Here is a 139,978-nt window from a genome sequence, read left to right as displayed (position 1 = left end):
GAAATTTCCCAAGTACAGGCAGGACTGCCGCATTCCCTGGTGCAGTTCCTTACAGCGTGGTGACTTGTGCAGCTTTCAGTTTCTGTTCCCTGCCAGTGAGTTCTGATTTTCTTGCTCCGTGTATGGAGTTGACTTAATTGCTTTTAATTTGTCAAGCAAAGCATATTCTCAGTATTTAACCAGTACCAAGGCAGAAAACTAAAGCAGCTCAGAAACTAAAGCAGTCCAGGACCAATCTTGTTGCTACTGGTTGCATTGCTTCTAGTCACAACTCTGCAACCACAACATCTGCTGGCCGATGAAGATTGCAGTTTACTGGATCATGTAACAGGTAATTAATAAATCAATATGGCAGACTTATTAATATTGCAACTTTTAGTAACTTTTTTTTGCTAATACTATATAAGAGTCTGCACTTCCCAATGGATACCCACGCCTGACCCAGGCTGCGTGCTTCCTGAACTCGGGCCGCGAGAAGGGACAATTGTCCTGAGGGTTGAAAAAGAGACACAGACAAAAGAGACCTAGCTCATCTACAAGAGTAAATGGCCACTTTATTAAACTCCAGACAGGTATTTATATCAGTGGGCTAGAAGAATCGAAAATGCAAGACCTCCTCCCATCCAGGAGCAGGATGAGAAGATTAAAGCTTCCCGGCCCCTCGGGCAGGGTCAACTAGGGGAGGCAGGCATGGGCCCACTGCTAAGACCTTGAATACAAGTGGAATCACCATAACAAAGAGAACCAGGTTCTTGCTAAGTATCCCCTCAAGCCAGAGCTAGTGCAGAGACTCCAGGAAGCCGGAGGTCACACGGCCCTGTGAATCGCCAGGAGAGAAGGGAAGAAACTTTGGTAGCTACAATACTATAGATTGTATTATGTGAAGCGTATACAGTAATGGTGATACTTCAGTTTATTAGGTATTGGGATTCAGTTTTCTTCTTCATATTCTATCATGAAGAAAAAAATATGGTGCTTTTCGGAAGGAGACAATATTTATGGACTAATAATGAACAGCTAGTTGACAGAATTAATGCCATCAAAAATCAAAAGTTGCCTGAAAAAAATGATACTATTAAAAAGGATAACATTAATTTGATAGACAAAATTGAATCCATATCTAAAGGTACTAAGAAGTTATCTGAAATAATTCATACTGTTGAATTTGACAATCAAAATTTGTTTAAAAGTTATGATAAGTTAGATAAAAGACAGTCTCTCTAGGATGGCAATCTCCATTCTATTCAAGTAATGTCCAAGAATGAGATGCTTTCTTTAAAGGAGAAACTTCAGACCTTGGAATCACATGTGCAGAATGAGGACCAGAGGCAAGGTGCCTCAATGAAATCACTAGAAATATATACAGGTCAGGAAATTCAGGCTTTACAAAAGACAATAATAAAAAGATTTGAAATAATTGAGAAAATTATTGGAGCTAATGAACAGGAGAAGAAGGCACAAGGATAGAATTCAACATCGCCAGTAGCTGTCAGAGATGACTTACCCAAGGTTTTAGATTCCTACCCTGTAATCTACTCTGACAAAGCATCAAGTTCTGAAGGCCCAAAAGGATCCAAAGAAGGTAGATGCATAACTATATGAATGAATGAACTAAAAGAAATTAAGCAAGCTGTTGCAACTTATGACTTGCATTCCTTGTTTGTTAAGGAGATGATAAAGACTTGGGCTTCTGGCATCAAAGCAACATTACATGATTTCTTTCAGTTAGTTTCAGCCATCCTGGATGATGGACCTCAATTAATGTTTAAAATTTATTTCAGAAGAAAGGTCAAAATTTTGGAATAATGGGGAAAAGCAAAAGACCTAGAGATTTCCCAAGATCAAATTCTTGGTGAAGGCCACAAGTTCAAGCTCTTTATGATGAAGAAATAGTGTATCTATGCTGCAAAGCAGTCTTAAATGCTTAGGAGAGGATTCAAGAAGGAGGAAAATGAATTCAATCATATATCAGGGTTAAACAAAGCCAGAGAGAACCCTTTACTTACTTTTTACAAAGATTAACTCAGGCTGTACAAATAGGAGTAACATACCCAGATGCTAGAAGAGTACTTATTGAATCTCTGACTTTTGAAAATGCCAAGTTAGAATGCGAAAAAGATACTTGGGCCTCTAAAGATTTATCAGCATGTATGTTTGAATGGATCCTGCATACAATGAACATTGAGACATTTGACTGTAATACTAATCTTGGAAAGGAGAAGCAGTTTCCAAAGTAATGAGGAGACATCAAAATGCCAAATGTTTAAATTGTGGTATAATAGGTATCTGAGAACGAATTGTAAACAAGGAATTTCTAGGAAAATGTCTCCTCTGGGAATGGCAAAAATAGGAGAAATCAGCCTTCAGGTTTATGTAGAAGCTGTGGCAAAGGCTGACATTGGACCAATGAATAAAGATCAACAACAGACAAACAAGGCAATCTGATACCATTGGGAAACTTCTTGAGGGGCCTTTTGCAGGTCCCCAAGCCAAAAGTGGCCCAGTCATTCCTAGTAACTGTGGAAGACATGTCTAACCAGGAAAATTAAAAAATCCGAGCCTTCTATAAAAGACCATACTGTTCTAGATGGTGGCATAAACATGAAGGATAAGTCAAAAATTCCAATAGGAATTAAGAAATATATATTCTGGAAGACTTCTATAAATGATTACGGACCAAAGTTAAGAGTACATATTAATGTCATTATAATTCTTGGTTTGACACAGGTGAGGATGTAAGTATCATTACTCCAGAATCTTGGCATTCAAACTGGCTTCTTCAAGAAGCAGATGTTCAATTACTAGGAATTGGAATACATCTCAAGTTAAACAAAGCACAAGATGGGTTGACTGTATTCGGCCAGAAGGTCAAAGAAGGAAACTGAGGCCATGTGTGACTAATATTGCAGTAAATTTGTGGGGTTGTGACCTATTAAAGCAATAGAATGCCCAGATTAACATTCCTGCAGTCCCAGAAACTCATAATTCTGGGAAGGACATTATAAGGTACTCTACACAAAGGTCACCAGCCATTCAGGCTGTACAAGAGCATAAAGCAACTAGCAAACTTTAAGAGGTACCAACAGCCCTACCATTAAAGTGGTTAACTGAGAGGCCTTTGTGGTTTAACCAGTGGCCTCTAAATGAAGATAAGTTGCAGGCTATAGAACAACTGGTGCAAGAGCAACTAGATGCTCACCATATTGAAGAATCAAACAGCCCTTGGAATTCTCCTATATTTGTTGTAGAAAAGAAATCTGGTAAATGGAGAATGGTGAAAGACCTAAGAGCTGTTAACAAGGTAATTCTGCTATGGGACCTCTACGATTTGAAATTCCTCTGTCTTCGCTATTACCAAAAGGATGATCCCTTATAGTTATTTATTTGAAAGATTGTTTCTTCACTATACCTTTACAAGAAAATGATAGAAAAAAATGCCTTTATAGTACCTACATATAATAATTCTCAGCCTACTAAAAGATATCAATGGACTGTCCTCTTACAAAGAATGCTCAATAACTCTATTTTGTGCCAATTCTTTACAAGTCAACCATTGGAAATAATACATAAGCAATTTCCTAACTCTATAATTTACCATTACATGGATGACATTTTGATATTTGATTCAAACAAGGATAATTTAGAAAGAATGTTTGAAGAAGTAAAGAAAGTTTTGCCAAAATGGGGATTATAAGTTACTCTTGAATAAATACAAAGAGGAGATTCTGCCAATTACCTATGTTACAAAATAGGTTTGCAGAAAATCAGGACACAAAAGGCACAAATCAGGAGAGATTGGTTGAGGACTCTTACTGACTTTCAAAGATAGTTAGGAGGTATTTCCAGTCTACAGCTGGCTGTTGGGATAACACCTGATCTAATAATTCATTTGAACAAAACCTTAGATGTGATAAAGATTTGCAAAGTCCCAGAAAATTAATATCTGAAGCATAAAAGGAATTGACAATTGTCAAGAAGAAATTACAGAAGGCACATGTGGAAAGTGTGAATCCAAATCTTAATTATATTCTAGTCATTTTGCCTTCCAGAATTTCTCCTATAAAAATTTTAATGCAGAAGGATGATATTATCTTAGAATGGATCTTTTTTATTTCATAAACCAAGTAAAAAATTAAAAACTTATATGGAAAAAGTCTCTGAATTAATTATAAAAGATAAATCGAGACTTCATCAATTAACAGATATAGACCCAGCAAAGATTATAATGCCTTTTACTACTAATGAAATAAAAAAGCTATGGGAAGACAATAAACCATGGCAAAGAGCTTGTGATAATTTTTTATGAGAAATTAATAGCAACTATCCAAAAAGTGATAGACTTTACCTTTTAAAGAGAATTTCTTGGATTCTTCCCTGAATCGTACATTATGCTTCAATATCTGGAGGCTGTACCTTTTATACTGATACAAACAAATCAGGTAAGGCAGGATACAAATCAGAAGAATTAAGTAAGGTGGAACAAAACACTTATAATTCTGTCCAGAAAGCAGAATTATATGCTATTCTCATGGTGCTAAGGGATTTTAAAGAACCTCTTAATATAGTTACTGATTGACAATATGCAGAAAGAGTTGTCTTGCATATTGAAACTGCTGAATTTATACCAGATGATACAGAATTGACCTCATTATCTATCCAGGTGCAAGACATAATCAGGAATAGGCTTTGTCCTATATACATAATACACAAAATCGGTCCCATATGGGTTTGTCAGGTCCTCTAGCACAAGGTAATGCAGAAATTGATCAATTATTGACTGGAAGCATGCTTCAGGCCTCAGAATTTCATAAAAAATATCATGTCAATAGCAAATGTTTAAAGAAATAGTTTTCTATTACATGGCAACAAGCTAAGAAGATTATAAAGGGCATCTCTTTCTTTAACCAAACACTGTCACCTGCAGGAACTAACCCAAAGGGTACTCAAAGGAATAAAATCTGGCAGATGGAATTGCTCCACTTTGCAGAACTTGGAAAATTAAAATATGTACACCACACCATAGACACGTATTGAGGTTTTCAGTGGACAACTGCTTTAAGTCCAAAACAGGCTGATTCAGTAATCACACATTTATTAGAAGTTATGGACCTCATGGGTATAACTGCTCAGATAATGGTCCAGCATATATCTCTAAGAAAATGAAATAGGTTTTTTTTGCTTATTATAATATTAAGCATATTACAGGTATACCATACAACCCTACAGGTCAAGCAGTTATAGAAAGATCAAACTGAACTATGAAAGATATGTTTAACAAGCAGAAAATGCCCCCAGAAGTAGATTACATGATGTTTTATTAACCTTGAATTTTCTTAATGCTAATGAGAAAGGAACAACAGCAGCAGAGAGTCATCGGGTAATAGAAAAGTCTTCTGAACTAAATAAACAGGTTCATTTCAAGGATGTATTGACCTCACAATGGAAGCCAGGAGATGTGCTACATTGGGGAAGGGGCTTTGCCCTTGTTTCCACAAGAGAAAAAAAAACTATGAATACCATCAAAATAAATAAACAATCGGTTTGAAAAGGAGAAAATCTCTTGAAAAAGAGAAATGACAACTTGTCCACAATGGTGACAATCATACAGATGGTAAGGACCTCATAAGGGTTGGGGCAAGGTTATGTTATTGTCTTTGCAGGAAAATACTCATCTTCAAATATCCAAGAGACCCTTGATGTTTACATGCCAGCAGAAGAAAAATTAACTATCCAGTAAGGATCATTGAGAAAAAGGAATCCAATTTATGAGATCAGGTAACTGATGTGTGTGTGTGTGTGTGTGTGTGTGTGTGTGTGTGTGTGTGTTTTGTGTATTTATGAATATATAGAGCTGGTTTTGTAGTTGGACAACTGCTCTGTCATTCTCTAAAGTCAAGCATGTTGTTAAAAGAAAAAATCAGAGTTTCTGTCTCAAGTCAAGAGTCATATGATATGGGACAGAAAAAAAAAGAATTTGGAAAAAGTTTTAGATTTTTTCATTTTTATTTTTGTCTCTATCATACCTTTCAATGAATATATTTGTCTGTATATGTCTATATAAATAATGTTTAAGTTTTCCACAGTGAACAATGAATTTTCCTGCAGTAATATTTGAAGTTTTCAGGAAGAAGATGAAGCCCCCACAACAACAACTCCACCTGGTTGATATGATGTCATGATGATGATAATGCTACAACAAGAACTGTTTGGGTACCAGTTGCTCAAGTTGGTTCCAACTGGTTAGCTGAACTGGTGCACTTTTTTGTAATGTTCTGGCCAGACCTCCAAATAGGAAGTTCAGGAAAACCTTACCAACTACTCAGAGACTATTTGCAATTATACAGTAATCTTTGAACTTAAACATCATTTTACTTACACAGGATCCCATAGGAAGAATATGATTTGACTTTCACAGGATCCCATAGAAAGAACATCACCTGCATGACAGCTGTAAGTAATTCTAGAAGAAAATGTCCGCTCTCCCAACAAACTTTGCTCTCAGGGTTTGAGACATCATTTAGGGGTTGATTATAATTGATATAGGGTTGGAGGTTGGGGGAATTTTAAAGGCTCTGGGATAACTTTGAAAAAAAAAGGAGAAATTGGATGAGATAATAGATTAGTATGAGCTTATACACACTAATAATTGTAGTAATAGAGTGAATACTTGAGAGTTATTTTTTATAGGCAATTACATTGGTATAGATTCTTGTATGTTGATACAAAATTAAATTATATTGAATATTGTATGTATGCATGCTTCTACCTCTCCTTAGAATATTTTTTATTAATTGATATATATTTATCATATTGCAATGTACATTTCTACCTCTGATCAAGAAGCTTATATATTGTTTACATTTTGAAGTTATTGTCCTCATTTGTTGCACAATTGTTTATTGTTTAATATTCTAATATGAAGTCTTATCTTTAAATTATATAGGTATTAAAGATTATAAATCAATAGTCATTTATGTTTGTCATACTTACAGTTAGACTAATCAGGTTCTTTAGATACACAGAGATTATATTATGTATAGATAATCTTCAACCACTTCAAAGAGTTGTAGAATATGGCATTTAATCTTAGAATTCTGTTGAAGTGAGACACAATTTCTCCTGGCAGAACTGATCTTTTCCCAAGAGAATGTTTAGCACTGAAGATACTCCACTTGGAAATTGTTTTCTTATGGCAAAACTGACCTTTGGGCAAAGGAATGCCCATGCCACAACCACTGATACGGTACATGATATCTAGAAATAGATAAACAGGACTGTCAAATCCTTCCAAGACAGGATAAGATGGTTTTGACAATTTTCCTGCCTCTGAAAATAATCTATCAATTATGCTAGGACTCAGCCAAAGTTGGTAGCTTCAACATTGCAAATGAGACTTTTGGTGATTGCCCAGGCATCTAGTTGTCTCTGTTGTTTGTTTTAAATTTTGGAAGTTGCTTGATTGCACTTCCTGCTTACTCAAGTAAAATTATTTCACTTTTCGGATCTTCGATGGGGTTGAAGATTGCATAGTTGTAGTTACTTTCCTCTCATGACTTGGCCAAGTTATTTATTATACAAGACTTAAATAGTTAGGATATTATTGAAAATATTTGTTTTTGTTGTACATAATTTTGTATTATGCTTAGAACTCTATTATTTACACAAAATGGGGAGGTGCTGTAGGAAGTCTTACAGCCAGTGGTTTCTTGTCAACTGGGGCATGGCCTCTTATACTATATATGATGATATACAGCATGCATCTGGCCTCTTTCCCAGCCGCTCTGTTCTGGTTGCAGATGTCAGTTTCTGATCTCTGTTCAAGCAGAGAATTCTGATTTGTGAGTCTACCCCTTAATAAATAACTATCTATTTCCAACTCTGAGCTAGTGTGGTATTTCTTTTAAGCATCCTTCTTCACTCTCCCACACCTTCACCAACAGGATTGGCTCTACTGTGCTGCACAGGAGAGGTGTAGGGCCTGCTCTCCTGGGTGTGGCAGTTGGTGGTTAATAGGGGCAGATTTTCTGCTTTTATGACCTTGAGGTCAGTCCTTCCACCTGCCTCAAGCATTGATGGACTGGGCAGAGGTCCCACAATAAAAACTGATTTCAGATATACTAGATGACATCCTTTTAAAAATTCCACAAATAGATAATCTGAAGATAATATAGGTGAAAGATTCTCACTAGAATACTGAAAATATAATTATTAAATAGCCTCCAAGTGCTAATTTATTTTCATCTGACTTAAAATATGTAACTGACACATAGGCATGTGTATGTTTAGGGATATATGTGTTTATATTATATAATATATATATATATATATATATATATATATATATATTATATCTTGGAATGTCCTACTGTCTAATAACAATACTTTTTGTTATCTAGTATTTAATAATAAAATATTATTCACCTGTATAGGAAAAGAGAGACAGTATCCATTTTCAATTTATCTTGACCACAAGCCAAGAAGCAAGAAAACTGTCTCATTGTGAAATAGTGAGATGTTTTTAAAGATCCTCATGCTATTTCACAGACTTTGTTTGAGCTATTCATTTTGAAAATAAACATTATCCTTGGCAGATTTACATAATAACCTGTCATACACATGTAATTTATTGGAAAATTTTGTCGATATGCATCCTTAAAATATGACAAGAAATTCCATTTCTCTGTATCAGATTAGTTTAATATTAAAACAATCAATATGAAACTATTAAAGGTCCTACAATATTTTGGTAAAAACTTTGAACCAAGTCAGCCTTTTTTGATGCGTAGTCAATTACTTTACAGAAACGCACTGTCTTAGTTTACTATCTGATGCTGTGCAAAAACATCATTCCCAAAAGAAACTAGAGGAAGGACTCATTTTAGCTTATATGCTATAGTCTCTCATCAGGGAAGTAAGTACAGGAACTCAAAGCAGTGACCTGGTGGTAGGGATTGAAACAAAGACCATGGAGGATTGGTTTGCTGCTAATAGCTTGTTCAGCTTGTTTTCTTTATCACACAGAACCACCTGCCCTGGACTGAAACTCTTCCCCCAACCAACAGTGTGACCCTCTACATTAATTATTAATTAAGAAAATGGTCTACAGATTTGCTTGCAAGAAATATGTGCTTTTTCTCAATTGTTATTCCCGTTTCCACACAGCGCATGTTGGTGTAAACTAGACAGGATATGTACATTTGCATAACTACTACAAACCAGCTACAGTCTTCCCACAAAATTTGTCTGTATCCTGTTCTGTTCAGTCTCTTCTCTCCTATCCAATAAAACTTCAGAAGTGTCTGTATATTCTTCAAGAATATCATGAAAATCTTATAGCAAGCCACTTTTTGTATCTGATTTCTTTCACTCAGCATTGCATTTTGAAGATTCCTCTTGATTTATGCAATCCCTTCCTTTCCACTGCTAATTGTAGCAAGGAGAGAGGGCCTGCTTTTTGTACTGGCTGCCCAGCTAGATTACCCCTGAAATAATCACACAGATACTGTATACATTTAAATACTGCCTGGCTTGTTAGCGCTGCCTTCTTATTGTCTTATTCTTGCATCTTGATTCAACCCATTTCATATAATATGTATGTCACCATGAGGTCGTGGCTTACTGGGAAAGATTCATCATGTCTGACCTGGCAGTTCCATAGTGGCTCTCTCTCTCTCTGCCTTTCTTTCCAGCATTCTGTTCTGTATACTCCACCTACCTAAGTGCTGCCCTATCAAAAGGCTGAGGCAGTTTATTTATTCAACCAATGAAAGCAACACACAGAAAGAAGTACCTCCTACACCATTTCCCCTTTTTCTGTTTAAACAAAAAGGAAGACTTTAACATTAACACAGTAAAATTACATGTAACAAAACATTTATCAAGCAAGAATTACAGTTCATAACTAAGAAAAACTATAACTATAAATTCTTCAACTCCATCAAAGACTCCAGAAGAATATAATATTACCTAAGTAAACAGGAAGTACATTGTAAACAACTTCCAAAGCTCTAGAATTTGCAGAGACATCTTGCTGCCTGGCCAGTCACCCAAAGTTCTTTTGTACTGCTGGGGCAACCATCTTCAGCCTATAGGCCCATAGCCTATAGACATTTCCATGAAGTAGGAAATTCCAAAGGCAGTTTAGTCACTTTTTTTTGTGTCCTACAGAATATCTCACAGACATTTTCATGAAACAGGAATCTCGAAGTGTCATCTCACCTTTAGGCAAGTTCAGCAGTCCTCTCCTTGCAGGTTCTTTATGTCTAGTTTACGTGTCAGTACAGGAAAAAGAAGTTTCTTGCCCAACTCCATAAGGAGCCACTTCAATGGCCATCTTCTTCTTGAAGTAGATTGGTGCTGCCAGAAGCAGACGTGTCTCGTTGTCATGAAAAGCCCTAAGTTATTAAAATACTTTAAATGCCATATTCTGTAGTCTTTGAAAAATATGAAGAATGCCTATCTGAGATATATCTATGCACATCTAGAAAATCTAACATGACTAAAAAATTTGACTGTTATAAATGATTATCTATTAACCTATATTTCTTAATTATACATTATATTTTAAAATGAACTACATAAACACAATACCTTAGTCAAGAGCAGAAACACACATAAAACAAAATTGACCTAAAACTTGTGTCAATAAATCAAGATTTATACCAATACAAATTATTCATATTTATAGCATATCCCCCTTTAAATGTAAAAGAACATTTATAAACAATATTTGGGAATGTGTTTTTTCTCTCCAAACTGCTTTGGGCTGTATGAGGGCGCTGTTAATCAGATCTTTCACAGTATATCCTATGTGCTAGGTTTATCTCAGTAACCAGTTGAGTAAAGTAAGTTTTTGAGGGTGTTCACAGCAACCTTTCTGGAAGGAGTGGTATATCATACCATATTGGTCTAGAAACAATCAACAGGGTCTCATCCTCTGTGAAAACAAAAGAACCTCTTTTCTAAAGCATCATATTTAGACCCAAATTCTGAAGTCATGATACCTTTATAATATTCATACTGGTTTAGCTTAGCAGTCCACACAATGAAATGTCTCTCTGTACTTAGCTCCTGCACAGTAAAAAATTTAAAGAGAACACAATAAAATACATAATCCAGACTCTCTGTGAATTTTTAATTTTTATGTGGCTTATTTTTCTTTATTTTTTAAACTATGACTCTCTGCACTCTGTCTCTTTAAAGACTTTACCCCTTTTTTAAAGCATCAACTTTATTTTATGACTTTATGTACTCTTTTTCTTCTCTCTCCCAAGCCTATCTACTTTATTTAACACTATGACCCATTTAGAGGTCTTTTATGCCTAAATCTGTCTTATTTCATTGTTTTTAATTCTCTACTGTCTTGAAGAGATTTTAAAATGTTAATCAGCTTGGTTGCAGCTGCTCTGGATGTTGGATCCACCTCTCTCCAATTTCAAAATGGTGAACTTACCATTTCTGCTAGTTCTGGGGCCGCTAGGTAGGAGCCGCACTCAGCACTGTAACTTTGAGAATGAACATGTAGCACATAAACTCTTTTTATCTGAGTTACAGCCAAATCTGCCATGCAGTGCACTGCAGAGCATGGAAACATCTCTGTGTATGGTGGCAGGAATCTGCCATGCTCTCCTGCCTGCACACACCTAGTAGACCTGATCCTGCCACCTGCCCAGATGGAGAGCCCTGAGCCATTTGCATGGTCTCAGAATACTTTCTTCCCCATTCCAAGTGGACACACAAACATCCAGGCCCACAAATGCTCATAGCCAGAGTTTGCACCAGAGGTAGGGCCCAGAAAGCCTTCTTTTAAAATGGCATGGCTTTTTTTCCTGCTGTGTCAGGAAAATCTCTTTGTGGCACTCTGGCAGCAAATAGCAAAAAGCTATGTTAAACTCTATATTTGTGTCTAGAATTTCATTTCAAGACCTCTCAGGTTTTACGAGGAGTCAATTTACCTCACTGGGTGCCACTCTGTAGCAAGGAGAGAGGGTCTGCTTTTGGTCCCAGCCACCCAGCTAGCTTAACCCCTGAAATAATCGCACAGAAACTGTATTCTTTTAAATACTGCCTGGACCATTAGCTCTAACTTCTTATTGTCTAATTCTTGCATCTTGATTCAACCATTTCACATAATATGTATGTCACCATGAGGTCGTAGCTTACTGGGAAAGATTCATCATGTCTGCCCTGGCAGCTCCATGGCGGCTCTCTCTCTGCCTGTCTTCCCAGCATTCACTTCTGTCTGCTTCACCTACCTAAGTGTTGCCCTTTCAAAACACCAAGGCAATGTCTTTATTCAACCAATGAAAGCAACACATACACAGAAGAACCTCCTACACCAGCTGTTACTCTTTAATGCTGGTGTGAAGCAGTTTATCTGCTTTCCAGCTGATGTACAAGTTTTAGTTTGAGTGCATATAAATAGCACTGCTATCAATGTGTATATTGATCTTTGTGTAGATATATAGTTTTAGATATCTTGGATAAGCACAACAGACTGGAATTTCTGTGTATTATAGTAAGATAAAGACTTGTACAACTTGCCATCATGAAACAAATCAATAACCAATAAACCAAATATTTGGACAGGTATTTGGCAAAGTGACATAAAGTGAGCTAAGAAGCATATGTAAAGCAAAGCATTATATTAAGGAAAGTAAAACTACAGTGATAGTCTAGGGAGATGCCCCCTTTGGAGAACTACCTGATATGCAAGCATGAGGACCTGAGTTGGCATCCTCAACATCAACGAAAAAAATCCAACTGCAGTTTGAGTCTATAACGTGTGTTAGCACTGATAATAGTGGAGTTGAGTTTGGGTTGGGTATGTAGGGTAGAGTGAGACAGGGACAGACATATTCCTAAAGTTGCTTGGCCAGCCAGTTAGTTGAATTATGAGCTTCAGGTTTGGTGAGAGACCCTGTCTCAAAGAACAAAGCTGAAGAGTGATTCAGAAAAGAGATTCTTGACCTTTGACCTCCACATGCATGTAAACATGCAATTCCATGCATGACTGTACTGACCCACACAAACAGGTGCATATCCTCCAATACACACACACACACACACACACACACACACACACCACAATAAATAAAACCTACAATGATGTACAGCAGTGTAGTTATTAGGACAATAAAATTTTTTAAAAAGTAGCACAGCTCCAACCAAATGATGCTGGTGGAATAAAAAGCAATATAGTCACTTTAGGAAATAGTTTGTAACCTTTTCAGTTTTTCTGAAACCAAATTAAGCAATTGGCTCCATCCAGTGTATAAATGGTAGGAAATGCCATTTGAATTTTCATAATATCAAAATTTTTATCTTTGCAGTTATTTAATCATTTATACTTTATTTTGAATCTTTATAACTTGTACTTTATGATTTTGTGCTTTAAAGAGATGAATGCTTACTAAAATGTAATGAACACCTTTCTGAATACTGTTATTTTGATAGATGATAGAATAAGAAGAAAATACTCTATAATGTAGGCCAGTCCCAGAGACTGACCACTTACAACACTAGTTTTTTCCTAGGTAAAGTGGAAAGTTAAAACAGAGTCCATTGAAAGCAAGGGACTTCACTGTTTCTTAATTCACAAGGTCCTATTGTCTTTTCTTTTCTTATTCTTTTTCTGTAAATAGTAGTAGTAGTAGTAGTAGTAGTAGTAGTAGTAGTAGTAGTAGTAGTAGTAGTATATGTTGTGGTTTGAATCTTAAATATACATCAAATGCTTGGCACCAGTTGATGACATTGGTAGGAACTGGTAGAAATTCTATCAGGTAATGACTTGTTAGATTGCACAGGTCATTGGGAGTATAGCCTACAAGGATATTTCTTGTCCTCTACCCTGCTTCTAAGTTTTTGCTTCTTGTTCACAAGCTGAAGTATGCTGTCAGTCTTCTACCTGAATGATATTTTGTCTTTCCTCAGGCATAAAAGTGACGGAGCCAGCCAGCCATGGATTGAAACCTTTGAAACTTGGAGCAAAATAAAAGTATCCCTCCTTTTAAATTGTCCCCTCTCTTGCGTGTTTTCACTGGCATGGAAAGCTGAGTAGAAAAATAAATAAAAAAAATAAATGTGGAAGAAGATGGTTTGTAGCTCTTCAACCTCAGATTCTTTATTCAGTTGCTCATTTGTTCCCTGAACATTCGTTTCAGCACTTAGCATGTGCCAGATACAAACCCAGGTACATACAGATGCAATGCCTGTGTTAAAAAAGTTTGCCTGTACTTTGGGTCTGTTTGCAGGAGTGTAAACAAATAAAAACAACAGATTAAAAGCACAAAAAGTAAATTCTAATATTTTAGACTGGTGTAATTATAGATAAACTAATCCTCAACGATAATTTATTTTGTGTGTGTATTTATATTTGTATGCATGTTGCAACATGTGTGGGCACAGGTATATGTGTGTATCTGTGTAAGTACATATGAATGTATGTTTGTATGTATGAGTATCAGAGACTGACTCCAGTATCTTGCACAATCATCCTGCAACTTTTATTTATTTACTAAAACAGGATCTCTTGGTGTGGCATGCATTTTATCCACTGTACCCTCTCCTAAGCCCCTCAAAGGTAATTGTTAATAAGATCATAATGATATTAGATAATATTCATGTCTTATACCAAGTGAGCAAAACACCAAGGCCTTTATTAGTTAAGAAAAGGAATAAAGTTTTTCTTTTCTTTCTTTTTATTTATTTTTTATTTTTTCCATTCAAAAATTTACACTTCCTCCCCTCCTCCCATTCCCCTCCTGCTCCCCCACTCCCCCTCCCACCTTAAGAGAGGGCAGGGAACCCTGCCCTGTGGGAAGTCCAAGACCCTCCCCCCTACATCCAGGACTAGGAAGCTTTGCATCCAAATCAACTAGGGTCCCAAAAAGCCAGTACATGCAGTAGAAACAAGTCCCAGTGCTTTTATCAATGGCTTGTCAGTCAGCCCCGTTGTCAGCCACATTTAGAGAGTCCAGTTTGATTTGGTGAGCTCCCATTAGAACAGGCACACTGCCTCAATGGTTGGACAAACCCCTCACGGTCCAAACTTCCTTGTTGATATTCTCCCTCCCTCTACTCTTGAACTGTACCTAGGGAGCTCAGTTCGTTGCTCTGATGAGGGTCTCTATCTCTATCTCCATCCATCGCTGGTCTAAGATTCTATGGTCATATTCGAGATAAACATAAGTTTGATAGTGGGGCAAGGCTAGTTCAGGCACCCTCTCCTCTGCTGCCCAAGGACCTAGCTGGGGACATCCCCGTGGACACCTGGGATCCCCTCAAGAGCCAAGTCTCTTGTCAACCCTAAAATGGCTCCCTTAATGTAGATATCTTCTTCCCTGCTCCTATATCCGCCTTTGCTCTGTCTCCACCTTCCTGTTCCCCCTCCCCAAAGCTTAAAGTTTTTCTTATACAATTAAGAAAAGGTTTCTTAAATTACTTTGAGAATTCATTATTGTTGGATAACTTAGTACAGTGTCTTAATGTGGGATAATGCTTTTGTGCTTTCTAAAGGCTTGTCTCTCGCATTGGTTTGATCAAATGCTAATTGGCCATTATCCAGGCAGGAAGTATAGGCCGACTAAGAATTATGAAAAGACGAAAGGCAGAGTCGGTCATCAAACAGATGCATCACTGAAAAAAGGTACCAAGACACGTGACTAAACATTGACCAGAATTACAGGTTGAATTATGTTGTAACAGTGAGTTAATAATAATCCTGAGGTAGTAGGCCAACCATTTTATAATTCATATAAGTGTCTGTGTGTTTCTTTGGAATGGAATGGCTGTGGGACCAGGAAGGACAGAAAATTATGTCTATAGATTTTAAATATTTTCACAACATGTGCAGCACTGGTTACGCCAATGCTGACTGTGAAACACAAAATGGAACTTGATAGATAATAGTGTGTGGTGGAAGGACTTTGACAAAAGTCTCTTCTACTTAATGGATAGAAAATATATTCTTAAATGAATAAATATGGTCAATAATACCCAGAGGGCAAAAAATTTGAAGGGAGGACAGTAACTTAGAATTAGCTCCTATGAGACCATGGCATCATTTTCTTCTGTGCATATGATGAGAAGTGAATTTTTTAAAGGGGCATACTTTTGAAAAATAAGCATTTTTCTATTTTGTGCTATACAGAATTTAAAAATATGCAGTATGTATGTGTTTTGTAAATTAGACTAAATAACTTTCTAAGATGATCAAGGCACAATTGTCTCCCACGTAAATGCTGAACTTGGGAGGGGAAAGTTATCAAAATAAGCTTCAAACAGCCATTCTTTGGTCTGGACGTGTGCTTACCATGGGGCAGCTATTTTACTGTTTTTAAGGTTTAAGGCAGATTGTAACTTGGGATTTGTTTTCATTCTTTGTTTAGAATGGTCATCCCAAATGGTTGGAAAGTCTCGTGTTTTTGTTTCTTAGCAGCACCTGTCCCTAAAGACTAGTAGAGGCCAAGATCATGATGTTATTCCCACTGTGGCCACGATTATTCAAGGGCTAAATAGTTTCTTGTTTAAATTCATAGTGTTTGAAGTATTGGGTATAGTGTTTATGTTTAATATTATAGTGTAAGTGGAGACTGCTTGTTTGTTTCCTGGCCACCCAGATGTGAAATAATCACACTAAAACTATATTAATTGCATTACTGTTTGGCCATTAACTTAAGTGTATTTCTAGTTATCTCTTATAGGTTAAATTAACTCATTTCTGTTATTTTATATTTTACAATGAGTCCTGTGGTTTATGAGTAGTGTTCCTGGGCACATCTGTCTCCTTCAGCATCTGCATGGCACCTCCCTGACTCTGACATCTTTCCTTCTCTGTCTCCTTGGAATTCCCACCTTACTCTATTCTCCCCTTCTATGGAGTAAAGCAGCTTATTTATTGCCCAATAAAAGCAGCACGTATACAGAAGAACTTCCCACACCATTTCCCCTTTGATCTGCAAATTAAAAGGACACTTTTAACTTAACATAATAAAACAGCAAAACAGGTATCAAGTATGAATTACAGTTATAATATTTATATCTATATTAACTTTTATCATAATTAAAAAAAACTATAACCATGTATTCTTCAACTCCATCAAAGCACCCAGAAGAATATAATACTACCTAAGTAAACAGAAAGTACGTTATAAGCTACTTCCCAAACTCTAGAATTGACAGAGACATTTTGCTGTCTATACAGTCACCCTAAGTTCTTTTGTAATGTTGCAGGAACCCATCTTCAGCCTATAGGCCCATAGTATCCAGCAGACTTTTCCATGAAGCAGGAAATTTCAATGACAATTCCACCTATATTGGCAGTTTGTCAGTCATTTTTTACTATGTCATGCAGAATGTTTGACAGATTCTTTCATAAATCAGGAACCCCGAAGGATCATCTCACCTTTAGACAAGTTCAGCAGTCATTTTCCTGTGGGTCTCTCATGTCCAGTTTAAATAGTATAACATCAAACATTCCAGCTGCTTTGACTTATGACAGGACAGAATAGAGTAAGGTGGGAAATCCGAGGAGATAAAGGAGGAAAGAAGGCATGGATCCAGGGAGAAGTCATATAGCTGCTGAAGGAGAAAGACACCTGTGTGCCTGGTACTGGTAAAACATGAGCCTCATGGTAAAATATAAAATAATAGAAATGGATTAATTTTAGATGTAAGAGCTAATTAGTAATGCACCCAAGTGATTGACCAAGAAGTGTTTTAATTAATACAGTATCTGTGTGATTATTTCTAGTTTGGGCAGCCGGGAAACAAGCAAGCAGCCTCTGTGTACATTATAGGCATACTTTAAGTATTCATAGCACATTATCAATATTTTCTTGTTTTTTAATTCATAAGTTGCTTCTTTCATATGGTATGCCAATTTGCATAACAGTCATTCAGTATGCTTCGGACTAACAATATAAAATAGTTGAAATATAAAAGATGCAGCTCTAACCTCTTTAAACAAATACTTTTCATACCAAATTGATAGAAGAAAATCTCCAAAAAAAAGTATTCCATACATGCTTAGGTGTATATTACAGGAGATTTCAACCATAGGCCTTTCCCCTCTTGTAAATATTAGTATATGTGCAGTTTTGGTACAATGCTATGTGCAAACACTGAACAGCTTCTAATGGGCAGTATTCCCATGCTCTCTGTGTGGCTGCATCTACAGTATGTGCTCTTTGGAGAATAGGTTATTCAAGGTTCTATCCTGCTTCAAATTTTTTAATGTGACTTTGTTTAAATGAATTTATGTATTACACATTTCCTTCCACAAAGGAAGTCAAAACACATAACATTATGACACCCTTGTCAAATTCTGGTGATGTAAGAAGCTGTCCAGAAGTTCGTGTGAGGAAAGTGTTGCCTGGTGAAGCTGAGCGGGTAAATACAAGTTCTCCGGTGGTGCAGATCTGACTCTCTGCCTCCAGTGCTTAGCAGTAACCATGGGGTAAACACATTGTGTGACCACAGCCACAGCTTCCACTCCCACAAGTCACTGCGTAGCAGTGCACCAACATTGCTGCAGGGACCATGTCAGGCATCTGATTTTACAGTGTTCTGGAGCAAATCGACAGTTCTCTAGAACTTTCTGATTAGATACTTCCTCTGAAAGTGGATTTTAAAAAATGTCTCTGCTTACATTATCTAATTATTGCCAGATCTTTTTCAATTAGAGACCAAGGAAAGACATATGAAAGGGATCAACTGGGATAATTCTTTTCTATGAAAAGCTCTTGCTTTCACAGTTTTTGAAAATTATTCATCTATTTTACATCCTTACCAGTTTTCATCTTCTCCTCCAAGTTCCTCCCCCTACGTCATCTTTGCCATTCCCACAATTCATTCCTCTATTTCTATTCAGGAAGGGACATGCCTTCCTGGATATCAACAAAACATAACATTAAAATTTTACAGATTTCTTCAATATTAACCTCAAAATATATGTAATATAACCCTCAAAAAATCCACTGGACACAGGATAACAAGATACAATAAGATTATACTCAAAGCCTCATATCAAGGCCAGGAACACAATACAGTAGAAGGAAAGTGGACAAAAGGTCAGAGATATCCCCACTCCCATTATGGGACAGAGATATTCTCCACTCCCACTGTGGGACTCCTAACAATAGAGGTGGGGTGTATCTGACTCTTTTGTCTGCTTTTGGGATCCTTTCCCTTGTACTTAGCTGCCTCATCCAGCTTTGATATGAGAGCATATGCCTAGTCTAATTGTAACTTACTATGCCATGTTTGGTTGATATCATTGGGAGGCCTCCTCTTTTCTGAAGAGGGTAGAGGAAGAGTGGATCTTAGGGAAAAGGAAGGTGGAGAAAGGTGTAGGAAAAGAGGAGAGAGGAGAAACTGTAGTCATATATTACATGGGAGAGAATATAAAACAAAATAACAAAACAACAACAAACACCATCAAGCTAACAACCATAATATGCATCCAGATGACATAGCACAGACCCTTTGAAGGCTCCATGGATGCAGCTTTAGTCACTGTGAGCCCCTATGAGTTAGCTGACATCTGTGAGCCAAGTTCTTCTGTTATCCTCAAACTTCTTGGCTCCTACATTTTTTTCTCCTCCTCTTCCACTGACTTGCTTGAGCTCCAAGCGGAGGGACTGAATGGGTATCTTCAGCTAGGGATCCCTCTCTGCCTAATGTTTGGTTGTGGGTCTCTGTATCTGCTCCCTGCTGTAGTCTGTTTGATGTTTATTGGGCTCAGCGCTGATCTATGCATATACCATTAGGAGTAATCGTGCTGATTTTTTAAATCATAGGTCTTTGGTCTATCCAGCCTCTGGCTACTGGTTTTCTAGGCCATGGGCTCCCTCTTATGGTGTCGGCCTCAAATTTGACACTCCATTGTTAGGCCACTCCCACATATTCTGTGCCTCCTTGCCCAGTACATCTTGCACGTGAAATAGATTATAGGTCAAAGAATTTGTGACTGAGCTGCTGTCCCAGTCCCATCTAAAAGTGTTGCTTGGTTACAGAGGATAGCTGGTTGAGACTCTGAATCCTCCATTACTAGGAGTACTTGCTAGGCTCACCCTCTTGTAGAATCCTCAGAATTCCTACTGGACTAGGTTACCACCTTGACCCCTAATGCCTCCTAATTCCATTCATCTCCTCCCATATTCTCTTCCTCCATTCTTCCCTTCCTACTTTGTCACTCCTGTGCCCATTCCCACTAACCCGCAGTCCACTGTTCCTTTTTCTCTTCCCAAGAAGGCTCATGCATTCGCTTGTGCCTCTGAGTCCGCCTTGATACTTAGCTTTTCTAGGACTATGGATTGTAACATGATTATCATTAACTTAACAGCTAATATTTAATTATAAGTGAGTGAGTACCTTGTTTGTCTTTCTGGATCTGTGTTACTGACTGAGGACAACTTTTTCTAGTTCCATTCATTTACCTACAAATTTCATGTTGTCATATTTTTAACAGCTGAGTCCATTGTGTAAACGCATCTTCTTCATATATTCTTCAGCTGAATGACATTTAGTTTTTTTCCAGTTTCTGGTTATTATTAATAAAGTCAATTTGAATACAAATGAACAAGTGTCTTTATGGTAGTATGGAGTGTCCTTTGGGTATATTCCACAGATTGGTTTGGCTGGTTCTTGAGGTAGATTTAGTCCTAGATTTCTGAAGAACAGTCATATTGATTTTCATAGTGATTGTACAAGTTAGTGCTCCCACCAGCTATAGAGAAATATTTATTTTCCTTGTTCCACGTCCTTGCTACCACTTGTGCTACTGGTCTTAGATATTCTGAAGGGTGTAAGATGGAATCTCAAAGTAGTTTTGATTTGCATTTTTCTGATGGCTAAGGATGTTGAACTTTTCTTTAAGTGTTTCTCAGGCATTTGTGATTCTCTATTGAAAATTCTTGGGTGGGGTGAAGGGAATGACTGGAAGGGGTAGGGGTAGAGTGAAACAGCGCTTGGGATGTACTGAAAACCAAAACAAAGAAACAAAGATGTTCATGCCTTTTGTAACTAAAGTTTGTAGAAGTTTTTCAAAGGGTAAATTTTTGTTATATTTTCCCCTCTCCTAACTCCTTCATACCACTTACCTCTCTACTCACCTTTTGTCTTATTGGTAACTTGAAGTCTTAGAGCTACTTCACCACAGAATATGACTTATCCAGGCTCAGCCTTTTTCCGATTATCCGGAAGAGGGTGCCAAGGTTCACAGATTTAAAGGGAAATGAAAAGCTGAAGCCTACAGGGACCTTGAAAGGAGACGTTTCTTCATACATTAATGAATGACATTTTCAGTGCGGAAAAGAAGACTGCAAATTAAAGGCAAATTATAGATTAAACAGCAGTCACTTTCTTCATTTTTTGCTGAAGCAAAGACGTTATGGCATTTGATATTAATGGTTCCGCTATTCATTGTTTTCAAAAGCCCCGCAGTAAACACACACACACACACACACACACACACACACACACACACACACACACATATTTTGATCATCGAATGCAGCCTTGACATATTCATCCCTCTTCACAAACACTTTATAGTTGCAAATGCTCATGCACAGTCTGACTCTAGATCCTCCATCTTTGCTGCTCATGCAGGATCTTTCTCCAAGAAGAGGTCCAGGCAGGAACCACATCCCTTAGCTCTACTGGTGAGTCTAATTCAGATTCCTTCTCCCAGGTGACTCCCCCAACCCCAGCACATCAAGGAACCCCCGCTGAGCCTGCACTTGCTGAGGTTAAACCTAGACTTTCTGAGTTGCTAATCCCAATTTCTTGCTAACACTCCTCTTCTATGACTCTTCAGACCCAAGCAGGAGTTGCTTCCCCAGGCCCCTTTGCCTGGTCTTATCCAGGCTATGTGATGCCCCCGGCAGGAGCCACATCTCTGAGCTCTTGATGTGTCTGAACTAAGTTCCTCAATCCATACTCCAGGCCCAAGTCCAATACATCTCCCTGACTTTTTAGAGACTCTGTCTGCTTCCCTGCCTATGTGTTGCCTTTCCAAGTCCAGATCCTGGTGGGACCCACACTGGTCCCTTCCTCGGGCTTCATCCAAGCAATTTCACATGATGGGTAAGACCTCTGTATGCTACAAGTTACAATTAGTTGTAATCCCAGTTTCTCCAACCTGAAAAACTGGCATGTTCATTCCTCCTACCTGACCTAAAAGGAACTCCTTTGTGGCACTAGCAAAAACAGAAGGAAACTTTCATCTGTTGTGGGCAGGCTAGAATATCATGTCAGACATATGAGCAACGAAATAAATTCACAAACACAGTGCCCTTGCAAAAACTCAGACATTATGCAAGATCAAAATAATATACTCCTAAAACCACTAGAGAAACATTCTGTCATGGGAATTACCTAGACAAATCTTAGGACACAGAATTTAAAATAACAAGTATATATTATCAAATATTAAAGGAATTCCAAAAAAGATGCAAGCAAAGACCTGAGTGAACTTAAAGAAGGCTGGAATAAATTTCTAATTGAAGTTTAAGAACACAAATAGCTAAATGAAATTATGTAGATAATAGAGTATTTGCAAGCTAAATTCAATAAAGAGCTACAAATATAGAATGAAAGGTTTTATTAGACTAACTGAATAAGTATTTTAAAACAATGTGCATGCATTATGAAGTTAAATTCTACCTAGTATATTATAGAACCTAAAATAACTTTCAGCATTTTTCCTGTCACTTGTAAAGGGTCTCTATACTGACCATGTAGCATTTGATACTATGGACCTTTAATAAGGTCCTAATAATGTTTATAGGGCAATGTAATCCAATGCTCTGTGACCTTGGGTTACGGAGGCACACCTTTAATACCAGCATGAAGGGGGCAGACACAGGTGATTTTCCTTGAGTTAGAGATAAACTTGGTCTATATAGTGAGTTCCAGACAAGCCAGAGCTACACAGAGAGCCTCTGTCTAGCAAAATGAAACCCGAAAGTAGTAAAACAAGGAATATTTTTATTAAGATACATGTAGTTCTAATTGACAAAATTTTGACAATTTGGCCAGTAAAGCAAACAATAAATTAGGGCAATCTCGTCAGAATCTCTTCTGTCCATTAGACTTGTCTCTCCTATCCCTCTCCTCCCCTCCACTCCCCCCACTCTCCTTTCCTTTCCCATACCTTCTCTCATTGTCTGACTGAAGTGGTAGGTTATTTTCAAGAAAGTAGTTGATCTAGACCTCATTTGTAAATGATTCTTTAGCTATTAAGATGTTAACTTCAATGGATTCAGTCAGTTCAATCACAGAACACACTAATGTGTTTCCTGTTGCCTCTTCCTGTCATGCTGCTCCTCCCTGTCTGCATAGTGACTCTCCTAGGAGAGCTGTAATGACCAGGGCATTGGGTTTTAGAGTAACTGAAAACTACACATTTGTGTGTGTGTGTGTGTGTGTGTGTGTGTGTGTGTTTTATTTTACATTTTCGGCGTGCTATTTTGGGTAGTCGTCTTATTTTTTCCTTGCTTTACCCTACTTTGTTTTCTCCAACAATGCTTTCTTTCTTTTCCCCTCAATAAGACAGGCCAAATTCTGTGCTTCAGCAAGTTCTAGTCTGTGTATCCCATTGTATTTCTTGGAGGTCATACTAGACTCTGAGATACACATTTTTGTTTTGGAAAAAAAATACAGAAACAATAAACCTAAACAGATTCACCTAGATTTATTTTTGGGGGGCCAAATTCTATTTCTAATAAAAGCTAACGAAGACAAGAGAGCTTGGAAAAATCCTAACTCTCCACTCTTGTCTTCATAGTCATGGGGCTTTGCCATGAAAAAGTCTGCTCTGTCACTTTCAAGGAGATGTAACCCATATTAAGTCGGTGGACACTTAAGAGGGAATATGGTAATATTTAAGTTTCGTGGTTTGCAAAATAGTTTGTTAGTAGCCAAAAAATAGTGGCTATTTTGTAAACATTATTAATCACCTTGTTTTGAAAATAAGAGCTGGGCAGCCCCTGTTGGCCTATTGCTTGCCTTGCCCAGGAGATATGATCAGCAGGCCCAGTGCAGTTAATCAGTAGTTTTGTTCAGCCCTTTGTCCTTCCTTCTGGGACATAATTCACACCAGAGCTCTCTACAGTGCTTTATAAGCATGGTGTCCTAGGAACACTCAGATAGGAAGGCTTAAACATGGTGGCTCTGGTTGAGCACGTGTTCTTTCAGTAGGAATCCAGAATTAGCAGGAAGTCATCAATTAACTTTTCATCTTTCCTTGCATTAGGCTTCAGGAGGCTCAAGATGCTTCTCTAAACTGATGGACATTCACAGTTTCTCACTTTCTTTCATTTCTTATTGTGACCTAATTCTTTCTAACATGGAGCAAAGAATCCATGGAGATGAGAAGACCCAGGCAAAACACTGGAAGGTAATCTGGGAAGAAGTTGAGAAGAGGAGGAAGAAACTTGAAAATCTTTCAAAACTTATATTCTGGAAATCTGCATAGAAGATAGAGGATAAATGGTTTAATTTAACACAAAACAGACTGAAGTAAAGATATAATTAGATACAATAATATATTATTTATTTGGATTTTATTATATATATATATATATATATATATATATATGAAATTTACAACAGTAAGGAAATAAAATATTTCCTTGAACTTTCCCAAGATATTTGCACCATGACATCAGTGGCACATGAATTCTAAATATAATCAAAATATGGAATTTACAGTTGAAACCCACACAGAATTAATGAATGCCTGAAAAGTTTGTGTAAGTCCATATTGAATTTAGAAAGTACATTGCATTTAGAGCAAGAAAGGAAGATACTAGGGACCAAGGAACAGCCAAAGCCTGTACAAACACACCACTTGAGGGCTCCTTCCTCTTGCTGTACCTGTTACAGCTGCTGCAACTTCTTACAGGAACTCCACCTGGGAATCGAGGATTTAGGACATGGGCCTTTGGTGAGCATTTGATATTCCAAGAATAACAATCCGCAACTTTGTTTTTGAGAGCTCCAATAAAGCAAAGGACATGGTTATCAAGACAAAATAGCAGCCTACAGAATGGAAAAAGATCTCCACCCGCCCCACATAGGACAGAGGGCTGATCTCCAAAATATATAAAGAACTCAAGAAACTGGTCATCAACAGAACAAATAATGCAATAAAAAATTGAGAGCAATTCTTGAGCATCCAGCATTTTATCTTCCATAGAGCAGCAATTAAAATAGAAAGAAGAAACAGAACCATATGAAAAATACAGTTTTTGCATAGGGACAGTACCTGCAAGTCCCGCCTGCTTGTTACAACCAGGCAGAGCTTTATAAATTTCTCAAGTCACAGGCTGTGATTGAGACAATTTAGATAGAAACCCTGGAGGTGGGCTCTGATACCAGTATTCTTTAAGCTTCCCTGAAGATCACAGAGTGTGAACATTGATGGATAACATGGTAGACTAAAAAGTAACAAAGGGGCCTTTTTTATTTGTCAGACAAAGAAGAACATATAATATTTTGGAGTGCATAAAGAACTGACCCTGTAGAACAATAGTCACAGGATCTCCATCACCCAGGGCAACACCAGGATATATGAGGAGTTACAGTGACGGTCCAGTGATGATAGTGAGCTAAAGGCCACAGGTCTTGAACCAGACCAATGACTTACTGCAGTGAACATTTGTGGGTGAAGCTGATTGGACAAAAGGATATACTGTGTGATATACTATAGCTCCCAATGCCACTAGCACAAAGGAAGAGGTGTTGGAGAGACAGAAAGGATGGAGCAGCAAGTTGTTTTTTTTTAATTACTTTTTGGGGGAGTTTTATTTGGGGTTGATGCTGCAGGGGTGAGGGGCAGACATGGAGAGACCAAGAGGTGGACACGATTAGGGAAAATATATGAAAGTCACAACAAATCGATGAAGATTATAAAAAAGAAAAGAAAAATATTTTACAGCTAGATCTTATGGAAGCATCTTTCTATTGAGTTTTCTACCTTTCAGCTAACTCTAGCTGTGTTTAGTTGACATAAGAATAGCTAGCACATAAAGTTAGTTGAAATTATTTTAGTAATGATTATTTAACCTTGGATCCTGGAAGAAATATCTCTACTTATGACCTTACTCATCTCCATACCCACCCCTGTGGAAAGTAGAACAAGCAATGGAGATGTTCAGAACCTAGGGAAGTAAATGACTGTAACTTCAAATTCTTTTTTTTATTTTTTTTTATTTTTTTATTTTTTTTGTAACTTCAAATTCTTAACTGACTGAAATCACTGCATTGTCAGAATGATGTAGCCAGAAAACTAGAGTTTAAGTTTCTAATCTTTGGAAGCTGTGTTGTTCTCTGAAGGTAGTAAAACCTAGGGAGAGGCTAATTCCTTTAACCCAGGAAGTTAACCCATAAGTTTTCTACTTATGGGTTGCTACCCCTTTAGGAGTTGAATGACCCTTTCACAGGGGTTGTCTAAGACCATTGAAAAGCAGATTTTTACATTATTGTAAGAGTCTGCATTTTCCAATGGATAGCCACGCCCGACCCAGGCTGCGCGCTTCCTGAACTCGGGCCCACGAGAAGGGACGATTGTCCTGAGGGTTGGAAAAAAGAGACACAGACAAAAGAGACTTGGCTCATCTACAAGAGTAAATGGCAACTTTATTAAACTCAAGACAGGTATTTATATCAGTGGGCTAGAAGAATCGAAAATGCAAGGCCTTCTCCCATCCAGGAGTAGGAGGAAGATTAAAGCCTACCCGGCGCCTCGGGCAGGGTAATCTGGGGAGCCAGGCTATCGGCCCACTGCTAAGACCTTGAATACAAGTGGAATCACCATAGCAAAGAGAACCAGGTTCTTGCTAAGTTATCCCCTCAAGCCAGAGCTAGTGCAGAGTCTCCAGGAAGTCGAGGTCACACGGCCCTGCGAATCGCCAGGAGAGAAGGGAAGAAACTTTGGTAGCTACACATTATAATTCATAACTGTAAAAACTACAGTTATGAAGTAGTAATGAAAATAATTTGTTGGTTGTTGGGTAACCACAATGTGAAGAACTGTATTAAAGGGTCCCAGCATTAAGCAGATTGAGAACCACTGCTTGAACTAGTTCACAAGTGAATAAAAAGGCATCTTGTACTCTGACTCCTTCTTTACTACCCCACTGACCTTAAAGGAGAAGATCCATGAGGGCAGGCTCATCTTTATTAGTAGTTCTTGGGGGGTGAGTATGTGACAGGGAAAGCACTGGAGAAGTCAAGGGGGAAAGTGCAGTGGATACATCTACAAAATACTCCCACACCTAAGCCTCAGGAGACATTGCAGAAGAGGGGGTAGAGAGACTATAAGAGCCAGCAGATCAGGAGTTTGCTTTGAGACTGTGTCTCCTCATAAAGTCAGAAGCTACACTTGTAAGTCCTCATCAACATGACTGCACTAATGTGAGATGAACGAGGATGACCCCAATGACCAAGCCAAGCTTGGCGGGGAAATCCCAAGAGGCTTCCAACCCACACAAAGACCTAGAGGCAACTAAGAAAATCTGGCAGCAGGAGAGGCTATCCCCCTAAGGAGAAGAACACCACTTAGTTACCTAGTTCCAAATAATCAGCCCCGAAAACATACACAGGAGTAGCATTATATGAGTTCAGCGGGTTTTACTTAGAAATGTTGATGTATATATGTATACATGTATGCAAGCAATGTCAATTAGGGAAAAAAACATGAATTTGAAGGAGAACCGGGAAGAGAACTTGAAGGAGATGGGTTGAAGGGAAGAAAAGACAAGGAGAAATATTGCAATTAAATTGTAATTTCAGAAATTAAAAAATATTAGTAATTCATTAGTTGTAACATGATTTTTGAAATGTCAATAAAATTGTATTCAAGAAGGAGTCTGTAAAGAGAGCACATTACTTTTTATAAGTACAGAAATGCACCTAAAAACAGATAAACCACAAACATGGAAATCCAAATGAGACTAGCTGTCTTCAAAGACACAAAAACAATATGCAGCACTATGCCAATAGTCTGAAGTCAACGTATTTAGAGTAAATGTGCTTCTCTTTGTCATCAAGGTCGTGAGTTTTAGCTTCCATTTTGACTTTTCATTTTGTCCCCAAACTTAAAACACTTAACATATTATATACTTTTCTTTGTCCTGTGACAATATACCTCACAAAAACAACTTAAGGAAGCTGGGATTTATTAGGGATGCCTGACTTAATTTCAGTAGACTAATACCTGCCTACTTCAGTGCTAATCTAGTAGTTCAAACCTTGTTATTGATTTTACTGCTGAAAACTAGACAAGCCCTCCAAAGTCATTGTCCTCTGTCACAGTGCATTATAGAAGGTCAGCATAATTATCTCACCAACTTCTACCTTTTAATTTAATTAGTGACTTATGTAGTCTTCCTTAAATAAAATCCATAGAAAACAGCTAATTTTTATCCAATCATTCAGGCAAATTGTGTACATTTGCATGTTACTTTTTCAAATCCAAAAAACCATGAGTATGAAAAATAATACATATCTCAAAAGGCTAGTCCTATGAACTTCATGAAACTTAGACATTTAACAGAAATATTAGTGACTACAAAATTTGACAAAGATTTTTATTACTCTTTGTTCATTAAATGAAAATACCCTGCAGTCCTAACTCATGCACTAAAACACATCAGTCATATACTTTCTTCCATAGTGTTCGCAAGTCTTCAACACTGCTCAGAACTGCTTCTCACCCATTTAATCCCCATAATATTTTAATGAAACGAGGTAGTTACTATTTTAATTTCACAGAAGATAAAACCAAAGTAGGACCACCTTTCTAAAGCAAATTGGGATCTCTTCATCAATTATCAATTAAAACAGATCCCTAAAACATGTCTACAGATCAGGGTAATCTAGTCAGTTTCTCAAGCGAGGCTTCCAGCTTGGATGATTCTAGGAGATGTCAAGTGAAAAATTTAAATAGGACAGGGCTGCTAAGGTGTTATTCTCTTTAAAGAAGGAAAGGTATCTACCTAAAACTTTTAAATGATGCCAGAATCTTGGTGCATTTCAAAGCTATATAACATAACATGATCCCTAAAAATCAAAATGTTATTGTTCTGTGAGATTAATAACCCCTTTGGAGTTTGGATTAGCATCATATTTTAAGTCAGGATACCTTGTTTTATTCAATTTCTTAAGCCGGCCTCATCAGCATGTCAGTTGCCTTAATGTGAGAACTAAAGATTTGACATTGCTTACATGTGTGTGCATGTTTATATAAATAAATAGATAGGTGATAGATAGATAGATAGATAGATAGATAGATAGATAGATAGATAGATAATGTCTTTAATTTGGTGCCAGGTTTTGGAAGTCTCCTTGCAGTTGGTTAAAGGAAATGCACACTATAGTGGGACAATTGTCATCTCAAAGCCTTGAAGGAAAAAACTAAGAGAGTATGGATCCTGCTCTCCCCACCGAGGCAGAAACCCAGTAATCTGAAGACCTCCCTTTGTATCAAGAACTGATTAACTCCTTAAATAGAATTGAAATTGATTCTTAAAAGAATACTGTTTATGTTTGAAGTTTGTTAAATATACAAGTTTATCTATGCTTTAATAACACTATTGAAAGCTATTACAAACTAGTATTTTCTTCTCATTTTTTTTATTTTCTCAGGAGAAATGTAAAGCTTTCTCTAAGTTCAAAAAGCCTAAAGCTATTACAATTATGAGAGCAGATATTGGCAAGAATTACAACAGGGTCATTTAGGGAAAATATTATGAAAATATCTGTGAGCTCCTAATGTGAGACCTAATTATACTGGATATTTTCTTCATATTCTGCATTTTGATGTTCTAGCTATCTCATCTTGCTCACATATTTTCTTGGTCCTTTTCCAACATACTTATTTTTATTAAATTTTAGTTCACACATATTAAAGCAAGGGGAAAACTTTTCTATGCTTGTATCATCTTGAATTGATGAATTCTCATTGTTTTGCAGTTTTATAATCCCAATATCTACATTAACAATGGCTGTACATTTGAAGTCTACCTTTACTGCCTCCCCCTCCTCCCATAGTTCAGTGAAGATACTGTCTTCGTTCTTGTAGGATAGGTTGTTTACCCATGGTTTTAGATCTTGCCTTAAATAATTTATAAGGAAATCATTTCAGTCTCTAGCCTGAAACAGACCTCTTTGTGTGCATTTACATAACACCTTTTGATTAATATTTATACTATGCTTACAATTCCAATTAGTCTTTGAGTTTTGTGCTTACTTGATTTATGCCTTTTTCATAATATTTGGCTTTGTGACACCATGAGCTGAACAAGCCCATCCTGCTAATGCAAATATAGAGAGTTTTATTGGAGTCTAATCTTGCTCATTAATCATTTATTTTCCTTTTTTACTTTGTTACTACACGTGAATATGGTGTTATTCATGTGTACATGGTATTTGTAGATGTGATCCTATGTATACACATGTTCATATGAATGCATGTGGATGTCATTGGTTGACATCAGGTGTCTTTTTCCATCCCTTTCCACCTTATCTTGACACAGATTTCTCACTGAACATGGAGCTCATCAATGCAGATGGACTGGGTGGCTATTAAACTCTAGGAATTCGCCTGTCTCTATATCCCTAGAGGGGGTGACAAACAATTGTACTCACATAATTACATGGGTGTTGGGGATCTGAACTCAAGTCAACATGCTTGTGTGGAAAGCATTTTAGTGACTTGGCAATTTTCCCAACCTCACAATCTTGTATTTTCTCTAACCTATTTCTGCTATGATGGTTGGAGAGTTGAGTGTCTAGGACAGATAATAAAAGATTCATGGAATTACAAAAGTAGGACAAAAAAATTCATTTCTTTTTTGTGACATGCCAGATACCAAGGACATTGATATTAAAATGTCTTTATGTCTCTCAGATATTTCTCCCAGACCTTTATCTTTCAACTTTACTTACAAGCCCCTACTCTATTGAAGGGATTCTGCCAATGACTCTGCAGTATAACAGAGTATGTCTGGGTCCTTCATATCCTACATCTGAAATACCTACAAGTCACACCTTTTTCTTGCTATTATGAGCCTATTTTATGGAAATCTCTGTTGACTTCACCAAATGTGCTTTCCTAGAAAAAAATTGGGGGATGGCCACAGAACCAGGCTGTATAGTCACATGTATGCAAACAGGTACGTTGTGCATTATCAGGCACTAGCAGGAATATAGAAATTATAGATAACTCTTTAACAAATAGGCTGAGGCCAAGATGTTTAATAAGATAATGGAAAGACTGAGAAACTAAACAAGAAATTGACATGGCAAGGGACTGGTTCTCTCTCTCTTTCTTTCTCTCTCTTTCTTTCTCTCTCTCTCTCTCTCTATTTCTCTCTCTCTCTCTCTCTCTCTCTCTCTCTCTCTCTCTCTCAATATATATTCTTTTGGAATGGAAGAGAGCAAACAATGTCACTGATCATTAGAAGAGCTAGATCCATTAGTAAAGATGTAGCTGTTTTCAAAGGAACTGAATCAGAAGAAAGAGAAGTTTTATTAGTCATTTTCTACTGATATTGCAAACTCCCTTGGGCTGATTGCCTCAAAACAGCAATGTCGATGCTCGAAGTTTTGGAAGTTGTAAGTCCAAGAACAGGTGGATCTTCTTGGTACCCTTGGCTATGACACAGTAAGGTGGAGGATGTCATAATGAGAATATATCCAAGATAGTAAAGCAACATTTGAGACAGGAGGCCTAAGAGTAGGAAGATCCAGTTTTATTCTGCCAGTAACTACTTGTTCGTACAAGAACTCACTTTACGGTTAAGAGCACCAGTCCTTGGAAAGGACAATGCCATACAACAGCCTAACCATGTTCTGTTATTCCCTACATGTTAAAGAGCTACAGAAATGAGTATCTTGGGGAACAAACTTTTAGCATGTGACTCTATTAGAAACATTTAAACTATAGGAATGAAGTGTACACCCTGGTTTCTTTCTTCCTACTTTCCCATTGTACAACCTATCTGGAAACAGTTAATGAAAAAATTTCCCATTCCAGTCCATATTACGACATGACCACTAACAGTAGAAGTAACTGTCAAACTTCTCTTCCAATTTGCAGTACCATTAACCTTCAAATTCTTTATTTCAGTTTAAAATATGTAATGGCAAATGCTTTTACAATATACTCTAAGATTTCAAAAGTGGTTTTTAAAAAATTTCTAAGAATATGGGCTGTAATGCTCTAAGTTTCCTGAAACTACTTTTATTTGAGAATAGTCAACTTTGTCAGTAAATATTCTCGTCACTCCATCAGTTTTTCCATTTTTCTGTGTATTTTTCCACGTCTTAAGCTTGAAATTCCAAAAAAATCAAACTTCATAAATCTTCCTAATTCTGAACATAGAAGTCTTTTGCCATCTACTCAATTTCCCCAAATTCAGTTGCTATCTTATCTTAGACTCATACCATGAAATTTTGAACTAAATTGATACTATTTACCTTTACGACTGAATACATTGAGGATGGAGTATACAGAAATAAAGTGATGAATATCAAATCCATTGATGAAGCTTTACTGATAGCCTTGCAATTGAAATAGGCACCCTACTTTCTCAAACTGAATTAAAATGACCAGAGGATGGGCAACTATAGGGCAGTGTTCTGACTGTCATGTGTCCTTTCTCCATCTTCACTGACAAAATTAATATTCATTTGGGATTGTGAAATTAAAGGAGCAACCTGAAGTCACAGTCAACATTCCCATAATTGTGGACCCAATTGAAAAGGCCAGTGACTGAAAGACAAGTCATGAGACACAGAAAAAGATTTGTTTAAAAATCCAGACAACAAAATGAGAAGGAGTTTGTTACCCACAAAGGCTACCTTTCTCAGGATTTGTAAGGATGGTCTTAAAATGGGAGTTGAGGAAGCCACATCAGACAGGAGGGAAGCAGGTTAGTTAAAAGTTTAAAAGTAGTTACAGTTATGTGTGTTATGCATTCCTGATACTTATGCTGGAACTTGTGGGTCCCCGAATCTTCTAGGTCCCACTAATATAAAGAAACATTATGGTTAAAGTGTGTTATGATTTGTAATTTTAGCTACATTTCCCAGAAATAGCTAATTCTGCAGTTGGTTTTTAAAATACAAAAAATGTTTTTTTCCATGGAGAGGAAAAGATAATAAAAATACCAAAGAACATTTTTTCTTCTCTAAAAGAGCTTAGAGAATTAGAGAAAAGTGGCCTCCCCTGGAAGACATTGGGAAATAACACTTTCGCAGAAAACAGTTTTTAATCCACTAGTAGCATCAGTCAGAGGTGTCTCCAGCAAATGCAAAGGGAGGCTAGGGGCATGCTGGGGTACTCCATGCTGGTTTGCTTCGGGCTTTCCTCAATCACATTTCCTTCTGAGGAATATGTTAACCGACCACATGAGAGAAGACAAATATTTTTTTCACTCAAATTGCCATTGCGAGAAAACAGTCTTGTAAAAGCTGACCCTGTTTCAGTATAGGCTTTCTGATCCTTAATGTGCTTATAATTGACCCACGCTTTGAAGAGTTGAAAGCTTTAAAGAATCAGGAATTCCTAATCAAGAGTTTTAAATAAAATTCAATGTTTGCAATTTTGCCTAAAAAGTTTTTTTCTTAAAAGTCAAGTTTAAGGAATATAAATGTGAGCTACTCTAAAAGTCAGCCCAGTAGGGATCATCAATAGAATACTAACTAGAACTATTGAAAAATAAATGAAATTATTTTTCAAAGAGATAATACAAATAATAAAAATGACAGCATGTGATTTTTTTTGAAATCTCTAAATCCACTTTCTTTAGATTTAGCCAAAATATGAAACAATATGTCCCATACCTGGCAGTAAACCATCTTTTACAGCATCAGTGACTGAAAAAGTCAAGAGCCAATGAAACCCCTCTGGCATCTAAATCATAGAGTGCTACGAACACACCCTCACACACCCCACACATACATAAATAAAGGAATAAAGGAAAAGAGGTTATGAATCTCTTTCCTTTTTCTGTTGGTTTGTTCATTTGGTTTGTTTGTTTGGTTGGTTGGTTGGTTGGTTGGTTTGGTTTGGATTTTGTTTTTCGAGACAGGGTTTCTCTGTGTAACAGCTCTGGCTGTCCTGGAACTTGTTAGTGTAGACCAGGCTGGCCCCGAGATACATCTGCCTCTGCCTCCCGACTACTGGGACTAAAGGCATGCACCACCATGCCCAGCTGAGGACATAAATCATGAAGATTCTTCTGTTAAAGTGGATATGTCTTCCCATGTTTCCTGATTTTACTTGTTTATTATTTCAGCAGTTCAACAAATCTGTATCAAGTGAGATCATCCATTTGTAGAGACAGCACACCGAAGCAAGCCTGAAGATACTGGAGGTTGGTTCTCGTGTCCTATGCTTAAACGTTTCTTTTTCCTTGTATTTAATTTAAAAAATATTTTTATTAGTTATTTGAACATTTTGTTCAGTATGCTTTGATTATGTTCACCTCCTCTCCTTCCTCTTCTCCCTCCTTTTTACAACTCTGTGACAAAGAGAAGATGGAATACAGCCTTGGAACTTCTGACGCATCCGCCAACCCCTCTGTACAGACGTTGACTTCGTACGTGGGAAGTAACGTTCCGGGCAGAGGTTAGAGTGGCAGCTATTTTAGCGACAGCTTTTGTTACCTGAGCCCACCAAACGCACAGGTGCCTCAAAACAAACCTGCTGTATCCAAATAACTGTATCGGATAAACCATGGACCAGGAACCGGAACAAGAACAAGAAAAACAAGAACAAGAACAAAAGCAAGAACAAGAACAAGGCACCACAGAGGAGGCTCCGGTGCAAAAGAAACGAGAGGAGGACAACCAGGAGGAATCTGAGCGTCCCAAGAAAATATCCCCGTATCTGACAACAGTTCCAACTGCCGTGACGAAGTTTGGAAATTTCAGAAAAACTAACACGCCCCTCCCTTCACACAACAAGGAGTTATTAGATGAAAAAAAAGAGGTTCTCTTGGAAGGGTCGTTTGGCTTGGGCACTCTAGTTTTCCCTGCTTTACAGCGCTTCAACAACATTGACGTCTTCCTCACTTTTTACTGTGTGGTGGTCCTAGCTCAAGGTAAGTTAGAGGATCAGGGTTGCTCTGGTGAGTAAAGTCGGGAGGTAGACAAGGCTGATAAACGGCAGGAAGGAGACAGTCCGTGATCATACACGAATGGAGTCGGTATCAGCTAAGCTGATGCTGTGTTGTTGCTTCAGGTCTTTGGTTGCTTGCCGGGCAGGGTGTACTGCATGCTGTCAATATCATTTTGGCGTTCAGATGCAGAGCTTATGAGAAGATGGTGGGTACTGAGTTCGTTCATGTTCTTTGATGCTCAGTTTAAGTTCTGGGTTGAATTTTGGGGGGGTTAAAATAGTTGAAAACAGCATTGCTATCATGAGGTGGCTTCAGGTCACAATTTTGAAATACTCTGTCAAAGCAGATTTCTTTCTGAATTTTGTTTCCTCATCTGTAAATTGAGGGATGGTGAGATTTTACTGGGTCCACATCCCAGGAAGAAACATAAAGGTGTTTTTACCCACATTTTGTCTTCTTCCTCTTACCTCTTCATCCTTCTTCTATTATTTTAGTTATGTGTTATCGCTAATAAATTTTGTTAATAAAAAATATCTCACTAAGCTCTGACAGTCCACTTTGGAACTTACTTTTCTTTGCAAGGGGTCTGGTTAACACAGAAACTACACTTGCCCACGGCCTTTGACGTAACTCTCATCATTATCTGATGCCCCTGAGGTGTTGGGATGGTAGATATCAAAAGGGTAGCCAGAATCTTCTATAGTTTTCTGGTTTGCTAGTGATTTTGTCAGCAGGATCAATTTACAGGGTGATTGAAGTTTTTGGAGATAAAAGTAGGGAATAGACATTCCATCAGCAGCATGACTGTTTCGGCAGCCCTGTGTTCCTTGGGTCTCGCCTTGACTACTGCTGGGGCAGCAGACCAGCAGGAGGTGAGTGGCTTCTCAGAGTTTTAGAAGTTTTAGGAAGAGTCTGGACTCCTGGATCCCTGAAAACCAAGGAGTGTTTGAGATAGTTGGACAGCAGCAGTTATAGATACTGCAGCAATGAACTATGATCCAACTTTGGGCAGATGTAGTCATGAGTTCTAATTTATAACTATTTCTGTTTAACTCCAAGAAATATAATACTTTTCCTAGCTATTCCTTGTATCAAGTTATTTTTGTTTCATTTAGTATGCATGTGTGTGTGTGTTACAAAACAGGGTTTATCAATACCTCTTGAACCTTTCCTGGAACTCCTTCTGTAGACCAGGCTGGCCTTGAACTCGCAGAGATCTGCCTGCCTCTGTCTCCCAACTGTTGGGATTAAAGGTGTGCCACCACTGCACAGTTTTTTTTTTCTTCTTCACATGCTGGATGATGGTTGAATCCACATTGTGCTCTCATTTATTTAATGTTCAGGAATATGAAACAATTTACATGAATATATATGTATTTTTCGAATAGCTTGAAAAAGCTCAAAAATTTTAAACTTCAAGCACAAAATCCAAACTATTGAATGATTCTTTGAATCAAATATTCTTTGAATGTTTGTATACACATGCTCTCATTTATTTAATGGTCAAGAACATAAAATAGTAACATACATTGAATGTATACATTGTTTTTTTAAAAGGATTCCTGAAAAGTTAAACTTTTATTTTTGTAAATTAAAGTTCTTTTTGAATGATTATAATTGTAATCTGTGTTGTCTATTGAAATGTGTTATATTGCCTTTTGTCTTTCTTTTGATTTTAGGTTTTGTATTTGGTCTTGTTGATCTGAGTACTGGGTATTTTGAGAAGGAATTTTATATGTCAAATCCAGAGAAAGCTGCATTGGCCTTCACTTATGATCTTACATCTTTATTGACAGCAATATTTGTAGCACACTACGGAAGTAGATATAACAGGTCAAAATGGGTGGCAGCTGCTGCCTTTTTAGTAGGACTTGGATCTGCTTTATGTGCTGTTCCATTCATGAAATATGAAATTATAACACAAATAGAAGAAGGTGAAGGTAAGATTTTTCAAATATGCTCTTCATATTCCTAATCAATGTTTATTTAAATCATTGCTTCAAGGGATTTAGCATAGGTCATGACATATGTCTGTGTATCCTTCCTTGTTTATGTAACCATTCTTACTAATTACACCAGTCTTATTAATTAGCTTTCAGATTTATCTCACAGAAGAGATGACCCTAGAAAAGAATATTGTGGGATAATTTGTAAAATTATTTATTTCTTACAATTTTATGTGTGTTAAAAGTCTCTTGAGAAGTCTAGTGGTTCATTTTATCTTCTTTGTAGCCCAGACCCACATAAATTCAAGTATAGGAATAAACTTACATATACAGAAGTGGCAACTTTTCTAGCTATTCTTTCCATTGCAAAAGTTAGATGCTATTCTTTGACTACTATTTAAATCTGTAATGATTGTGGCTTTGTCATGTTGTTTAATATTGCTCATACAACAATCACTTTGCTATTCTAGTAAGACCTACTTGAAATGCCTTTGGAATATAATATATTTCTAACATTATTGTCCCAGATTCTTTCTCAACAGGTACAGGCTTTTTAAGTACATGATAATCTGGGTTTTAAGAAGGCATGATTAATAAGAGAGATACATCCTTGTGTATGTGTATATAAATGTTTTTCAAGTTTCTAATGCATGGAATATTTATGATTTTTATGTTTGAAGTATTTTATGATAAAACTTATTATTTTTGATGGTTGAAGTTTATTTTATAATACTATGAATGAGTAAAATATTTAAAAACAAAATTTTCATGAATATTTACAATTGAATTTTAAAAGCTATCTGTAAATACCTCTATTAGTAGTTTCTTAAAGGCCAGTTATGAGAACCTCATGTCACTTGAAAAACATACTTTGTACCAATTATAAAGAACTAATAAATGATACAATGAATGTTTATCTATTTTTTAAAATTGAAACTGCAAAGACAGTTGGAATCCAGCTTGAATTTTCAAATATTACCCTGTCACATATCTAAGGACCATCCATAACTATAGCTCTGGGGCATCTGATACCCTTTTCTGGCCTCTACTCTCATTGGCTTACACACACACACACACACACACACACAATCTTAAAAAAATAAAAATAAGTCCTTAAAGGTTAAAATTTGTTATCAGTGATAAGAAGAAGCTATATCAGCAAAATTCTTTTTCTTGCTAGTAAATGTTATTCATGCCATCTCCATTTCACACATTTTGTTTTACTTGGGATTACGTGCACACTATTCATCTGCCAACATTAATTCAGAATATTTACTGGATGGTTGATAGCAGAGAAGTAGACATAATCCACTCTTGCAGGAGTGCTCAGTGATTTATTTTGTGTGGATATTTGAGTTACTCTGATATTTCACACACACACACACAGAGAGATAAAGAGAGAGGAGAGAGAGGGAAAGAGAGAGAGAGGGAGGGAGGGAAGGAAGGAGGGAGGGAGGGAGGGAGGGAGAAGAGAGGGAGACAAAGTCGACATTTATTTATTTTATTTACTCCTCTTTCCTTATTGCTATGCCTCCTGAACATCTTTGGTATTGTCCATAACTTTCCATTTCTATTCTGTTATCTGGTCCATGGTACCATCTGTATCTACAAAAATGTCTGCAGTGTTCATTTTCAATCACGTGCCTCAAAACACAGGTAGACATCATACTTTACCACATCTTGAAATAGTCAACAAATAAAAAATTCTCCACAAATTCATGAAAATATTCATACCACACAGTCAGCTTTATGTTGTAAAATTTTCGATGAAGTGACCATCCACACATCTTTATTAGCAGACGTGCTGAGCTGGGCTTTACAGTGACAGCCAGGGGGGTTTTCAGCTTACTCAGAATGAAGGCGAACTTCTTTCAAGGAGACTAGAGGATAGTAACACCTGCTTTCTCTAATTCTCATAGTTGCTATTTCCCTTCTTTGTAGCTTGTTTTCTGTCTGTCAACAGAGCATAGGAAAATCATTCAGACCTCCTCCAGTGAGTGCCCTCAGTTTTCTCTCATCTTCCTTTATCTCCTGCTTGTAAACCTTGGGAGTGAGTCATGCACCTGCCCTTTCCCGATGCCCGGCTGCTGCTGAGTCCTGTGATGAACCTGCTGTTGCCAAACAGAAGTACTAGTTTCTTCACAAATGAATTTATTCCCCAAGTAGTCTTGAGTCAAGTTTGAAAAGACTTTAGATTTTCCTACAGGCCTAAGATGCCCTGTGTTGGGTAGGAAATGATATCATGGAGGAAAATTGCCTGAATTTCTGTACATTGAAATGTTCGTTGAGCCCACAGTTACATGTTAGTATTCTTCCCTTCTTCCCCCAGTTGAGATGCAGGTGGTGTCCTCTAGTGATGATTCTTGTGCTCCTGTCTCACCCTTTGCTCCATTCCTGATCCCCTCCTCCTGCCCTCTGCAAGCCACCCTTCTCTGTCCCTTCTTACTAACGCCTGAATACGAGCAAATTCTTTCAGTCCACTTCAAACTTTGAATGCTTTTCTGGTTTTTTTAGTTTTAAAATTAAAATAAAATTATATTATTTCCTCCTTTACTTTTTCTCTCTTCTTACTCTTCATACATCTTTTCCTCCGAAACCCTCCCATGTTGTTTGTCTCCAATCCCTGACATTTCTATGCTTAGTCACTCTCAAATGCAGGGCTTCTTTTTCTTTATTATTGTCACACCGTAATTTGAGAAGGAGAAGGGCATTCTTTTATTTAAATGTACTTAAAATTTTTTATATATTAACTTTGTGGGGTTTTTTTTCATTGTTTTGCATGTATTGTGTATGGATGCACACATGTGTGTGCCTGGCGCCTACTGAGGCGAGAGAGGCTTTCAGAACCTGAAACTGATGGTTGTAAGCTGCCATTTAGGTCCTGGAAACAGAATCCAGATTCTCTGGAAGAACCCCCAAAGCCCTGAATCACTGAGCCACCTCCCTAGCTCCATGTTGTTTCTCACTCTTTAAGAATAACAATAGCAGATATGCTTGTGGTCAGTCCTTTATTCAGATACTATTCAATAGTAAGCTCCGAAGTGTCTCGTGTCTCTTCAGGGTATGTCGACTAGTAAGTTCAGCTTTCTAGAATAAGGCAAAGGAAAATGGGCTCTGAAGGCTTTATGCACACAAATTATCCAAGATAGTGTCTGCAAATATCCTATCATGGAAGGGAAAGGAAAGTACAAGTCCCTATGCATCCTGGATACTTATATGTAGTTAAATGCTGTTGAGAGAGGGTAAGTCAGTCCAGCAGCAGAGTTTCTGTGAAGGTGCCCATGCTTCCACAAACAACTCTGTGTCAACTATAAAGTAAGCAATTCTAATGCAACTCATTGGAGCATTAAGAAAAAGAGAAACAGAAAGAGGAGGAGAGAAAGGAAGGAAGAAAGGAAGGAAGGGAGGAAGGAAGGAAGGAAGGAAGGAAGGAAGGAAGGAAGGAAGGAAGGAAGGAAGGAAGGAGAAAGAAAGAAAGAAAGAAAGAAAGAAAGAAAGAAAGAAAGAAAGAAAGAAAGAAAAAAAGAAAGCAAGCGAAGGAAGAAAGAAAAAAATGAAGATGGAGGTCTAATGGGGAAGAAGAAACCAACTAGTGGGAATGAGAGACAAACAAAACGAGAAAAGAGATGAAATTGATCAGAATAGATCACATACATATATTTAAAAGTCATAAATAATCCCACTGCATACATTATATGTTATTATATTAGAAAAGACAAGACAGGATGAACATGCTGAGTTAAATCACAATTTAAGAGATATCTTCCTAAACTAACACAATTAGTTTTTCAATAGTGTGATATGTTGCATTCTTTACTAGATTTTCTATGATAATTCAAATGCATGTTTTAAATTTCACCCTAGATGTTCATAATAGATATAGTTTAGTATCACCTTCTCAGCTTCACCAATCTACTACAAGAATAAATACACAAACCCTATAAGTATGTGAATATGAAAAGCAAGACAAAATGCTCAGAGTTTTCTAAATAAAATGGATGGATGGCCACATAGTAAATGACAAAATATCTTAAGTTTTTGTTTGTTTGTTTTTGTTTGTTTTTGTTCTTTGAGACAAGAAATCTCTGTGTATCCCTGGCTGTTCTGGAACTCACTCTGTGGACAAGGTTGGCCTTAAATTTAGAGGTCCTTCTGCCTCTGCCTCCTGTATGCTTGGATTAGAGAAAGGCGTATACCCCAAACCTGGCTCTCTATCTTTAAAGCATAATACCTTGTTTTTATGATTCTGCGTATATTTAGTTGTCTTGTTTCTGTGAATAAACGCTGCTATAAATGGCAAAAAAGTAGGAGAAGTGGGTTTTTAGTTGATGGTTTCAGAGTTTTCTCTCCATTGTTGCTAAGCTCCTTTGATTCTGAGGCCATGGCCAGGAAGAAAACTTGTCAGTTTTTTCTGCAAAGAAAATCAATTTACTACATGGTAGGAGACAAGAAGAATGAGGTAGGACAAGACATTCCTCTCGGAAACTAGGTGGCATCTTCCTCTTACAGTTCTAGAAACTTCTCCAAATAATATCCACAGGTAATTAAGAATGTGGCACATGAGACTTTAAGGAGGTAAAGCATATACAAACCATAAGAGTATGTATTTTAGAAGCTCGTGGGTCTAAAGTAGGAAATTATTTAATAAAAGTCATGCTCATATTTTAATTTTAAAGTTGCTAAGGAGAGGACTAGAGAACTAAAATCAGATGGTGGACTTTGACAATTCACATCAACTAGAACATTGCAAGTACTTTTATTCTGGAGCCAAAAGTCAGAAGAACAGTATGCAAAGTACAGAAAATTGAGTGCATGTTGAGGAATGTTTAACTTTGCAAAGATGCATTACATTTGCTTAACTATGGAAAGATGTGCTGCATTTGTTTAGTTACATAGAGATATATTGCTATATTGCTATTTTTACCCTGACTCTCTACGGCCCCTGATAGGTCTAACAAAAAGTTGAATGGCCAATAGTGAGAGAGAAGGAGTTTTGGCTCAGGGAAAGAAAAAAAAAAAAGACAGGGAAACACGAGGGGTCAGCCAGATGAGGAGGCAGTGGGAAAGTAGGACATACAAAATGAAAGAAAGGTTTTGTCCTGGGGCAAAACGTAGATGACTAGAAACAGGTTAAACTAAGTTAAGGGAGCTAGTGGATTAAGCTAAGCTAACCTAAGCTAAGGCTGGGCATTCATAACTGATAGTCTCTGTGTTTTTATCTGGGAGCTTATTGGTGGCCAAGTACAAGGGCCTCTGTCCATGTAAATGTGTATGTTTATAAACTTATCCGTGTACATGCACTCCAGTGCATACATCTGTATGTGTAAATGTATATGTATATAAGCATATCTGTGTACTTAGAATCCTGCGCGTTTAAGTAATCACACTTTCCTTCATAATATGTGTCTTTTTCAGTTTTCTACACAATCTGTTTTATTGTGCTATTTCTATTTAAAATACGCTTATTAAATGAGTGCATGATTACACTCAATGTACGGATATTGAACGGAATGAAAAAAGCACGGTGATGTTAACAATTTCAAATTAATTGTACATTTAATTTTGACTTCAGCTCAGTAAAATATAATTCTTATCTTTCAAAAGAGTTGTGCATAGATGAAGAACACAGGACAGTTCCAAATTGTGTGGAGAACTTGGTAACACACAGATCAGAAACCTTGTATTTCTTCATCCTCGGGCAGTGTCTCCAGGGACTCGCAGGGATGCCTCTTTACATCCTTGGTTTGACCTTCCTTTATGACCACTCTGCCACATACTCAGCTGGCATCTATTTAGGCAAGTTTGGATTTTTCTAATATGTGTGAACAATTTTGAATATTCATTTGGTTTCTGTATGTTTTAACTGACACCAAAGTACTATTGGCCCTGTGAGGACGTTGTAATAACTACTGAAGACTTGTTGGCTTAACTTCATAATCACATTGATCTACCTAATTCTGAAATTTGAAACCTTGAACAAATAATTGAATGTCACTGAATATATTTAGAGGAATAGAAAATAGATGTGAATGAATCTCTTTCCCTGTAAGAGAGAGTGAGAAAGGGAAAGTGTTGGCTGAATGCAGTCTCATCTCTTTCACATATATTGTCTTATGTTAAACTAAGTCCTACATTAAGCAAACATTGGATATCCCAAAATAATCTATTCTCTTTTTCTGTAATAAAGTCTGGTCCTGGTAGACACAATGAAGATGTACTTTTACAGAGATATCTAAAAATCATTTTCAAAAATCTAAAATTATTTTTGCACTTACTTTGAAGACATCTGAAAAGTAAATAGTATGGAGTATGCCTGTCACCTCCAGCCACAGGGGGACTGAGGCTTGAGAATTATGAGTTCAAAGCCCATCTATACTGCATAACAAGTACCAGGCCAGTCACATTTGTATAAAAAGATTATGTCTCAAAACAACAGTAGCAACAAGAAACAAGCAATAACTTGCACTGAAAAATATATAATTTACACAAAGACTAAGAAAATCTCTCCAGTAGACTATAATAAAGACTATACTTATTTATATATACCTTTGTGAGAAATTCTTATACCTTATTAGCATTGGTCAAGACTGAAAATACCCGTTTTAGTTCTGATAAGCAAAAATTAAGACACATATCAGTATAATATACAGAGAGGCTTACTATATTGCCACCTCCTCCTACTCTGGAATCTTACGTGAATAATGCCTAATTAGGTAATTAGGAAAATGCATTATCTTACTTTAGTGACATATTAAAGAAAATATACTTTATTTACATTCATATAGAATATAAATATTCATATAAATAAGATTCAACTAAGTTCATAATTAAATTATTGAGTATCTAATACTTGATTAGATAAGAAGATGTGCCATCCAGTTGTACTTTCAGACTGAACTCTATGTGACTCTCTGACATTGCACTAGGAATGATAAACATTCACAATCAGCCACCGAGTAAAGCAGATGACAGTTTTGATAAGAATAGGTCTCATGCAAGCAAAAAAAAGTTCCAAGAGTACAAAGTGTCTGTTCCCAAATAAGCAGCGATTGTGGCACAGGACAAGCATCTTCTTTAAGACTAATATCAACTCTTACATAAATTTCCAACCCGCTGTCTACCCTACTAATGTGGGATTTGTTAGAATCAATTCCAGAAATTATTTACAATTTTCTCTCTCCCTCTTTCATCTCCTCCATCTCTTTCTTCCCGTCTTTTCCTACCTGTCTTCCCTCTCTTAAGTAGTAGAGAATAGAATGAAAAACTTTCAGATACCACACATAGTTCAGTTTTTTTTTATTATTATCACCAAGTTAAGATGTGAAGCTGTTTGGTGTTGTGTTCATTTTCAAGGTATTGCAGAAGCCATACAAATACTGGGATACGGTCTGGGTTTCATAGTGGGATCACCAAATATTAAACCTCCAAAGAATCAAGCTTTGAACAGATTGTAAGTCACACTATTTACTTTTCTATTTTGTGTATATCCAATATAATACTTGAATAGATACCATGGCTCATAAATAATATGTATTTAATTAGTAATATTGTTATGAAAATGCATAAGTTGAGTGTGGTGTGTACACATATGTAAACATAAATACATTTATATTGTGCATTCATATTTTTATTTTTTGAAATATAACTAAAACCATTACTTAAAAGATCAATAGCTTTTTATTTTGTCGATAAAAGCATACAATATTCATTCAATACAGTACCGTAGTTATAATTTATTGCATCATATATAGAAGTTTCCACCTTGCTTAGGGTTTTTAACATAATATTATGATGATATTCTTCCTCCATGTCATACTTCTCTCAGATCTTCTCTACCTCCCTAACACCCAATATTGTGACCTCTCTCTCTCTCTCTCTCTCTCGTGCATTTAACAAAACAAAAATAAAATATAAAAAAGAAACAACACCCGCAAAAATGAAAATCCAGAAAGAAAACAAGCGAAAGACCAGTACGACAAAAAATGATAAAACAAAACAAGATGAAAAAATAGTTTGCAAAAGACACATTGAGTTCATTGAGACCAGCTCTGAAATATTGCTGTTATACACAATGACACTCTACTGTAGAAAACTTATTGTCCCTTCACAAATGGGCATCTATTAAAATTAGTTTCATGGTTAGGACTGGGATCCATGTCTTTTCCCCCGTCTCATTGATTGGGACCCCATCTTGGACTAGTGCAGATCTTCTTTGTGTTACTAAAGTCTCTGAGTTCATATGTGGATCAGTCCTATCATGTCTGGAAGATGCTACCCTGGAGTCGTTACTTCTGGATCTTACAATCTTTTCACCTCCTCTTCCATCCATAGCCCCGAGACTTGAGGGGAGGGGTTTAATGAAGACATCCCACTTAGAATTGAGTGTTCCAATGTGCCTCACTCTTTCCACATTATCCAGTTGTATCTTTGTGTTAATTAACTTCTCCTGCAAGAAAAAGCTTCTCTGATGTGACTTGAACAAGGCACTGTTATACGGGTATACGAGAATACTAATAGTAGTTATTTGATTGCTGTAGTCCTTTAGCAAAATAATAGTATTAGGTTTTCCCCTAGGGCCATGACTTATCTTGTCTCAACTTCTTGACCACTTTAGCAGTATCAGATATGGCTTCCATCTTGGGAAGTAGACCTTAACTCCAATCAAAAAGTTCTTGCTTACTCCCAGAAGCTTTGTGACACTATTGCACAGATACCACTCAAAGGAAGGGCCCTGTTGCAGGTCACAAGCTTTATACATTGGTGGTATTGATGATTACATTTTTCCTTTGGTAACTTGCAGAGTGCCTTTATCACTAGTCAGTAGGGATAAAGTCTCTAGTTAGGCACTAGTTCAACTTCTCTTTGTTTGATAATGTAAGTATTGTATTAAACAATTGAGCTTGGCTCACCTAGCTGTAGAGAGCAACTGATAGCCTTGGGAACAGCTAGTGGTAGGGGTTTCATAGCTTGCCTTATCCCTGGGACTTCACAGCATAAAATAGCTAGTTGGGGCATTGTCTCCCCCACTTTGTGATACCAGTTGGATACCCTTCATATATGTAGATATTTTAGGAAGCTTTTACTGTAGCAGGTTTCCATATGGGAGTTCAAATAGCCTTTTGCGTTAGTCATTCCTCCCTAAAGTCCCTCTTTTATCTTTCTCCCTCATCCTCTTCCTTAATTAATTAATCTTCATTAACCCTATTCCTTAACCTATGAATTTCTTTCTTATATTTCCATAAAATTAAGTTGTATTTCCCCTTCCGTTGGATATCTTTTTCTTCCTCTTGGTCCCTTAATAGGTACTTCTGGTGTTATTTATATCATACCAAATATATTAAAGGTCTGAAAGCTAACATTCACATATAAGAGAAAATATGTAGTACTTGTCTTTTTGTGGCTCGGTTACCTGACTAAGAATGACTTTTTTCTGGTTCCACCCATCTACCTGCAACGTTGACAATTTCATTTTTAACAAATGAATAATATTCTATTTTTTTAATATACCACATTTTTATTGTTTGTTATTTAGTCGATGGACATCTTGGCTATTTCTAGTTTCTGTCTTCTGTGAATACAGCAGCAATGAACATGGATGAGCAAGTGTCAACGCAGAATCTTGGGGGTATATACCCAAGAGTGGTGTAATTTAATTCTGAGGTAGACTGACTCCCAGCTTTCTGAGGAAAACTTGACATTGATTTCCATAATGGCTGCCCCAGTGTGCAGTGTAATCAGCATCCACTGTCATTTATTTTGTTGATCTTGACAGCCTGACAGGTGTGAGACAAAAATCTCAAAGGAGTTCTAATTGGCATTTTCCTGATAGATAAAGTTGTTGAGCATTTCTTTAAGTATTTCTCAACCATTTGTGTTTTGCCTATTGAGACACCAATAGTTTTATACTTCATTTTTAAATTGGGTTATGTTTAGTGTTCTAGTTCTTTATATTTTGAGATATTAATATTCTATCAAACATGTAGCTGGCAAAAAATAATTTTTCCACATTCTTTTGGCTGTTGTCTGGCTTGAATGATTGTATGTCATTTGCCTTTTAGAAACTTTTTAGCTTCATGAAGTCTCATTTATTAATTGTTGTTTTGGGTGGCTATTAGAGTCCTGTTCAGAAAGTCCTTTCTCGTGTAAATGAGGTCAAGCTTATTCTCCGTCCTCTCTCTCTTCTGCCAGATTCAGTTTATTTGGTCTTATTTTGAGGCTCTTGATTGACTTGAAGTTGAGTTTTATGTAGTGTGACAGGGATCTATTTCCATTCTTCTACATGAAACTATGAAGTTTGCACTGCAATTTTTGGAGATAATATTCTTTCTGCAGTTTGTATTTTTTGGTTTTGAAATAAAAAGTTCTATGTCTTTATGTGTATAGTTCTTCAGTTTGATTCCATGGATCAATGTGCTCTTTTAAATGCTAATACCATAGTGTCTTAGTACGATAGCTCTGTATTACAAGTCACAATTAGAGATCATGGTACCTTCAGCAATACTTTCATTACCTAGGATTGTTTTAGCGCACGTGCACTAAAACAGGTGTGTGTGTGTGTGTGTGTGTGTGTGTGTGTGTGTGTGTGTGTTTTCATAAGTTGAAGGTTTTACTCAATTATTGTCACAAATTGTGTTGGAAATTTGATGCAGCTATTGTTGAATCTGCAGTTTGTTCCTGGTAGGATGGCCATTTCCCCTGTATTAACCCTTATGATCTGTGAGCATGGGAGATCACACCCCATGATCTTTTTCAACGTCTTGAAATTTTTATTACACAAGTTGTTTACTCACTTGGTTAGAATGATCTCAAGATATTTTTTGCGACTATTGTAAAAGGTGGTGTTTCCATAATTCTTCTCAGTCTTCTATTTGCATATAAGAAGAATACTGATTCTTGTTTGTCAAATATTTTTATCTTGCTACTGTGCTAAAAGTGCTTGTTATCAGTAGAAGTTTCCTGTCAGAGTCTTTATGGTATGTTATCCATAAAAACATTTAATCTACTAATACGGATAATTTGACTTCTTCCTTTCCTGTTTGTGTTACCTTGAATGCCTTTTGTAGTCTTAATACTTTAGCTAAGACTTACTGTACTATAATGAATAGGAATGAAGAGTTCTTTGTTCACATACCTAATTTTAGTGGAAATGCCTTGAGTTTTTCTTCATTTAGGTTGATGTTGGCTGTAAGCTTGAAGTAAATTACTTTTGTTATGTTGAGGTGTATTCCTCATATTCCTAAACTCTCTAGGAATTTATCATAAAGTAATGTTACATTTTGTCAAAGGCGGCTTCTCATCTTTTATTCTGTTTATGTAGTAGTCCATGTTTATTGGTTTATTTACATTGAACCATACCTGCATCTCTAGGATGAAGCCTACTTGATCATGGTGAATAATCTTCTCACTGTGCCCTTGTATGTGGTTTACAAGTATTGTATTAAGAAATTTTACATTTATGTAACCCTTGTAGTGTTGAAAATCTGCATTCCATTAACAGTAGAATCTTGGGAACCATGAATCTAAGTGCTGTCCAGCTTTTGTAAAATTGTAAAAGTGACTACAAACACATAGAAAACAAGCATCTTGGTCAGAATTTCTGAACAGCTAACAAAAAAGGTAGAAATATTACTGCAGCAGAACACCTATAGCAGTCTTCCCGTCCCCCTTGCTCCCATCTCCTATGCATGCCACTGATCTGTGTCTTCTAACCTCCCAGGACCCACTCTTTGTTTTGTCCCAACCTCTACTCCCTGCCAACCCAAAGCCCACTCCTCTCATTAAAACAAGTAGGCTGAAGGTGGTCCCACTATCTCTTCCTGATCCTGAGGTGCTCTCACCACAGTTTTTTTCCCCAGCTCTGTACCTGGAAAACTTCTGAAGCCTCCTCTCTGACCCCGTCTCCAGTGGATCACAATGACCAAGCTTCCTTCTCCCAACTCATCTCAGCATCTCAGAATCCAACATGAATGTGCATTCCTTAGGAACACACTAGCTGACCAAGCCAGGAAATCAGTCAATACACAACCATCACACTCTTCAGAAATGCAGAAAGGAAACAGAAACTAAGAAACAAATATCAACTCAACAAAGAGAAATCCAGAAACTGGCACCTAGAATGATAATCCTGCCAAACTCAGACACTAAGATGCCAGCATCAAAACAGAATAAAACTCAGGGCACTATGTCTCCACTGGAGTTCAGCTAGTCTCTGAATACTCCACCATGCTGAAGCACAGGGAGAAGATCTTAAAAGCAGCTGTATGACCACAAGAGTCTTAAAGAGGAAATGAATAAACCTTTTAAAGAAATCCAGGAACACACACATACATTGGAGGAAATGAAATTGGAGGAAGACATCTTTTTTTTATTTTTTTAAATTACTTTATTTATTTATTTATTTATAAAAATTTCCACTTTCTCCCCTCCTTCCAATACCCTCCCATTCCACCCACTCCCTCTCCTCCTCCCTCTCCAGTCCTAAGAGCAGTCAGGGTTTCCTGCCCTGTAGGAAGTTCAAGTTCCTCCCCCCTCCCTCCAGGTCTGGGAAGGTGAGCATCCAAACAGACTAGGATCCCAAAAAGCCAGTACATGCAGACGAAAAAAGACCCAGTGCCATTGTCAATGGCTTCTCAGTCAGCCCCCATGTCAGCCTCATTCAGAGAATCCAGTTTGATCACATGCTCGTTCAGTCCCAGTCCAGCTGGACTTGGTGAACTCTATATTGATCTAATGGAGGAAGACATCTTAAGATCAACTATTTGAATATGATTGAGGTCCTTTAAGAGGAAATGAATGAGCACCTAAAAGAAATCCAAGAAAGCAGTGTAAAGAAATGAATAAAACTATTCAAGTTCTGAAACTAAAAAAAGAGCCAATAAAGAAAACCCAAACTGTCATGGTTCTGGAAATTAATATTTTAGGGATTAAAATGGGAACTACAAGAGGTAAACATCACCAAAAGAATACAAGACATGGAAATGGGAATCTCAAGAATTGAAGGTATGTTAGAAGAAATGGACACATTAGTCAAAGAAAATGGTAAGTCAAAAAAACCTTCTGACACAAATCATTCAGGAAGTCTGGCACACTTTGAAGAGATCAAACAAGAATAAAATAATAGAAGAATATTAGCTCAAAGGCCCAGAAAATATTTTCAAATAAAATCATAGAAGAAAATTTTCTAACCTAAAAAAGAGATAAGGCACCTATTAAGGTACAAGAAACATATATAACAATAATTAGATTGGACCAGAAAAGAAAGTGTCCCATCATACAATAATCAAAACACTCAACATACATAACAAAAATGCTTTTCAGAAGACTACTCCTTTCATCTCTATTGCCTGCCCATGAAGATACAGACAGCACTATATCTGCGAGCACACTGTGGTAATGCTCCCTGCTGTGTGAAGCTGTGAAGGTAATGCCTAGGTTGCCTTGGAGACCTCAAGATGCTAGAGAGACCGGAGTACTTGGATATCTACTGAAAAAAGCTGCCAACAGGGAGTGGTCTTTAGAAGATTTAGTATATTGTAGTTAACAGAGCTGGAAGGAGTTGGAGATCTGAAGAGTGTTTTGGCATCAGACAAGGAGATGAAGAGTCTGGAGTTTGCCCAGATCGTTTTCAGTCTTTCTTTGGTCCAGTATTTCCTCACTATGCTCCCTTTCCTACATTTTGGAGTGATAATGTATAATCTGTGCCATTATGTCTTTGAAGCATGTGATCTGATTTTTTTTTATTTTGATTTATAGAAGACTACAATTAAGAGATCATATGAATCTCAGAAGAGACTTTGAACTTTAGAGTTTTAAATTAGTTTGATACTGTTATAGATTATGGGGACTTTTGAAGTTAGACTGAATGCATTTTTGCATTATTATATTATTACAAGCTTGTGGGGATCAGGAAGTATAATTGTGGTGTTTTGAAAGAAAACGACCTCCTGAAAAGGGTGGTACATTAAGAGGTGTGAGCTTGTTGAAGTACGTGTGGCCTGGGGAAGGGTATCACTGTGGGGGTGGGTTTTCATGTCTCTTTTGCTCAAGTTTCACTCATTGTGGCAATCAGTCTACTTACTGTTGCCTGCACAGCAACATGTAGCAGTTCCTTCTCCAGCACGATGTCTGTCTGCAGCCTGCAATGCTTCCTGCTTTTATAATAATGATAATGAACTAAGCCTCTGAAAGTGTAAGCTCCTATCTCAATTAGCTAAGACTTGTTGTGGTCATGGTGTCTCTTCCCAGCAATAGAAGTCCCAACTGAGGCAGTCCATTTTCACACTATTAATCCTTCTAAATCATTACATGAATGTCAATCCAACTATTACTAGTTTCTTTTATTGTTTTCTTCAGTTCTTGATGGTTTTCTACCTTCTAGTGTTTTGTGTACTTCACCGTAGTTTCTTTTACCTTCATTAACTTTTCACTAGGTACTTTATGTTTTGGTGCAACTATAAATATGGTTTTTTTCTGATTTCTCTCTGTATGTTTCTTTTTGGTTCTAGAAAAGTAGAGAGGAAGGTGTGAATAGTTTGAAAATTAACTTATGGATGATTGTTAGCCATCGTGTGGGTACTTGAAGCCTAGCCATGCTCCTTGCAATGATATTCAGTGCTTCCAATTTCTGTCTATGTCATCTTTGTAGTTCCTAGCTAAGATTTTCCATGGGTATGAAGCTGAAAAGATTAGTAACAGTGTATTCACTGATTTCTGTAGATCTTATCCCTAAATGTTTGAAAAAAATAGACAAACAAAAACCTTGAATAACTTTGAAAATTATTCTAGGTGGTCTCAGCATTGATTAAAGACTAGGGATGTTGATACCTTGTGCTTACTCTGTGAAAGAGAAATTTAGCAAATCCCAGCACAGGATCTTTCATATTCTGTCTCTGCCGGGCCAGATGCTAAACTCTGAGATCAACATAAGATCACAGAAGTATGAAATACACTTAACACAATGGACCTGAAGGAAGGGATGTCAGATGATATGTGACTCTAAGGGTCAGGTGCCATGTACAAGAGAAGCTGCCCCACAGGTCCAGGCGTAATGTTTAAAGGAGCAGGATAAAGAGGGAAGACTTGGTTTTCCAGGAGCACAGCTGTTAATGGAGATAATTTTGAATCGGTACAAAGAGGAACTTCTGCCACCCGAGGAGTGTCACTGAAAATGAAGTGGGAAAGTTAGGCACTGAGAAGATCGAAAAGCAAACCACACAACTGAATATTAGCCACTGACACTTGCAAACAAACACCAAAAATTAATAGTGGGAAATTAGAAATGAATGCAAATTAGCAGAAAATTCTCTCTCTTACCACTAATTATGATTTGAATTTTAAATGTCCCTAATTTAAACTTTCCAATTTTTCTTCATTCCAGGATCGCTCTCGCGTCTCTATTGCAGCAGATCAATTGGTGGGCTGGTTTCCTTAGTGCCACTGTGCTTGCATGGGTCGCCTTTTTCCCATTACTATGTTTTCCATCAAATTTACCTGGTGAGTATAAAAACATAATTACTTAGAGTAATTCATGCCCTCAGGTCCCATTCTCAAAGTACAGAAAAATCACATTTCTTTATAAATATGACTCTCCTGCTGATATTACTCGCTGATAAATAGTATCACAGTGTTGTAGTTCTTGTTTTTTTTAACAAATCAAGCAATATAGCATCCAAATATTATATTAATACACTACAAATCCACTGGTGCATATTTGTGTCAGTCATTATTTCCTTTTAATAATAGTCTTTTTGTTTAAAGTGCATAATTGTCTTTTAAAAATGAACTACATCAACTCTTTTTACCTACTGTTTTAGTCAGGATTCTCTCAAGTAACTGAGTTTATAGAATGAATCTCTCTCTACATACAGAAAGGGGGTTTATTAGAATTACTTACAGTCTGTGGGCCATTTAATCCAACAAGGACTGTCTGTAAGCAGAAGGTCCAAGAATCCTTTAGTTTTTCCACCCATAAGGATGGTATGTCTTAGTGGGTCTTCACAATACATTGAAATCCTGAAGACAAAGGTTCAAATGCAGGGAAGGAATGGACTTCTTAGTGACGGTAAGAACATGCAAGCAAAGAGCCAAAGTGACTGAAGGGAAGTCTGAGCTTTTAGTTATTACAAACAATTAGGAATGGAAATTACAATATTCCTAGACATTTGGGATGCATCTGGAGCAACTCTGGAAAGGAAAGCTCATCACTCTCAGAACACCTGCCCAAAACTCACAGTCACTTCTTTAAAAGATGCAAATGACAATAGACATTTGAAAAACGTTCAACATCTTTTTCCACTGGGGAAATGCAAGTTAAGCCTGCATTGAAATTCCACCTTGACTCGGTTAGAATAGCTGTCACCAGGAGAAAAAAGGCTAGTGAGGATTGGGGGATAAGAAAAACTATTACTCCCCACCGGCGGGAACATGAAGTTGTACAGGTACTCTGAAGGTTCCTCAAAAGAAAAATAAATGACCTGAAATAAGGAACTGGTGAGATGGCTTAGAAGTTAGGAATGCATACTACTCTTGTAGAGGACCTGAATTTGGACACAACTGCCAGTACAATTTAAAATTTAAAAGCAATTGCTTTTGCGCATGCACACATGTACACACAGACACATTGCCCCTCCATCTGCACATAACTAAAAATCTTTTTTAAAAATTTAAGTAAATCCACCATATGACCTATGACCTATGACTCTTTGATATGTTTACGTGAAGGACTCTGTCGCAGAAATAGCTAGAAAATCAAACCAATCTAGGTGTTCATAAACAGTATAATAAGCGAAAAAATGTAGTACCTATATGTTGGGAGCATGAACGTCCTTACATCCACAGATCTTCAGAGAAACTAGGAATGTTAAGCACACAGGATTGCTGTATCAAAGGAAAGGACGCATAATCTGCTCTTGCATGCAGAAAGCTGGGGATTGGAGGTTATTAACATCCTAGTGATCTGTGTTAACTGTTTGGTCAGGCCACTCCACACGGATGGCTAGTAATCTAAATGACCCTTACAATCGCTCAAACTCTTACAACCAGGGCTTGAGATACCTAACATAGTCTAAACGACTTTTATACTATCCATATAACCAAGGGCTCCCCCAGGCTCTCACAATATGGACCAGAAGTGGTTAACAGCCCAAATAAACTCAATGCTGTCTGTATGACAAAGACTAAGGCCAATTCTTCCTTAAGACCTTAAGCTAGTACAGAATCCATCTTTTTGGAAGAAATGACATGTATCCTGATATGAGTTTGAATGTAATTATTGCCCCTTTTGCATCAGGAATTGTGTTATGCCAGGAAAGTTTTTCCCCAATTATATCATGTTTAAATACACTGATAATAGACCACTTGGAATCAGGCTATCCAAGGTTTGATCCAGGTCTATGGAGTGAATCTGACCAAGTTTCTATTCTGGCTTCTTCTTGGTTCATTTCACTGCCTGGCACCCACAGTGACACCTGACCTTTGCATAGTGGAATTTTCCTTAGCTGTAAAAAATAAAAAAGACAAAACCACGAAAATTTTAAGAAAACTGAGATAGTTAGAAAATTATCTTAAGATGAACCAATAAGACTCAGAAAGTGAAATACCGAATGTTTCTTTCTACTGTCCAGGAGACATTAATTGAAAAATATGTATGTATGTATATGTGTGGATGTGTATGCATCCTTGTGTAAATGTGTATGCATATGTGTGTTTATTGGTGGGGGGGTGACTGAACTAGAAAGATGATAGTATGAGGGTCTGAAGAGAGCTTAAAGAAAGTTGGATACACAGTAATAAAACACTTATATAAACAAAAGTTGATAGTTAACAGGAGACAGGAGTCAACTGAAGAAGGAAGATGACATGGGGGGAGAGCAATAGAGAAAGGGAACAGTAAGAACATAGTATGATTACATATATGCATGAAAATAGTTATGAAAACTACTATTTTATATTCTTTATATTCTAGTCTACAATGTTTAAAAATAAGTGTCTCACAAGTTTAGTAATCAAATAAATGATAACTGAAACTCTTTTGTGATTCAGTCTCTCACCCCGGGAGACTAGACATCTTTCACCAGAAATTGAAGTCATCCTGACTGGTACTGCACTCTTAGCAACATCCATGATAAATAAAACTAGCCTTGACATCCACCAACAGACGACTACAATCACATAGAAAGGAAAGTCATAACACTTGCAGGAAAAAGGCTGAGATGGCATTTGTATGTAAGACATGAAGGGAGAAAAGGGGCTGTATAAGAAGAAAACATGAAGGAGCTGGGAGAGGATAGTGAGGAAGAGCAAGTCAAGACAGGAAAAGTGTAATGATATGTGCATGGGAATGAAAATGTTATATTTAGTACTACTCTTTTCACTATTATTACTATGTATTATTACAAAAGTTCTTATTTGTTAGTGCTCTTTATTACCACAAAATATGCTGTGATAGACAAAGGTGTTTTATTTTGAAGGGGTGTTTTAGGGATGGGTCATCAAATCTTAATAATTTATTGAATGTGACTATCAAATTCTACATTAAATTAAGAACCAGTTAATTCATCTATAGGAAGCACCCTTTCCGCAGCAGAGAGAAATACATAGTGATCAACTGCAGAGTTGGGCAGTGCAGATGTGAGAAATTTTCATTATCAAATAATTGTCTTTGCAAAGTACTACTGTATATTAATTTGCATTATAAATTATACAATGGTTTTAATCTGTTTAAAAAGAACTCACTTGCCTTTCCATGACAAACTGGGGTTATTATATGTCTTCCTACTTGCTTCAACATACAATATTTTCACTTGTGACCTACAGGTGCAAATAAGATAAGACGTCGAAAAGAGAAAGAATCTCCCACCTTTGACAAGAACCTTAAATATAAGAAATTTGGACCTCATTTGAAGGATTTGCTTCATGCTCTTCAGGTAGAGTAAAATACTTCTGTTAATAAGCCAGTTGAGTTGGCCTGTTTAATTTTCATATAGAGTTAAGAAAATGGCAAAGTGTTTAATAAATTGTGTGAAGGTTTTGGAGTCTCCTAATTAAATTGCTCATTTCCCCTGTGATGGAAAGAAAGAACCCTTTATTATTTAGCACTACTAGAAACCTGCCTATTGCCAGAGACAGCTGGCGCACAACTATGATTTTGATTTACTTTTCATTATTTTTCAAATTTTTTTGTCTATATTCTCTGGAGAGGTAGATATGATATTTAACAAGATAACATAAATTTGAAGAAGTTGTGTCTATACATATTCCTTCCCCAAAATCACAATATTGAGTACAAAATCCTTTCTTTTGTACATAAGAAACATGCCTACCATAGTAGCAGATACCAGGGTGAAGAGAAAGCCAGTTCCTATAATCTACTCCTACTTTGAATGTTTTTTCTTCTACTTAAAACTTACTTTCTGGCATATAAATTGCACGGTAATTGTCACATATAGTTCTTATTCATTTTTAGTGAAGTTTTCACTCTGGATATAACTGCAAAAGTCTTCAAAATACCATCACCTGATTTTTCCTATCTTACTTTACAGTTGTATCACTATCTTCCCAATTTTCAGTTATTTTTTTCTTTGGTGGAGATGTTTCATTACTCACTGACCAACTCAAAACAACCTATTCCTTTTTGAAATATTTCTATTTTGAAATTAAAATATAATAAGACTTCCTCTTTCTCCTTCCTCCCTTCTTCCCTTCTCATGTACTCCCCTGCCCCTGCTCTCTCTTAACTATAAAGAAAGAACTATAACTACAAGCAGTTAAGAAACATTAAGAGCAAGAGAAATAGCTTTCACTAGGGAAGAGACCCCAATTCCCTTGAAAGTATTTGTTAGCTGTTTGTGCTTCCTTTTCTAAGGACGCTCAGTCCAGCTCCCTAGGCATTTGTTATTTGTATTGTTTGCTTTTATTAGATTTAGTTTTTTCTTTGTTTATTCTAGTTGTCTATACCACAAAGATCAGGAAAAGGCTTTTTTTTTCCATTTAGCAGGCTACCTACTGTTTCTCCTAAAGGTCTCCTTTGCAGAAAAGGACTGTTTTGACCTCATGAATCCTGCATGTCCATTGTTTACATTATTTCTCCAGTCACTGGGATCATATTTAGAAATTCCTTTACCTATCTTTAACTGCATTCCCAGATTTATCCTCTAGTTGTTTCAGAGTTTAAATTCTAATATTGGGTTCTCTTATCCATTTGGAACTTATTTTCTGTGCAGGGTGAGAGACAAGGATTAAGTCTGAATCTAGTTTTGCAGCATTGTTTATGGAAGAGGCTTCTTTATCAAAACTCAGATGGCTGTAGTTGCATGGAGTTATGTCTGGATATTCTAATCTATTTATTAAGTAGTCTATTTTTGTGCCAGTACCATGTTTCTTTATTATTATGATTCTGTAGTCTACCTTGAAATTATGTACTCTGATATCTCTGCCAGTATTCTTATTGTCCATGATGGTTTTGACTCTCCTTAGTCTTACGTACTTTCAAGTGAATTTTGTATTCACTTGAAATATAAGTATTTTAGTTTTGGTAAAGAAGTGAGTAATATTTTTTATTTTTAGATTAGATTGACTTTGTAGAGGTAGATATGAATTGGTTGAATTTTTTTCAAAGTTAAAAGGATATGCTATGTAAGATAAGATTTATTTTCACCAAGTTCTTATTCTCAAAGTACTACTTTTTAATAAATCATGAATTCTTTGTAGTAATTCATTATATTTCAACAAGACATTCACTTCATTTTAAAGTTGCATTGTACTGCTCAGTCTACTCTTGAACATTTAAGACTTCTCCAGTCGTTGAAGCTCTGGACTTTCTGGTAGGCAGAACCATAACTAGCCTTCTTAGTTCTATGTAAATACTACGTGCACATGTTTTAACAATGCAGGAGTGGAATGACCACATGACATTGGTAAAGGTTATGCTAAAACTGTTAACAATACTTTGGAAACTTTAAAAATGAGCATGTGAACATCCATATGTAGAAGAACCTGTCTCTTCCGCATATACTTTTTGATTCTTTATCAAAAATCAGCAGGCTATAGATGACTGATAGTTTTGGATAGGCTGCATAGTTTTACCCTGGACTCACTGGGCTCTGTGTCTTCCTTTCTGTTTTTGTCAGGCTGATTTGCCTTACTGTGGCTCTGTAGTATGTATTGATATCAGGTATACTAACACCTCCTGTTTTGCTGTGTAACAGATTAATTCAACATACTAAGACCTTTTTTTTTCTATTTTATGAATTCCAACATTGTTTTCAATAGTTCTGAAATAGCATCACTAGTGTTGTGGCTGAGGTAGCATGGAATATATGGCTCACTTTTTCATTTGTCAGTATTCTTTCTATTATGATCAAGTATGATTTTTTCATTTGTCATATCTACTTCAATTTGTTTCATCACTGGATTTACAATTTTCATTATAGAGGGGCTTCATTTCTGGGCATTTTTGACAGTTATTTTGATTGTGAATGCTTCCATTTCTTTCACAGAAAGCGGATTTGAGTATTTAAATGCTATTTTACTTTATAGTTTGGTTTTGTTTTGGTTTTGTTTTGCTGCAAATTTCTGTACCAAAGTATCAGTTTTAATATTGTTTTAGTATTGACTTCTGGTTTTTCTGTACATGAAAACATAATCTTTAAACAGATTTGACCCTGTGTCTTGCTACTTGCATACATTTTATCTAAATCTAAAATTGGATTATAGACTAAAACATAATCACAAACTATAAATAACTCAGAAACTCATTCAACATCTATACATAAAAATATCGTGAATAAAATTGAACTTAACATATCTGTATTAATAACCACTTGGATAAATTGACATATGTGTAATGCTCATTCATAAAGTAGCTATGGCCATGTAGGAAATAACTTAGCCAACTAATCTATAAATTCAATACAGTGATAATCATAGTGCATGGGTTTTTATTTTAAATAATAATAATTTTTTCTAAACTTTATGTGGCAAAATATAAATAAACTTTATGGTGCAAATATAAATAAAACAAACAACATTGATCTAGTAACAACAGTAAGACATACTAAAAGAACAGAGTAGCAAGAACAGTATATCTATAGACTATTATATCTGACAATTTCTTTTCTTATTTTCTTTTCCTTTTTTGTGAAATGAAAGAACAGAAAAAAAATATAGATTGTACCTGAGGAATGACACCTGAAGTCATTTGAACTACACATGTATGGGCATACATTTGCATGTGAATCTGAACATGAATTAACATCTGCATACTTGCAAATACACAAAACCGGTGTTTCTTCACATAATTTAGAGTTCACTCAGTGTGTGTTTGTGTGTGTGTGTGTGTGTGTGTGTGTGAGAGTGAGTGTGTGTGTGTGTGTGTGTGTGTGTGTGTGTGTGTGTGATACTGGGTAGTATGAAGATGACATAAATATTTGATCCTGATGTGTCTGCCTAGAGAACTATATAGTTTTGCTTGGATAATTACTTGCATTTAGTTAAGACTAAAGAGATCCAATCCTGCAAATGGATGACTGCCATGTGATGAGATGGAATCATTGTGATATGATCTGTTCTGTTTCAGTGTCTGTTGAAGAGTCCTCTGTTTATGTATCATACAATGTGCAGAGCCACAGAGTCCCTGGCTTATATTGGAGCTGCAGAATTCTTGCCCAAATATTTAGAAAATCAGTTTTTGTTAACGCCCTCACTTGCCACTCTTCTCACAGGTAGATATTTCTTCTTACTGAGATTTCAAGTTTTTCATGATGTGTAAATTTGTGTGTTGTATATACATAAGGGATGTGTCATGTAATCAAAAGGCACAATGTGTAGTGTACTTGAATGTGATTTTCTAAAGAACATTCCAATGATATCTCCATATTTTTAATACATTAACCTTCACTATTCTGTTTATATTGCTCACTATCTTCCTGTCTCCCACCTACGTACCTGAAGATGTCCTCTCCCTTCCCCATTAGGAAACCAGTCTTCTCAAGTCACAGTGTGTTCTTCTTTCTGTGCTTCTATCCATTTTTGCTTGTGTGTCTGCACTCAAAGTTTTTTTTTTACATATTCATGTGATTTCCCACAAATTTTTCTATTTCTTTCACCAGAAATTGTGTATTTCAGATTAACATTGATTTGAACTTAACGCATTGTAATTATTTTGTGGTACTCTTTTTTACTTCCCTGCCAGACAATGCCACTCTTTATATACATGCAATTGTATATCCATTATTATATTAAGAGATACAATATTAGATTTGTCTTAATTGGATCTCTGCATCTGCTTCCATTAGTTACTGGATGGAGGGTCTATGATGACAATTACAGTAGTCATCAACCTGATTATAGGGGAAGGCCAGTTAAGGCACCCTCTCCACTATTGCTAGGACGCTTACCTGGGAGTCATCTTTGGGTATTGATGGGAATTTCCCTAGCATCAGGTTTCTCCCTAACCCCATAATGATTCCCTTTTTACTTTTATATGCAGGCCTTCATGCTATGTTACTTTCTTCTACTAGTGAGGCTTGTAATAATTGATGTCTCATTTAATGTTGAATTGTTTACAGAAGTCTCTATAATAAAACTCTATAACAAAATATCTTCAAGTTTCTTCATTTGTGAATAGAGTTTAGAGACAGAGATTACCACCTAAGAGTAGTGTTTCTGTGATCCTTGAAAGAGTGGAAAAACTCTGGCAACTCAAGCAGATGTGTAGGAAGCAGAAATTGTGGAACACCAATGCAATGATGTGCCACAATCATCATGGATTAATGACACTGGTAGACATTGTGGACTTCTCTACACACTGTTGATAGTTACTCTGCCATTTGAAAGTATTCTTCCCCTATTTTATTAAGTAGATATACCCCATTAGAGTTCAAGTGAGACTGGGTTGTGACTTCAATGAAATTAATTCTTCAGAAAGTATAGGTCCGGGGCATAGTACCAGTCCATTGTACACTAGGCTATGGGATTGATCCTCAGTTCTTGTGGGATGGAGGAGAAAGGAAGAAGTGCTTTAGAAAACAATAATATTGTATTAGTAAAAAAAGGAAGTTGAAAGGCTGAAGCTGTCACTGAGTGGTGGAGCACTTGCCTAGGGTACATGAAAATCACCAGCATTTAGAAAATTAAAAGAGAAGGATGAATGAGTTGAATCTTAAAAATACATATTAAAAGAAGGAAGAATGAAATCATTAAAAAGAAAAACAGAAGAGAGGAAAGCTCAACTAAAATGAAGATAAACGTAAGAAACATAACAAGAAATGAAACTGCAATGCTAAAATAAAAATAGATGGAGAAAAAATAAATGAAATCATCTTCCTGGGTAAGATCTCTCTGGGTCTTCTACAGTCGAAATTCTTTATGAATAGGGTGAGAATGGTAGGTTGTATTTTCAGATTGATCTAATTCTTCTCTGCTCCAACCAAAGTAGTGGGGACAGAAACATGCTGTGCTCAATATTTGCCAAAGTCATGGTATGCTGACAGAACCAAAAGTGTATACTCTCTGGGGTCTTAGATAGCAATTCTCTGAACATGGATATTAGTGGCAGAACAGTGACCCTGTCTTGCAACACGAATATAGGCGGACTGTAGACTGCTGTAGGTTTATATCTTCACTTAGGAAGTTTTTTTTCCTGAACAATTGATATGTAGGCAGTGTTGGGTCTACAACAAGTTCTCCTCACTGACCACTAAATTTGTATAGGCTATGGACAATGCTGGACCGTTTGCTCTGAAGACTTAGTTTTTGGAACCTTGGGTACAGAAAGCATCCAAGACAGGGGGCATGCCTGGAATGCCTCTCACAGTGTGGGTGAGCATAAATTTGCCTGTACCTTGTGTCAAAGAAACTCACCCAGGTATAACAGTCTAGACTTTGCCTGTGATGGCTGCTTAACCAACTGTGCATTGAGGTGTCCACGAGACGTCTGAGGTGTGACTCTGTTGGGACTTCCAGCCTGAGACTAACTGGGTCCTGACACCAGAAGCTCTAGCACTAAGATTTCACTGAGCTGCTTATTAATTTCTTTTGTGAAACAAGTTTGTTTTCATATGCCAGGCCAGGTATTGATTTAGGCTACTTGTCTGCAAGATGCAACCTTTTGTTCTAGGTCATTGTTACTTGACAACCTAGGAGCAGAGCGTCCACTTCTGAGTTAAATTTGCACTCTAGGAGCTCACCTTGATTTGCCATTCTCTCTAGTCTGTGTAATGTGCCAGGTTTCGCTTTCTGTACACACAACTGACTGTGCTCACCCACTATTCCTTCCATAACAAGTTCCAAGGGTATTATTTTGTTTCCATCCCATTGGAAAGAAAACTAGTGTGGCATGTTCCTATTTCACCATTTGGGACCTGAATTTGAATTTTATCAATTATGTATTTTTATTGTTCACTTTTATTGTTTGTTCTTCATTTTCACCTATCACCTTTATTTCTTTCCTCTTTGCTTTCACTTTTACCACCATTACAGGCATTTCATTTGCATGTATTCAAACTGTCACCAGATTTAATCTTTTATTTGTGTTGCTCTTGCTATTTAGTTCTCTATCTATCATATCACATTATATACACACAGTTGTCTACATATTGAGCTGATTAGATTTTATTTATGAGTGTACTGCATTATACTGGGTGTTTTCTACTTTTCCTCTTCGTCCTATTTTCCTTGCTTTTTTCAGCTCATAATCTTCTTGCTGTTTCCTCTTTCTAAATATTTATCTTAATTAGAAAAACCATAGCTTGTGGCTGGCGAGATGGCTCAGAGGTCAAGGGCACTGGTTGCTCTTCCAGAGGTCCTGAGTTCAACTCCCAGCAACCACATGGTGGCTCACAACCATCTTTAATGAGATCTGGTGCCCTCTTCTGGCTCACAAGGATACATGCAGGCAAGATATTGTATCTATAATAAATACATAATTTTTTTTTAAGAAAGAAAGAAAGAAAAACCATAGCTTATACTGCTTGTACTGGGTATTCTGGAGTCTCACAGACATGTAAGACTGTTCATGTTGATCATCTATGAGAGGTCTCAGTAAGTTGATTGGTCCAATTCTTGTACATTAGATAGTTTGTGAAAGCATATTATCTCAGTTAAGTCTCTTGTAATAAGTAATATATTCAATCAGCTAAGTAACAGTATTTCTCAATAAGACAGCTCATAACTTTTATGTGGTATGAACTAAGTTCACGGTTTGCTTAGGTATTAGATACCCTGCTATTAGATACCCAGTGTATAAGAGCATCACCACCACTACTGGTATCCAGTAGACTTATAATGGCTCCATTCCCATTCACAGGAATGTAAATATTATGGAGTCCAGATTTATTCAATTACTACATCTTCAAGCTTTACTTTTTTACTTTGAAAATTTACATTTGAGTAGAGGGAATGGCATCAATATGCTACTTTTGGTACTTTCAATGGGATATGTTTTAACAGTATTTTCTTTTTCCTTTCTTAGGAGTTATTTTAATCCCAGGAGGTGCAATTGGCAGTCTTCTGGGAGGTTTAATTGTTTCCAAGTTGAGAATGTCTTGTAAAGCCCAAATGAAATTTGTAATGGTGACATCTATTATATCGCTTCTGCTTTTCTTATTAATAATTTTTGTAGAATGTGATGCAGTGAAATTTGCTGGAATCAGTGAAAATTATGATGGGTAAATATGTTTGTATATTCAATTTTCTAAATCATAACTGAAGGTATATTTTCCAGACTAGTAATCAATAACTTTATATATTTACATAATACTTAAAATTTTTAAACATGAAAATGAAGTATAAAGCATAAGTTTTACTTTTCATATCAATAGTTCATATTTCATAGAGATGCACTTATTTAATTCATAAGTGATTTAAAATCAAAACTAGAACTTTCTTTTATGGTATGCAGCAAGTATACCAAGGTACTAGAATATATACAATGTGATTTGGCCTGGACATTTTAAATAAAATATGAAAGAAATCAACAGTCTTGGCATGGGTTAACATTAAATTTTGTATTTGTAAATGAGGAGCAAAAGATAATCAAGTGAAATAATAAGAGAGAACCGTAGCTTACATCAGACCAACATCCAATACATGCTACTATAGCTGTCCACAGAGTTAGAAAACATGGCTTCAGCTTCACATCTCTTACAAGTGCATCCAAAGGACTTAGAAGCAGGTCTTGAATTTGAAGACATAGCAAGAAAAGATATATCTGTAACTGAAAAATAAATGATAATATATAAAATATAAAAATTAAAAGCCTCTTCTATGCAAAATCTTTTGTTGATTTGATGGAATCATTATACTACAGAATGGAGAAATATTTAAATAAGGAAAAATTCAGAGTATCTGCAGCTGGAGAATTAATGACATACCAACTGAAAAATCCCTGAGCACAAAAAATGCTGAGACATAACTTTTCCCTTACTCTAGCAAGAAACAAATGGAAAAATATATCATTTCAACAAATTTGTTTGAGAATTAACAGATAAGAGGCCCAATAAAATGTTTAGATATTTAAGTTGTACAAAAACATTTATGAATAAAATAAAATGTTACAAATTTAAATTAATGCATAAACAAAGAATTGCACAGTAATTTATTTAGATATTGAGTGTTATAAACAGATCACTTCTCTACAAATTCATTTGAAAATTATTTAAAATTCATAGAAAATATTTTTAAAATACATTTTAGTTAAAACAGAATTGTTATTCCCCCTAATATAGAATTATACAATTCTCAAAGAGCCTATATACATAAGCAGAGCAAAAAACAAAAATCATGAGTAGAGAATACACTCTCTAGGACATGTGCTCAGCTATGTCTATAGCAGCATTGTTTGTGATAGCCACAACCTGGAAACAACTTAAATTCCCCTCGACTGAAGAACGAATAAGGGAAATGTGTACATTTACACAATGGAGTACTACACAGCAGAAAAAAATAACGGCATCTTGAAATTTGCAGGCAAATGGATGAATCAAGAAACATCATATTGAGTGAGATAACCAAGACCCAGAAAGACAAATATCATGTTTTCACTTCTAAGTGCTTTTTACACATAAAGCAATGAAAACCATCCTTCCATTCGTAATCCCAGAGAACCAAGACAACAAAGACAACCCTAAGAGAGACATACACGGATCTAATCTACATGGGAAGTAGAAAAAGACAAGATTTCCTGAGTAAATTGGGAGCACGGGGACCATGGGAGACGGTTGAATGGGAGGGAAGAGGAAGAGAGAGGAGCAGGAAAAAAAGAGGTATAGCTCAATAAAATTAATTTTAAAAAGAAAAAAAAACAATGTCCCACCTTCCCTCCTGATCTCTGCCCACCTGTCTGAACCCTGCTGGTGTCAGCATGAGAAGATCCAACCTCCTGAATTGTCAAGTGACCTCCATTATGATCAGAACCATGGCTCTGACTCCACAATGAGGAGCAACCATCTAAGCTGTGGATCCACTCACACTAGTGACCACCAGAGACACAGCACCAACTGCCCCAATCAGAGGAAAACAAGGAAAGAACACAACAACACAAAGAGCAGTTCAGCATCACCAAAAACTAGTGGCAATATGGTAACACAAGGAGATAGGGGAAACAAAGCAGAAAAGAAGTCCAACTCTCATTATTTGTTGACAATATGATAGTATATATAAGTGAACCCCTTCATTAATGTAGCAGGATAGAAGATTAACTCAAAAAAATCAATAGCCCTCCTTTTTACAGATGATAAACAGACTAAGAAAAAAATCATAGAAACATTACATTTAAAATAGCCAAAAATAACATAAAATATCTTGGGGGTAAATCTAACCAAATATGTGAAAGACCTGTATGACTAGAACTTTGAATCTTTGAAGAAAGAAATTGAAGATGACACCAAAAAATGAAATTTTTTCCATGCTCTTGGGTAGGTAGAATTAACATAGTAAAAGTGGCAATTTTGCCAAAAACTATCTACAGATTCAATGCACTGCATCAAAACACCAGCAAAGTTCTTCAAAGACCTCAAAAGAACAATATTCAACTTCATATATAGAAACAAAAAATCCAGTATAGCCAAAACAAACCTGTACACCTAAAGAACATTTGGAGACTTCACAATTCCTGGCTTCAAACTCTACTTTAGAGCTACAGTAATGAAAACAGCCTGGTAATGGCATAAAACAGACAGGAGAACCAATGGAACCAAATAGAAGACCTGGATATCAATCCACACCCATACAGACATCTGATTTTTGACAAAGAAGCTAACAATGTAAAATAGAACCAAGGAAGCATATTCAACAAATGGCGCTGGCATATCAACATGTAGGAGAATGATAATAGATGCATATCTATTGTCAAACATAAAACTCAAATGAATCAAAGACCTCAACATAAAGCCAACCGCAATGAACTTCATAGAAGAGAAAGTGGGAAGTACACTTGAACACATTGACACAGGAGACCACTGCCCAAACATAACCCCAAAAGTACAGATACTGAGAGCAATAATTAATAAGTGGTACCTACTGAAACTGAGATGTTTCTGTAAAGCAAAGGACATGGTCAATAAGAAAAGATGACAACCTACAGACTGGTAAAAGATCTTCAACAACTGTGCATTGGACAGGGCACTGATCTCCAAAATATACAAAGAAGTCAAAAAACTTAACATCAAAAGAACAAATAATCCAATAAAAATGGGGTAAAGGCCTAAACAAAGAACTCTCAAGAGACAGATCTCAAATATCTGAAAGTCACTTAAGGAAATGTTCAAAATCCTTAGCCATCAGAGAAATGCAAATCAAAACAGCTCTGATGTTACATCTTACACCTATCAGAATGGCAAGACCAAAAACACTAATGACAACTTATACTGGAGAGCATGTGGGGTAAAGGAATGCTCTTCCATTGCTGATGGGAGTGCAAGCTTTTACAGTCACTTTGGAAATCAGTATGAGATTTTTCAGAAAATTAAGAAACAATTTACTTAAAGACCCAATAATATTGCTTTTGGCCATATACCCATAGGATGCTCAATCATAGCACAAGAACATGTGTTCAACTATGCTCATAAAAGCATTGTTTGTAAATGCCAAATCCTGGAAACAACTTAGGTGTCCTTCCGCCAAAAAATGGAGAAAGAAAATGTGGTACATTTATACAATGGAGTACTATACAGTAGTAAAAATAATGGCATCTTGAAATTTGCAGGCAAATTTAATCAATCCATTAAAAAAAATAGTGAGTGAGGGAACACAGACCCTGAAAGACAAATATAGTATGTACTCACTCATAAGTATCTTCTAGACATAAAGCAAAAAAAAAAATGAAAAAAAATTTAGAGTCTACAACCCCAGAAAACCTAGACAACAAACTGGACCCTAAGAGAAACATGCATGGACCTACATAGGAAGAAGAAAAAGACAAGATCTTCTGAGTAAATTGAGAGCAGGGAAGTGCCACGAGAGGGTAGAAAGCAAAGGGAAGAAGGGAGGAAGAAGCAGAAAAAAATGGATAGTTAAATAAAAACATTTAAAAAATCACTACAAGCTCTTTGCCAGACTTTAATTTCTGCCCATAATTTGTCAATTTCTTCATTATTAAAAGATACTATAATTTCAAAATAAAAAAAATAAAACCAAGATGGAGGACTCAGATACTAGAGATAAAAAATTATTGTGAAATCAAAACAAGTATGGTGGTATTGTCTTAACTAAAAATCTTTATAGGATTCAGAATAAATAGCTCAGTGATATATTATGAATACATAGAAACTTAATATATGTAAAGTAGATATTTCAACCCTAAAGATGATGCATGTTTTAAAAATATATTCCTAGGAAATTTATTACCAAACTGGAAATAGAATTTAAGGCACAATTTCCAATTTGATGTATTTCTCCAGTATGTAATAACCTACATATTTACTACAAGTTTTATTGTAGTGCTAGGAAAAAATAGAAGTTATATTTTTGTCTTCCAGTAAAATACAATTTACTACAGAGGATAAAATGCTTTAAATTTATAATTATGTTTATTTTTGAGTGAGTGATATGTTATATAAGTGAAAACAAGATCAATTTATATATTTTGAAGCAAAAATTTATAAAAAAATTTTTCTACTAGCTGAAAGAGCATAGGAAAAATGAAAAGAGGTAAGAGCTTTCTGTTCACAATATAAGAAACTGGACTAGTGGATTATGAGCATTAAGTATAGTCTCTTTTGTGAATACTTATGTTTGTCTTAAAACACTATTGTTTCTCAACCTTAATATCAATTTCATAGAAGACAAGTCAAAACAAGTTTTGCTGTCTTCCATCATCAAAATTTCTAGTATGTCAAGTCTGAGAATTTGTAATCTCACAGGCAAAGTGATGCTGCTCATCAAGGAAAGAATTGTTATCTGTCAATCACAACACACCTGCATGTTACCAAACTACATAAACTAAATGCCCCTAGGTACAAGGAATGATAGAATATAATACCATAATTGTAAAACTTTAAATGTCCTATGCTTCTAGAGCACAAATAACCCAGACAGAAAAACCAAAGAAATAATAAGTATATACCATACTGCATGATAAGTGTACCTTTTAGACTTAACTGAACATATCTAACACCTATTTTTCTTATTAGAAAGGGGAACATTCTTTATGATAGGTTAGATTTTAACATGTCTCAGCATATCTTAAACCAATAGCAAATAATTAGGTTTACCATGCACATTTGAGGCACAAAATAATATAAAATTAGACACTAACAAGACAGACAGTGAAAAATGAGAAGATACATATCCAAAAGTAATAGGTCAGCAAGCAAAGTAAAATAGAAAAAAATGAGACAAATATAAAATGCTGAACTATATGACTTAAAAGCAATAAAGTACAAGTTAATAACAATGAATAACTATTTCTTAAACATATAAAGACCTCAACTAAGCTATCTAATATTGAAAACAAAAGATCTAGAAATGGTACAAATTAGTGGAAATGACAAAAAAGGTGTGCCAGAATTAAATGCAAACAAAATTTAATAATAAAGAAAGCAGCATTTATTTTTTAAGAAATATAAAAAATTGATAAAGAAGATGTGGTCCATTACCACTATGGAGTACTACACAGCGGGGAAATAAATGACATCTTGAAATTTGCAGGCAAATGGATGGATCTAGAAAACATTATATTGAGTGAGGTAATCCAAACCCAGAAAGAAAAATATCATATGTACTCACTCATAAGTTGCTTTTAGACATAAAGCAAAAAAAGAAAAAAAACAGCAAAAAACAGCCTACAATTCACAATCCCAAAGAACCTAGAAAACAAAGACGACCCTAAGAGAACATACATGGATCTAATCTACATGGGAAGTAGAAAAAGACAAGATCTGAGCAAATTGGGAGTATGGGGGTCATGGAAGACGGTAGAAGTAGATTGGGGGAGGAAGGAAGGAGAGTGGAGAAAAAAATTATAGCTCAATAAAAAGAAAATATTTTTTACTTATATTTATGCATGCTTGTCTCTAACACATGTGCCTTTGGGAGCCTGATGAGCAAGCACATCAGATTCACCTAAGCTGGAATTATAGGCATTTGTGAAATACTGACCTAGGTCCTGGGAGTTAAACCTAGGTCCTCTAGAAGGAAAAACAACAAGCCTTCTTAAGTGCCGAGTCATTTCTCCAGATCCCAAAAGATTGCCTGAACACAACACTGTTTCTTTGAAAAAAAATAAATAATTGCCCATTCTTCAACTAAACTAGGAACACAGAAATTTAAATTAATTTTAGAGATCAAAGAGAGCCAGTACAGCAGACAACATATGTTGCAAAGGTCTAGGAGAAAAGAAATAAATGCAGTCATGTTACATCAATACTTGAAAACATCCTGTGATAATTATGAGAAAAAGAAATCTTGTTATCTGTAGTTACAAAAACCAAATAAAATAAAATTCCCAAGAGTAAATTTTTTAAAAATATGTATTTATTTTGTATACAATTTTTTGTCTATATGTATGCCTGCAGGCCAGAAGAGGGCACCAGACCTCATTACAGATGGTTGTGAGCCACCATGTGGTTGCTGGGAATTGAACTCAGGACCTTTGGAAGAGCAGGCAATGCTCTTAACCACTGAGCCATCTCTCCAGCCCCCCCAAGAGTAAATTTAATCAAGGAAGTAAATTACTATAATAAAAATTGTGATTACATAGTAAGTTCCAGGTCAGCCTAAATAAATTTTTTTAAAAAGGAAAATAAAAATAAAATTATAAAACACTGTTCAAAGTGCATAAAATAGTGTCTCCCAGAGGCTGAGGTAGTTTTGGGAATAAGCGGTGGATGAAGAAAGGATGGTAAATATCTTCAAGGAGGCATTTGTAAATGAGAAATAACTTCTAATGTATAGGACAAAAAGATAATGGTTAATAATTTCCTACATACTTTTTAAATAACTGGCAAAAAGAACTTTGAGTATTCCCAAATACAAAGAAATGATAAATGCTTAAAGTGGTATATATGGTAATTACTTTATTCTCATTGTATATAGTCATATCTATGAATTTATAAGATTATATAAATTATATTCAACCATGAATCATCATGAAAATATGTTCACAGAGAAAAATTAATTGATATATCATGTTAAACAAGCTAAAAATGAAATGGAAAAACTCTTAAGGTAACCAAAAAGAAATTACTTGATGAAATTTATCATCTGTTATTTTTTTTGAGGTTATAAAAATGTTCTACAGCCCATAGGAGGCCGAGGGGGGATTGCCATGAGTTGGAGGTCAGCCTTGGCTATATAGTGAGTTTAGGACAGGTTGGGCTGTAGAGGAAAAATCTGTCCCACAGAAGAAAAGAGAGAAGGAAGAAATTTGAAAGGAAGAGAAGAAGAAAGAAAAAGGAAGAAAGGAAGGAGGGAAGAAATAAAGGAAGGAAGGAAGGAGGGAAGAAACGAAGGAAGGAAGGAGAAAAACAGAAGAAGAAAGAAATGAGAACAAAAGGGAGAAAGGGAAGATGAGAAAAGGCTCAAATAATTGACTACTAAGGTAACTTCACATACATAAATATACTAAAAACAGGATTGTATATTTTAAATGAGTATATTAGATGTTAATCAATAATGCTTTTATTTCAAATACAGAATGTACATTTTTAAGTAAAGGTTCTTATAAGAAATTCAAATTTGAAGATTTGTACTTCATTATGGATTTTGAGTTACTACAGCTTACTCTATACTTAAAAGTTGTGATATGTCATGCAGGATCCACAGCTGTCAGTTTAGAGTTCTTGAGTTCCCACAAGCTTGGTTGAGAAGTCTCTGGAGACTACCCCTTTACGATCTTGACCTCCCTTGCTCATATAATTCCTCCTTTCATTTTGTCTGAATTCCCAGAACCCAAGGTCAGCCTGACCCTCTGCATGTGGCAGACAGTTGTGTAGCTCAGGCTATCTGAGGGGTCCCTGTCAGTGGAACCAGGATCTATCCCTGGTAAATGAGCTAGCTTTTTGGAGTCCATTCCCTATGGTGGGATGCCACACTCAGGCTTGATGCAGGGAAGGGGTTTGGTCTTTCCTCAACTTAATGTGCCAGGCTTTGTTGACTCTCCACGGGCAGCCATATCTTTCAGGAGGAGTAGATGGAGGGTGGGATGGTGGGACAGGGGAGGGGAGGGAGAGCAGAAGGAGGGGTGGAAGGGAGAACTGAGGTTGGAATGTAAAATGAATGACAATAAAGGAAAAGAAAGAATTGTATGGTGTGAATGTTTTTAATCTGCCCCATTATTTACATATTGATGGTTTCAATTTCTCTTATAATGTCAGTTGGACCTTTGGAGATATCATTAGGTTTAGTTGCGAAAAGTAAGATGAAGTGTCCATGAATCACATTAGTTTTCCCATAAGAAGTGTCCAGTGCTCAATACTGCTTGTGAGGACATATTTTAAAAAGTGATATAGTAAGATGGTTATCACTAAATATGAAATATTTTTCCCTGGAATTTCTGGCTTGTGTTCTGTCAATTTGGTGTAAGGGAGCATCATCTGAGAGGAGAGAACCTCAATAAAGAAAATGCTTCTGGAAGATCAGCTTGCAGGAAAGCCTGGGGAGCATTTTCTCGATTAATGATTGAAATGGAAGGGCCCAAGCCATTGTACATCATGCTAGTCATGGGACATGGTCCTGGCTTATATAAGAAAGCAAAGCCAGCAAGCCCAGAAGCAGCACTCTTTCATGGGCCCTTCAGATTCCTTCCCGTCCAGGGATGACATGCTTATGGCAGATGTAAGCTGAAATAATAGACCCTTTCCTCCCTAAGTTCCCTAAGTTCTTATTGGTCATTATGTTTTGTCTCAGCAAGAGAAACTCTCAGGAATCCTGCCATGGTGCCGCATGCCTTTAATCACTGCACTAGAGAGGCAAAAACAGGTAGATTTCTGAATATAGGTTCTTACATACTATATGAAAATAATTAGAAGTTGTATTTAAAATATCATCAATGATATAAAGTATATGAGAAAGATATACTAACTGTTACAATGTGTTAACGAAAGTAATGAAAGACATATTTTCAAAGGAGAGTTACGCCACATTCTTGAACAGAAGACTCATGAAGATCGGGCTCCTTTCCAAAGTTCGACTATGCATTAAGTGTAGGGGTAACAAAATCCCATCCGGCTTTCCATTGTAGATATTAACAAGAAAACCTCAGATAGCCATCGATATACAATGATCTAGAAAAACAAAAGTTTTTAGAAAATAACAAAATTAGATGACTAACGCTCTTTGCTTCCAGTAAACATTGTAAACTCTGTTAACTGAGAGAGTAGTAAAAGTACATTAATGAAGTAGAGTGGAGAAACTATAAATAGAAACTCATGCACATATAGATGGTAGATCTTTGGCAGGGTACAAATGTAATAATGAAGTAGAGACTTTGGAGTCATTTGCAAAAATACTATTGACTAGCTGTTTGACAATAAAAAAACTCCGTACAGGTAGCTTTCTACAGATTGATCAGAATATGCATATTCTTGTACAGACACATGAATATTCAGAGATAAAATATTTAAAATGTAAAGACTTAAAAATGCTTTGGGGTTGGAACCATTAGATAAAAACAAATTTGAATCCCCGCTTTGTATTATCTAGTAAAATTCAAAATGAACCATGAGTACAAACGTAAAATGCAATATTCTAAGACTTTAAGGGAAATCTTTTTGATCTTGAATTTGGGAAGAATTTCTTTCACATAACACAAAACTCATAATCTAGGAAGAAATTTGCCAAACGGATTTCATAAAAAATTAAATCTGACTTTTAAAAAACTTTTTCTGCTTGTTGTGGTTGTTGGTTTATTGAGAAGCATCTCACTATGTATAACTGGCTGTTTTGAACTCACTATGTAGATTAAGCTGGACTCAAATTTAGAGATCCACCTGCTTCTGCCTCCAAACTCTTGGAATTACAAGTGTTCACCATCATGCCTGGCTTTCAAGGACATTAAAAACAAAACAACAAATTGAAGCACAATAAAAACTCCGATAGAGAAATTGAACTTCAACCTGAAGATCCAAAAAGTAAAGCAGCCAGCTACTGGCGCTTAACCTTAATCTCAGTTTGAAAAAAGTGATCCTACCTTCAGGAATCTCAGAATGAGACTGTGTCTGAGAGCTGTTTCCTCCTACTTTATATTCCTCTCTAGGGTTGGGATTAAAGGTGTGCACCACTGGGATTAAAGGCATGCATGGCCCAGTTTCTATGGCAAACTAGTATGGCTACTGGGAATAAAGGTGCGTGTCATAACTATCTGGTCTGTAGGCTGATCTTCAGGCAATCTTTATTTATTAAAGTACTATTCAAATGCCACTACAACAAACAAACAAACAAAAAATAAGCCACAAAGTGTAAAAACAAAAAGAAAATAATATATAGAAAGATTTGTTTCTGATAAAAATACTTCTATGTTTTTATTAATAACAAGAAAAATAGACAAATAATTTGAAACCAACTTTCACCTAATAATATATATATATTAATATATATTATATATTTATTAATATATTATATTAATATAATATATTAATAAATATATTATATTTATTATAATATATTTAATTATATATCAAATATATTATATTTAATATAATATATTAATTATTATATATTAATTATTATTATATATTAATTAATATATTATATATATTATATATTATATAATATATATTAATTATTATAATATAATAATTATATAATATATAATTATATATTATAATATATATATTAGATATATAATATATATATCTGAATATATGCATATTCAGATGAAAAATGTGCAGCTAGAAATAAATTCACTATCATTAGAAATTAGGAAATGTGAATCAAAAAACACAATCTAAACTATTATTCCCCAATCAGAATGGCTGGCTAGTCAGTGAAATCATACTGTTATAGAGAAATGTGGAAAACAGCTCAATCTGTATACCGCTTGCAGTAGCATGGAAATAAACCTCTTTGAAAACTGTTTCTTGAAAAGTTAAAAAAAAAAATGCAGGGTGCTAGAAAAATGGATCAGTGTTTGGTTCCCAGTATGCACATAGAGACTCAGAACTGTCAGTAACATCAGTCCCAAGAGATTTAATGACTTATTTTTCTTTCATGTTTGAAGACCTCGCTAGATTGTGATCTATCATGACATGACAGCTTTTTTCAAAAGCTAGACGACATTAGAGACGCCTTCGCTCCCCAGCGAAACTTCCTGCTCTCTACCTACCCTTATCTGGAGAATGTCCCTGGGCCCTGTGGACCGAATTTATCTTAAAGCTGCGTCTAAATCAGACACCTGATTTATCTTTAGTTTGACCCTTGGCACAGATCCCTTCTAGAAGCCTTCCCTGGTGCACAGGTGATAACTAAGATTTGTGTTCATGCCCAGACTCTCTAGTCCTGTACTACTGAACACATTCCTTGTACTCTGGAATAAAGTTGAGCTGATTCACCAAAGTCCATCTCCTGGAGTTCTGCTGTGTTTGTGGTACCCACAGCTGTCCCAATCCTGTACCCTGCTTCTGCTCCCACTACCCTTGAGGACCAATGCAGCCAATGATCCCAAGGAAGAAGTAGAGCCACACTACACTCACATGGTGCAAATAATACCTTCAAGCAAAATATTCACACATGTAAAATATAAAATAATTACTATAAAAACTTATATACTATTTAAATATTCTACTTTTAGTACTTATATGAGTCATGAAAACATAAGTCCGTAGAAGAGTCCATAAAGATTATTTGTGCAAAAGAAGCAAGGAAAATATGTTTCTTGTGATTGCTTTTTATAAAATCTGAACAAATGGACAAGGAGATATTACCAATAAGTAGAGGAATTACATATGAGTAGTAGAAATCTTTGAAGTATGTGTGTGGAAGGGGGGCAACCCATTGCAGGCAATGATGACTTTTGTTGTCAACATGACTCTGGTGACAAGTTTGCTATAGCACAATAAAAATCAAGTGATATGTTTTTAAGATTTAGCTACTTTTATTTGTGTGAATGAGTATTCACTTGCAGGGATGTATATGTAACACTTGCATGCCCGGTGCCTGCAGAGACTCTAAGAGGGTTTCAGATTCCCTGGAAGTGGAATTATAGATGACTGTGAGCTTCATTGTGGGTGTTGGGAATGGAATACTGGTCCTCTGGAAGAGCAGGAAGTGCTCCAAAGAGCTAAACCATCTCTCCAGGACAATCAAGGGGTACCCTCCTAAATGTGCATTTTATAATGTTTTTATAAGCTAGCAAACCTTTGAAAAGGAACATATTTCAATAAGGATGTTTGTGGATATGATTGAGATCTTAACGTCAGCATTAATGATTTAAATGATGGTATTATAATTGTATTTCATCTCAACATCGCAGGTCAGGTCGCTTGGGAAACCTCGAAGCTCCATGTAATAAGCACTGTGCTTGCACAAGCTCTGACTATGCTTCTGTGTGTGGAAGAGACGAAGTTGAGTATTTCTCTCCCTGCTTTGCAGGCTGCATATCTTTTAAAAAATTTAACATTGAAAAGGTAACTTGTATTTATTATGTCTTTTCCTTTCTAGTAACATGCTCATTTTATAGTGATTCGGTATTACTTTCAATTCTCTCTAAAACTTTCAGCAACACGTAGATACCAAATTTATGTTTCCCAACTCCCTGGACTTTGAACACAATCTTTAACTCACAATGTTTCACACCAGGGTTGCCCAGTGCTGTCCTGTGAGTCATCTTTCCTTCAAATGTGCCTTCTGCTGATATTTGAAATGCCTACTCTCTAGTTTTCTGCTGTTTTGTTATTTGCACCACACCAACTTAGATTTAGGTAAGACTTATTTTTAAGTAGGGTGTTGAATCAAGGATTCTACTGCTGAACTACATCCCTAGTCACCTGTTCTTTGTGCCCCAAATCTTACCACATATACAAGGCTTTCACAAAACATATCTGATTTTCTAGAAAACTGAGAGTTATAGATAACTCATATGAACGAGAGAAATATGACATAACTGAACTGAATCTGCTTGAAAACTCTAGTTACACATGCCATGGTACTAGCATGAAATTTCTTATTTCCTGGATTGCTACAACAACAATCCAGAATGCATTATTATTTTCCTAGTCCATGCTCTGTTGTAGAGAGCAATTGATTAACTTACCGCTTGTCTTAAGTTTGTGAGGTTCAAAAGCTGGATATGGTTCTCTGTTCTACCCAGTGCCACTGGACTGGTTTCTCTCCTGCGCTCTGGTCCCTGCAGCTGCTTATAAAATAATCATTTGGAGCTTAATATTAATTATATTTGTTTGGTCAATGGCTCAGGCTTCTTCCTGGCTAACTCTGCATATAAATTTTCCAGTTTCTAATAATCTGCGTATTACCACATTTACTTGGCTTACCAGTAATGCCTTGGCATCTTATTCCTCCAGTGGCTATTGGAATTTCCCCAACTCTGCCTTCTTTCTCTCTGTCTCTCTGCTTGGATTTCCTACCTAGTTATCTATACTCTGCCCCCCCCATAGGTCAAAACCGCTTCCTTATTAACCAATGGTAATAAAATATATTGAGAGCATACAGAGGGCCATCCCACATCAGGTTTCTGTTTTTCTGGTCTTGTGCATATGTATGTTTTGATGCATGTATATTTGTGTGTGCACATAAAACACATGTGCCCAAGTATGACAGCGAAATGATTCAGTCTCAAAATATGTAAATGAAGCAGTGATCAGGGGACACTCTCTGATGTCATTCCTCAGGAGTAGCCCTCCTTGATTTTTGAATCAATCTTTCCCAACTTTGGAGCTCCTTAAATAGGCTATGGTACCTGGCCCCAAGAGCCAAATGGACCCATACATCTCTGTCTTTGCCGCAGTGGGGTTACAAGCACACTGCCAAGTTGGGATTTTTATGTGGGTGCTGGGGATCAAACCCAGGTCCCCAGTGTTGACACCTTACTCATGGGATTATCTCTCCCACCCCTGGGTGAATATATAACTATAAAGTTACTAATTACACTTTTTTTCAATTTCTACCTTTTAACTGACACAAACTTACAGATCTATGTTCTAATTCTGTGTTTATTTTCTGCTACCTTCTGTTTCTTATGAAGGAAATGAGCAGTAAATAGACATACTGATTCATAGACACGTCAAAATCTACAGTTATATTTATGATTTAGTATCATAACAATATTAACAAGAATTAGTATAAAAATATTTATTCTATTTATAATTATCATTCTTCTTAAATGTTACATGTTAAAATAGTCTTTAAAATATAGGAGAAATTTAAAAGTAATAGAAAAGTGTATCGAACTCCCATATAGATTTCTTCATCTTCAAAAGCTAAGTTACTGAAAGTCCTTGCTTTATACATGCACCCAGTTCTCCTTACTATGATAAAATATGAAAATATAGTGGCAAATGTCCACCATGCCACCCTACAGCAAATGTACATTTATTGAGAGAATAAGTATAGTATCACTGTTGAACTACTTTCATTTGTGGGAAATCCTGCTTAGGAACATACTTCTCATGGAATGCTACATAATTTTCCTGTGCTTTTATGAGACATAATTAATTTATAATTCATAACAAATATAGAAATATTCCACAAAATAGTAACACACAGTGTGTGATAGCATTTGATATATAAAAATGGAAAAAATAAAATATTTCCAATGAAGAATAATGTTGTCAGAAGTTATATAGAAAGACAACTATCTTTGATGGCAATAATAGCACTGAAGTAAAAATTCACAAAACCAAAGACTATGATTAGATAAATTTGATATGGATAGAACTGAAGAATGTACAGAATCAGCATTAACTTCAGATGGGAAAGAACTGAAACAACAATTTTGTCAAAGGAGATATCTTTTCTTTATAGTAATAATCTAGACAGTGGAGCTCTTTGAAACTCATTTTATGCTTCAAAAATACCTTTTTTATAGGTTTATATAATAAAACCCTTGGACTGTTCTTTATGACCTTGGCCTTTCAGCTAGTTCTTCTTGTTAGCTGATGCAGCTTTGAGTACAGGAAAGCAAGGCTCAGGAGTTCTGTTATCAGCTTCCTAGTTCAACAGAGACTTCATTCTCACTATCAGTGGGGAAACTATTTCATCTCACCCAAAGCATGAAGGACTTCTTAGGTGCCAAAGGATGATCTTGCATTTCTGATAAAGTTCATACTCTGTTTCAAAACAGAAAAATTCTATCAGAGAGGGGGCCATATGAGAGTTAACAAGTAGATTTTTCATTTCTTTAACATTTTAATTTGTTACAAAATCCTTCAAAAGCAATTGGTATAACAAGTCAAGTCATATAAACACAATGCAGCTCCCAGAGGAACCTGATAAGGGAGATACCGTGGAAGCAAGAAACTATTCTCATGCATCAGAGCATTTAACAACTTGTGAAATGTAGCAAACATTTTTAAAGAAATTGTGATTTTCTTTTGGGTGGCCCAAAGACTGGTAAATGTTTTTTATAAAAAGAAAGGAGGTCTTTGGGTCTCCTTCAACAGAAATATATTTAAACTATTTGTCCTGAGGTTCTATCATTTTCAGCAAACATATTATTATTCATTTAATTTGTGTGTGTGTGTGTGTGTGTGTGTGTGTGTGTGTAAAATCTAGAACTTGGTAGTGAATGTCTTCTTCAGTTGATCTTTGCTTTAACTTCTGAGACAGGATCTCTCATTGGATCTACAGTTGATCAGGTTGGTTAGGCTGGATGACCAGTAATCTCCAGGATCCACCCTTCTCCCATTTCCAGCCCAGAACAAGGGTTACAGATTGACTTTTCTCATGGGTGTTGGATATTCAAATTCAGTTCCTCTTGGTGCATGACAAACCTTCTATTAAATGAAATATCTCCTAATATTTGTTCATATAGTTTACTTTTTGTAGGCACTCCTTCACTTACTTTTTAATGATGTTTAAATTGAAAATACATTTCTTCATATAATATATTCTGAGCCCAGTTTCTCCTTCTTCACTTCATACCAGATCCTCCCCACTTTCATACCCATCAAAAACCACAGCCTTTCCTTCACTCTATTGTTCGAAAACAAGCAGGCATCTCATAAGAATAAGAATGAGTAAATGAAATAAAAAACAAATTAGGACCAAACAAAGAGAAGAAAAAGTGGTGTGGCCTTCGAGGTAATTTATCCCCACACATTTCTGGCTTTTCTATCATTTTGATTTCCTTTCTCACCCGTCGCTCTCACCTGAAACTTTCTATCCTGTCTTCTAAAATCAGAAAGTGTTCTTCATCCAAGCACTACTTCCTTTATTTCATCCTCTGACTAATGTCTACTTTACTCTGGAAACAGCTTTGTTTTGGGTAGTTTGAGTCAATATTTATTCTCTTTCCACAAGCTTCACACTAATAGGGAAACATCTTTTTTGTTCCTCTGATGATTTAGAGCATGCTCTGTCCTCCTTCCCCCAAGTACCTTTCGTCAATTTTTCTCAGCAGAATGTACTTCCTTTGCCCCTCCTTTTTCCTCCAGGTTCAGCCTTGAGACATTTACTGTCATTTTTTTGTGGAGGACTTAGAACTTGAGTCACTGACACACTATCTAGTATTCATGATAATTTTTAAATTACTAATGAGGATCTAATTTGATATTTCTATAATTCCTCCACTATTTCCTTCCCAATAATAGTGCACGTATATACAAAAATGTATATAATATTCATCTGTATACTTCTGTGCTCCCACTGAACAAACCTTAGCTAATTTCTAGTCAGAGTTTATATTCAATTCATGATTTCGATATCAATTATCTTGTGCAAAAGCAAGGCCATTATTTTCAGTTCCTTATAAAATATGGACTTTTGAAATTCTTGAATACTTTTAGAACCTAATATCCTGAAATCTCACCAATTGACTACTAAATTTTATGTTTTCAGTCTTATAATTGTCACTTTATTCACTCTGTGTCTTGTAGACATTTACTGTACTGCACCTTGGTCCTTCAGATCTGCTCAGCACCCTTAATCTCTTGCACTCTGTCCCAGGAGTCCAACACAATAAAGGATCTTTCTCCTCTGGTATTTTAGTGGATTAAAATGTAAAGGAATCCTGGAAGAACATTAGAAAGATAGAGAAAGAAAACCCAAATCAGTATGCTATTTTCTAGTTTTCCTCTGCTGCCCCTCTGGGCTGAAGATCTTCATTTCCCTAGTAAAACTTTCTCGGGTGACTTTCTTATTTTGGTTCCAATTAATTATACAGAACTTCCAGAAAACTCTTTCCCATCTACTTACTACATAATGGCATGTAGGATTATTTTCATATTTTCTCTGTTATCACCCATTTCTTCAGCACAGGATTTTGTTGTACTGTATTTCATTAGCCTGTATGGTGTATGCCAACATTTATCCTTGCCTTGGTCTCTCAATAGTCTCAGCAACCTGAGTGGCTTCTAAGAGTAAAGATCAAAGTACCTTAACCTAATTTTGCAATTGCCAATTTTTGTACAATTTACATTTCTCATTCTATCCTGGATTTTTGTTTTCTTATTCGTTCCCATTCTTTCTATCCTCACCCTCGCTGCTTTATGGTCGACTGCTTTTCTTCTCTTATGTGGAACATATTTCTAGATTACCATGTAGCTTTCTTCCATATGTTCTTTAAATGTCTTCTCAAATAGCAGTTTCTCACTTATGCATTCTGATACCTCTAAGTACAAAAGTATTTTTCCTAATACTCCGTGCATCTTCTCCTTGCCCTTTTTTGCTTGATAATAACCACATATGCATCATATAAAACTTTTTGTGTTCTCTAGTTGTCTTCCTAAGTAGAAAATTCTCTAAAAGGCAAACAAATTTCTGTTGTATTGCTGACAATATGTCCCCTCAAATTAAACTGTTAGTTGGCACACAGACCTTTAGAAACTACAGTGAAGTGACAACTTTAACTTGGGTATGTGTGTATTTATTTTATTTAACATGCCTACCAATTAATCAGCTAGGCTGATATGATTTCACACTCTTACTTTCTTAACCACTCAGGTCCAAACCATCCTTAAATCTCTTATTAGCAGTATATTTACTTAGTTGTTTCTCTGTTATAATTATTGTTTTGTAGCTCAGGGCATTTTAAATGTCCTAATAAATTCCTATGTGATCTCTTTATCTCTAAACATTTTGTAAATATTTTTAGTGTGTGTGGGGGGGAGTGTGTGTGTGTGTGTGTGTGTGTGTACATGTGTATTTCTGTCTCCCCAGTTTTGGGATTGTAATTACTGTTCTGTGTGCTCTTAAAAATATTTGGTCTCTGATACCATGTGCCTATTGTACTTAATAAATATCAAGTCCATTATTATTATACACAAAGCAAGGAATTAACAAGCTTACACAATCTTTCATAGGTGAGTAATTGTCCATATTTCAGGTCTCAGCTAAAATTTAATTATATTCATTGCATTCTCTTTTAATTGCCCTTCATTTATATTTCTATCTAATGATATTAAAATTAACATAAGTTGACTACTATTTATTAAATTTGTAGAACTTTTATTTATTTACGATAATTATATACCCACAGACACCTACACAAAAAGTAATTCATTGATAGGTTATATATCTCTTATTTTCCAATTAATATTGCATTTCTAAATAATGCACAACAAGTTCAGCATGAGAATACTCATTAACTTTGGCATTCTTACCTGGATATGGTGGCACATGCCTTTAATCCCTTTGGTCTGAAAACAGAGCCAATCAGACCTCTGTGAGTTCAAGGTCAGTCAGGGTTATGGAGTGAGACTCTTTGTCTAAGGAACGTTGAGAGCTGGAGAAATAGTCTTCTCCAGGAAAGAGCACAGCAGCTAGGTATGAATGGTCAGTCCTGAAAACATTGCACGGTAACTTCATAGAGTCTGAGAAAGTTACATTTCTGTCTATACATGTATGTAAATATATGTTTATGTTGTATATATACTATATATAAATGTGTGAATGAATATATATTATATATACTCATGCAAGTATACATATATATATATAATATGTGTAAAACAACAATTAAAAAAAGAATCTATGGACTTGAAAGGGTTACATGGAATGGTTCAGAGAAGGTAAAGGAGGGAGAAAATAGTATGATTATATTTTCATCTTAATAAATAAAAATTCATAAAATCAAAAGCAGTCTGAACACTGGGTAGTTTCCCTTTGGATATTGATTTAATTCTTTTTACTTTTTATAATAATAAATTTGTTGTCTCCTGATTATTTCTGAAATACTCTTTTTTATACTTAATATTCATAGACATACTACAATTGTTCTTGCATTAAAAAAGGACTGGCAAATGCAGATTCTGATGGAGATATTATTGATGCCACTCCTGGAAAATGTAATACCAAGTGTAACACATTACCTTTGTTTTTTGCTTTTTGCTTTTCTTCGATTGTTTTTTCTAGTTCGGCTTTTACACCAATAACCTTGATTATACTCCGGTAAGTATTTAATACTCATAATTATTATGTATTTATTACTAAAGAATTATACATTTAAAAATAGTTCATATTGCTACAACAAAGGATTTTCTGTGTTTTAAAGTAGTAAATAAAGAGGAAAAATATGTTGTTAAATTTTGTGTATAAGTATAATTTTTCCTTATACTTGTTTATTTGCCTAACTTATATAGATGTTACATTTAGGTTCACTTTAATTTAAAACTAAGTTACATATTTTTGGAACTGAACATATTACTCTCTAACATTATTTAGAATTATGTAGAAGCTATATCTATGCACCAGTAACAAAATACATTTAATACAAATCATAGATTACATTCAATTTTTATAACAGAAATGAAGAATCCATAAATCAGAATTTTTTAATTGTTAATGTGAGTATGAAATTGATTCTTTGGAATGGGTATTTGGCCCTAGTTCTACACTTATCATTCATGTGTTCTTCTAGACCACCTAAACATCCTAAAGTCCACCTAACATTCATTTTTATTCTAGGAACAGAATAAAAAGACATTAAACTTATCTTTTCAAGTTAACAAGTATATTTGCATCCTAACAATCCTGTAAAGGATGACCAACAAAACGGGCAAACAGTATCTCATTTCTGGCATCATCACAAATAGCTGTGGAGTAAAAGTAGAGACAGAAATGTGTGGAATATCCTACTAAGCATATGGTTCTGATAGAAAAAAAAAGCAGGACGGAGAATAAGAAAGAACTGGAGGGAGAGAAAATAGGGGAGTGTATGGTCAAAATATATCATATGCATAATGAAATTCTCTAAAATGGATAAGCATAATTGATGAGATATATATTTTGCTTTTGTTTTATGTTGTAGTTCAAGTGTTATGAAAGTGGATAAGGTCTTCCTATATAACCCCAGCTTTTCTCAATGCTTTTCTTTGTCTCTGCCTTTCTGGTGAAAGGATTACAGTCAAATGGTCATCTTGATAGGGTAATTTGAAATAGAAAGAAAAATGGAGTTAAAGGGAAAAACTAGAGAAGAAAAGAAAGTAAGCGTGTAATAGTGATATTTAGAAATATGATAGCCCATATTGAGGAAATATTTAGCTTTGTTAAAAGGGTGAAAATTGTCACTTGGCTGGAATATGAAGAATTCTTGGAACATATTCAGACTCCTCATTTGGGCAACTAATGATAATTTTGTTAACGAAAATAAAATTCAAGGAAGAGAAAATATAAAAGAACCCATACTTAAGTTGGTGAATACCTCAGTGAGAATAGACACTTTCTACCATGTCTGAAGACCCGAGTTCAGTCCATTGAACTCACATAATGGAAAGAAAAAACACCTCTTGAAAGATTTCCTCTGACCTCTGTAGCACCCCTCTCTCCCATTAGAAAATATTTCCTGTTTACAGATTAATAGAGTTGATATTAGAGACATGATCATCTTACCAAATACAATCTACAATTTCATACAATCTCCAACAATGTATTCTATGGTTATTCTTTGTAAGACAAGGAAAAATTTTAAAATTCACATGTAGGTGTGAAAGATTACAAATAGCCAAAGTATTGATGATCACAAAAGCATATGCTAGAGCTGTATATGAATTTAAATTATGCAGCCAAGCTGTAGTGACATAAACACTGTGATATTAGCATAAAGGCCAATAGGTATAGTGATGGAAGAGAATACAGGACCCTTACAGGATTCTGGGGAATCACAGTCAGGTTCTTGGGTGACACCAAAAGTGCTTTTACCTGTTGAAGTCTCCCTCCAGCCTCTATGTCTAAATTTTCATGCAGTTAGGCTGGAAACTTAGAGAAATCACTAAGCTTTCAATTTAATTTTTGTCTCACAAAGATGCTTTAAATAGAGCATATATAATATTTCTACTAATTTTTCATGTCAGAATGTTTTGATTCAGAGAAAAATTCTGTCATACCACATATAAGAAAACTCCCATGCTAAATGATGCAGAACACTCTGTTGTAATTAAGCCTTTTCCCAACAGTTCTACTTTGTATGAAAATCTTTGAACAAAAATTTTGTCCCTAAAATACAGCAGTTGTTTTTATCTCTAGTCAATCTACTTGTGAAATATATCTTATATTTATAAACTAATTTAATTGCCGGTGGGTAATTGGTAACGTTTACATTTTTATTATAAGTATTTGATACAATGTATGCTTGACCAGGTCAATATGGGTAGAATTAAGCTGATTTTTTTGAAATGCCATGAAATTCGGTGCCACATTTTTATAAATGAAACATTTTGTAAAGTGTTTAGTTTTAATACAATGAAATAAATAACAAAGGAGCTTTACAAAGTACTGATTTAAAACATAACTCTGCACTGCTTTTCTTCTTCAACAAATATTTGATTTAATCAACAAGAAACACAGAGATCCTTCTATTTAATTTTTCACATAATATATGAAAAATTATACATATATAATATATGAATATTATATAATATACAATATACATATGTATATATTGTCATAAATATATACAATGAATTTTAGTGGCTTTTGACACTTGTTTTGATCTTTTCTTCTTGCCAACAAACCCCTCGTACCTTTAATGACTTCTCTCTATGTGTGACTTGCTAAATTAATTAGACTTGTTTGCATGAATGTAGTTGAACTCCTGCTTAAACTGATGTAAAGTAGGTTTTCATTTATTTTAAGGAGTGAAAATAATAAGGGTACACCATGAAAGAGGATAACTCAGAAATTAGGACTGTTTAAGGAAAGTTGAATAAAGTGGCAACCAAATGTCGGTTGGCAAGGCATGGTATTCTGCATCTTCACTCTAAGGGAGGGAGAGTGGAAAACACCTGTGAGGCGGACCCTTTTCTATGGCACTCCGTCACCCTGAGTAACTATGGGGAAGAATCTTGAAGAAAGGGACTTGACTTCACCTTTCTCCTTCACCCAAAATACCATTTAGGTATAACCCGGTCAAAAGCCTGGAAGTTAAATGATGTTTACCAAAATAATTTTTGGAGTGTAGAATCCAAAACCTCCAACAAAGTAGAAAAATGTGAAGTGGACTTCACAAAGGTGTAACGGATTCTGAACAAAACTGGACCTGCCAGCATGAGGAAAGATGGATTGAGAGGAAGAGAGTTAAGTCACTGCCGGAACAGAAGGCATAGGCCGAGCTTAACCATGAAGTCCCTTCTCTTGGGAAGAGTGAAGAGCTTTGTAGACAGCGTGTTTAAATAATGGAGAAATGGAAAAATTTATACTTTATCTGTATGGAAAACTGAACTTTTGTCAACTAGCTAAAGATTTGTATACAAAATTACGCAACATGCATAATTATCATATTTTATAATGTATAAATATATATATATAATTTATAAATTCATGTTTATAATATATATTCACAATATGACATAATATATATATATATGTATATATATATATAACATGAACCTAACACATAGGTAATATTGTTATTTGCTTTCAGAATTTTACCTAACAATTTAAAGGCCCTGGGCGTGGGTGTGACCTATACAGTCAAGAGATTATTAGGTATGTATTTTCAGATATGCCTAATGTATCAAATTGTTCATATTTATATGTGTATTTAAAATTACAAATAAATAATAATGTAAAATAACACAAAACAAGTAAATAGAAGATTGTTTGGGAAAAGTTGGGAGCTGATTAAATTTAGAAAGAAAATGTGTGAAATAAAAGCCATCCTGTTAAGTAAAATATACATTACTTACATTGTGCCAGGCTGGAACCGTGAATTTGGACCCGAGGTTTCTTTTATCATCTCACCAAAGTGACTTTGAGAGATTGTACAAAACATTCACATACTCACAGTAATTTTCTACTTTCTGTAAGCTTGTGAAGTCCCCAAATTAAATGTCTTCATCACCAATGATTCTCAATCTGATGTGTCTATGAATTTAATTTCTACAAGAACAAATTGAATTTTCTGGGGCTTCCAATGCCATTCCAAATCCATGGTGGCATTTTTTAACTGGTTTGATCTTTCACGGACCTGTGAAGTATGAACAGCTATTATGAGTTCATGTTTGCAATAGTTATGTTATGTCTAGAGGACAGTATTTTATAACTCTCTTCTCCATCCTCTGGTTCTTACATTCCTTCATCCCCTTCTTCTATAATGTCCCCAGAGCCTCTGAAGAGAGGAGGGTCATAGAGATTTCACAAGTGTGGCTGCACACTCATCGCCAAGTATTCGTAGCACTTTGAATAGTAACAAGTCTGCATTAACACCAGCTGCAATAGAAAGTATAGACAAAAAATAAAAACTCAGAGATAGATATTGGGGTTCAGTCTGAAAACCAGAAAAGCAAAGCAGCCAAGCAACTAGAGAAGTCTTACCTCTATCAAGGTGGGGCAGCCACGAACTAAACAGAGTAAGGCTCTTTCTCTTTTCATTTTATATTTCTTCTCATGCTGGTGTTAAAGATGTGTGACTCCCTAGTACTGGGATTAAACATTTGAGCCACCACCACCTTGATTTGTTTCTACATTGATCTTGTGTAGCCCAAGGTAGCCTTGAACTCACAGAGATCATCTGACTCTGTCTCCCTAATCCTGGATTAAAGTTGTGTGTCACCATTCCCTGACCTCTGGTGACTTTAGCTATGCCTCTGGTCTTCAGACAAGATTTATTTATCAAAATATAAATAATATACCACTACATTTCTCCTTTGTGTCTAAAATAAAGAAGAAATCTATAAATAATATTAAAAAACTATTATGGGATGTCATTCTGTTTATATGTTGCTTTTATTGGTTGATGAATAAAGTTTTTTTGACCAATGGCTTAACAGAGTAAAACTAGGCAGATACAGAAAGAAAGTAGGCAGAGTCGGGGAGATGCTATGTAGCTGCTGAAGGAGACAGATGTCTAGAGCCTTTCTGGTAAGCTACAGTTTCATGACAATACAGAGATTAATAGAAATGGGCTAATTTTAGATATAAGACTTAGCTAGGAATATGTCTAAGCTAATGGACAAGCAGTGATATAATTAATAACATTTCTGTGTGATTATTTGGGTCTGGGTGGCTGGGAACAAAAGAGAAGTCTCCATTTATTAAAAAAACTATATATAAGAAGTACAATAACTGTATACAATATATACAGGCAACAAATACATCAATAATATCTAGTCAATTTGGATTTGACAAATTCAGAGAAAATACTCCACATCTATCTCATCTCGGTGAATCCAAATTTTTGTCCCTAATTTACATTCTTCAACAACTTGCATTATCATCTAAAACTATCTTTTGATAGCTTTCAACCTTATATATACTTTACACTTCTTTAGTGAATTTCTTTTCTTAGTATCATAAATGAGGGAGACTATAACTACAACTGTCTTGTCTTCAACTGCCTCAGAGACCCAGGAAGGAAATAATATTAACTGAGTAAGCAGGAAATGCAAGCAAGCAACTTCCAAAAAATAGAAGTGACAGAAACAGCTGTCTGCCTGAATAGTTATAATAGATGCAGTGTTGAGGCATCTATCTTTGGCCTACAGGCCTAGCATATCTGACAGACATTTCTTTGAAGAAAGACATACTGAAGAGCCGTCTCTCCTTGTCTTGACAACGTTTGTCAATCACTTTTTTGTGTCTTACTTTTCCAATTAGTACAACATACTGTCAGTAGTCAAGACAAGGGTATTTTATTGCTCAGCAACTTATTTTTACCACAAAGAAAGCAAACTCCACACGGAGTTTCTTTGATACCCATTACCACCTCTGAAGTAGATTGGTACTGCCAGGTGGAGACATGCCTCTCTGTCATAAAAAGGAACATAGGTTATTCAATCATCTTAAATTTCATATTCGTTTGATCTCTGAAATGTTTGAAGATGACCTTTATCTAAAGTGTATCTTTGTTTGACCTTGAAAACACACCCAGTGTGACTACAAGTTCTATTATACTAGGTGATTAACTACTAACCTGCATTTCCTTATTATCCTAAACAGTTGGTAATAATAATTTTTAAGGAGTAGAAATTTGCATTATTAATTGTTAAATGAGTTATACGGGTAAAATACCATTACCAGGAGTAGAAATGTGCGTACAGCTTGTTCTAAAAAATTAATCTTAATATACAAAATTATATACAGTACAAAAACATCCAATCCAACATAAAACATTTAAAGCTAGTAGCTGCTTTTTAAACGTATATTTAACATTCTACCTTTTTATCTTATTGTATCTATATCATCCCTTTTATATTTCAGAGAAGATTCAATAATCTACTTTCTTTATCCTACTGAACATATCCCCCTTTTTTCTTTTCAAAGCAAGATCCTTGAATCTAATTTCCTTTGTTTAGCTTTGTTCCAGACCACTACCAATAATAACTTGCAACTAATCCTCTAAACAATGACAAATATCCACAATCCATTGAACAGCCAAAAACAACCCACCTTACCCCTTAGGAATGTGGGCATCAGATTTCTAAATTTACTTTCTGCTCTCTGGTGTTGACAGGATCTTTATGGGATCCTGAAAAGAAAAATTTGGGTTCATTTTCAAATCCTGGGAGAGGTAGCTGTATCATGTTTTGTCCAGTCCATAATGGGAAAGTGCAGGGCTTGTTTCAATTCCCAACTAGAGCAGTCAGTTAGGTTGGGTTATTTCAGCTAGCCACCACAAAATAGTTCTGAGCAGACCAAAACTGATCCTCAGAAGATATTTTTTCTATCTTAGTGTTATTATCATAACCCTGGAAGCATCATCATTATGGGGTCCCATCCTCCTTATAGAGACTTGAAAGATCACTGTTAAGCATGTTCATGTTTCACTGTAGAAAACTGGTAGACACTCAAACCTGAAATCATATACAGAAAGGTAGATGAAATTTTTTCCAGAATTAGCTAGTAATCTATATGACTATTAATATCATGACACAACTTTAAATATATATTTATATATAATACATATATAATATAACATATGTATATATGTATATATATATACTAATCTCATAAATCTTATATCTTAAGAAAAGCTGTCAAAGGTTCAAAATAAAACCAAAAGATTATGAGTTTAGAAACAATAAAAGAGTCCTTAAATATGTTTTTCTTATATCCCATATAAGGTGGCTCTTCTGACAAAGACAGAGATTTAGAATTTCACTTTAATAAGCCTGCTTGGGTTTAGAGAAGGGGAAAGCCACACTCCAACTCCAAAGCCATCTTTAATCATTAACTGTACTAGGACTACAAAAATACTACAATTGAGAGCTAAGTCTCAATGTTTCTTGTAAAGTTAACTCAGAGACTTTTTCCACATAGGTTTTTAATTTTTTACCTAGTTAATGTGGTAAAATGATCCATTCAAAGGTCATATATTCCTTCTGCATTAAAATTACTGTAGGTGAATGTTTAGAGTATAATATGTCCAGAATGCACTTAAGTTCAGATCCAAATGATCCACATGTATCTTCTGTAATTTCTTTTCAATCAAAGTCAATTCTTTTTCAACTTTAGTTGATAATTTCCTGGTGCTATTTAAGTTCTTGCCTCCATCTAAGGTTTTGTTTAAATGAATCAGTTCATTGGGTTTTACCCTAATACTGGGCCAAAGTAATCTTTGAAAGTCATTAAGAGTTTGCAATTGATCTCTCCTAATTTGCACCTCTGGGGGTCTAATTTTTTGTAATTCCATTTTATAACTTAAATAATTAATAGAATCTCTTCTTTGTATTCTTCCAGAAACAATTTGTAACCACCAACAACGCAAAATTTTCATCTTCAAACATTCTTTCTAAAGCAACTACATTTGAATAAGACATCAAAATGTCATCCATGTAATGGCAAACTATAGTTTCAGGAAATTGCTTTCCTGTCATATCCAATGGCTGACTTACAAAATACTGGCACAGGGTGGGGTTATTTAGCATTACCTGTGGTAGAATCTTCTACTGATATCTTTTAGCAGGCTAAGAACTATTATAAGTAGACACTATGAAGGGAAATTTTTCTTTTGTCTTTTTCTTGTAAAGTTATAGTGAAGAAATAATCTTTTAAGTCAATAACTATTAGAGGCCATCCTTTAGGTAATAGAGAAGTCAAAGGAGTGCCAGACTATAGAAAGTCCATTGGCTGAGTCACTTTATTAATAGTTCTTAAATCTGTTACCATTCTTCATTTTCCAGATTGCTTTTTAACAACAAATACAGAAGTATTTGAGGGGCTGGTTGCTTCTTCAATATGTGGAGCATATAGATACTCCTGTACCAACTGTTCTAAAGCCTGCAGTCTCTTTATTGTTAACTCATACAGGTTTATCTGTCAGCCATATTTAAAGGTAGGGCTGTTGGTGCCTTTGGAATATCAGCAACTGTGGTCCTCTCTTCCTGTACAACCTCAATGGTTGGTGAATGTTCTTTATAAAATATTCTAATATTTTTCTCTGAAACATATGCTAATATATGGTTTTGTTTCTAAGATTGGAGAAATGTTAATCTGAGAAGTCCTTTGTTGTAACAAGTCACATCACCACACACTCAGTGCTATGTTAGTTACATATGGTTTTAATATTCCTCTCTGTTCTTCTGGCCCTGTACATTCAACTCATCTTGTACTCTCCTTTACCTAAGATAAAGTTTCAGTTCCTAAAAATTGAACATTTATGTAATGAAGAAGCCAATTTGTATGGCAAGATTCTGATGAAATTACATCCACAACTGTGTCTACCAGACCTTCAATGGCAATGTCGTTTGTTCATATTTTTAATTTGGGTCTTTGTTCATTTATATAAGTTTGCCAAAATATTTGCTTTATGATTTCTGTTGAACTTTTTGTTCTCCCTTCTATAGATGTTCTGTTATCCAGAGCAGTATGGCTTCTTACAATAGGCATTAACTTCCTTCATTGCTTTGGAAAGGAGTTTTCTCTATGATGACAGGAAATGACTGAAAAGGATTTGACATAAGGACTGAATTTGGCAAAGTAACCTGTGAGAGACTCCTTGCAGAGTCTTCTGATGGCAAAGTATTATTAAGAATATTCCTCCTTGACCTATTTTCATTAGCCCAATGACTACCACGTAATCCAGAAGGGAGAGGAATTCTGAATAGATTATTTTTAGAAAAATGAAAACATTGTTTATAGGAGCATTTTGCCTATAATCCCTTTTAAAGTGACATTATTTGCCACAATTATAACATTTAACATTTCAATTTTTCCCCAAAATTCTGGAAATCACTTCTCCTATCCATGTATAATCATGCTCTTGAAATTCTATATTAACTGAATCTCAGATTCATTCATCCAAGGTGCTGACCTTGCCTTTAATGACCTAATTATTCTTTTGCATAGAAAATTGGCATTCTCAAAAGCCATAGATTCAATTATTATTTGTTAGCTTCTATTTACTGCTAAAGTCAATCTTTTTAAGAAATCCACAAAGTCTTCCTTTGGCCCTTGAAGAACTTTAATAAAAGACTCAATTTTCTTTCCTATTTCTCCAATTCTGTGCCAAGCATTCAAAGCTGATGCTGGCCTAAATCCAGTGTGTGGTCATCATATACAGCCTGCCTTTCTATAGTTTCTTTCTTCAAGAAATTGACCTTGGGAGATTTTCCTACCTCTAGGTTTAGTCCATTTGTTCAACAATTTTGGCCTCTACTCTGAAGCAGGTACTCCATTGTAAATGTTTCAGTCTCTAAAACTCCCTTAACCAAATCTTTCCAGTCATTAGAGATAATTCTGTAACAAACTGACCATGAGTTTAACATTTGCTTCAGAAAAGTTGAATGCATGCCATTGAGAACTATTGCTTCCTTGAATCTCTTTAAATCTAACAATGGCACAAGAATACAGTTATCTACAACAGAGCCTCTGCCATTTGGCAATTCTTGTAAGGTTACTGGATATATCAAGGTTGATTTTCTGAAAACCTTAGGCTGTTCCTCTCTGTTCTTATAATACAATGTTGAAATTGCCTCTCCATTACAATCTTATGTCTGGATTTGGATCTTTCTGTAATCTATTTTATTAAACCTGACTAGGTTTCAAGGCAGCTACTACCTTGGCATCAGCCCAAGAAAGGGGTGCAGGGAGAGTCTTCAATCCATGGGTGAGAGAGAGAGAGAAAGAGAGAGAGAGAGAAAGAGAGAGAGAGAGAGAGAGAGAGAGAGAGAGAGAGAGAGAGCAATGAAACCTAGTCAGTTAAGGCTGGAGACCCACATTCAGCTCCAATGGGATGTCCATGTGCAGTTCCATCCTGTGTTGATGGCTAAAAAGCCTCAGGCAAATTGTTGGGTGCCAAATGTACCATGAATGATAAAGTCCAGAGATAAATATTGGGGCTCAACCTGAAAACCAGAAAAGCCAAACAGCCAAGCAGCTAGAGAAGTTTTACCTCTACCAAGGCTGATTGACTGCAGACTGAATAGATTAGAACTCTCTCTCCTCCCATTTTGTATTCCCTCTAGAGCTGGGATTAAAGGCGTGTGGCTCCCTAAGACTGGGATTGAATGTATAAGACACCATGAACTGAATTTGTTTCTGCATTGATTTTGTGTAGCTCAAGATGGCCTTGACTTAACAAAGTAACAAAGATCTGTGTGATTCTGATTCTGTCTCCCAAATCCTCGAATTTAAGTGAGTTTCCCCATTACCTGACCTCTAGTGGTTTTAGCTTTGCCTTTGTTCTTCAGGCAAGATTTATTTATCAAAATACAAATAATATGCTACTACAAGAAAGCTTCCCTGCTGCAGATCAGGAACATCAAAAATCTATAGAAATAAATGATACTTAGAATGTAATTTTCCAATATGATCATTTAGAAACAAATCAATATTTTCTTTTCTAGGTCATACAACATTCCTGTACATGCAGGGATCAGGATATTTATTGTCAGGGTCATGGAGACAATTGATAAAAAATATTGCCGTATTTTAAAGAATGTGTTTAGAGAATCGTGTGTGTGTGTGCACAAACATGTGTGTGGTGTATCTGAGAAAGAGTGTATAGAAATTATTCTAGTCCTGGTCAATAGTGTGTTTATAAAGCACTTATATAATCATTGACTATTTTATAGGATCCATCCCTGGACCACTACTTTTTCGATTAACAGCAAAAAGCTCTTGTATTTACTGGGACGTTAGTAAATGTGGAAGTAAAGGTCGTTGTTGGATCTACAGTAAGAAAAAAATGGTCTTCATATTGTTGGGACTATGTAAGTAATGTGAATTATATATATTTAAGTAAATAAAATTGATTGTAGAATTTGCAATTGTTTATAAAAAAAGAAATAGTTACCATGAGTAAATACTTTGATAATTAAAGACTTATAAATTGTGTAGGAAGTATTTTATAAACCTATACTACAGAATTTATATAAATACTTGTTTTGTTAAGTGGACTACAGTTCTGCATCATTCCTTAAAAAAATGATAATTGGTATAATTTCAGTTGTTAACTAATTTTGCCTGTGCATTTATATAATAAAATTGGTTTCCCTCATGGATTTTTCAACTTTACATTATTAAAGATTAGTAAATAGCATCTTCGAAATATTATCTCTCTGAAGACTAAACTTGATCATTTTACTGCTGTGGAACAATCTTTGTAAACTGTAAATATGTGTTACATATTTACATGTTAACTAGAGAGCTGACTTACCAATAGATGGACAGGTAGAAATTAGGTGGAACTTGCAGACAAAAAGAGAGTGTAATGAAGAAGGAGGAAGGAGTCTCAGGAGTGTGAGGGAACATGGAAAGAAGCAAGATAAACTTGCTACATTGAAAAAAGTTACTGCCACCTGGCACAGTATAGATAAGAAATATAGGTTAATTAAAATGTAAGAGCTATCTAGTAATAAGCCTGAGCTATTGCCAAGCATTTATAATTAAAAATAAATATCTGTATGGTTATTTGAAAACTGGCTGTCAAGACAGAAAAGTCCACCTTCATTTCTCCTATTTTGGTAATATTAGATAAATTATGTCAGTTTTTGTTACTGAAATTCTCACAAAATTACTCAATATTTTTTTTCCAAAAATAAATTTCCACATAATAAATAAATAAAATTTCCACATAAATTTTGCCTTGGGCAAAAGGTTGGGGTTTGTTAAATAAACACAAAGCAGAACAAATGATCAGGATGCAGGACAAAGACATGAGCTCTCAAACCTTCCTTGTCCCCAATAAAATGTTTTCATTGAAACTATTCTGCCTCCACAAACTGTGCAAACAACGAAGAGCCAAGTATTTTTATCCCTGAGTCTATTGGCTCAAATTACCATATTCTACTCACTGGCCCTCGTAAGCTAATGGTGGCATCATAATGCCAAATGCATTTAGTCTCAGCACTGCTTAAAGAATCAAAGTCCAAAGTCTCTTTGGAGGTTCAAGGAAATCCCTTAACTGTAACCTCACATAAAGTCAAAAGGCCAATTACAGACATCCACTGTTTAAAGGCACATTATACACATTACCTTTTCAAACCAGGAGAATGGGGACATACTGAGGATGCCCCAAATGGGTACATACTGAGGATGCTCAAGACACAGGAGTAAAAACATGTAACCTGGGCCAAGTGTCAGGGTACTTAGATGGCTACACCACTCCAGCTTTGCAATACACTTTCCTACTTCCAGTCTGCTGCTCTCTCTGGTAGATATTTCACGGTTTTGATATCTCCAAAATCTTGTTAAATAAACACAAAGCAGAACAAATGATCAGGATGCAGGACAAAGACATGAGCTCTCAAACCTTCCTTGTCACTTCACAGCTCAGATTCACTTTCCCAGCTTCATAGAATGGTCTTTCATGGCCTTTTTTCTTCTTAGACTCTTCCTGTTGAAGGGACAACGCTGCCAAGTGTTGGCTGGCCTCAGCAGCAGACTGACAATTGGAAGGAGAAATTCACAACCTGGTCACTCACTTTTATGTCTTTCACACTCCTACTATTAGTACCTTGTGAACACCACTATTGGATTTGGTTTCCAGTTTTCCATGGACAATGACAGCCTGGAGTGACATCTGTAGCAACTTTTGCTAGCTTCCTCAGAACAGAAAACCCTCAGGCTCCCTTTTACAAATCAAAAGGTCATCTGGGTGTCCTTGGGTTATCTTTTCCTTTATTCCAGTGCAGAGGTCTTTCTTTATTAATGCTAGCCTCCTTAACAATTACAACTACTCTTCCAGCCTCTATTAGTAACACTAAACTTCCTAGGAGTCCTTTTCTCTTGAAACTGTACATTTTTATCTCTTCTGTCTCACTTCCTTTTTGCTGAAGACCTATAAAGAGGAGACATAACACCAAGCCTTGGGTACAAAGATATGCTGTCTTGAAATATCTTCCACCAATGAAACTAGTCGATATATTTTAATTGGGCTTTAGTCAAATTCTTGGAACACAGGCAGAAGATAGACAAATGCTGTACCTAAACATCACAGGAATGACTGCTAGACCAGTTGTCTTTACTCCCCTCTGGATCTTCCTGAACTGTGCCTCCATTTTTCAGAGTTCCCTCAGGATTATTGTTCTCCAGGATCCTATTTGAACAACTCATGAAGTTCTACTTACAGAATTCAATTGTTTTTCTATTCCACAGTTCCAAAATTTTCTACATTTCTCCAAAAACCAACATAGTCAAGTTCTTCATAACAATAACCCGCCCACTGTTAACAAATTCTGTATTAGTTGTTTTTCTACTGCTGTAATAAAGTGTAGTGACGAAAAGTAATTTATCACAGGGTTTATTTTGATGTATGCCTCCAGAGTGATGAGTCAGTCGCAGTGGGAAGGCTTGCCAGTAGATGGCAGACATGACAGCAGGTGCAGGGAGCTAAGAGATCGCATCTTCAATTATAAACATGAAACAGAGGAAATCAGGAAAATTAGGATAAAGCTATGAATTCCCAATGCCTATTCCTAATAAAGAAGTCCTCCAGCAAAGCCACCTTCCCTGGCAGGGTCATCACTGGGGATCGGTGTCCAAATACCTGAGACTGTGGGAGAAATTCTCATTCAAGCCACTACAATGAGTTACTTTTAAAAGCAGGGGTTGGAAGAAAAACTGTAAAAGACCATGGTAAGGTAGGGTGTGTTTGGCAAGAGTTAGAGGGGCGAGTAGGGGGATGAATATATAAAATAGAATATGTGAAATTCTGAAGGAATTCCTTTTAAAAAATTACGTTTAAAAGAATATTAATGGTTTTATTAAAAACAAGCAAGCATATGCCCTTAACATAGGGACAGGGTTGCACTGGGAACATCTGTGACTAAACCCAGAGAGACTAATTGACAAAATAGAAATTCATCCTTTAATGAAGCTGAGGTAGCTGCCAGAGTGGAGTGTGCAGCCTCAACCATGGTTCAGGTGTCACACCACCAATTACATGGTCTGAAAATATTAAACAGACTTTACAGAGAAAGCATAATTCATGAATCTTAAATTATAGGACATTTTGAATAACATTAGAAAATAAGCATTCCTCTTTTGTTCCTCCCAGAAGGCAAATCATTACTTCATCCAAGGACCTTATCTACCTGTTAGTCAGTCAGCAGTCATCTTGCCTTTAGTGTCAACTGCTGTGCTCGTACATGGCTTGAGTTCCGGTAGCCTTGATTCAGGTAGCCGAAGAGAGAGAGAAGTGATGCCCATGTATCGTGGAGAGGAATTCTTTTCAATGAAATGAGAATAAGCTTCAGAAAACTCATGAGATCAAGTTTCTAAGATCAACTCCAAGGACTTCGCTACACACGAAACTGCAAAAGAAGAAAAAAGAAAGTCATGCTAATTTAGATCCTTTGCCTAAGAGTTCAAGAATGATGAACAAGATGAATGATGAAAATTGGAAGAGTGTGTGTGGGTAAAAGACATGCAAAATATGTTTTGATTTCATTGATAGCAGCATGTTGAACCAAAGTAATGAATGCCTATGTGCTATTTGTGTGAGTCTGTGCAGTGTGGCGCGACATACATTTTCATGTACTCACTGGAGAACCCTGGAAAATGTTACCACATTATGACGGTATAAAAGGTTTACTGCAGAGACAAACAACAGAAGACAGTCTGGATGGGAACCAGAAATAAATTCAGAAGAAATGAAAAGCATAGGAACTACTTAGAAATTCAAAACTAACTAAGGTAGCACCATCTAGTAAGTCTAGAAATGTGCAGCAAACTAACCAATTGATGAATGGACAATGACAATTTTTCATTACATACCAAAGATTCTACTGGACCCCGACAAAGAAGAAAAACTTGTCCCTTTGACAACATGCGTAAATCAGATAGATATCATGTATATTATTTTTCCTTTTGATTGTTATAAAAGCAGTTGAGTCTTGGTACTTTATAATGAAAATAAGTTTATTTAGTCCCTGGATTGAGAGTTTCAAATGACAAATAGGACTGTAATTCTCTGTGGGCCTTTTGACTGTATCAGATCATGCTATCTGACATAATGTGCGGAACCTGTGCATTAGAGAGCTATCACATTAAGAGACAGGATGCTAAAAGAGCCAGAGCTTAACCTCAGTGCTACCCCGGGGAAACAATCAATGTCAATTACTTGTAAAATCTGTATCCCTAGTGTTCTCTAAGAGTCCCCCACTGGGCCCCAACTCTTATAAGACTCATCACCATGGTCTTAGTACAACAGGATCAAGCTTCGAATGCATGAGCACCCAATGTGCAGCAATCCATCCCTGCCCTCTGAGATCTGAGATGTCTTAATGCAAAATATAGTAATTCTATCCTCACAGTGCCAAGGCCCCTTCAGCATCACTGCAAAGTTCAAAATCACGGGTTCACTTGAGACTCATGGAAAGCACTTTCAGATATGAGCTGTTGTTAAAAAAAAAAAATTACATGCTTGCAAATTAGAAGTGTGACAAGACAGGACAAGAATCATTAGTCCTAAGGGAGATGTCAGGAGATAAAGAGGAGTACTGAGGACTTAAAGAAGATTGAAATCTGTCACAGTAGATATTGAATCTTAAAACTCCAAACCCAGTCTCCCAGGAACACAGTGCTGAAGGGTGTCCCCGCAGGCAACCTATGCCTGTGATTTTGAAGACACTACCAGATCCACAGTCTCTCTTTTGGTCTGCCTCTGTACTCTGTCTACTTTCTCTGATGCTGCTTAATATTGCTAATTGCTCTGATTGTCTATTGCCCATTTCCAAAGCTAAAGTTGGCATCGCCCTTTTAGGCCTGTTCTGTGTGACCTCCAATCTTGCAGCAAATCACAGGCTGGTTTCCCTGGCTTTCTTTTCAAAAATTTATTTAAATTGTCAAGATACCAAAACCATTTTTTTTTTGCATTTTACTCCCCTGGACAATTAGGACATTTGAGTAAGATCTGCTTCCAATGTGAGCATTAGTAGTTAAATATGAGACATGGCTACTTAGTGGTACTCACTTGGAAGCAAGGAGAGAAAGTTCCCCTAAGTAGCAAGTCCATTTAGAGCTATGAAACTTAAGACACTGAAGAATCCACCCCTGTCAGGAGCAGACATCTCTCCAAAGAGTTCAGAAATGTTCTGAAGATCCTTCTTCATTGTTTGATGCACAATGACCCACTCCTGTTTAGTCAAACTAATCTCATTAGTAAATGCTTGCTGGGCCCCACTTCTCTTTTCTTCTTCCAAACATTTGGTCTTGCTCATTCCTGACCAAGCTATGAACTCACCAAGTCTTTCCATTCAGTTTCCTTTTGTTCGACTATAATTCTGAATAAAAACAACCAGTGCAGCTCTTAGCTTAATCTTACTGTTTTCTTGTTTGGGCTTCTGCCCTCTCAGCATTAAGCATGTGTCTTGGTATTTCTTCGCACTCCTTGTTCTTTGCATGATCATTGCATTTCGGTCTCTGACTGCAACAGAATACTCCAGTTACAGGTCCTTCTGGTATAAAAGTGTGGTCTTGCACCTCTTGATCTCATCTGCTATGGAAATGTACCCAAAGTAGACTGCATGCCACTGCCATGAAGTTCTCCTCTGCCTTGAATGTTAATTTTTCTATTTCTTTAAACATAGAAAATTTCATTGTATTGTCTGGATATTTTCCTATTGCTGAGTGTTCTGATCTCATCACACTGTTCTTGGAAGCACAACCAGATGCATTCCTATAATTTTTCATTCTTTTCTCCAGCTCTGTGCTTCCTAAAGAACATCACAGCCATTCATTGCTTACAATTTTCACTGTAAAATTACAGCTTGATCATAGGTAACTACATCTTTGAGGTAATATCTCTAAAAATTTATGAAATATTTCATAAACGGAAAACTCTGATTCATGTGACACAACTGGTGTTAGATAACTGGTATTGTCTTGCTACAACATTTTTACTCTAATAAACAGGATTTTCTGTTTGTGGAGTTTATTTTTATATGATAGTTGTAATTTTCAGAAATTTAAAACAAAGCAAAAACCTATAAGAATGATTATATTTTCTATAAATTACTATTTATTTGTGGAGAGTGACCAGTATTTCAAACACTATAGCTGATTAAACCTTTAAGTATTTTCAGTTTCTACTGACAGATAAATTTGAAAAGTACAATTCATTTATGTGTTTTCAAATTAATACAGTTTATGAATTCATAAAATGCTACTTTTAGAGGATATCTGACAAATATGAAACATTTTGTTAGCATTTAAAAATATTTAACATAGCTTTATAATATTAAATTTATTTTATTTTATAATTGGGGAATTAATACTTTCAAAAATAAATGATATCTTTTCTTCACGTAGATGGTATTCTTTCAATAACTTTTGTTAAAAAACAGTTACATTATAAGTATTAATTTTTTTAATTCAGGTAGTATTTGCAAATTGGCCACAACCTTCCTTGTTTTTTATGCACTTCAAAAATATGACAGGCTGGTACATGACAGTTCTGAGAATCCGGCCCCTCCAGAAAAGAAAGCAAAAAAAAAGAAAAGAAAGGAAGAAAAAAGAAATTTCTAACTAACTAATTTCTTCATTGGTAAGAATTTTATATTTTTCATTTGTCAATATCATATTACCTTTTAAAATAATAGTAGTGATATACTTAAATTTTAAAATTTGCTTTATATGATTTCCACAAGTTTTATTATGATCATAAAAATAATTTGTTCTAAGATTGCTGAAGATATTTTGAACCATATACTTAATACATTTTCCCATTAATGGTATATGCATTTAATCCCAGTAGAGGGTGGGAAAGGCACGGAAATCTCTGAGTTTGAGGCTAACCATGTTTACAGAGTGAAATTCAGGGCTGCACAGAGAAACCCTGTTTCCAAAAACCAGAAAGAAACAAAAACAAAAACAAAAACAAAACATAATGACTCAAATAAAGGTAGACACATACACACACACACGCACACACACACACACACAGAGAGAGAGAGAGAGAGAGAGAGAGAGAGAGAGAAAATCACATTGTATAATTTCAATTACATAAAAATATCTAAACATCTATAGCAGGGGTACAAGAAGATAGAACACTCATATACACAAATAAATAGATAAATGAATCTTTAAAAAAATATTGTAGGTTTTCTTTTTTCTGTTTATTTAAAACAGATTCTTTTCTCATGCAACATATTCCGATTACAATTTCTCCTACCAATACTCAACCCAGTTTGCTCCCACCTCTCCTCCAGGCCAGTGGCATTCTTTTTCTTTCTGTCTGCTGTTAGAAATAATCAAACATGACAAAATAACATATAAAAAGATAACACAAAACTCATCACATTAAGCTGGACAAGGCAACCCAACAGAAGGAAAAGAGACCCAGAACAGGCACTAGATACCCATTCCTTCAAATACTTAGGAGTTTCGTGAAAACACTAAGCTGAAAGCTATAATACAGAGCAGAGACCAGTGAAGGCCCATGTGCTTTTTGCTGCAGCCTCTGTGGGTTCATATTAGCCTTGCCCAGTTGATTCAGAGAGCCCTTTTCTCCTAGTGTCTTCCTTCCCCTCTGGGTCTTATATTCCTTCCTCCTTCTGCCAGGTTTCCTGGACTCTAAGGTGAGAGATATGATGGAGACATCAAATTTAAAGCTGTATGTTCCGAAAACTTTTTCCCTCTGCATAGTGTCTGACTGTGGGTGTGAGCATTTGTTTCTGTCTGCTGCAGCAGGAAGCTTCTCTAAAGATGACTGGATAAGGCTCCGATCTATGAGTATAGCAGAATATCATTAGGAGTCATTTTACTGGGTTTTTTGTTTGTTTTGTTTTGTTTTTATTTATTTTTTTTATTTTTAGATCAGTTCTGTTTGGTTTTAACCTAGGTCTCTGGACTATCTAGTGTCTGGTTCTTGGTCACTCAAGCAGTATTGGGTATGAATTCTGTCTCATAGAGTGGGTATTAAGTCACCCTCATATATATTATGGAGCTTTGATTGTACTAGGTTTCAATAACATTTCTCAAGTATCTATCAATTCCAACTGTTGCCCCACTTTATCTCCTTTAACCCAATCTCTGCTCCCACTCCCTATAGCATGATTAATGAAAACCCAAAGAAAGAGAAATAAGGATTCAACCTGAAGGCCAGAAAATCAAAACAGCCAGTCACTGGCTCTGTATCTCAGTCTGAAATGATGATCCAGCCTCCAGGAATCTCAGAATGAGACTGCGTCCGAGACTTATCTCCTTCCATCTTGTATTCTACTCTAGTTCTGTCACCACTGTCTGGTCTGTAAGGCTGATCAGTGTGGCTGATTTCCTCTCTTTTTTTATTAAAAATGCAAATGAAACTCCCCACTTGATCTTTCTGTTCTTCTCCCTACCCACCACCCCCACTTCAACCATAAAAACTATTCCGTTTCCCCTGCCCCTGGGTGCTCAATGTGTTCAACCATTTCCCTTCCTCTATACATAGCTTCTCTGGGTCTGTAGATTGTAAGTTGATTAATATTTATTTAATGGCTAATAATCATTCTTTACCCATTCCTTTGTTGAAGACATCCAGGTTCTTTCTAGTTTCTAACTATTATTACTAAAGCAGCAGTTAACGTGGTTGAGGAAATTTCCTCATGGTAGGATGATGTGTCTTTTGGGCATATGCCCAAGAATGGTATATCTGGATATTGAGGTAAATTGATTCTTATCTTTCTGAGTAACCACCATACGGTTTCCCAGGTTATGCTCCCACTAGCAATGGAGGAGTGTTCCACATCCTCAAGAGCATTTATTGTCACTTGAGTTATTGACTTTAGCTGTTCTGGTATAAGATGAAACCTAGGAGTAGTTTTGATTTTCATTTCCCTAATGGTTAAGTATGTTGAACATTCCTTTTAAGTGTTTCTCAAACGTCTGAATTTTATGAACAGGGCCTGATCACGTAAATCAATTGCCTGTTTTCTTCCTTTATTCTTCAATTTATAATTAATCATAACTACTTCTTGGGAAGAAAAATTTGCACTTAAATATAGAAGTTAATGTCTGGAATTCTTCTAAAGTTAAAATGTGATTCTAAAGAGATTTCAATTTTTCATGTTATTGTACATTATTTAACAAAAGAGATTTTAATTTTTCATATGTTATTATACATTATTTAGCTATATTTTCCAGATATTAGATAAAAAATGATTTTTCAGCTAGGCAGTGGTGGTCCACGTCTTTAAGCCCAACACTTGGGAGGCAGAGATAGATAGATCTCTGTGAGTTCGAGGTCAGCCTGGTCTACAAAAGCTAGTTCTAGGACAGGCTTCAAAGCTACAGAGAAACCATGTCTTGAAAAATCAAAAAAAAAAAGACTTTTCATAGCAAGAACACAGAAGCCAGTTTTCTCTGCTGTTTTGTTTGGAGAAATAGTAACCTTCATGTAGACAGAGGCTGCTCATTCATTTCCTTGCCACCCAAACCCAAAATCATCACATAGAAACTGTATTAATTAAAACACTGCTTGGCCTATTAACTTACACATATTTCTAGCTAGCTCTTATATCTTAAAGTAACCCATCTCTATTAATCTGTGAATCACCGCAAGGTTGTGGCCTACCTGCAAGGTTCTCACAAGCTTCAGCAGGCATCTGTCCCCTCCAGTGGCTACATGGTGTCTTTCTTACTCCATCTACTTTCTCCATATCAGATTTCCCACCTGATTATATTGTGCCCTGCTTTAGACCAAATCAGATTTTTTTTATTAATCAATAGCAATAAAACATGAATACAGCATACAGAAGGGAATTCCACATCGCCTCTCCTTTTCTGTCTAAACAAAAAGGAAGATTTTAACTTTATAAATGCAAAGTATTCATCCCTATGTCACCTTCTTGTGACCTTGAGGAAAGGGTGAATCCATCCATAGCCACAACAGGCAAAGGAGAGTGTGAAGCAAGAAATAATCACTGCACTCACACTTCATGAACTGAACGTGTAGGATGAAAATCTGTTAACTAGTTTTATGTGAAAATTGACTGATGCTTTTTGGTTTAAACCTGCAGGGTTGGAGAACTTCTGAGGATCCGAATTCTAAGGACAGCAGTCTATTCTTTGAGGAGTTCTTTGAGGAGTTCTTAAGATTTGAGGCCAGGTTATAACTCAGAAGAGAAAATATAACAGAAAATATCAGTGTGGATTTTTATTTTCATAATAAAGAATACTCTTATAAAACGTTTCTGATCATGTTTTATGGATTATGATTTTTTTCATAGTTTTATTATGTGAACAACATATGTTCCTGCCATAGTTCATGCATGGGTCGTTGTAGTCAGAGGCTGCTTGGTTGTTCTCAGCTGAAATAATCACTCCGAAACCATATTATTTGCGATATTATTTGGTCAGTAGCTTAAGCATATTTCTGGCTTACTTTTATATCTTCTCTCTATTAATCTGTTTATCATTACATGGCTGTATCTTTCCGGGTAAAGTTCTGTCCAGTGTCTGTCTTTGGTGGGGCTACATGGCTTCTCCTGACTCTGCATTTTCTCTTCCAGCATTCAGTCTAGTTTTCCCGCCTAGTTCTATTCTACTAAGCCCCTGACTGATAAAGATTTATTCATTAACCAATAAAAGCAGCACATAGGTAGAAGGACAACACAAGATAGTTCTCAAAGTCAGTTTTCTCACTCCAGCCTCATTGACTATGGGGGTTGAACTCAGATTGTCAGTCCTTAACCCCTAAGCCATTTGCTAGTCATAGATTAGTATTTTAAAATATTTTATATGTATAATGTAGATTTTAGTAAGAATTAGTTTTAAATTATTAAATTATAATTTCAAAATGTTCTTAAATCTGAATACTATTTGAATATTTATATACTGTTAGTTAATGTTAAAAACAATAACATTTGGGTTTTTTTGAATGTATGTGTAATATGTGATAGTGCCTTAAAGCATATTCTTAATCCTTATTTGCTCTCTTCTCTCCCTCTCTTGAATAGAAACCAATATCATAATAAAAATTTTGAATTGAGTGTAGGGTGAAGACAAATTAGTTTTTTCTATGGCAGAACATACATTCTGGCTCACAAATTCATTCATCAAACAATGATAAAGAAGAGAAAGCGATGTAAATAAAAACTCAGTTTCTTTGCTTAAAATCAATTGTATTGCCTTCTAAATAAAGCCAGAAAAATATCTCAGCACTTGATAAAAGAGTTTAACAAAAATAAATTTAAAAAATCAGCAGGATGAGGTCTGTGTATCTTACCACTCAAGTATGTGAACCTATATTTGGATCACTATAATCGATGTAAATCCAGATATGATACCACGCCTCTGTAGTCTTAGCACTTTTATTGTGAGATGGAAGGTGGAGACAAGAGAGTCCCTGGTAGTCTGACACATTCAATGGTGACAAGGGAAGACCCTGACTCAACTAAAGAAGATTGAAAGGATCAACAACTAACATTAAACTTTGACATTACATACACAAGACAGGTGGGTTTCTCTTATACATGGATATGTACACATGAACATGTACAAATACTTACCACAGTACACAGACACACACATGCACATGAACACACTCACAAAATGAATCATATATTTGAAGGTAAAATACAGATGAAAATTTTAAGGTTTTGTAATTTTAATGAAGCTGTCATATTAGGAATGTTCATCTTTCAAATGACCTATGTTTTTTTTGTTGTTGTTGGTATAATTTGTCATTTTTATTTGTAGGTTTGTGAATACAATATGAAATCATCAAATCTAGTTTGGTGTCCTTTACCTTAGCTACATTTTCAAAGTGGAAAACAAACAAACTTTCACAGACCTGACTTTGGTGTTGGCTTAAAGCGTTGTTAAATTCTTATCTCAGTTTATTTACCAAGATATTGAAAATTCACTGTAAGGTCCCAGTTAGAGTTACATAGGTATTCTTTTTAATTTTTTGGCTGTTTATCTCAGAAGCATTTTCCCCATACATCAATTTATTTCTGTTTCTGCTTTAGTATTATTATTTTAATTAATATTATTTTTATACTTTTTTTTCCTCCTCCTCTTTCATGGGCTTTCCTGAGCCCCAATAGGGAGAGGTTTGTTGGAGACATTGCATTTAGAGCTGAGTGTTGCAAGGTCTTTCACTCTCTGCACAGTGCCTGTATTTGTTCCTATCTACTCCAGGAAGAAGCTTCTCTGATGATGGTTAGGCAAGATGTTAATCTATGAATATGAAAGAATGTCATTAGAAGTCATTTTATTGCTATTATTTTGTTTGTATTTGTGTGTGTGCATGCTTGTGTGCGTGTGTATGTGTGTGTGTGTGGGGGGGTGTTTAGGATGGCAGGATAGGGTTTATCCTATGTCCCTGGGTAATATAATTCTCAGGTTCTTGGTCACACAAGCAGTGTCAGGTATGGGCTCCACCTCTTAGAAGGGGCCTTCAGTCAAATCAAATATTGATGTTTATTCCCACAAACTCTGTGCCACCACTGCCCTAGCACATCTTGCAGACAGGATACCATTATAGATCAAAGGGTTTGGGGCTGGGTTAGTGTTGACCTTTCTCCTTTGGTAGCCTAGAGAGTACTTTTATATACTAAAGACTGTAGCACAAAGGTGTGAAAAGCTTCGTATTGTCACCAGATTGCCTATTCTATGTGATTGTGTAGGTGTTACCTTCAGCAATGAGGTCTTGCTATTAGTTTTTAGAGAGCAACCTATAGTCTTGGCAACAGTCTAGGTTGTTTGGGGATTCCTGTGGGACACGTTTGGACAAAGACTCAGTAAGATAAACTCACTCTCAGTACTGGAAGCTTCATTTGGTCAGGTGATGTTGGGTTAGAGATCAGTCTTTTCCATTATTTGGTGATTTCATTAAGATAGGCTTCATAAAGGTTTGTATTTTAAAATACTTATACTGCACTAGGTTTCCACACTGTCTCAAATGGATCACAATCATTGCTATCTCTTCTGCATATTCGCTGTCTCATCACCCTCTTCCTACCTTTTCTCTACACTTGATCCTGTCATTCCAGTCCCCACTCCTATATATCCATAACTATTTCTTTTTCCTAGGGAGATCTATTTGTCCCCCTAGTGCCCTAATATATACTGAACCTCTATAGTTCTATGTATTTTAGCTTGGTTATCATTGACTTAACAGTTAATATCCACATGTAAGTGAAAACATACCATATTTGTATTTCTGGATTTTTGTTACTTTAGGATGATATGTTTTACTTCTATCCATTTACCTAAAACTTTATGATGCTATTTTTTAATGCCTAACTAATTGCACAATGGGGGGTTGTAGTTTTATAAATGTACTCAGTTATTAAAAATGTATCCATTTTATAAATACACCATATTTTCTTTATGCATTCTTCTATTGTAGGACATCTAAGTTGTTTGTAATTTCTGGCTATTATGAACAATGAACGTGGGTGAGCAAGTGTTGGGGTCCTATGCCCCAACATAAATTACTGTTTGGCCTACTAGCTCTAGCTTCTTATTGGCTAGATCTAACATTTTAACTTAATCCATGTCTATTAATCGGTGTATCATCACATGGCTGTGGCTTACTGGCAAGGTTCCATGAGGCATCTGTCTCTGGTGGGGCTACATGGCTTCTCCTTGACTCCACCTTCTTTCTCCCAGCCCTTAGTTCAGTTTTCCCCGCCTAGCTCTATTTTGCCCTACGATAGAGAATCATTGTTACCTTCTTCTTACAATTTAACCAAGCCATTTCCCATATAAGACTTGGAATTTTTGGATAAAATGTTTATTGAAACATTTGCATCTGTTCCTTTCTTAATATTGTTTCTGCTGCCTGTAATTCTAGTCTTATACTTGATATCTGTTCCTAGTGCATATAGTTATGTATTGGCTTTAAAAGTTTCTTATTTAAACAAAAGGGGGGAGGTGATGGGGAACCTCTGTCAGTCAATAATTTTTAAGAGGTTGGACCAGGTTAAGGTATGACCTTTTAGGTACCCAGGGAAAATTGCCAACCCGCCCAGAGCTTGCATGAGATGATTCTTGCGCTACACAGTATCTGGGCCAGTGGTAAACCTGGAGGAGAAAGAGGAATGGAAGGGACAAGAGACATGAGAAATGACAGCATAACAGGCTTTCTGATCAAGCTGCCAATTTTATTTTTTCTCATGAGATATTATATAGCAAACAGGCAGAAGGGAGGGTGTCAGAAAAGTCTGACCTTCTCGAATTCAGGTCTGGAAGGTCTCTGGCTCAGAGAAAGAGATACTAACTAACAAAGGAGATGCTAATTGCTTCTAAAGTCTGAAGCCTGTTGTGTCACTAGGAAATAAGATATGAGATTAATTTCCTAGGCCCAGAATTTACCTTGAAGAGGTGATAGAGGTGAATATTTTACTTAGTTTGTAAACTTAAGATGGCTGTAAACAAAATAAGATCTCAAAATACAGGTCTTTACTTCTGGCAACACAGCTGAGGTTGGACTTAACATTCCTATTTTGTGAGTTTTCCCCTTATAATAAAGAAAATATGATATTAAAATATTTTGGAGTTAGCTTGGGATTTTTTGACCTGTATCCTCACCCATAAACATTCTGCTAAAGGAATCTAGCCATAAAATGACTCCTAACAATATTCTTCTATACTCATAGATAAGTGCCTTCATCCACCATCATCAGAGAACCTTCTTTCTGCAACAGAAGGGAACACATTTTAAAAGAAACATATGAGAAATAAACTGCATTCAAAGAAAAGTACAAAAAAACAAAGGGGGTACAACTGTTTGATTCCTGTTAAAGTGGACGTTGCTTCATCTCCTTCAGCCCAAGAAACTGAAATTTCTAGAAACTTTCCTCAAGTTATCTCATTTATTAAGCCCAAAGGATGGCTACTGTTCAAATTCCTCTGTTTTGAAAGTTCATATTTTTGATCCACTGCGAATTCTTTTTTAAATTTTTTTATTAAATTATAAAAACTCCCTTCCTTCCTTCCTTCCCTCTCCCCTTCCATCTTCCCTTTTGCCCCCATACTCCCAATTTACTCAGGAGTTCTTGTCTTTTTCTTCTTCCTGTAAATCCATGTATGGCAATTTTAGGATTCTCTTTGTTGTCTAGCTTCTCTGGGGTTGTGGACCGTAGCCTGGTTTTTCTTTGCTTTATGTCTAAAATCCACTTGTGAGTGAGTATATATTATATTTGTCTTTCTGGGTCTGGGTTACCTCAGTATGTTTATTTTTTCTAGTACTATTCATTTTCCTGAAAATTTCAAGATGTCATTATTTTCCTTTAGGTATTTTGCATATATATTATGATTTCCAGGTTTTGGTTTTAAGGAGATCTTTTATTCCATGTTTTATTCCTTGTCAAAGGGAAAGAAAGTTTGGGGAGATAGCTCAATCAGTAAAGAGCTTAATTCTCAAGTGTAGGGACTTGAGTTTGATCCCCAGAATCAATGTAAAAATAAAGCACAGGGGAAGATGTGTTTATATGAAAATTTAGTGTTTGTTTTTCTTTCTCTCTAGGTAACATTTTTTTTCTGTATCTTCTCTCATACAATACAACCAAATCACAGTCTCCCCTCCCTACATTCCTCCTAGTTCCCCATACACACCTCCCCTCTAAACCAGATCCACCTCTTTTGTTTCCCTGCAGAAGAGAACAGGTTTCCCAGTGATATCAATGAAACAAAGCATAACAAAATGCAATAAGTGTAGGTGTAACCCTCATGTCAGTACTAGATGAGGTCGCTGATAGGAAAAAAAGATTTCTAAGAGCAGGCAAAACAGTCAGAGACACGTCTCTCCCCCTGTTTCTTTCTTTATTTCTTCCTTGACCCAGGGGTGATTTAGTAGTTGACTGTTCAGTTTCCATGAGTTTGTTGGCTTCCTGGGGGGAGCATTGTTGTTGAATTCTAATTTTAGTCCATGGTGATCTGACAAGACACAGGTAGTTACTAATATTTTTTTGTATCTGTGGAAGTTTGCTTTGTTACCGAGTATGTGGTCAATTTTCGAGAAGGTTCCATGAGCTGCAGAGAAAAAGGTATATTCTTTCCTATTTGGGTGGAGTGTTCTATAGATGTCTGTTAAGTCCATTTGATTCAATACCTCCAATAGATCTCTCAATTCTCTGTTTGGTTTCTGTCTGATTGACCTGTCCATTGGTGAGAGAGGAGTGTTGAAGTCTCCTACTATTAGTGTGTGTGGTTTGATGGCCGCCTTGAGTTCTAGAAGAGTTTCTTTTACATATGTGGGTGCCTTTATATTAGGAGCATAGATATTCAGGATTGAGACTTCCTCCTGATGAATTGTTCCAGTTATGAGTATGAAATGTCCATCTCCATTTCTTCTGATTGATTTTAGTTTGAAGTCGATTTTGTTAGATATTAGAATGGCCACGCCCGCTTGTTTCTTAGGTCCATTTGCTTGGACAACCTTTTCCCAGCCCTTTACTCTGAGTAGGTGTCTGTCTTTGTGGTTGAGGTGTGTTTCTTGTAAACAGCAGAATGTTGGATCCTATTTTCGTATCCCATCTCTAAGTCTGTGCCTCTTTATAGGTGAATTGAGTCCATTGATATTAAGTGATATTAATGACCAGTGGTTGTTGACTCCGGTCATTTTTTTTTTTTTTTTTTAGGTAGTAGAGTGTATGTGTTTTTCTTCTTTGATTTGTGCTTGTGAATGGTCGCTAGATGTTCGAGTTATTGTAGGCCGTGTTGGGAATGTTGGATTTCTTCGGTAGTGATTTTCCTTCTAATATTCTCTGTAAGGCTGGATTAGTAGCTACGTATTGTTTAAATTTGTTTTTATCCTGGAATATTTTGTTTTCTCCGTTGATAGTGAACAATAGCTTGGCTGGGTATAGTAGTCTGGGTTTGCATCCATGGTCTCTTAGTTTCTGCAGTACCTCTATCCAGGATCTTCTGGCTTTCATGGTTTCCATAGAGAAATCCGGTGTAAGCCTGATAGGTTTACCTTTATAAGTTACTTGACCTTTTTCCTTTGCAGCTCTTAAAATTTTTTCTTTAATATGTATGTTTTGTGTTTTGATTATTATATGGCGAGGGGATGTTTTTTTCTGATCCAGTCTATTCGGTGTTCTGTATGCTTCTTGAACCTTCATAGGAATATCGTTCTTTAGGTTGGGAAAGTTTTCTTCTATAATTTTGTTGAATATATTTTCTGGGCCTTTGATCTGCAGTTCTCCTTCTTCAATCCCTATTATTCTTAGATTTGGTTTTTTTTTATTGTGTCCCAGATTTCCTGAATGTTTTGTGAAGAGAATTTGTTGGATTTGCCGTTTTCTTTGACCAGAGCATTTATTTTCTCTATGGTATCTTCAGATTCCGAGATTCGTTCTTCTATCTCTTGTATTCTATTGGTTATGCTTGATTCTGTAGTCTCCGTTCGTTTACCTAGGTTTTCCATATCCAGCCGGTTCTCGGTTTGTGTTTTCTTCATTGCCTCCATTTCAGTTTTCAATTCTTGCACTGTTTTCTTTACTTGTTTGATTGTTTTTTCTTGGTTTCTCAGGGTCTCATTCACGGATTTACTTATTTCTTCAAACTTTTTGTTATATTTCTCATCCAATTCTTTAAGGGAGTTATTCATATCCTGTTTAAAGGACTCTATTGCTTTCATAATGGCACTTTTTTCCACTTCTTCTGGGTTAAGGTGTTCAAGCCCTTCTGTTGTAGGGTCCTTGGGATCTTGTGTTTTCATGTTGTTTTTCAGATTATTGGATGAGGTCTTGCCTTGGTGTCTGCCCATCTCTTACTTCAAATGTTCTCTATTGGAACTTCTGTTACCGGGTCAGGTTCCCTTCTTGGGCAGGGACTTCAGTGACAGAATGCCCACCTTTCCTCAGGCAGGCTATTGAAGCACAGGCACTCCCTCTTTCCTGGATGTGCTTACAATGCAGGCTCAGCTTGCAAGGCAGCTGAGCTGGGGAAAATTTTATGGCCCCAGGGGGAAGGGAGAAATATAGGAATTTGTACCTGGATGGGAGCTGGGATGGCAGGCGGGAGGGGGTAGCCAGCACTGCAGGGCGACCTGGGCGACTGTGGGGTCGGGGAACACCAAAGCTCTTCCTCACCAGGACCCTGTCAAGGCCCGAAGCAAACTCACCCCTCCGATGGTCCTCTGCTAGAAGTCAGGGCCCCTGCTGGATGGGAGCCGGGATGGCAGGCGGGAGGGGGTAGCCAGTACTGCAGGGCGACCTGGGCGTCTATGGGGTCGGGGAACGCCCAAGCTCCTCCTTATACATTTTTTGAGGAAGTCATGTGTTCTTTATCACTTTTTTACTACTGTTTTTGATGCAATGCTCAAATGAATAAATGAGTACCTAGTGACTTTGTATTTATTTTTAGTATTTTTGAAAAATATTTATTATGTATACAGTGTTCTGACTGCATGTATGCCTACAGAAGAGGGTACCAGATCTCATTACAGATGGTTGTAAGCCACCATGTGGCTGCTGGGAATTGAACTCAGGAGCTCTGGCAGAGCAACCAGTGCTCTTAACCATGAGTCATCTCTACAATCCTGCGACTTTGTCCTAAATGCCACTGAAACCAAATATTTCGCTTTATATTGAGTCTCAGATGTTAGCTTGTTGGAAAATTTGAACAAGCCACTCTGTTTTAGAAGACTTTCAGTGAGGCTATTTTTTGGACAAGCCTTCACTATGTAGCTCACGTTAGCTCTAAATTGGCAAAGCTATTGCCTCAGTTTCCTGAGTGATAGGATTGATTCAAGTGTGAACCAAAAAGCCAGGCAATGATTCAGGTCATAACAGATTATTTTTGAAAACACTTTCCAACTTGTCTATTCTCTGATAACTGGAATGTATTTTGTTGTAAAGAACTCTTCAATGTTTGCCCAACTATAGGATACAGAACATCTCCTTAAAGGCTATGTTTAATTTCTAACTGCTAGTGTCTCTGAATGTCACCTTATGTAGACTCCTTGAAGATGCAATGAAGTGATGCTGCATTAGGATGAATCCTAATTCCATGTCTTGGAAGGTTTTCAAGGAGAGACAACAAACATTGGTGTAGAATAGACAGTATTCCACCTAAAGGGATCTGGACACCCAACTTTCTGAGAACATCTTGTAAAGAAGGAGACAGAGATTGGAGTGTCATTTCAAATCAAACAATAAACATCTAGATCTACCTACAACTACCAGAAGCCAGGACGAGGAAAGGAAGGATTTTCTCTGGAAGACATCAGTAGAATCATGTCAATACCTTACATTTTACATCCAGTTACCAAAACTCTCGAGAGAAAGTTTATATTAATTGATGGTATTTTCTTCCTGGAACTCAAGGAAACAAAAACACAGTGTGTTCGTGTTTTGTTTATTTGGGCTGATTTAAAGAACTTTATGGATTTTACAAGTAAAATAGACTTCCATTCTTTAAAGCTTTTTAATTTTATTTATACAGGAATGTACGTTCTTATACAACACTTCCCTAACCACAGTTTTAAGTTTTAGAACAAGAGTTCACTTGTTCCATGTGTTTGGTTTTTATTCTCAATTTTCTGTATTTTTTAAAGGTTTTTTCCTCATTTCAATGTTGTTGTTTAATGAAGAAGAAAGATTCTAAATGACATTAATCTGATTAAATATGAATAGCACTAGGAAGCGATACCTGCGGAGGTATTAGGAAAGGATTGGCACCAGTCCAGGACGTCACATGAGAAATTTCACAGGACTGAATCTCCTGGATAAGCACTTCAGAAGGCTCACAGGAAGTCTGGATGCTGTAAAGTTCCCATTTGAAACTTGCTTCGATGTTTTCAAACGTGGATGTACATAAGAATTTGTTTTTAAATACAGAGGACTAGCTCTTATACTATTTGATGAGCATAGAGTTCATAAAGAGGAAATTAACTGCCTATAGAACATTTCAATAAATCTCAAAGTTGATAAAAAAAATTCGGTTATTTTCCTAGTCATTAACATGTATGGTAATTAAAATTAGGTTTTAATACTTTACACCTAACATATTTTTGACTAAATTTATGCAAAATTATTTTGAACAATATTTATAGGTACAAACCTTATGTCATGAGCTGAAAAATGGTATTAGTATTTAATCAGTCATTAAATATAAACTGCGGAACTTGGGGGGTATACCTTTGACATGAGACATAGAATCTATCATTAACTTACTATCAAACATTACGAGTTACTTTCCTTTTCAAATGTAATAGAGTAACTATTTGGAGAAAAATTACTCAAGGTACTTATTGTTATACTACTATTTTAATTGTTTCTTGTCTAAATAAGCCAAGATTTATTTAGGAAAAAAAAAAGTTTGTTCCTTTTAGCTCAGAGATGGAGATAAAATAATCCCAAAGGCAAATTCTGTGTGCTACAGTAGAAGATTTTCAGCCCCTTCCTACTGTATGTTGTCCCTCATATAACATATGAGACATTTTATTTATTGACAGATGGTGGAGAGGAAAGAAAAAGAAAGAGGTGGGCTATACCTTACACTTGTGCAGGTGAGATGGCTGGCCATTAGCCATCAGGAAAGAGGACAGTTAGGAGTGTTCTACCCAACACCAAGGCATTGTTCTTTGCTTGCAGGGTTGCATCTACAACGTACTTCATAGGCCCAGATTCATATTGGCTTGCTGAACATGGTTTCTTTGTGACTATTGTTATTTTTAATTCACTAACATTACTCTAAGCATACAACGAAAACCACTCCCAAATAAAACTAAAGTTATAAATTGTAAGCATGTTATAGATTTATAACTAAAGTTATAAATTGTAAGTATATATGAAGAAGTTAATAAAATGTATATAAAATGTTTCATTCTTAGAAGAAATGCATAATGTTTTTGCATTGTAATGAAAATTCATTTTGGGCACATCTGTAAATGTTCATTACAGCCTTTAATATATATGCCAACAGACTGTGATTATATGTTCTTATATGATCAAGTTTTCAATGGCCTCTCCAAAGGCTAACACTGTGTACTAATTGATTATAATTCTTCCATTCTCACTAACAAGGCCATTTAAAAATTTCCCTTTCCTCTCTTCATTTCGATAAATTTTTTTGTTGCTGACATAGATAACGTTTATTAAAGAAAAAGTCATGTTGCTACATTGGGAATAAATATGGGGTATTATCACTCTACGGATAACTTTGATAGCCCCACTGCTACAACTGAAAATCTACACGGATGTCTAGATTTCCAATACTAGTGGAAAACCCATACTTTTCTCACCACTTTGTAAACATATTGTCTAACATACCTGAAATATATCTGTTTGGCTAACGAGAAACTGCACTGAGGCAGCAACTGTGGGAAGAGTTTCTCTAAAATCCATGGCAGTGAGTAAACTGGGAGACATGTGTTTCTGGGATATTAATTTATATGTCTTAATTTTTCCTCAGAAACAATTTTTACCTAGTAATTAGATGTGATTTGAATTCTCTAGATTACACCTAAAGATGTTAGGGGTTCGTTTGTAGAACACTAGGACAGAGAATATTATAATAAAAAGACGTAAATTTTGATATTCTGGTTCATATAAAATTACATTTACATCAGAATGCAGCCTGTGAAGTCTGAAATAACACTATGCTGCCAAATATCTACTCCCCTAGATGAGACTCAGCATTAATTTGTCAGTTTGAAATGGACATGTTTTTCTAATGCTCAAATTTTCCATTGCTAAATGACTTTTGATGTCAGACATCATTGTTCATCCATTCAGATTAATGGGCACTTCCCATGAGTCACAAACACAAACCCCGCTCCCCCGTGATTGTGCTCTTAGTATCATGACTCAAAATATGTTAGGTACAGTTATTTTTAAGTTCATAAAAGATACCTGTTGTGTCTTAGGGTATATAATTTGGAACCATTGTTTTAATGGTAACATGTTCTGTCCATTCACAGGAGGGATATTTAAATTTTTATGCACTCATTTATCAAACTGATTACTTTCAAATCCATACACAAATTGGGTAACTTAAAAATACTTTCTTACTAAGTTAAGAATGATTTCCATAGATAAGAAGAAAGTATTTGGAGCCAGTGAGATGGCTCAGTGAGTCAGAGCATTTGCCACCAAGCCCGATGAGCTAAGTTTGGTCCTCAAAACCTACATGGTAGAAGACAAACTCCAACCAGTGATTCTCGCTCTCTTCATGAATCCCATGACAAGCACATACCCACATACTTACATGCTTACACATTAAAAAACAAGTGTAAAAAAAACTCTTTAAAAGGAAAAATAAAATACTGCTTGATATATTAGACTTTAAAATATAAGTGTACTTTTGTATCTTGGTTTATTATAAAAAATACAATTTTTTCATTTAGGATTATCTTGTCTGCAGAAATACTTCAATACATAGAAATAAGGTGAGTTCTCAAGTATATCTGGATTTCTGTTTAAACCAGATAGACTAGATTAACAACATGAAATAGATTAAGTAAATTTTTCATAAAATTAGAGATTTAGATATCTCATGACATTGCCATCTCTGGTTCTGACAAACCAGAAAGCCTAGATCTCCATAATATAGCAAAAATAAAATAAAATAAAACAGTAACATAGTATCTGAAAAGCAAATTAGTAGTGTGAATTCCTCATAGTACAACATGAAAATATTGCCAGGAAAGTCAAACTTTAGATCACTGACAAGGCTCACTTCAGATGTAGACAATAATAACACTAAGATACCTCAATGATATATTAAAAAGCAGAACATAAAAAGTTTATAGGCAAATGATAATATGGAGATATTTATAAAACTGAAAAATAGAATATGATTTCATTTGAGTTTGAAAAGAACAAAAGAAATCTTAATAATTTTAGCCATTTGAGTATTGATTTGAGTATAGGAAATATAGAACTTGCTTGTCCATTATTTTGCATTCATTCACTAACCCAGATGTTTGTGAGTGATTAATAGGCTTGTCTTTTAGTAAGGCACTGTTCTAGGGGTTGGGGAAACATTAATAATGAAATAGACAAACTTCCTAGCTTCCAAGTAGTTTATATATGTTCACCTTGTATTTTGCCTATTTATAATTCTGTCATTCACAACATGTCTACAGGCACATGAGTAAAAGCTAACATGTCAAATACTTATTGACACTTTGAAGTAAAATAATAGAAGGTGAAGCCGAAATCAGTGCTATTACAGTAGCTAGAAGGGTCTCAGCTCCTACGGAAGTGTAGTGCAGTGTTCTGTAAGAGGAGCAAGTGTAAGCCCCCAATGTCAGGAGAGCCCTGAGGAACAGCATGGCCCTTGAGCATCAACACTCCAGCTTCTCTGACCTTTGAACTCAGCCGTGTTATGAGAGAACCAAAGAGATTGTGAGAAACAAAATCCCTTAAGCACGGTAAGCACTTTCCAGGGTTTTGCTCTTTCACCCAAATAAAATTCAAAAACTAAAAGGTTATGATTACACTCGTGTCTGTGTTTTTTTTTTTTTTCTGCTGTGATTTGATTGTTTTGATTTCGAGACAGCGGCTCACTGTGTAACCTTGACTTGCGCAGAGCTTGTTCTGTGGACCAGTCTGGCCTCAAGGTCACGCAGCTCTGCCTACCTCTACCTTTCAAGTGCTGGGATTAAAATTTATAAACCGTGATGCTGAGGGAGGTTTTTTTTTTTTTAATCAGTTTTTACAATTGAGTTCATTAATCTTATGATCGGGCCTGATTATGGAATTTAGGCTGGCTGGTCATTAACTACATAACCAATGCGGGCCTGCAGTTCAGGATACAATCCGGGCTGGTTTCAGAATCACTGGTCAAAGTGCCATGGAAATGCGATAATGGAGTGCACAGTCTGAACTGAGACAGAGTTCACACCCCCTCCAAGGCTCGAGGCACAGCATGGAGGAGGAGGTGAGAGTAAGGCGATGGGCAACATAGCTGCGCTAGCAAACTCACTGCAACCATGCTCATTTGCACAAAACTTGCATGAAATTGGGCCTATCAGCATTCAATCATTCACAGAAGAAGGACCCATGAGGCCCGAGCCTTCCTACAGGATCTATTGGCAATTAATGCTGTTGGGGGAGGAGTGACACTTTTTGCAGTGGCATGGCCACTGGTAATTTGCCCCCACTTAAGCAATTTGCCACCCAAGCTCAGGCAAGTTATTCTAATTAAACTCAGTGGGCTCCACACAAAAAGGCATGAAAGTTAAGACTCTCTTACTTTCCACCTCATATTGAGGGGAAAGGCTCCAGTGGGGGATGGCTGGGATGAGAGAGCGAATAGGAGGTAATGTCGAGGTCCAGCCTCAAGGAGTTTGTAGGCTCCAGGGTAGGAGCATGTGGATTAGAAATGTTGGGAATAATAGGTAGAGATAACAAAAGAAATACAGAGACATAGAACAGTACCAGAAGGGCAACTCAGCGAATACAGAACACTGAATCTGCCCGGGTATATTTTTTATATGCTTCTAAATCCCAGTCTAAGGGGTGAGGGAGACAGCAAGACTGCTTTAACATGACACAAAGGATATCCAGAACAATTACTTGCTTTAATACTTGAGACATCAAGTCACTATTTCCTGAGATAAGCATCCTTACATTTTGGAAAGGATATGCAGCACATACTCCTTAGACCAAGTTTCGTGTAGGCAACCACTCCCTGGGTCAACCTCCTCTTTTAAAATGAAGAAACGGGAATAGGCTTAAATTCTCTGACTTTTGGTCAAGGTGGAGCAGATGCACTTTTATGGGACATTTTAATGTCTAAAGCCCCAAATACCCACACCCTAGATCAGGATATCTTGTTTGTAGCCACACATGTTGCCAATAACTTTGAAGGAGTAAAAATAAGCTCAAAATCTCTGGCCTTTAGGAAAGATGGAACAGAACTTACATATGTTGGCCCCCACAAGATGAGAATAGCTCAATTTAATTAAATAAATGCATGAAACTTTCAAATCATCTAAACATGGGAGGAAGTCGTGATCATCCTGCTGCAGCCTATTCAGTACTGGTGTGTGCAAACATTGCTGCTCAGATTCATGTCTTTTAGCACCTTCATCGTGACAGAACAAAACAAAGTAAGGATGCTGAGTTCAATATCAGGTTTTAGAAATCAGGCTGTGTCAGAAAAGATGAATCCGAAGGGTAGCTGTAGAGTGAAAACGCTGGTCAGATCCTGAGCTAATTGACTCTGGTAGCAGAGATGACAAGATTAAGGATGGGCGAAATGAAATGATGGAAATAAACAATATAAAAAAAGCCAAGAATTTACCTGTCTTTAACCACGGCGCTTGGAATCCGAGGCATGCAGATCTCTGAGTTCAAGCCCAAGGTTGCAGTGCTAGTTCTACAGAGCTAGTTCCAGGACAGCTAGGGCTACACAGAGAACCCTTGTCTTGAAAAAGAAATCATAAATCTATAAATAATTAAATAAATAGTAAAAAATTAATCTTAGCCTTAGAAACTGAATAACAGAAATGTATCTGGGATGAATAGAGTGCTGAGAAAAATCAAAAATGTTGGTGTGCTGGAGTATTGCCACATGCCTGTAATCCCCACTTATTGGTGGGGCTGGGAGAACCTAGACCATTGCTACGAGTTCAAGGTTAGCCTGCTTTATATAGTAAGAACCAGAATACAGCTTGGTCTGCAAAGTGGGAATGCCTCCAAAAGAAAAACCTGTAATTTTTGTTAGGTTTATCTTTGAAAAATTTGCTAGACATCAAAGGAACGTTTGTAAATAGTCAGTTGTTACATATGTTTTTTTCCAGGTCAGGGAAGTCTTCCAAGAGAGTCATGAGTTTCTAAATAATAACAAAACCACAAGACTAAACATGAGAGCAATGAGTGGGGACAGAGAAAATGGGGAAACTTTGAAGGCTAAATGCTAGAAAATTGAAACGTACAGAAGTATCGAAAATACAAAGAAACCAAGAAAGAAGCCAGTTTGGAAAAGTCGTTCATGCAATGGGTTTTCCCATTGCACATGTGAACCAAGGTAGAGCACCTGGCTGACTCCACTGCTCAGGTTCAGAGTGGTGCACATGCTGCTGCAATGCTTGCTGCAGCTAGAAATGCACATGGTGGCAACAGAAGATCAATGTATTGTATGAGACTAGACCAATGATACACCCTTCTTCCCCTGTAAATAAATCCTAAGTAAGTTTGCAATGTTCCAGCCTAGGATGTGTGTTGTCTATGATTAGACACCTGCACTCTGAACTGGTGTTTTCCCGGGTGGCACATAGCCCAGCCAGAGAGCACAACAGTGAAACAGAGACTAATATGGAGCAAACGGTAAGGTTGAAATTAAACTCTAGATGGATTTTACAACAGTGTGGAGAAAAGGGATGAATCAACAATTGCATAATTACAAAGCAATTAGATATCTGATTCATGAATTGAGTTCCTGAACAGAATGGGTTCATTTCCGAGATGAGGTGTTAAGAAAAGCCAACTAGTCAAAAGCACATCCTCAAAGGAGGCAAGATTGTGACGCATCCACAATTGGCCTTCAGGGCTCAGATACTGTGGTGGCACTCAGATTGACACCCAAGTTTTTCTTCCATGTCAGGAGACCATGAAATGCTTTCATGATTTTAATTTAAATATCTTTGATTTCATTAGACAATTCATTACAAGGAACTTTCATTTTTTTCATGCTAACTTTATATTTTTACTCATACACTAGTTTTAGAAGTTTGTGTTTATTATTGCAAATTGATGTGTAATTCATATAGATATTCATATAATTGTGTCTTCTGTAAATAGGCAATGATGGGTTTCGTGTATTTTAGTTTAATGCTATAAAATAATTTTAATTTTATAATTAGCATTGGCTTGAACTTCTACAATGTTAGACAACAGTTGTGAGAAAACATATTTGCTCTAGTCTCGGTTTAAGGAACTCTTATTGTTTACAACCAGGTATAAAGTAGACATTTTTAAGATGCCATTTTTCTAACTAATACAGAGAGTGATACAATCATGTTCATGAATTAGATAACTCACAGGTTGCATGCTATTTCAAAGTTTTCAAATTAATTTTGAAACTCATCTATGGACCACTTTTTTAACGCTCACTACTAATAAGAAACACAGATAATTTGGCCAAGAATTATGCTCCTAGATATATGGTAAGTAAAGTTATTCCAGAAACCAGACAGTAAATCTTTTAAGTCTCTGATAATGACTATAGAAATTCAGAAGACAAACTTTCAAGAAGAGGCAGAGAAGGATAGAACACTGGGATGGGTATGGTAAGGTATAAAGCAAGCAATGGGGACATCACAGTATATTCCTTATCTGCTCTTGGAAGGGTGGTATTCTCCAGAATAAAAGATGCTTAGTTTTCACAAGCAAAAGAAGAACAGAGTATAGAGAGCTACTGTGTTTAGAGTATGGAATTCTTTGGCTCTGAGTTCATTGGCAGAAAACGTTGGGGGAAAGACTTTCAGAGGTCCTTCCGATTGCACAAGCCTCATGTGTGGCTTCTGGAGACAGATATTGTTGGGAGTATTGGAAACAACACTAAAAGTGAACTGGGATCAGGTGGCAAATGCAAGGGAAAGGACCCAGTTGACAGATGATCCTGTAACTCTAGAGAGTTTTAGTTTAGTATTTAATATCCCAGTTCTGATGTTTAGTGTATCACCTCAAGTGCCTTCCCAGATCAATATCTGTTTTACAGAAACCTGTCAGAAGATGGCTCAGAAACAAGAATGACATCCAGCCCTAGAAAAGTTCCTTTCTAGAAATAGTGGGAATGATGGTTATGTATGTTGGGGTTGCCTATCAGCCTGTTTGTGAAGTTTTCATATGTGCATCTATTTTAATCTGGCTCGAGAAATAAGAAAGCAGTTACCAGGAAGCCTGTATCTCTGCCTATCTCTGTTCAGGAATGGAAACTGGGGTCATGCAGAAGGGAACAAACAGGCATTGAAATTTGAAAAGATCACCCAAAGTAACAAACTCAGCTGCCTGTTTTTTTTTTTTTTTAACTTGGATGCCTGATATGCTGTCAAATGCATTTTCTAGAATAGTTCTAAGTGGGTTGTTTTCCCCCCAGACATAAAAACTCAGAAGTCAGTGTTTAGCTTAGTGCAAAAATAAAGTGTGCTTAATGTGCTCAATGAAAAGCTGGGTGATGTTTTAAAATGTCTTCAAGTACTTTTACATCTATTAATGAATGAAATGTATCAGGAGACGTGTAGATCAAGCCTACTCTGTTGAGAGGTCGTGAGGTGACTAGGTATGCTTGCTTTTCCTCAGAATGGTAATTTGTCTAACCTCAGTAGCGTAACCTACTGTAAAGGTGGTTAACGACTTTGAAATATTAAGACCTTGCCAACAGTTGGTGATTCAAACCTGTATTACTGATTATTAAACAGGATAGCTGTGTTTTCTGGCACAAATTACTTGAAAATAGAAGAAATTTCTAAACACACAGGCAACTTGACTATAGCCATATGTGTAGTATCCTATCTGACCTCTTTCTGTTGTAATATTTGATAAAAATCTTTAACGTGTGTGGATATCCTCAAACATAATTAAATATCTCTTGTTCCTCCCTCTTTAGGAGAGGTCTGAAGTGGCACCATTATTTTCCTTGAACTTTCAGAAATCTGATAATTAGAAACCCACCTGTGTATAGAAATTACTTCCTCCGTCAAACTATAACACCAGAAATTTATAATCCACTCTTATTTCAAACTCTGAATTTTTATTGCAGGGTTTTGGGTACATGCCTTTAATTCCAACATGTAGGAAACGGAGACAAGCAGATCTCTGTGAGCTTGAAGCCAGCCTCTTCTACATACTGAGTTCCAAGCTAGACTCTACTCCTTAATGAACTTCTCCAGTACAGCACCAGGACCCTGGCTCAAAAAAGAAAAGTCAACCAGATAAGAAAAGTATAACCAATCAATCAAACAAACAAACAAAAATGAGAACTTTAAAGTTTGACACCATTCTTACAAGCGAGCCACTCTTTCTGAGTAACTTACAATTGTATAATTTCTAGTCTAAATGTTTCCTTCTCTCTTTTGTAAAAATAATAATAATAATAATAATGTAGTGTTAGCCACTATACACACAGACTATCCAGGGAGTCATGACAGCCCTTAAGTGTAGTATACGAGCCCAGTCATTGCCATCCTTCTGTTCTTTTGGCATGGGATTTGCGGTACATTCTGACTTTGTACTGCTGTCAGAATATATTATTACACATATATTAGTTATCTTTGTGCTGTTGTGGTAAATATAATGAAGAGCAACTTAGCAAAGACTTAATTTGGCTTAGAGTTCCAGGAACCTAAAGTGTCCAAAAGGGTGAGAACAATTGCATGTTATTCTAGCAGGAACAAAAAGCTGACGGATCACATTTCCTCGACACACAGGAAGCAGAAAGATAAAGGAAAACAGAATAAAGCTATAAATGCTTAAAGCTCACCCCCAGTGACATACTTTCTCCAGCTAATCCTCACCTTCTATAGGTTCTATAACTTCTACAATAGTGCCATCGACTGGGGGAAAATGTCTAAAATACATGACCCTATGTGCACATTCCTCATTGAAAATGCTACAATGTGTAGTATCTCTTCTCTGGTTGTTCATTATTACAGCTCACCAACACTCTTCTTCCCCTTCCTTGTCTCTTCCTGGACCATAGATGTGCTACAGAGGTGCCCTCTGTATTATTGCATTAGAAATCTATAGAGCTGTTTTGTACCTTTTATACTGTTGAATACCTTATAACTCAAACTTTTCAGAAGGGCATGAGTGAATTTAGTGTTACCAGAAAATTAAACAGAGTCATTCCAGTCTACTTAATGGTATTTTGCAATACAAAAATGTCAATATGATTATTGAAAATCACTTAATTATCATCTGAAGACTACAAATCACTTGACCAAATAAATATGACTAGGAGAAAGAAGGTATATAATCCTCCATTGAGTTTTTTAATCCCTGGAGATAATCATAACTTCAATCATAGATGCATTATTACAATTCATAAGAAATATTTATTTGACATGGATGACAATTACAAACTCTGTCATAGTTTGCTTCTAAAAAGTATTCTCAAGATAGGCCTTTAGATATATGACTACAGTACTCCTTCCCTCCTTGCTCCAGATCCTTTGGTTTGAGCCTTTGCTGGGAAATTTTTCTTTAGCTACCTTTTGAGCATCTTTCTTTCTCTGTGGTTTGTAGTAAGGTTGTTTGTTTCTGAATTGCCCAGACTCCTGAAATAATCACACAGAAATGATATTATTTAAATCACTACTTGGCCCATTATCTCTAGCTTCTTATTTGTTGCTAACTTTTACATCCACTTCCATTAATCCATTTCCATTAATCTGTGTATCACCACGAGGCCCTGGCCTTCCAGCAAAGTTTCAACACATCTGTCTGTCTCCAGCAGAGGCTCCATGGCTTCTCTCTGACTCTGCCTTCTTTCTCCCAGCATTCACTTTAGTTTTCCTCACTTACCTATGTTCTGCCCTATTAATAGGCCAAGGCAGTTTCTTTATTCACCAATGGTATTCACCGCATACGGAGGAGCATCCCACATCAGTTGTTAGTTCTGAAATGATTTCCTTGAGAAATGAATGCATCTATCCTACAGTGTTGTTTTCATACTTAGTAAGCATGGGAATCATGTACATGTATCAATCCTTTATCTTTAAATTTTAATGTTTACTTGTTAATCATTATTTATGTATATGCTGTATGTATGTATATCAATGTGGGGGGATGGGTTGGTGAAGCTATGTGTGCAGGTGCACAGGACAGATATTAATGTCAAGTGTCTTCTATTGCTTTCCACCTTATTTTTTGGATCCCACTGACTTGGCAACACAAGATAAACAGCAAGTTTTGGAGCTCCTCATGTCTCAGTCCCTCACATCTTCCTACCCACTGCTAATGTTGACTTTGTAGGGGTGTGTAGTTGTGTCTGTAGTTCTTACGTGGGAGATGAGAACCCATACTCAGGTACTCACGCCTGTTCAGCACAGTTTATACACTGACCCATCTCGCTAGCCTGAGATCTGCTATTTACTTAGTGCTTAAAATTGAATTTGATAGGACTGGAGAGATGGCTCAGAAGTTAAAGGCACTGACTGCTCTTTCAGAGGTCCTGAGTTCAATTTCCAGCAACTACATGGTGGCTCACTACCATCTATAATGAGATCTGGTGCCCTCTTCTGGCCTGCAAAAATGCATGCAGACAGAACACTGTTTGCATAATAAATAAATAAATCTTATAAAGAAAAGTTGGGGTAGGATGGCTCACATCTTTAATTCTAACACTTGAGAGACAGAGGCAGGTGGGTCCTAGTGAGTTTGAGGCCAGAGTGGTCTACAGAGCAAGTTCCAAGATAGCCAGGACTTTATATAGAGAAACCCTGTCCTGAAAAAAAATAGATTTGATATAGTCAGGCACATATCGTTTCTGTTTTTCTCTTTTTTAAGTAATAAATGTCTCCCTCTTCTTTAAGTAAAAAAAAAATTGGAAATTTATTTTTATATAAAATTAACATTGTATCCTATATACATGATATTTATCAAGTAAATTCAATTAAAAGTAAGAATCAGAAAATGGATGTTCATAAGTATAAAACATCAGATTATTTTCTAACCTATGTTAACAATGTCCAAATGAATGCATCATTTTATGTTTTATTTGAATTATTTTTGATTTCTTTCCCAAAATAGTTTATGATAGCTTATGACATCCAAATACATTTCCCCATAATGTGTATAATTTTAAGAGTATATTAATATAAAATACTCTGAGGATGATAAGTTGAACACAAGTTCTAGTAATTATGGGAATACATTTAGTATCATGATATGCATAAATATCAAAACTGGGAATTTATGAAATGGGTAAATGAGATATAACATTAAAATCATTCACAATGGCCATTTATAATGAGGAAATGGCCAAAGACAGATAAACAGAATACATGAAAGAAAATCTGAATCATTACAAGGATGGTGGAAATCATGGAAATCTTTCCAAGGCTTGGTCCTAAGCTGCCTCTCAGATACTGTGCAGCACTCTGGCTAGGCAGAGTGAGAATACCATGAAAGCTATTGTCTCTTCTTCAGTAAGGATATAAACTGATTGAATAAGAACTTAGACCTATCTATGCTCAGAGGCACTGCCCATAGCAGTGGTGAGCATTATAGCCAAACAAACAATACGTTAAAATAATGGTTAATGTGGTACGATTAATAAAATCTCAGAGACGGATACTGAGGTACAACCTGAAGGTTAGAAAATCAAAAAAAAAAAAAAAGTCACTGACTTTTACTTCTACCTCAGTCTGAAATGGCAATCCAACCTCCAGGAATCTCAGAATGAGACTGTTTGAGAGCTGTCTCCTCCCATTTTACATCCCTTTCTAGGGCTGGGATTAAAGGTATGTACCATTATCTCCTGGTTTCTATGGCGAACAAATATGGCTACTGGGATTAAAGATGTGTTTCACCACTGCCTAGTCTGTAAGACTGACCAGTGGGGCTGTTTTACTCTCTGATCCTCAGTCAATTTTTATTCATTAAAATACAAATGAAATATCACTATAGGTTAAGACAGCAACAAATTGTATATACTCCAGAAAATGAAAAGAGAAATCTAGAAAATTTTTGAAGGCTGGACTGTTCATCTAAGGCTTTCCCTGAGGCTCTGATATATGGAGAAGGAATATAACTCATTCGCAAAACCAGGAATCTGCTTGGCAGAACCATCAATATAGCCTGGGACCAGAGACTTGGGAGTTTTTCCCTGAGGACCTGATGCATAAGAAAACAACACAGCTATTTCTCTGAAACCAGCAACATGCTTGGTATAAAATATAACTTGTGCAAGTCCTCCTGGTCTCAAACTTTTTTATCCTTTATCTTCTCTCCCCTTAATCTTCTGATTTCATTGTCTCCTTTGGAACCCTGCCACTGAAGAACAACCTTGTTGGTCCAGGCCAAAAAAAAGGAAAGAAAAAAGAATGAAAGGAAAGAAGGAAGGAAGGAAGGAAGGAAGGAAGGAAGGAAGGAAGGAAGGAAGGAAGGAAGGAAGAAAGGAAGATGTAGTCCAAGAAATAAATAAAAATCAAAATAACTGCTAAGGAGGTGGAAATGGGACCTACCTGGAAAGTTGTAGTAATGCATGGGGCTCATTAGTGTTCCAGTAAGCAACTATTCTAGTCTTAACATAAGGCCTCATGAATACAAAAAGTGCAATACAGCATAGACAGAAAATTCCTGAACTTGAAACATACTCTGAAGTCATGCACAGATTTGTCCATGAACTGCTTCTTCTGAGATCAGTACCTTTCATTACAAAACTTATTAAATGGATAAATCTTTCATATACAAACACCTTTATGCTTGTTTTTATTAAAGTCTTTTCATATTATTGCCTCATCATATTTTTCTTTCTTCTTTGTTTTTATCTTGATTCAACTCACAGCACTTAAGACATACTTTTTTTTGTTCTGCACTACATAGCTAGTTTTGTTTTACGTCCAAAAATTATTACGATCCTGAAGGGAAGTACAACATTTTATCCTTTCGTATATCTTTTTGTTCAAGTTCATATATGCCATGCTTTCTATTTGGTTATATGTAAATTTGAAGAACAAATTTATTATACTGAATATTTTTCAGTGTTTAGTTTTTCATTCAGGCTTCATCAATGCTATAGTTTTGTTTGGCTCAACAATGCTAAACATTTGATTTTCTATAATTATTTTTCCTAATAGTTTTACTATTAAAAACAATAGTAGAAGCAATGAAAATTTTACCCAAAGAAAACAATTCTAGAAAAAACTTTATAAAATCTAGTATATACTGTTCTGCCTGCAGAAATCTGTTTCTGAAATCATTTTTCTCCTTCCTTGTCTCTAGAAAAGTCAGAAGAAATTCATGATGTTGTATTTATTATTTATGGATTAGCAACAAATTTGTGGGTCTTATGTTTAAAATGTGAGTTTCATTTCAAAGTCATTGTACAACATAATTAGCATTATTAGTAAGTATGTAGATACTTACAAATGTTTTCATATTTTACTGTGGCAAGCAGGAAAATGAGAAAGATTCCTGTCTGGATTTCTGGGACCTATGAGTATGCTATGTGACATGGCAAAGGAGAATTATGATGGTAGGTGAAACTGAGGGTCTAACTCCTTGATCCTTAACATAGAGAGAGTATTCTGGGTTATCCATGTTGGATGCAGTCTTGGGAGTCATATGTAGTCTAGGGATGCAGAAGTGTTGACTGAGGTTTTCTGTCCGACCTGGTCCCCACAGTCATTAAGTCCCAAAGAAATCACACAGAGATCTACATTAGTTATAAACTGATTGGCCCATTATCTCAGGCTTCTTATTATCTCTTGTAACTTATATTAGCCCATTATTTTTGTCTATGCTAGCCATGTGGCTGGGTACCTTATTTGGTGAGGCAGTCACTTCTTGCTTCTTCTGTGATTGCGTCAGGACTCAGGACTATGTCTGCTTCCCAGAATTCTCCTGTTCTTGTCGCTCTGCTTCTACTTCCTGCCTGGTTGTCCAGCCTATACTTCCTGCCTGGCTACTGGTCAATCAGCGTTATATTAAAATATAATGACAAAATACAGGCCATTGTCCCACACCACTTCATTTTGAAAATACCTTGACTTTAAAATTTAAGTCAAAAGATATGTTACTTTGGAGAAGATGTTTTTCTTTTGTTTCCACGGAAAATGAGAGGCTATGGATTCATTCTGAATTAAGAAAAATTAGGCTTTTAAGTAGATTTGGTCAGCCCCATGTTGGCACGTCACAGAAGTACCAAAGATTGAATGATGAGGAAAGAGAAGGACGGTATTAGACATTCTGCTGGTACTGAAGACATAGAGAGCGCATAGTCAAGGGTACCAGCAGACTAACAACAATCTTGGGATTCCCATCTTGGATTTTAGAACTCCAGTACTATATGAGCATTCATGTGTGATTTTAAGTCATTATTCTTTGGTCATGTACACACACACACACACACACACACACACCCCATAGTAAATAACAAAATTTTAACTACCCCCCCCCCAAATGGAGATACAGAATTGTCGCAGACATAATACTCATTCACTTTTATATATTCTACTCTTCCCCACTCACATTTTGTGGTCCTTTTAAAGTTACAGATTCTGATTAATGAAGAGATACATCATCTTTCAGATTTACTTTCCTTGCTCCCATAGCTGTAATAGTTCACGTGGCACAATTGCAGGATGATAGCCCTTCTGCTAATCCAGGCTTCTGAATGACCGGGTAACATAGTAAACATTCTTTGTGCTACCAATGGATATGTAGCACAGCTGAATTTTTTCTCCAAATTATATTAGCATTTCAGAGTTTAGAAAGAGAAAGTTATTCCTACGTGACATCTAAAGATGCCAAAAGATAGCTTGACATAGATATTTATTGCAAGTCCAAAGTTCCAGTAACCTCGTTACAAGTCTTCCAGGTTGATGTTCTCCTTCAAACACCTTTGGAATACAAATTCACAACTCTAACTTGAGTTTCCTAATTGACACATAAAGTGAAACTGTATTTTCATTTAGGACTGATGTTTCTCACCAGACCAGCCATTTTTTTAGCCTGTACTAGATTAATAATGCAAATACACCAATAAAAAGACTGGGTTATTTTTACCAAGAGATAACCTCACTTCTTCCTGGAAGTCCCAGGGTAGCAAACACTCCAACCTTGGCAGTTGGCCAGTCGTCTCAAAGAGTTTTGATATTCTCATCAGCTTAAACAAATACTTCTTTGACATTTTGTATTTACCTGCCAAAGAACATACAGTTGTGATTTTATCTGGGTATAGAGGTTCTAAAAGGTAAATTGTTGTTCTTTGACCAGTGTTTTTTTTTTTTTCTAAGTTTTCATTTATCAACAATGTGTAGGATCTGAAGAGGCATATGTTAAGTCAGAGGATAATTTTGAGGAGTGGGTTCTCCTCTTTTACCTTTGTGTGGATTCCAGAGACTGACGTCATGTGGTCAGACTTGTCAAACAATGACTTCCTGCTAAGGTATCCTGCTGGCCCCTAGCCAATGAACTGTATTATTATCATGTGGCTTGTTATATAAATGAACCAAAGATGATCCCACCCCAAGTTAGTTTCTTTCCTCTTCTATATTTTCTTTCCCTCTGTTTCTCAGTCTTTCCTTTCTTTGGTCATTTGTTTTGTTTTCCTGAGACAGGGTATCATATAGCCCTAGCTGTCCTTATCACACAACAACAGATCTCAACCTTTCATAGGAGTAACATATCAGAATTCTACACATCAGATATTTACATTGTAATTCATAACAGTAGCAAGATTACAGTTATGAAGTAATAACAATAATAATTTAATGGTTGGGGGATCACCACAACATGAGGAACTGTATTAAAGGGTTGCAACATTAAGAAAGTTGAAAGTCTCTCCAATAGGCAGTCACCATGCCAGGTTTCATGTGGTATTGGGCACAAGATCTCGGGCTTTTGACAAGTTAGACAAGCAATTTTTACCATTTTGTCTGCATCCCCAGCCTTAAGTCATGTCTCTCCAAGAGTTTGAAACTTGTGAGCTCAGAAGCCTACTGGTATTGGTATAAAAAGTTATGTACCCAGTTGTTTGCAACATTGCTTCAATAAGCATAATTTTGGACATTTACAGTCTCTGTAATTTGCCTACCATGAAAAATCATATCCAGTAGATGCTAGCCATAGATGAAGCGGATGCTACAGTGATAAGGACCCCCAAACTGCTGCTACCTTTTGTAGCTATCTCATTTAGACTTCTGGCTGTGCTGCTGAGGAGCATCAAATCATATGTAACATTCTTCTATAACCATCTCCATCATGTATGTGTGGCCTTCCTCTTTTCTTGGGTGGTTCCTCTCTGCCCTACTCATCTCAGTAAGGACTGTAGAACTTGACAATGCCATGTATAAAAGATTTCTATTACAACAAACTTGTTAAGATGTTGTCCAAACAAAACCTGCTCTTTACCTTTTCCATGGATCATAACTGAAGTCTCTCAAACTTGCTACAGAATCTAACAAATATTTTCTATGTCACTAGTTTAGCTTAATATCCATTCATAAAAGTATCCCATGTAAACATGTAAAAAAAATTCTAGTTCAATGAAATGACTTCATATTATCCATCGCAACTCAAGTAACAAGTATTCCCCTCAACAGCATCATTTTAGGAGCTGGAGAGATGACTCGGTATAAAGAGAGTTTGCTCTTCTTGCAGAGGAACAGAGTTCAGTTCCCAGCGCCCACACTGATCAACTTAGAGCCACCTGGGACTACAGCTTCAGAAGTTGATCCGATCTACTCTTCTGGTCTTTGCAGGCACCCAAATGCATGTGAACTTATGATTATGCAGACATATCCCCCCAAAATAAAACAAATTGAAGAGTATTTATTTTTATAGGGTTAGATTTAAAGATTATGTTTTCCTTAAATTTATTTGTCAGTTATTTTCAATGTTTTGTAAAACATTGTGTTGGCTTAGAACATTTCCATTAGCAGACATAAAACGCCCACTGAGAACACACTATCCACTATCATGCAATGACCAAGGCTTTGTCTCTATCACCAGGATCTATATATTAGTTTTTTTCATTTAATCATACAACACTGGACAAATTATTTAACATGTTAAAGTAATTCTTCTTGTTTTCTTTTAATGCAGAAATAATTGTGCAGAACACTGTAGCACTCCTTTGAAGGCTTTGGGATCATTAGGGGAAGAGGAAGACTGTACAGAGGAAGATGGTTAAAAGACTGATCTTCAGAGGTCACATCTAACCTGGTTCCAAACTGTGTGTTCTGCATCCAAATCAGTGTCATTAGCAGTAAATGTTGTACCTTCTGACACTGGTGAACTGCCTTGTCCTGTCTTTCTAGCACTCAGAGTCTAAAATCCTGGGGCAAAGTAAATCTTAACTCCTTCAAGCTATTTCTGTCACACACTCTCTTTAAAATCGAAAAATGAAACTGTCATACCATAGATGTATTTAATAATTCCTTAAGATGAGTTAGACTATGTAGGTATGACAAGAATCCCATATACCTCACACTGAATCCTTCTCAGTGTATCAGATCATCAGTGTCAATAGATGATTTCTACTGTTTCTCCACTATTGCGATTACTTTTATTTTGTAGTGAATACATATTTTGCCAGTAAATAGTATGCAAGTATATAACACACTTTTCCTCATTAACATTTACCCATTAACTTCAGTACCTTAATTTTTTTCTGTCTTAATGACTATCATTTTACCATAAGACCTTTGCTTTTCCTTTCTTTTATTGTTTGTTTAGGTGGGTATAAATTAAGGGGTATTGATTTATTAAATAAATTATAAGTCATAGGCCCCTCCTCCTTGCGGTAAACTAGGGACCATGGCCGATTCTTGCTTGAGACAGATCAAGATCAAGACAGGCGTGGTGAAGCGATTGATCAAAGAAAAAGTGATGTATGAGAAAGAAGCAAAGCAGCAAGAAGAAAAAAATTGGAAAAAATGAAGGCTGAAGATGGTGAGAACTACGCCATTAAGAAGCAGGCAGAAATTCTTCAAGAGTCCCGGATGATGATCCCAGATTGCCAGCATCAGTTAGAAGCTGCATATACTGATCTTCAGCAGATACTAGATAGTGAAAAAGATTTGGAAGAAGCTGAGGAGTATAAAGAAGCACGTGTAATTCTGGATTCAGTGAAGTTAGAAGTCTGAAATTTTTCTGTACAGGGTGTTTTTTGCATTAAATCCTGGGGTCCATTCTATAGATTTTTTATTTTTGCCACTGCTGTATTTAGTAATATGAAAATGTGGTTCTTTTTATGCAGTTGCATAAATTTTTCTTTGCATAACTTAATGTATCAAATAAATGTGTTCACCTAATAAAATTGTTTCTTTCATACTTTAAAAAATTATGTCATAATGTTTATATTGTTTCTTAAGCCTTTTTGTGTTTTAAAACAATAAATTTGGTACAGCAAGATAGCTTAGTGGGTAAATGTGCCTGCCAAACAACCCTTATGGCTTCAGTTCAATATTGGCATTTATGGTGGAAGGAGAGAGTTGACTCCTCAGTATTGTCCTTAATTTTATATGCACACTGTGGCATATTGCACACACATACACACACACACACACACACACATGAACACACACATGGACACACACACATATACATGCACATACACACACTTTTAAATACAATAAAATAAATTTTTAAAGAGCAATGATTGATTTTTGTGCCAAAAAATAAATTGTAGATATTTAGTGGACACAAAAAACATCATAGACAGCTGTGTCAGTAATTTTTCTGCCACTAAGACAATAATAGAGATAATTAGTTTATTATAAGAAGTATTTGTTTCCTAAAATCAGAGATTTAGATTTGTATTTGGATGGCCTCATTGCTTATGAACTTGTGTAAAAAACTGTAGAATGGACCCCAGGATTAAATGCAAAAAACACCCTGTACAGAAAAATTTCAGACTTCTAACTTCACTGAATCCATTCCGTGTATGGAATTGATTTAATTACATTTTCTTTGTTGAGCAACTTATATTTCCTAGTTTTTAACAAATATTAAGGCGGACACTGAAACAGAAACCCAACAAGCCAGCCCCTCATGCTACAGATGGCACCCACGTGGATAACTGAATCCACAAAAAGCTTGAGAAAGCTTGGGAATGAATAGAGTAAAGCATGTTTTCTTGGTAGCAGCAATTTCTCGGGTCTTCTCTGTTGGCTAGAGGTAAGCAAGTGCTATCATCTAAGAGAGGCTTCCTGACTCAGCTTTAGCTGCAAAACCCTGCAGCTCTTTTAAGAGGTCCTGCCACAAAACACTTAAATGGTGTTGACGAAAAGCTGAATGCATGCTTTTCAGCTGTCACCCGTAGCAGGAATAAAGGTGTGCTGTTTTAAAATGCTGGCTTTCTGGGCCATCCTGCCAGGGCAAACTCTGACTCTTTCAGGCAGGCAGTCAGACTGAGTGTGGTCTGTGAGCAGAATGCTGCAGCTTGCTTGCTGGCAGGGACCTTGAACTGCCACAGAGTTGTGGTAATAAAAATGGTTCCAGCAGTACCTCTGCCATGAGGCTGGAAAGGTAAAGAATGGACTGAATCTAACTGTCAAATCCACGGCTTTAGTCCTACCCTTAAAGACTCATGTGGTCAGAAAAAGAGAGCTATACAGTAAAGAGAGATTCAGAGACAAATAAAACCTCTAAATATTTTACAGTGTTTTAAAAATTTATGCAGACTAAAAGTTAAAGTTCTTAAAGAAAAAAGGAACAAAGAAAGTAGTTGGGTGTGGTGGTACACACCTTTAATCCCAATGCCTGGGAGGCAAAGGTAGATTGACCTCTGTGACTTCAAAAGGCAGAGGTAGATTGACCTCTGTGACTTCAAGGTGTGGTAGCACACACCTTTAATCCCAATGTCTGGGAGGCAGAGACAGACAGATCTCTGTGAGTTCAAGGTGTGGTAGCTAACACCTTTAATTCCAGCACTGGGGAGGCTGAGACAGAAGGATCTCTGTGAGTTCAAGGACAGCCTGGTCTACAGAGTTATTCCAGGACAAAGATATACAGAGAACCTGTCTCTAAAAGTAAAAGTAAAAATATAAGAAATAGAGGTTAAAAATAAAGCCACATAAAGATGGAAAATATACAAAGAATCTTGATACTGTATGTTATTATGCTCTCTTTGAATTGTTTGAGTGCTGAGGAAGGAGCAACAGTTGCAAAAAGACTTTTGTTTATAAATGCTGCTGAACTAACCCAAGATAGGTATTTTGAAAATACCTTGGCTTCAAAACTGAAGTCAAAAGGTATGTTACTTTGGAGAAGAGATTTTGCTTTTGTTTCCACAGAAAATGAGAGGCTGTGGATTCATTCTGAGTTAAGAAAAATCAGGTTCGATAAAGAAAGACCACCTGAGAAATCTCTGATAGGAACAGATGGCCCAGATGACAGAGTTCTTCATCCAGAACAGGTTCAAGACTGCTGTCTGAGATGATCAAGACTCACAGGATACTCCAATCAGGACTTGATTATAACTCTAAATTTTCTTTAGTTCCCCATAAGATTATCAGTGCCCCCATCCAGACAGGAAGTAGAGGCGGGGCGATGAGAACAGGAATATTCTGGGAAGCAGGAAGCTCCCTCTGTCATTCCTGCCCAGACCACCGAAGAGGCAACATGCGAGCTGTCACACTGAGAAAGGTACTGAGCCGTGTGGCTAACATAGATAATGATAATGGATTAATATAAGCTACAAGGACTAATAAGAAGCCTGACCTAATGGGCCAATCAGTTTATAATCTTATGGAGTCCTGTGTGTAATTTCCTTTGGGGCTTGCGGGCTGTCGGGTACCGGGTGGGACAGAAACCCCAACAAGCCAGCCCTTCATGTTACACAAGACAGGGGCACACTCCTCCCATTTTCCCACATCCAATCTCCCCTATTGGCCAGATCCACTCCTCCTCAATTTCCTTTCAGAAAAGATCAGGCCTCCAAGGAATATCCACCAAACACACATAACAAGTTGCAATAAGACCAGACACAGTCCATCATCTGAAGGCTGGGAGAGGCAACTCCGTAGGAGGAAATGGAGAGGACAAAGTTTTTAACACCTATACCTTTGTCAAGCTTCCTATCTCTAAGCTGTACCAGACATTTTTATAGTCATGGAAAGAGATTTGTGACTTTTTGTTCTGCCCTGGAAAAAGAACAAAATAGATGAATGTTGGATATATTTTGGAACCAGAATAAAACACACTTGTTGATGAATTAATATGTGTGTTAGTTTGCCAAAAGAGGGAACAAAATAGGTGTGACAAGTCAGAATATGTATGTCAAATATGATCTAACAATGACCTCACTCACTAGAGAGGTTGTCAAGTCCCTAGCTATCATTGTGTGGCAGCCAGAGAGCCAGGAAAACTGCAGTTCCATTTAACTCCGAAGGCAATCTCCATTAGAAACCTCTAGCTCAGAGGAGGTCATATTTTAGTTTCATTCAAGCCTCCTACAGACTGATTAATGGGCACCTACATTGGAAAGAACAATCTGCTTCACTCAGTTCACTGATTTAAATGCGAACACTGTGCAGAAACCCAGACACAGCAGAATCTCACTCAAATAGAGCTATCCCTACAGTGCAGTCAAACTGACTCATGAAATCACCTATCACCTATGAGAGAGAAGAGATGGTGAGACTGCTTACTGAGGTGAGTGCCACTCAAGGGGGCAGAACCTCTTTTCCTTTGAACAGTTAATGAGAAAAGATATCATTTGAGAAAAAATAAAACGCGAGTGAATCCTAACAATACTTTCTTGGTTCTTTAGACATTTGTTTACACAACTAACTAAAATGCCTGCTGATCAAGGTGTAGCTCCTTCTTCAGCACCATGTCTGTCTGCATGCCGCTGTGTCCCACCATGATGATAATGGACTTAAAGCTCTGAAATTGTAAGGCACCCAATTAAATGTTTTCCTTGATAAGAGTTGTCATGGTCACAGAGTTTCTTAACAGCAATAGAAACCCTAAGTAAGACAACTTGCTTCAGCTATTGTTATCTTTTATTTCTTTTTCTGTAACTAAACTCATTGAAATCCCTTAAGAGGACCTACTATTGCTTTCCCAGATCCAGTGTTTATCTTTCTTTTAATTATTATTTAAAGCCAGAAATAAAGTTTCTTTCCTGTATAGAAACTTCCAGTTTGGCTTAGCTTACAAAACTTTTTCAAGATTGAGCATCTCTGGTTCTTTTGAGTTTTCTTCATTAGACTTCTATTTAAATATTATTCCACCAGGAGACTGTCTTTTATCATCCCCGACTCAAGAAACTACCATGCTTATCTAGTTTGATCATCTATTAAATTATCTCCTATACATATTATCTACATATATTAGCATATATATATATATTATCTTCAATTACTTTTTCTAACTAAAATGTCAACTCTTGAAGTTCAATGACTTATCCATTTTCTGTTGTATAACCCATTAGTAAAAATCTTCATATAGAGGATGCTTAATCTGTATTTTGTGAATGTTTGAATAACAATAACTTTGATCTGTCTGACATTCTGTTAAGTCAATTTGTGAATTAAATGATGTAACTGTAGCATCATAGTCAGTGGCATATATGACATCCTGTTATTGGTTCCATTTTACAAAAGAGAAAGCAAAAGAAATAGAATTTAGCATGGCCAACATGACAAAATGCGGCAAGCAAGCAATCTTAACTGTGGTATTTATTACTTTAAAACTTTTTGAAATGTATGATAATTATGCTGGACTGTTCACTAACTTCTCTCAGATTTGGAAAAAAAGTAAGGATGATTTTGATTTTACAAAGAAACTTTACTTTTTGTTTGTTTTTCTTTCTATTTTTTTTTTCTGAAAGAGTGCAATTGTACAGGAATGAATACTGTGTTTCTTCCTTTAGCTATCAGGCTGTTGAAACAATGATCTCAGAGTAAGTCAAATTTCCATGTCAACCTCATGCTAGAAAACAGAAAAGTATTATCAGCCAGAAGACTCAGAACCTAGGGGAGGAGATTGTGAACTGTCTTTACTACCTGCCTTTCCAGATCCTGGAGCTTCCGGATCCCAGACAATGTTATTGGGTGGAATCACACCTTGGCCATGATTATCTAATTGTGTCCCTACTTAAACATAAAGTGCCTGTCATTCCTCTGAAGGTGAACCTGAGGAGTCACTGAACACCTTGTTTGCTGAGCTTGTATTTATGTTTTATGTTTATGAAAATATATATTTGGGACTCATTACATGTTTAAGAGGATCAAGTAACAGAAAAACACAAGTTTTATATTGTTCAATATTTTCTCTTCAAAAGTATCTAAAAGGATATTCTGATCTTATTTTTCTGGATTAAAAAATATGTTTCTAAATCCTCTGTGAAAGAAACAAGAATTGTAACAAAGAAGTGTTCAGTTGGAACCTACAGCTCACCCCTAAATGATCTGGAAAGCCCCATTCCAGATCTCTCTCACCAAACCCCACCCACTCAGAGAATCTCAGAAGAAAGGGTAGGTACCAAAAAGTTCAGTTCCGCATTCTTGGTCACTACTGCAGCTTCCTCCCCTGAAGTTGCCAACTGTCCAAGTCCCCTTCTAAAGTCTCAGCTCTTGACTAAACTTGGGCACAAACCCAGCTTGCGGCAGACATGTCATCACTCCTCGTCTATAACCTATAAAGTCAACCTGCTTTTGTCTGTGGGCCCAACTTCTCTAGCCTCCATCTCTGAGACTACAGAACCTATCTGAAAGTTGCTTTGCTCAAATAAACCTGTTATACTTTTTCAACTGGGCTGGATCCAGCTTACTGCAATGGCAGAGAAACCTATCATGGGGGTGGAACATAAAACCTATTACTAGGTATATTTCTCTTTCAATATCCAGATAATATATTTCAAAACATTGGGGTACTGTTGAAATTTTTCTTCACATTGAGCCCACATCTTCTACTAACTTCAAGACTCATAGAAGATTGAATCTCAGTGTGCTATTTCTCACTTGCATCTTTCCATTCAAAGCAGAAAGTCCTTGTCACATTCTGTCTACTTCTGTGGAATCTTAGCTCTTGGAGACAAAGGCCAACCTTCTTCATTTCTGTTGTGCTGTCTCGGAAAAGAGCAACAGAGACTGTGCATGTGTATTACAGACAATTCTTGAACCATAAATGACTTAACTCTTATCACCAAGCTGTCTGGGTTTGGATTGGGACTCTGAAAAACCAGTCCTCTAATACTATCTTTCCACAAGATCATTTTGTTAACATTTGTACTTTACAATTGTTTGATACTTTTCTCCCATCCTGTTCCCACAATATAAGCAGGCAACATTTTAAACCTGTTGTTAAAGTGTGTGGCATCTGCATATTATCTGTAATCATTATCCATCCATTTATCTATCCATTCGTCCATCCATCTATCTGTCTGTCTGTCTGTCTGTCTGTCTATCTATCTATCTATCTATCTATCTATCTTTTATCTATCTATCTATCTATCTGTCTGTCTGTCTGTCTATCTCTACATACTTACGTGCTATCACTTATCCATTGTCTATCTCATCTCTGTATCTTCTCTTTCTCTGTGTGTTTATTTGTCTCGGTCCCTCAGACAGTAAGCAGACTCCAAATTTCTTCTCTCTTAAACTGTTAGTCACAGAACCACTGCCTCTCCAAACTCAGTCTTTAACTATGTATAATTTATAATAAAGCATTAACTATTTGTGTTTGATATATAGAAATATGTTTAATACTTTTCCCCGTATAATAAATAAAAATATAATTGTTTATCCTTTAACTAGCCAGGTTATTTCCTGAATCGAGTTAACTTCTACATAACTGTGTCTGCTAGTATTGTCACAAGCGATGCCTATAAGAAAGTCTTGTCAACAAATATTGTCTAAACACGAGCTGAACAAAGACAACAATAGACATGCCAAGGAGA

At 36.2% G+C, this 139,978-nt stretch overlaps 1 protein-coding gene, 1 long non-coding RNA gene and 1 pseudogene across 3 annotated transcripts; 2 read left to right on the top strand and 1 right to left on the bottom strand.

Moving 5' to 3' along the window:
* Nucleotides 1-34,613: 34,613 nt before the first annotated feature.
* On the top strand, nucleotides 34,614-104,679 carry LOC125405424 (solute carrier organic anion transporter family member 6A1). 2 transcript variants are annotated; one of them, XM_085696159.2, is made up of 14 exons: nucleotides 34,614-35,120; nucleotides 36,818-37,078; nucleotides 42,689-42,880; nucleotides 44,438-44,534; nucleotides 52,461-52,576; nucleotides 55,898-56,007; nucleotides 59,658-59,802; nucleotides 63,552-63,747; nucleotides 75,987-76,140; nucleotides 82,890-83,077; nucleotides 86,547-86,611; nucleotides 94,138-94,275; nucleotides 100,945-101,051; nucleotides 104,506-104,679. In XM_085696159.2, the coding sequence occupies exons 1-13, from the start codon at nucleotides 34,754-34,756 to the stop codon at nucleotides 101,034-101,036; spliced, it is 2,121 nt and encodes a 706-aa protein (XP_085552285.2). In that variant the 5' UTR covers nucleotides 34,614-34,753; the 3' UTR covers nucleotides 101,037-101,051; nucleotides 104,506-104,679. The 2 variants fall into 2 exon arrangements, with proteins under 2 accessions (XP_085552285.2, XP_048297946.3); XM_048441989.3 differs by having other exon boundaries at nucleotides 100,884-101,051.
* LOC146896095 (uncharacterized) lies at nucleotides 71,170-82,503 on the bottom strand. Its single transcript, XR_015003926.2, has 4 exons — nucleotides 82,291-82,503; nucleotides 80,584-80,699; nucleotides 78,735-78,798; nucleotides 71,170-72,801 (listed from the first exon to the last, which is right to left on the bottom strand). It is a non-coding gene; the product is annotated as an uncharacterized LOC146896095 (long non-coding RNA).
* Nucleotides 104,680-132,882: 28,203 nt separating the features above from the next.
* LOC125405329 (tubulin-specific chaperone A pseudogene) lies at nucleotides 132,883-133,214 on the top strand (annotated as a pseudogene).
* The last annotated feature ends 6,764 nt before the right edge of the window (nucleotides 133,215-139,978 follow it).

Source organism: Myodes glareolus, chromosome 1 (assembly GCF_982192425.1).
Source record: "Myodes glareolus chromosome 1, mMyoGla1.1, whole genome shotgun sequence".
Classification (NCBI taxonomy): Eukaryota; Metazoa; Chordata; class Mammalia; order Rodentia; family Cricetidae; genus Myodes; species Myodes glareolus.
Note: the sequence above shows the minus strand (reverse complement) of the source record. Positions and strands in the feature narration are given on the sequence as shown.

Coding starts and splice junctions, on each gene's coding strand:
- LOC125405424 (XM_048441989.3), top strand. CDS start 34,754: ATGGACCAGGAACCGGAACAAGAACAAGAAAAACAAGAACAAGAACAA. Junction 44,535..52,460: donor AATCAAGCTTTGAACAGATT/GTAAGTCACACT, acceptor TCTTCATTCCAG/GATCGCTCTCGCGTCTCTAT. Junction 52,577..55,897: donor TTTTCCATCAAATTTACCTG/GTGAGTATAAAA, acceptor TGTGACCTACAG/GTGCAAATAAGATAAGACGT.